Source organism: Hirundo rustica, chromosome 13, assembly GCF_015227805.2.
Source record: "Hirundo rustica isolate bHirRus1 chromosome 13, bHirRus1.pri.v3, whole genome shotgun sequence".
NCBI classification, from domain to species: domain Eukaryota; kingdom Metazoa; phylum Chordata; class Aves; order Passeriformes; family Hirundinidae; genus Hirundo; species Hirundo rustica.
The window spans coordinates 13,791,176-13,903,654 of NC_053462.1; the positions used below are offsets into that span (position 1 = coordinate 13,791,176).

The following is a 112,479-nucleotide window of genomic DNA, read 5'->3' on the forward strand; positions in this document are numbered from 1 at the left end:
AGTACTGCAAAAGCTGAGAAGGGAAAGTTCATCAGATAAACAAAAATTCAAAATGTCACCAGTGAAATTGGTTTTTGAGAAGAATATTTACACTGCAGCTGGATCAAGATACTTTGCAGACAAACCAAGGCAAAAATACAACAACGGAGAAGGTTTTATGTCTGCTCTTTAATGATTGTATCCTAATTATGGCAAAATTTCACCCCTTCCCAATGCTGGCTGGGAGAATCACTGTAAAATGCAGGGTCCTGCAAATTAGCAAGCAGGAGAACAATAAATTCCCCCCAAGGATAATTCATCACAAAACACACTGCATTCATTTCCTTGGTGTAGTGCAGTTTAATTACTTGTAAAAATAATGACTCCTTTGTAGGGGCCCTCACTAACATGCGTTGCTGCTCTGTGTTTTGCTGAGTGGGACGAGCTGTGTGCCAAATCTGTGTGCATGGATTGGACAGCGTGAGCATAGGCAGAGTGCAGAAAGGAGGTTGTACAGTTTCCTTTGTGTTTTGACAGCACATAAATGACACTCGCTCTCTTCACAGAATTTTCTGTGTTTTGAAGCTCAGTATTTCTCCTCCCAATAGGGATTTTCAAGTCTTGATCCCATCATTGAGCAGAAAATGCTCAGCATAATAATAATAATAAAAAAACCACTGCTGAGAAATCAGGATGTGCCCATTTTGTCACCATCACCCTCCTGTGGGGAAGGGCTGTGGCCACCCCCTTGTCACTGCCCTAGTCAGTCCCACGATGCTCCACCACCATCCCACCCACTGAAAAAGGGAACCAGGATTTCTAGCATTCATGGATTTCTGTTTTTAGGACTTCATGGGAATAGAAGAGTTTTCAGAGTCAAGGGACCTGTGGCATGGCTGTCAGGTGTTTACACATTGCATTTCCACCCAGTAGTCCAGGGGGAAAACAAACTACAAAGCACAGTTTACAGACATACCAAGAAGAACAGGAATTGGGACCTTGATGGTAACATTTCTGCAGTTGCTTGTGTCCTGTTTTCAAAGACAAACTGCAAAGGTCATCAGAGAAATTCCATGGATTGGGCCAGCAGTGTTCCTTAAAGCCAGTGGCACAGGACAATGTCATGGAATCCCAGTCCTCTTTTCATTCCATTGAGTGAGAACTGCCATTACAAAACTGGAACCAGCTGTGAAGGACTTCACCAAATACATGAATAGCTGTTGTAATAGTTTTGTTTACTTCCCATTTTTACTTAAATTACTACTCGCTTTGGGGTTGCAGTATTTGCTGTGAGCTCTATAATCAAGTTTTGGCCAGCTTAAGCTTCCTGACAGTATGTAAAGCCTGTTAATGTGGTAAGTCTCACCTTGGAGAACCTTGCTGCAGTTACAGGATGAATTTGCACATTCCAATTTTACAATATAGCTTGTGAGACAGCTGTGTTTTCAGAGTGTAATTGTTGACCTTGATGGAGAAGAACGTAACACTGTCATCCTCTCTGTATTAATGCTAGCAAGGGTGGCAGGAGAAGGTATTTGGGTATAGGTCCCATCCCACCCTTCAGCTTCTCCTTCACTCACTTTCCATGTGGCTGCCTGAATTTAAGCATAAAACTTAAATGCAATCACTCCAGCAATACAGATCATACTTTCTGCCCCTACAACACTGCACCCAACAACTACAGAAAGCAGAATATTTACAGTTCATAACGAGGAATGTTGCGTGATAACGTGAACATCACAGCAGACTCCTAAACATGACATTGGGACATTCAACATAAACCCCATGTATCTGAGAAGTCAATTCAGAAACACAAAGTTTATAACAAAGCTTAAGAGAACCAGGCATCAGAATAACACACACACAGACTAAATCTTTTCTCCTATACAAACAGCCCCGTTGAGATTTTTTTAAGCTCTTTGTCTTTATTAACTTCAGCTATTAAAGCTGGATCTCCAAACATTTGCTGCTCAAAACTAACTTGCCATCTTCCAAAGGATTCCTTGTAAAGCAGTGCAATAAATGCTCGTGCCACTAGTTGCTTGCCATGTGCTGTAAAACCTGGCTGTTTCTCAAGACCATTTACAAGAGACCTGTTTCTGTTAAATAGTCTGTTCTCCTTTAAATATTTGCATTAAATCTTACCTTATTTTTTTATAACCTACAATGGTAAAATGCCTATTCTTTACAAAATGCTGCCTTATTTCAATACAATGATCACTATTTCATTTAACTAAAAAACCCCCTCTCTAAAACTTAAGAACACAACAGTCCACCACCACCATAAAGCCTGTTAGCTCCCCTCTTTTGGGCAGTTGTGCTTGCTTGAAGAAAAGCTTTTTCAATTGTGTTTGCATGAGATTTGTCTTAATTAGTCAATATTACAGTGACTCACTTTGGACTTTACAAGAAAGCTGGAAGCAGAATAGTGAGCAACAAGAAACAGCCCCCCCAAAATATTATTGCATTTCCCCTAAACCCTCAGGACTGCCCCCATTGCTGCTAGCAAGAACAGTAAAAACAAAATTGCCTTTAAGGATGTAGGATAGCACTCAGACACCACTGAGTGATAATGTACAGCAAAGCCAAGCACGGTGGAGAACGCAAAACCAGCAGAGGAACCACCAAATGATCCTTACTCTGTCAAAAGTTGGTGCAGCTTCTGGTAGCCCCTCTCCAAGGCCAAGCTCACAGGCGTTGCCCCTTCGTTGTTGTGGATGCTGAGAGCTCCTCTTCCACCCGGCTGCTGGAGCAGAAACCACGTCAGCCGCAGCAGCCCCAGCCTCACCGCAAAATGCATCAGTGTTTCCCGAGGGATGTTCTCTGGGAAGGGAGAAAAAGAAAGAAAAGCAATGGGGATTTGTAGGCTTGAGGGTTAGGGGAATGTTGTATCCCCACATCCCAGCCCCACCACACAGCGGCTGGAAGGAGCTGACAGCCCAAAGGAACCTGCAGCACCTGGAAAAACAGCCTGGTTGCCAATATCCAGGAGACACCAGTCTTAAAGTGAGGGACACGCTTCGATGGGACTGGAAGTGCTCAGGACCTCTCATGCTGAGATTGACCACAGAAGTCAACATGAAAACCCCACCATTTCCTGAGCAGCCACAGCCACCACCAAGCTACGGCACACCCAAACAGAAGTGTGGTCAGGTGGGTTTTCCTGGAGTCCAAATCTACTCCTCACAAAACCAGAACCAGGTTTTAGGGATGGACAAATTTTGTTATCTAACAGGATGCTGATTTATCTCAAGGCACGAAGGAAAAAAACCAACCACAATTACATCTGATGCACATATCCAAAGCAGTTATAAAAGAGAGCTGTTTAAAAACTCATATAGACCAAAGGAAAAAAAAAAAAAAAAGGGTTTTCTTTCCTGGTTTGATTATGCCTCAGACCAGCTTTTCTCAGCTTAATACAGTAGCTCTGTCATTCCGAGTAGCAGCATTTATAAACTACCAATCTCCACTGTTGCATTTATATTTAATAACCATGACCTTCTAATTTGGTAAAAGTCACTCTTGAGCCTGAGCTTTCATTTCAGAAAAATATCTCCCTACTCCAAAAGCTGCAGCTCTAGAATGATGCTCTGAAAAGCTTTAACCAGAAATGAGCTCCAGATGCACTGCTGAAATCCAGCATTTGCAGATCAAAGCCTGTTATTTCTGTATGAAAGGCAAAAGCATTTGGGTTAAAAAAACTGAAAGAAATAAAAATTTGTTCTTTTAATTAACAAAGGATTTCAGAATTGACTGACACCACCATCAACAAAAAGCACCAACTGGGTCTCAAAAAGCCATGCCAATGAGCACACTTGGTATAAACCATTTAATATCACAGAAATTATTTATTGGGTTATTCATTTGGGTGCCAGCCAAACCTATACAATAGATTTTAAAATGCACACACACAATGGCTTTAGGATTTAATTTTATTTTTTTTTCTTTAAGAACTGTGCCCCAAGAGAAATAATTTCTTCAAAGTGCTGCTGTTTCTCTGCTTATTTACTTACTTTAGGGATGTCATTAAGACCTTCGGTGAAAAACAAAACAAAGCTAAACCAAGCAGCTCTCTCCTGCCTCACACACAATTTTTCACAACTTTTTGGATCAAATTCTGAAGAACTAATCTGTATGCAAGAACCAAAGGCTTTCTGGCACCATTTCTCTTCTGAACGACTCCAAATTAGGTCTCTGGGCTACAAACCAAGTCTTCCCCCTAACCTCCTCTTGATTACCGTAAAGCAAAACCAAGCTGCCCTGAATACACGAGTGTGTCTGAATGGAGGTTCCAGCTGATCAGAGAAAAGGGAATGGCTGAGCTCTCCCAGAGCCAAATTCTCAGCCTCTGGCTAAGTAATGAGAAGGATTTGGATATTAAATGTTACAGAGCATAATGATTTAGAAATAGCACAACATGGAAGTCAATCAATGGTTGCAGCCCCGGATTTAAAGAAAAGTGAAAAATAACACAGAATATAGACAGACACGAAATAAAGGGTACTGATGAGGCTGCAAAATGTGGATACAGTTAGGACTTCCAGAGTGAAAGCAAATGCCCAATGTTTTACTCAAAGAGCTTGTACACGCACAAAGCTCCCACACTACCTGCACACTGACTGGCAGAGACAACATAATTATTGTGGTGTAATTCTTCCTACAGACATGCAGGAGGCACAAAATCACTTCTGTTAGAGCCAACAACTGTAATCCAAATAAAGAATGCATTGCACTGGTCTGACCACGGTCTGTTCTTGTGTGGGATCTCCTGTTATGGCTGCTTGGTTGAAAGGGAAAATCATCTTCCTAACTAGAATAGACAGTTTTGCCCCAGAGCTGAGCAGCATGGACCTGCAAAGCATAACCACAGATCCCTGGACCAAAATGCTTCCTCCTCCTGCACCTGAGAGCATTACCAATACGGAAAAACATCATCTGCTCACCAGCTCATGGCTCACCACTAAACACACACTACCAACTGCAAGTTCTGCAAGGTGCAGGCAGATATTCCTCTAGTCCCTGAGCCAAATGGGTGCTTCTCTCCGTCTCATATGCTCAAAGATGAAATGGCCCCTCCCAGCTGTGACAATTCTTCTCCAGTTGTCCCAATCTGCTGATATGACTGCACCTTCCTTCTGAGAACATCCTTCCTGTTCTATTGAAACAATCTTCTTCACCCCTGAATCGGTGGACAGGGCAGCTCCAGCGTTGGGATGGAGGCGTCTGCAAACACAACTGCAGTGAACATGGCCCTGCCCCGATGCCTTTGGGCGGTGACAGCGTGCACACGGGATCTGTACAAGAAGAGGTGGCGTGCTGCCACCAGAGCATATTAAACACACAGGCTCACTATCCACTTTTTGAAGGCTCTGCCTGACACAGAACCTGGCACGAGGCCACCCTAACAGATGGGCACAGACGATGGCAGCAAAGAGACAAAGTACTGCACATCCAACAACTGCAGGGGCCACAGGCAACGGCTTTGGAAGGTTCTGGAGTGTGCAAAACTTGCATGGTGACAGTTAAAAAGGCATGTGCCATCTGTGGGCTGGATTAACTACTAATACATAATGAAAATACATCTGTTGGTGTATGGTGTTGCTCAAAACTAGACAAGAGCTGGTCTGCATCAAGTACGGACATTTTGCTGGATAGAGAGGGGAGAAAGGCAGACAGATCCCTTCAGACTTCCTGCCTTTGAAGAGATGAAGCTTGTCACACACAATGTTGGAAATCCAGTCAATGGCTTTATGATCTTGTCGTGGTGCAAAATGTCCCACGCATGAAAAAATACCAAAAGCTTTGACATGCAAAAGCCAGAGCTCCTTCTCCTACCACATACCAAGCAAGAGCTCCTCATCTTAAAATGGCTGTCGTTTGAATGTCAACAAGAAGCTTCTGGCAATTAGGAAATTGTGGAAATACAAGAAACATGATACTGAAAAGGCCAAGATTGTTTTGTTCCTTTCTCGTTTCCTAGTAATAGGCAAGAGTTGAAACATATGATTATTGCCCCATAATGGCAGGGTACTCTAGTCCAGCTGGCAAAACACAGGACTTTGGATATATCATTTTTGTGTAATTATTTTTCTGCTGTGATTCATGAACAGACAGTTTATCTGCGCAACTGAGGACCAAATTTCCATAGAAGACTGTCATATATACTTTGCTAATAGTAAAGGATTAAGGTTTAAGGTGCTATTAGCACAAAACAAATAACACGGAAGGAAAAAAAAAAACCCAAGAAAACAACTTAGGGTACAACACGCCCAAGAACACTAAGTAAAAACCTTCATTTTAAACCTGATTAAATAAATTTTAAAAATTACTGTTCCTTTTTAAAAATAACTTTGCAGATAGAGTAACCTACACCTAAAGCTCAGTTTATCCTCCATACCCAGAGACATCTCATGAGCCAGCCATGGAATGGGGTAGCATTGCTTTGTGTTCCTGTGCTCGTGACATCTACTTGGTTCTCAACCAAATTCACGTACGCTCAGCAATTTGGAAATCTACCATCACATCTGGCCTCAAAATCTTGCTTTCTGCTGAAAATGCTCTCACTACTCAGATCAATTCTTGAAAAACAAAGGTAAAAAAAACCAGAACCAAGCTGCCACCTCACAGTGAGGTCCTAGAGGAAGGCTCCAGCAAATAACTGCACCGCAGAAAGGTCAAGGCAAAGATGTTGTGTTTGGAGTTATGAGCTCAGTTAATAAAAAGATGTGTGGATAATTCCTTTCTTAATCTGATAAACAAGATTTTTTTTCAAAGCACACCAAAAGATCTCCATGTCCCTATTCCCACTGATATCAAAGGGAACAGGAACATTCTCATGCCAACCATTCCTCAGCCACGGACTAAATGGTACATCTCAGTCTTCAGCAGCACATTTCTGATGCTGTCTGAACAAGAATTGCTTTCTGCTTCCCATTTTCCACTGCAGAGGGCACTAAATTTAGGTATGGAAAAGAGTTTTTACATCTTATCAAGGACTGCTGCTGAACAGAGCAATTTGTGCTGTTGGCACTGAACAGACCATGCTGATTTATACCATACCATCCTTTATCACAGAGCACAGAAGCTGAGCAGCAGACTGGAAAGGATATGTAACCCAACCAAAAGAACACCTGTAACTATTACACTGAAAGGATTCCAAGAGAAACTATAACAAGAGTGCAGCAGATGAACAGATTAAAGCTCCATGTCTGAAATACACCATTGGTAGCATAACTTTAGCATCCTCCCATGGGGAAAAAAGACTAGATACTAATAACCAAATTCTGGAAGTTTTTAAAAGGATTTTTTTGTTGTTGTTTAAAATAAGATGGGTTTTTTGTGACTTTCTCTCTTCAGACTTTCTCCCTTTGTGCAAAAAAACCCCCAATTCATGATGTCTATTCCTGCTGACACTCATATCATCCTGCACATTGAAATCCCACTGGATTTGTACATGAAATTATTCAATCCATAATCCTAATACACTTAGAGTATTTCAAACCAGGGCAGAGAGTTCCCCTCTACACCCACCCCCTACCTGGTGAGGTCATGGAGTTTAATTTCCCAAACAGTACTTATCAAAGGGCCATGTTTATCCCAGAGCATTTCTGGGAAGCTGTACATATTCAACACATCAGTAACTACAATCAGTTAAGTCTTCTATCTAATCTGATGGTCTCCTGCTTATCTGCTTGAAAACCTGGCTCATTATCTCACAGCAGTCCTTACACTCTCAGGGGAATTGCTCCATATCATGGAGATCACAGCAACCCTCTGTCAACATTAACCAGCTCCTGAAGCACCACCTCAGAAAGCTCACACAACCAAAAATCAACCATAGCTCTGGGTTTCGCCACGCTTTTAATAAGCAAAAAGGAAAGATTGTTTCCTCAAAGGTGTTGTCAGAATATTACTTCTAAGTTATTTTGAAAGTGATCTGTTTACTAGTGATTCAATTAAGCTAAGTTTTTCATACCTGAGCCTCAGATCCTCCCTAATTTTTTTCTCCTTTTTTTTTACCCCACTGCAACATAAACAAGCCATAATCATTACTCATACCTCAAAATATTCAGTTGTGGTTTTCTACTTAGCTTATTTTCTCTCCAGTAATTTAAAACAGAACATCACAGTCCTGTATTTACATTGCATACATCCTCAGGATACATATTAAATTTTGATTTCTAGACATGAAGTGTAACAATATGTTCCAGTTAAATAGCTGCCTTTAAATGCCACTGAGAACAGTAAATAGCCCCACTTCTGACAGCAGTAACAACCATGTTCTTTAGAAAGTTACAGCGCACTTGTAATTATTAAGACAGACATGATTATATGGCACCTGAAAGAAATGCTGTGTTTGGAATACCACAGTAACAAGACTAATCCTTAATTATGGATATTCTGAAATTGTGGATGCCATTGGAGCTCATACAGACAGATAACTAAGAGCAAGGCCCAAGAACTGCTTGCTATGGAGGGGCAGTGCATGCCTGCTGAAGAGCACAGCTGTGTCCCAGGGACAGTGCTCTCCCAGCCACACACTGTCCCAGGCCCTCTTCTGCCTCCCAGTTCATCCCACCAAATGCTTGAGTACCCCCTGCCTGTCCCAGCAAGGGAATGGAGCCCAGGGACCTGTGATGTCAGGTGTCTCAGGGTAACTCCCGTGCCCAGTTCTGCAGCCGTGTCTGTTCAGTGACACAGCAGATGAGTGAGAGACTGAGGTGGGTGAAACTTTGAGCAGCCTCTCTGCCCTCTGGGGTGACAGCAGTTAACTCCCTGCCCTCTGCTCAAAGCCTGGTCAGGGCTGGGTACAGGCAAGGAGAAGCCCCCACACTGAGCCACCCCCTCTTCAAAACTCAGCCTGGAGCTGTGCTCAGGGGTAGATCTTGTATACAGCTTCTGCCTGCAGAAACTCATTACTTCCTAACTTTTGCAGAAGTTAGATTCCTACTTCAGGCCTTTGAAAAATCGACCTTTAAACGTGTTTGACAAGAGCAGCCTCCTCTGAGCAGCAGTTCCCCATGGGGCTGTGGCACTCCGGGAGCTGGCGGAGGCTCCCGGCTCACTCCTGCCTTCAGAGGTTTTGCTGAACAGCAGCGTTTTGTTTCCAGCCCACAAGAGCCCATAGAGACGTGCCAGCTCAGAGGCAGCACTAAGCATCTTTCAAGAAGGGATGTGACATTTTCTTTTGTTCTCATTTCTATAGTATGTTCTCCTTGGAGAAGGTTATGTGAAGCTATCTGGTGCTGACATTTAGGGAAATGTGAAGCATGAATTGCAATAGCTGTTCATAGGTAGGGAAGCAGCTCAGGACGGGCTGTCCCACTGCAGGCACTGGCCAGAATGTGCCTAATTGTTCCAACACTCCTACAGTGCAATCTTTGCAGTGCTTTTCTCTCTCCCACACACAACACGCAAGCACCAGTATAAGGGTGCTATATTTAAGCACAGAGGTTTTCCTAATCTAGAGCTCCATCATAAACCAGGGACATCTCCTCCATCTCACTCTAGCAAAACAGAGTTTTGTGACCAAAAGGATGCTTATGCATGTAAATCCCTCCAATCACAAAATTACCCCCAAATTCCCTATGTGTAAATATCTCATTGCAAAAAAACCCAAACCTACCAGATAACTCTGTCTCTAACAAAAAGGAACATTTTTTATAGCAATGTTCTTGAATTAAATTTGCATTTAGTGACGTATTTATTCACTTCTACCTACACACACCTCACCACAAGATGCCAAAACACTCAATAGTTACAGAATTGGGAACTACAGAGGTCCCCCTTCTCACTGTGGATGCCACAGATGCTCCACAAGTCCACTAACATACAGAGCCCTGTGTAACCACAACTTCCAGGCACACAAGCACATGCTGAGCAAACCAATGTAAATCTTATGGTTTGGTCTCCCTAAGTGCTGATTTTCCAAAGAATAATCAAAGTCAAAAAAGAGAAACCAGATCTCAGCCTTCCTGCAAAATCAGCAACAATTCAGAGTTTCAAAGTTTTCGTTAAGATCACTGTGACTATAATTTTACCACTTATACCAGAAATTTCTGCATTGTCACAACTCTTTTCAAATGCAGAAAGAATCATCAGTGACTTCAACACAGAGGAAAAGAATACCAGTCTCCTCCTAAACATGACAGCTGAATTTCCATCAAGAAGCCATTAAATATGATCAAACATTTTAATGTCTGCTAACATGGGAATTGCCTGTCCTTGTATTGAGCTTTACAAAACCAGTCAGCAAGCTCAAGAAAAATAAAACAGGAAAATCTGTGGAAAACCCTGTTGCAGTGAGCAGAACTGAGCCTGCTGCATTGAGTGAGCCACATCCCAGCCCTACTCAAGTGCTTGTGCCATTGCATCTTCTTAAAGATAACAGATGCCTCACAGTCACATTCCTGAAGTGAAACTATTTGCCAAAATACCCTGAAAATTTACAGCAAGTATTTGTACATACTGGAACTAGTATCCTGGTCCCACGTGTGTTTCCTTTTACCCCCTTGTGACAAAACAAGCAGAACTCCAAGGACAGACACACCAGAGCAGCCAGAACACCCCCAGCACTTCTGCTTCAGCTGCCACCAGAGACTTTGGGCCAGCCTTGGGGTTTATTTATAGGCTCTCAGTAGCCCTCACTGCCGTGCTTAAAGGTCAAGTTTTCCCACCCTTCCCTTCTTTTATCTGCAAAATTGTCCAGGCTTATTTTGAGCAACTGCGGTGTTAACCTGCCCTGTGTGCAACCAGGGATGTGATATAAACCCCCAGGGCCAGAGCCTCAAGTTCTCCAAGAAAAATCACATGTATTTTTCATGTTACAGTCATTTTGCACCTGCGCTATAAAACCAGCATTTACTACAAGGGCCAAATTTCTGGCACAAGGATATTTCCAGGAGCATCAGATACTCTACATGCAGGGTTCTTTCAGCATATAGCACTATGCTGACACACATGCCATTGTTACATACACAAAAAAACCCTTTCAGAGTATATGTGAAAATACCGACTGTCAGCTTGTGCTATTTCATAGGAGAAGACCCAGTGAAATCATAAGTTACAATTATATATTTTAAGGAATCTGAAGGGCAAGATATAGGATGTGGATGGACATCACATCTCATCTCTGAGCCACCACACCCTTTGGAAGGCACATGGCAGGTTCCCAAGGCAGGGAATCCTTTCTCCCAGGCTTTTTACCACTCTCCCAACCTGCAAACCTCACTGTGCCCCAGAAGTCCTCACCGGTCAGGGACTGGTCCGCTCCCAGCACGTTCCATTCTGCCGGCAGCTTCAGGTGTCGAAATGCCAAGGCCACTTTCTCATCCAGAAAGTCCACGTCTGCAGCAGGTGGCCTTGACCTGTCCAAGAACCGTGTGAAATTCAGCGCCTGCTGGTTGCCAGCACAGGTGGCCAGAAACTGGGCGGCATCGTAGGCTTCGTCCTGGACAAACTGGAAACTCTCTTCTGCCACAACCAGAACGGGGTGACCTTCTCTAGAGGCACAAAGTGCCACCTTCACTGTCTCACAGCAGTCATGGCCTGCAAAACAAAATTCAGATAAATGGTTAAAAAAAAAAAAAAAAAAAAAAAAAAAAGGAAAAATGGCTGGGGCTGAGGAAACACAACTGAGCAATTTCTTTGACATACACGCACTCTTTGCATTAAATAAAATAAGACCAAGTTATTGAGGGTCACAACTCTAAAATAACGCCATCTTTGGAATTTATATGTATCATCAGAGATAAGTATTTCTTATAGATTTTAAAAGGAAAAGATGTATAACTCTTCTCTGTCCCATTATAAGCCAAGAACTATAAGTCACCTAGGCTAATTATATTCAGCAACAAGCAATCTCAAGGGTTTTAAGTAATTTAAGTAAAAGATTTTGCTAACGTACCAAAAGCCAGGTTATTTGGACAAACCTTTATTTCGCAACTCCGCAGGACTCCAGTAACTCATCAGAAAGTAGAATCTGAGTGCTGCAGAACTACATACCCCAAATGCTGTCACAACACTTGGCTTGCACTGAAAACATTGAAATTCCGCCTAAAACAAAGGTCCACATGGCTACGAGAGCATGATCTGCCTGGGCATGCCCTGTGTGCGCTCACTGCTGCACCTACCCCTTGCATTTGGGATCACACCACCAAACTAAAAACTAAGCTGCTTCTGCTAAATAAAAACATGGAAATGGCCACTTTCCGTATTTACAAAACCAGAGAGTTGAAAGTTTGGTGATTTCATTATTTATTTAAGGCAGGGGAAACAGGAGAAAGGAAGCCCTGGCATGGCAGCAATTTCATTGACTCAGAAACTTGAGGGAAGAAAAAAAAAGACCAAACACCAAACCAAACCAAACACCTTTTTGGAATTTTAAAAGGAAAAATATACTATGTGTCCAACACAACTAGGATTTGTAGTTGTCAGACGTGCCCCTTCAATAATAAGGTTTGTGTTTCAAGTTCGCTGTGTGGCACAGTTTCTTGTTCCAGCCTCAGACTGACGTCATGGCTGTTTTTGCCAGAACAGCATGGACCCTGCACTAATTACTGGAAAAGCTTCTTTCTGCCCATGACCTCAGCATACTACCACATTCATGAAACCCTACTTAATTAAATACAAAATGACGATTTATTTTTAAAGGCTCGAAAATTCCATTTAAGCCCCTATTTGTGGTCAGTGGGAAAGTTTCCTTCTTCTGTTGGGGCTTTTTGCTGTTGATTTGCCTGACAAAAGGGAAAATATGTCCCTAATCTTCATGGTCTTTCAGCCAACCTCACAAATCTGTTCTGAGGCTTTTGGCATCTGTACAGATTTTGTCTGCTGAAAGAGGCAATCCTGAAGTTAATTGAAAGGTCAAAACTGCTATTAGGACACTGCGGGTAACACCAAAATTGTCAGAGATGAGGCTGCGGCTTCCTAAGGAGAGCAAATGCAGCTGGAAAGATATCAAAGGCAAGTGGAGAAGGGGAGGAAAACACACATGGATGTTGCTGCAACTGCTCACTACAACCAGGATGCTCTGGAGCTGAAAGGTGAGAAAAATTCTTTTCTTCCAGCACCAGGTACCTGTTAGCAAGAGGATGACGTGAAAGCTGAAGGAACAGATTTACTAGTTTTGTTATTTGGAAGAACAGGGGTAGGAAGAAATTCTACTGTTCTAGAAAGTACTGCATGTGCATTCTAGTAATTACTATATTAGCACTCAGCTGCTCACATGAAACCCACTCACAGATTCCACTCCTCCCCATAGTAAATCCCCTAAATGTTCAAGGGAGAAGTGGGGGGATGATACAGCTTCGGGGGAACTTGCCTTTAAGGACATTAGTCCTGTACGTGCTTCCCCCTACACCTTCTTGCTTTGCTGATCTTCCTAAGGACATCAAATACAGAGCAGGTAAGACAGTTAATTTTGTTTCTAGCCTCCACAAAAGCAGTGATCTCTATGCACACTGTGAGAGGACGGTGTCAGCCCACAGGAGCTGACGCAAATCCTGCGAGCTGGGCTCTCCCCACTGCAGAGCAGTGGAAGGTTGTTAGAATGCAGAGTTAAAAAATAAAAACAAACACAATAAAAGCTTCCTTAATAGCATGAGGACAGCTAAACCTTTGATTCAATTTTTAAAAAAGATTTTCTGCCTATTCCCATAAGAATCCCATCTGCAGAATAACCTAGAATACGACTACTCTGCCCGCGGACTTCAGGACTGAAGCAGCAGGAAAAAATGGCCCATGAGCAGCTACAGAGAAACCATTTGGGACAATCACTTCCTTGTCACAATGCCAAACAACTCTGCTGTGGGACAGCAAAGGCTCCTCCATCGAGACAACAACTACAGAAACCTCAGTCAAGACGTGTGGTGTCCTTAAAGCAGCACACCGTGGATGTACACGAAGTTCCCCAGGATGCAGCATGTGTTAAACACCAGCTGCAAAATGCAACACAAGGGAAGGTGATAAAAAGATCATGTCCTGACCTGTGGCCAACGAGGATTCTACTGAAACTCCCCCAGATACTGAATGCAGCCTAGAGGAGAAAGTGAGAGACCTGACAATCCATTTTTATCCAACAGGATCAAACAAGCATCGTGTTAAACCCTGGGGAATGTTCTTCAGAAGGGTGACCACTCGCAGTGCTTTGATGTTCTGCTTCCTCACGTCTGAGAAGGTGTCAGGTGCGGGGGTAAGAACATGGGACAGGTTCTGACTTTTGCCAAGCAGGTCAAATGAAAAGGGAGCCAGTATGTAACAAGAGCAGACAGCGCTAGAAAGATTGCTCAAGAGGTCTCTGCCCCCTCCTTTGGAATGGCTACAGGAACAGCATGAGCAAGCATGCCCCCAATACAGGAACCTTCTGAAGGAACCATCAGTGGGACAACACTTCTCACCACATCAAAGATCCAAAGGTGTGGATGAACATCTGAACCTCTACAGCCTTTGTCCCAGAGCATTACCAGAAGGGAGCTGAGCTTTCTGGCGTGCTCAGGGGGTAAGTGGTTATCACTGCAAAACCAAATCTGTTTTCATGAGGTTAAGTAGCTTGTCCACAACCACACAGAGCTCCAGGCAGTGCCAGAAGAGCCAGCATTGCTCCTGTGCCTCACCTTTCTGCTCCCTCTTGTAGACAGCAGGGCTTTCTTCCAACATGGGTTTAAGCACCAAGTTATGCACTTATCAACCAGCAGGGTGGTTCCATCACCAATGTCCATCCACTATGGACTGCTGGAATCCCCTCAAACACCTGCCCAGATGTGGAACAGAAAAGTGTCTGACATTGAAAAGGGGGAAAAAAAAAACAAAAACCTCTGGGTGTGTCATTGGGCTGGTTTTGGTAGAATAGAGTTAATTTTCTTTCTTTGCAGTAACCAGTGTGGGGCTGCTTTGGATTTGTGCTGGAAAGAGTTTTGATAATCCAGGCACATTCTCCTTCTTGCTGAACATTGCTTACACAGACCCAAGGCCTTTTCTTCTCCACTCACCCCAACAATGAGTAGGATTGGGGCACAAGGAGCTAGGAGGGGACACAACCAGGACAGCTGACCCCAAGTGACCTGAGGGATATTCCAGAGCACATGGAGTCATGGTCAATGGATAGAGCTGGGGAAAGAAGGAGGAAATCTCCATTACATGTGATGGAGCCCTGCTGCCCCAAGGATGGCTGAACACCTGCATGTCCATGGAAAGCAGTGACCTAATCCCTCATTTTGCTTTCTTTGCATCTGGCTTTTGCTTTATCTATTAACCTGGATTTATCTCAACTCTCAAATTTTCTCACTCTTGACTTGGAGCTGTTTTGAGAAATACCAACATACTGCAGGAAAAATAGAGAAATTAAAAAACTATTTCAGTCTATGCAGGGATGGGCACGGCAGCTAATTCTGCTGCTACAAAGTGAATTCTCGTCTACACATCAAACCATGCTTTAAAAATTATTTTAAATGAGACAATTGCTCCTCAACTGAAGAATTCCTTACTGGGAACAAATGGGGACACTTAATGAAGCTTGCTCTGGGGAAAATATGAGAATGAAAAATGAAGACATGGTGCTCTGGTCTGTCTGTTCTTATCCCGGAAGAGATGAGATGTATCAGGATGATAGCACTGCATCCTCTACATGGAACTGATGCAGATCAGTGAGCAGAGAACAGGGGGACATTTCTCAGCTGTAAGTCATTAGCAGCTAAGTGAATGTACAGCTCAGACCTGTCCATCTAATTGCTACCTGTGCCTGTGATCTGGGGTGCAGTTACAAGGGCAGCAGCTGAACTCTCCAGACCTTTTCTTGTTTAACAAGGCCTACATGGAGACAAAACACCCCTAACCAGAGCTTTATTAAAAGATGATTTCATTTCCTACCCCTCCAAAAGTGGAAATCCTGTCCAAACCTCCTATTTTCAGAATTCACATTGGAGCTATCAAACAATGGGCCCCCAGCCTGGGCAGCTATTTAAAGCCCTGCTGGAAGCACATGTTTGGGTTTGCCTGGTAGGTGACCAAAGACTAATTGCATCCTCCAAGTCACCATGGTGGAGCTGGGTTGAAAGAGGTCTTACACAGAGATTTAAGGACAGGAAAACCAGACAACAAATGTTGTGAACCTCATGAAGGATCTCAGATTTGCATCCAAGAGGTGTTGCCATATGGTGGCTTGTGGAAAAGAAACTCTTGTGATCATCCAAAATGTGCTTCTTTTCTGCTTCAGAAATTCTGAGTTCTAGTTCTGAAAATCAGAGCCGTCTTTGAAGTGCATTTGTGAAATGCACACAGTTACTGTATTCACTCTTGCAACACAGGAAGCCTTATGAAATACACAGGCACAGCACCAGCAATGCACAGGAGCCTCTGCTTTTGCTTTCACTGGGAAGGTGAAAGAGAGACTGAAGAGTGGATAAAGATGTTTTTAAAGGCCTTTACACACTGCACATGCCTTAAAGACCTAAAAAAGTGTAAGACCCCACACATTACATCTTAAATAATTTCAACACAGATTCAATCACTTTTTCCTGTGACTGATGTCATCTAGTACTGGCATCACCTCCTTTTAATTACACTGCCTCAAGCAATTAAATACACCAAAGAGGATAAACTGCAAAAAGTCTTCTTGGCTATGCTGTTTTAGTCTATTTTAAGGGGGTTTTGTTTCATAATTAAGAGTATTTTCAAATCCACAACTGGTATTGCCAAGTGGCCATTTGTTATGCAACTTGTTTACCCTTCTGGTCTACCAGTACAAAGATTGTAATTCATGAAATACAGCTTTTTCTATGAAGAGCTGTTTCTTAGGGGAAAACACAGTCTGTGGTAGAAGTGAATAAACCATGAACATATGTAAAGGATTTCACAGTAAAAGAAAAGTTTGAAATGAAGATATTTCCAAGCTAACTGAAATTATTTTTTTTTTCTCTCCCTTTAACTAGCAGAAAGAAAGTAAGGAGAAAAAAAAAAACCAAAAAAACAAAAAAAACAGCTCTGAGAGCTACGGAATTAAGAACAAGTTAAAGACTGAAGCTGCTTCTCTGCCTTAGCTTAAGGATGGAGAGAAAGTTCAGAGTGAGCCAACGGGAACGTGTCAGCCCTGTGGAAACTGCTGGCAGGCAGCTACCAGCAGACAGACAGTCTCTCAGACCCTTTTTCTACTTCCAATTTTTGATTTTTACTCCCCTTTGAAACCCATACAAGAATCCTGCACCTTCTGGGTTGAACAAACACGAGAAAAGTGATTTTGGTATTATGGAGCTCAGAGTGATACAACACGCTGCAGCAGTATTCAGCAAGGCAATTACATCTCACAAAATTTACTTCTTGCCTTGGTGACCTGGCTCACAGACAGGGTGTTTCTTACCCTTCACTTATTTGATCAGGAACTGCTGCAGCTCTGGATTTCTGTTGCTCACTGTTTGAAATTTCATTTCAAATTTCCCCTGTGTCTCCCACACTTTCCAGACCACCAGTCGTTCAACGCAAAGCAAAATTCATCTCCAGTCATACAGCTGCTATGGCGATGGCATGCCAACTCTTGCAATAAATGCACCACACAAATACTGGAGCTTCCAGCACATCAGCTCTTGCAAGAAAATTTCCTCGGATCTCCCCAAGAGCTTCCCAATGCTCAGAAGCCTTCGCTGGCCACAGCAGCAAGCTGTGGTTGGGACTTTTGATTTTTCTGGACAGTGATGAGGTCACTCCTTATGCTGGTTTGTTTGTCAGATCACGATTTGAGGGTTTTTATTATTGGGTTGGGTTTTTTCCCAGTGGGAAAAAAGCTGCTCTAGCAGAGAGGCAGGAGATGAGGCTGCTGTCTTGCAATTAATGTTTCACTTCCCTCCTTTACACAGATTTCCTTCACTACCACATGCAATCCGCTCGGCCTCAGTTACCCTCCCTACCCTTCAGAGATGCTGGGAAGAAAAAAATGCATTAAGATTACAGCAGCCTCAGCTGCTGTAGGAATAAAGACTTGCTGAAAAGCTCAGTTAATGACCAACACCAGTAGGACGAGCATCTGTGACCTGAGAGGACGTATCCATCCCCAACAGCACAAATTCAGCAGCCGGCTACAGTTTAACCACAGCAGCAGAGATGGTATCGTTTCTCCACTTCCTTCCCCCTCAGACTCTTGATGCTTTCCTAACAGCCACACTCCAGTGAGCAAGCTTTTGCACTGAGATCCCCACCAGAGCAGAGCCACACCTCCACCTGCCACCCTAATGCTGCGTCTGACAAAACACTGCCTGAAACCGGGCTGTGGAACTACACAGTGCCTCTGGGACTGAGGAAAACGGCTTCCATTAGGAAGAACTTCAACCAGATTAATTAGATATAGAAAAACTGTAACAGAGGCAGTAAAACGAACAGTTGAATCAGGTTTTGGTAGATTTTTCACTGAGACAAACAACAGCTGAGTTGGATGATGTAACCAGGTGTGTCCTTAGGCTGGGAAAAGAGCTTCTGAAAGCACACAAAGCATCATCTCCTGGCTAATTCTTCAATCTCAGTAGCTGATTTTGACACTTCAAGTTGTGACTGATCAGCTCAGATGAGAACCTGTTTCTTACAAGGGAAAATTACCTTCCTTAAATTAATGCAGCCAGCAACAGGGCAGGATAAATAATCAATCCCATTCTTCTGAGAAAGTGCATGAATACAGGCAAGTATTCTGTAGTTTGCAGAAGTGATGAATCTGTATTTATTCACATCTTCAGCTAAAATAAGGCTGCTCCCATAAATTTACAATCAGAAGTCCTTTATTCTATTATGCACAGAAATAAAAGCTAGCATTTGAACAGTAGTATGGACTATATATATTCAATGTTTAAGGCTGATGATAAAAAAAGCATAGGAAAGAGGCAGATTGCTCTAGTAATTATATAAGATGCAGCAGTAATTTACTTCTGCAGTGATAGACTTTTATTTAGGTAAAGTCTTTCAGGATATAGAGAATTTTCACATACAATGAAAATTTATGAGGTATTTTGACAGCTTATATTTCCATTCCATTTTCTCTAATTTTTCATCTAAAACAACTTTATGTTGTTAAGATTTCTTTTTAAATGTGATTTTCTTTGAAAGCTTTGCTAAAACATTCTGATTCATTTTGGCAGCAAATGTAATAAAATCATTTATCTTTTAACCCACTGAAAAAGTCAAGAAATCAAAAATTACAAATCTGGGCTTGTTTCTACTTCTGCTTTAACAGAATTACAGTCACCCCTTTCACCCCAGCTGCTGACGGACTTCATCTGAAGTCTCCTGGGGACCACAGGAAATTTTGGGGACTTGGGGCAAGAATGAGGGAAGAGCTTTTAAGTCTAGAAGGGATGCAGAGGAGGCTGAAGCCCTTCCTTAATCCACCTGAGCTGTCCCTGAGGAGCTGCCGTGCTCCCAACACTCCCTGCATCACAGGAACAAATGAAAGATGCTCGGAGCTGGAAGTAAAGGACATGATTTTGCCTAAAAGAGCTTTTTCAGGAGTTTCCTTGCACAGCACTTGCTAAGTGCCCAGGGCTGGGTGTTTGAGCAAGGGCTGGTCTCACACACACTGTGTGCTGTTCATGGCTAATCCCTTCGAGGTCAAATAACGCTCTGAGTCACCACAGCCATCGCCAAGGCAACTGTGGAATATACAGAGTAAACACACGATTACAGATTCACTGCGTCCAGGAAGGAGGAGGAGGAGGAGCTGCACTGAAATAAGCCATACTTCCATTGAAATCAGCATAGTCCATGCTGAAACAACACTGGACAAATGCATGGGTGTCAGCAGAGGGTATGAAAAAAAATCAGGCTTTTCCTATTTCTTGCTTTGCCTTTCTTCAACAACCTCTTCACCACTGAAGTATTTTTTTCTTAGGTAGTCTCACCAAAATGAGGTATGAGCACAGATGAGGGTGTTATCCACATCTGAGATGACACCTCTTCCTTGCACCACAGCCCTGGACAGTGCAGGAATGAGAACACCTTTCCGAAAGGTCCCTTAAAACTGTCTGAAACAAGCTGTATTTTGGGACAGCACTCATCCCAATCTAGCTTCACACACCACAGGATCATGACTACACTGGATTTAAAAAACCCCAACAAAACAATCCATTATTGCTAAAGGAACAATTGAGAGCAATTCCCTCTTTTCCTTTTGAATCGTGAACGGCGTCAGATTTCCCAGTAAGAGCAACGAAAGGAGCTGCGGGAGCCCTCCCCAGCCACTCAGTTCTGTCTGGGGCTGGTAGGACGGGCAGTGCCCAGAGCATCACTCTGGTAGCACCTGGCAGCCACCGCCCTGGCCACGTCCAGCAGTGCTGCAAGGACAGCAGCGATGGGAAAAAGCATCGTTCCTGCCCGGAAATCCCATCCAGCACGCCGCTTCCCACATGGGCTGAAGGGAACACTGAAGCTTTTCAGTTCCTTTCTTGGCGCAGCAACCACGGCCCCGAGGGAGAGGTGAAGTCATTGCAAGCAGGGCTGGCAGAGCCCCACGCCCACCACACAAAAGCAGGGAAGGAGTCACCCCCTCTTGCTCTTCTGGGAGAAAATAAGCATTAATCTAATTGATTGCACGGGGCTCCAATCGTCAGTAGCCATAGAAAGACTTCTCTTCCCAAGCCAAGTGAATAACATGAACAGCACAAAAAGAGGAGGAAATGCAAAAAAAAAAAAAAAATGAAGTGGCCAACTTTTAGCCACTCATTCCCAAGAGAAAAAAAAAAACCTCTGAATTTTACTCCATGTGCATCTCTCACAAAACAATACTCAGGAGGTAGGTGAAAAGACAAACCCGAGGAAAACACTCGATGGCCTGAGTTGCACGGTGTGTAGTGAAAATGTCAGGCGTTTTTCTCACACGGGTAGCAATGTGCTGCGTAGCAACAAGTCAGAATGAAAGGTTAATGGTGAGGACTGCAGCCTGGAACACGTTCATTCCCACGGTCCTGAAGTCACCAAAGGGAAACGCTGACTCGTTTTGTTTTGTTGGTGGCACAAAGGATAAAAAGAGTGGTGGGCTTTCATGCGGAAACACACCTCATCTGAACCAGCCATGGAGAGATGGCACTGAGCAGCACATCACCTGTACTGCAAGAGCTCCAGAAGTGCTGTGTGAGCTCTGAGCTGAACAAGATTTAGGGGAAAGGGTTGTATTTCACTGGGAAGACAGCAATGAACCTCATCCCTCATGGAGTCAAGCAGATGATAAGCGTAGCTGAGACTTACTGGGCTGTCCACCATTTGGGCAATAGCATCTGCATCCTCACAAATGTATCTTCCACCATCTTTCCTGCATTTAAAAGCTTTTTACTATGCACATGTGTGACTGTGAGCTTTCTACAATATCATCTCATAGTTACATATTAAATAATTGTAATCTCAAAGTCACACAATTCTAGCAAAATCAAGAAAGAGGTTTTTAAAAGGCAAAAGCAGTCATCAAAACCATGTGTTCCACTCCTTGTGAATGTGCAAATGAGGAAAAAGACAACCAAGGAAACAGCATTACTTTCCTGTCCACTTGTAGTAACCAAATTTCACAGACTGATACACCGATATGCAAAGAAAGGCAGTTGTTTACCAGGAGAAATTGTCTCCAGACTCCCAGGATTAATCTTTCTCGTGCTTGTGCAGTGTTGGACAGTTGATCCCGTGAAGACCAAATAAAAAACTACATCATCTTCAACTTTATCTTCCTCACTCAGCTGCACTGTAATAACAGAGTCACCCTAGGAAAAAAAACAAAACAAAACAAGAAACAAGGTTATGTTTACATGACCAAGAGCTGCATCATCTAAAAAACCTCTCATGAACTGTTGGTTAAACTCTCCTGCTCAGTATTACAGAGGGTTTACTTCAATATCTCAGCATATTTTATCATTTAGCTCATCTTTGCTCTCAGGGAAAATTTTTATTTATAAAGGGTGCCCATAGTTATCACAGTTAACCCAGCAAAGGGTAGAGTAAATACACCTGAAATTTCTACATCTGCACGGGAAGGAACGGGGGCAACATGAACCAATTTCAGTATTACATGGGGAAGGAAAGCAAGGAAAGAGGATGGCTTACATTTACTGCAGAACTAAGTGAGGCATTTTCATTTGATGAAAACATCGTAAGATTCATTTAGGAAAAGACCTCCAAGATGATGAGGTCCAACTGCTAACCCAGCACTGTCAAGCCACCACCAAACCATCTCCCCAAGTGCCACATCTACTACACAACTTTTACGTGCCTCTGGGGTCTCCCCATACTTCATGTATGAAAAAATTATATAAACTACAAGACACTGAGAACAATGGTCTGTGATGTGACCTTCTGTCCCTTTTCTGTCGAGATCAGAACCAGGTGGATGCCCCAGTTTTACACTGCAGCTGCGGCTGCCAGCTCTCCGCCACCACCCCACCGAGCATATGGTGACAGCTGCAAATCTGGAAAAGATTTTATTATTATTGTTATTGCCGATTATGTAATGCTGATTTGCATATTCAAGAGAACACACATGCCATTTCCTCTAAAACCTCCCCCTTAAGATCACGGAGTTCATGCCTTCTCTTTGTCAAACACAGCTATTGTAGAAAATCCCCAGACTTCCAGGCCCTCCTGTACATCCGTCCCGCGTTAGCATCGCTTCCCACGCTCTGCCTCACGTCTCCCTCTTCTCTCCCTCAGCTCCTTTTACGCTTCCCCCTCCAAGTTTATGTCCAGTTCTCCCCTGATCCAGCCCATCTGGCACCTCTAGCCAGGGGCAGGACTGTGCCTTGTTTTCTCAAACAAGATTTTGTGGGGCAAGTACACGGTCAGCTGCCGGTCTTAAAATCAAATACGTGGGTCAGTGCTGGAACACAGGAAAGAAAACCATAAATTAAAAAAAAAAAAAAACAACAAAAAAACCGACCTAATGAAGTGAGCGTAATTTGCATTTTCAGAAGTTGCAGAGTTACAAATGTAAATTTTAGGAAGGTCTCACGCGATAATATCGGACCAGACTTCCAGCTGGGGAGGAAGGAACCATGTAGCAAATGTCTATCTAGTATAGAGCCAGTGTTAAAATAGAAACAGGTGCAAAAAGAAATAAATCAAGCTTTAAATTCAAGCATGACCAGTTCACATGCTGAGTTGAAAACTAAATATTCTATTTCAAGCAAATGGATCCAGATTTGAGCTGATGTTCAAAAAACCAAAGGCTTGAGTTTTAACCTACAAACCCTTTGTGCTTTGTTTTTTATATCTGTCTTTGTTCAAACCGTTTCTCCCTTAAGGCATGAACATACAAAGTACTTAAATGGATTTAAAAGGCAGGTGACACTTCAGAACACTCACCAGCAGCACTGAGTGGTTAACAGGGTATCTGTTAAAAGAGATTTTTCTTTTGTTTAACTCAGAAATTAAGCACAGCTAGTCTAATTTTTTGTGAAATCAAAGCAAATTGACATAGAGTTTTTGTGAGAAGACACCTGTCTATCCATGCAAACTACTCGCATTTCTAGGAAAAGCCATTTAATTTGCATCAATATTGCAAATGACAATTTGTATATTTAGTTATTTACAGAAAACCTAGTAAACACATGTAAGAAACCTGAACACCAGAGGTTCCACATAACCTGAAATCCAGCCTTAAACTTAAACCTACAGCTGAACTTATTTAGATCCCTGACCTAATTTTGAAGGTAGAAGGTGGTCACACCAGTGACCTCCAGCAGATCTTTGCAACCAACTTGCTCCTCTCCTTAGATTTTAATTCAGTTCATTTCAGTTATTGTTGAACTCTAGGGAGAGTACAAATTATCATCAGCTGGTATCAATTTAAAAGGTTCTTCAGCTGTGTCTAAGCAGCACTTCATGGTGGGAAGGTCTCCACCAACCCGATCCCACCTCTTCTGGAGGATCCTTCAGCAAAGACTGTGGAACACTGAGCACCTTATTTATTGGATTGTTTTATTTTAATTTTTAAGTTGTCTCCAAATAATTTTGGTAAGACTGAAAATGTGCCACTTAATTGCTGTGTGCTTCAGTTTATTTACAGGTGTCACCTGAGCTAACTCAGTCACTGTGCTCATGTGATCCCAGAAGCAAAAGACCCTCCTTCTCCAACACACCTCTCTGCCTCCCAGTTACTGACAATTTTATTGTTCACTGCCAATTTCAATTTGATTTTTAAGTTATTCAAACATTGTATTTATCTGGAAAGGAAATAATGCACAGAACGAATCCCTCTCTTTCCAAGATTTCTGGAGTTAAAGAAAATCAGTTACAAATGCAGCCAAATTCCTCCAACCCACATAGAAGACTTTCCAACAGCCCTATTGCATTCAGCCTCCAAAAACATTTTAATTGAAGTATGTTTACCTTTATTCATTTAATATTGTCCAAAAAATGTCATCTGTTCAGTATCACTGCCACACAAGGTGGTTATTATAACCCTTCTTTCATCCCAAATGGCCAGAAATGGGAGGCCAGCCTGCCAATATCCCTTTGGTGAAAGTACAGACACATCAAAGCCATTCTCCGGAATGCTCCAACAAATAAGAATAATTTAATTTCAAAACTAGTTTGGATCGACTAATATTTACTTGGCTTAAAGCCCATTGGAAATGAAAACATTCCATCTCGGTCCATTCATGAAAGAGGCCACCCTGTCCCTTGTCTGGATCTGAAAAATCCCTGCTCTCGGAGGTAATGGGACGTAAGGAAGGTGCATGGGGTCTTTCCTTTACTCCCTTTTCCCAACCAAAGAGGGAAAGCAGGTCTGCCTCCCCATGGGACAGGTGCACTGGAAAAGCCAAGCCTAGCCGTGAGCTTTAAACTAGAAAACAACACAGAGAAGGATTTTAGAGTGGCCCATCTCTGAAGTTTTGGCTTAGTTAAGGCAGAAGAAATAAAATTATCTCTAAAAAGGCCCAAATGCTGTCATTAGAACTAAACCTCAAAACTACCTAGACAAGGCACCTGTTTGGCAGCACAATTTGCTGGCATTAGCACAAATCCACCTTTTTAGGCAGTAGTTTTTCCAGCACTGTAGTTAAATACATGTGGATTGTGTGTAGGCAAAGCACAAACAACTCCAAGGAAGCCTGTTAAAATGGACTATTAACCTTCAAAGGTTTGTTTGTTTGCTTTTTCTCAGAGATGACCTCAGCAATATTTGGAAGTGGTAAGGAAGTAAACAAAATCTTTAAGCTCAAAAGAATTAAGATCACTTATGTTATCACCTCAAAAGCTTATCTGCCCTCCAAAAATAAATAATTGTTGTAAGCATATAAAGACATCTTTCTTTTCCACTTCAGTCTCTGGAAATCTGTCTGGTTTGGGGGAATTGGTCATCATTTGGGATCATGAAAACAGCCCTGGCAAATGCAGAATTCCAGGCTTCAAGATGAAAACCATGAGTTTAGTTGGCAGTAGGGGAAGTTCCCCAAGGGATATCAGCTCCACCAGAAACAGGTACTCTTGTCAACAGTGGACTGAAAAAGGGGAAAAAAAATATTCTTAACATGATGACTAACAAATTTTAACATTTCTGAAAACAAACAAGAAAAAAAGAAAAGGAAAAAAAGGGAAGCTGTATTTTGGTAGCTGAAACATTTGATTTCTAAGCTGGGTTTTCCCGCCATGGTTCTTACTGGGAATTTTAAAGGACATTACTTAAGCCCCTAACCGCCCACGCCATACACAGAATCTAAAAATACTTATGAAAATTAGATGGCATTAGATGGCAATAATGCATCACTTAAGCATTACTTTAACATTCTACTTTTAATGAGAAAACACCAACAACCAGTAATCATTAATTTGTTCTACCCAAGAAAAGCAAAATGCAAGAATTGCTGCTGATCATTGACAGCAAACTGTGGCTGTTCTCTCATGCAGCCAAAACCTACTGAATGGGAAGTCCATGGGCTAGATGGGTTGGAGATTCACAAGAAGGAAAAAGATTTTCTCCCAAGGTGTTTCCTTCTAAGAGCTGTTGTGGATTTTGGGGTTACGACGTTTTATTAAAGAGGCTGGATTAGATGAGTAAATGTAACCTGTCATTGCAAGAAGTTTTGTTTTGTTTCCGCTACTCATAAGATGAATCAGGCCCTTGTTGAGTCACTGCTTTATTGCATTTTTGCTTCTTCCCCTTTGGGAAGTCCTAAAGAGCTCACAGGAGAGCTTCACTATACCCAACACAGCACAAAATCACAGCTGTGCTTTCCTCCTCCTCCTCCTCCTTCAGTTTAGGCTCACTGGTACCTTTATTTATTCATTTTTAGATGGAGTTGGACTTGCTGCTACCCCAGCTACTGCTTGACACAGAGTACCCAGGATGGGGCTGTAATTCCAGCACGAGGCAAGTCCTTTCACATCCCTGTGCTTTGAGTTTCCCCATCAATGAAATGAGAATCGTGGTCCAAACACACTGAGCACTTTTCATCCAAATGGCTTTTAAATGGATAGCTGGCTTTTCAATCACATGACGTTCCTCTGGAAAGTGTGCAGCCCTGACAATAATTAAGCTAGACAAATTCAAAGGGAAAGCTGAGACAATTCCACCTCAAACTGAGAACTGCAGAGGAGTCTGAAAGCAGCTGGAGCATGGAAAAGAAAACTGCAAGGCCCCTTTAAAAAACATAAGGGAAACCATCAAATAAAGAAAAAAGTACAATATAATTGTTTAGATGCTCCATTACCATCGACCTCTGTCAGGACACAAGATCAGCAGCTAAACTTTTGCTCCCAGACAGTTCCCATATCTCAGCTGAGCACCCCGGAAGATCCCTCCCATCTAAGGTTACTTTGGGTTGGTGCAAACTTGTGTTTAAACCCCCAGAGGATGACATCTGGAAAGGACACATGGACATCTCCAAGCAGAACAAAACCATGCACAGCCACACAGGCTCCTGACTGCAAAAGGAAATGGGGGTTTGGGCAACTATTTTTAGAGCAAACATGACAGCGCTCTCATCTCCTGGAATAACCCTTTTGATTGAGAAAGGCTTAGATCCCAGTGTTTCCAGGTCTGAGTAAGTGTTCCAGCCAGTCAGCTGTGACACAGCACTACCACTGCAGGCTCTGAAAACCACAGGATGCTCATCTTCCACAGCAAGAAAACAACCCACATCCAGCAAACTCTTCCAGGCTGCTGTTCCCAGGTTAACAGATGGAACAGCTCACACTGGAGGGGCAGAATCTGGGGGTGGATCCTACCTTCAAAACACCCAGCTGAGTCCCCTTCCCTCTCTGTCCTGGCACGGGGTGAGTTTGTCAGTGGATCTCAATGCCTCAGCCTGGAACACCCATCCCTTTTCCAGATGTGGCCATTCAGCCTGCAAGCTCCCAGCACATGGACAGAAAAGGAAGGGACCATGGGAGGAGGTCAGAGATATCTGTAACAGCGAGATAACAGCAGTCATTACAGACATCCTCAATTTCACCACTATGGATTGACTCAGAGGAGTACTTAGTGGCCAAAAACAAACCAACAAAAATCACATCAAACACGGTTCATTCTGCACAACTCCAGGCCTCAGGAACAAAGGTAGGGCTGTGAAATCTGTCTGAACATGAGCAGCTCTAGAAATTCCTCCTCACCTGGAGATATGCCTCATGATAAAGGCAGTGACCTGGGTCAGGAACAGGGAGAAAGATGGATGTCGTTGGGGTGGAGTGTTGCAACCTCCTGCAGATAAAACCTTCAGGGAAAGACTCCAGAAATAAATTGAATGGCAAGCTGCCAAGTTTTGGGGCAGATTGTGTCCTTTTTTGTAGTCAATGACTTCAATCTCCTTGATCTTAAAGCATGAAGTAGAGTTTTTCCTAATTTAAAAAAAAAAAAAAAAAAAAAAAAAAAAACACCCATACAAAAGAAGACAACAAGAATGACTCCTGTGGTTTAAATAAAATAAATAAATTTAAAAAAAAAAAAATCTATCTCCAGACCTAACCTTATTTCCTTTTCAAATTAACAGCAGTGCTATTATTTCTACCAGTGAAAGGTTTCGGGTTAACAGCACAGACACTGAGCACCTCTGTGATGAGAAAGCCAGATTTTGCAAAGCACTCTCTCACTCTTTGGAAAATACAATCACAGACCAGTCTGTCTTGCCCGCAGGCCACCAAAAGAGCAGAATGATGGCACATATTTTTCTGCCAGCCCACAGAGCAAATCAAGGTGTTCCCTCCGTATTTCATTAACACTGCACTGAGCCAAGTGATCTCTTCCAACACTAGCCACAAAGCCATGACTTGAAACAGTGACACAGAGACAAAATAACCTCTCCACCACTTTCTTTCCTCAAAGGTGGGAAAAGAATTTGGTCCAAAAATAAGATTAGCTTAGCACATTGATGGATAAAATGTTGACACAAGTGCAGAGTAAAAAGACTATTTATTCAAGACTTTGGGCAAAAAAGAATTTGTGGGAAAATAAGGACATTTATAATATACAGCACTGAGCTGCTGCCTCCAGGTCCAAGCTGCTCTAGTGGATCCATCCTGAGTGGGACCTGTCCTAAAGAACATGGAATGGACACCCTCAAGTCGCCTCTCTGGAGAGCCAACATTGATTTATTAACACCATCTCACAGCCACAACCACGGCTCAAGCCAGTCCAGGTGTCTAATCCTGCAGCAGGATTTGTTTGCAAAGAGATAAAAAGTCGGAGGAGAGCAAGGGGTGGATTTCCTACTCAGAACCAGGGCAAGCAACACAAACTCCTGTGGAAACGGCTGTGCTTCAAGAAATCCATTATTGGTGGCCCACATCCTTTGACAGAGCACGTCTCTGTCAGCCTCCAAATCAATCATCTCCAAGATGAGTCTTTATTGAGTGTCAGGATGCTATTATAACTATTACACACATATTAATCCATGCAGCTCAAAGGAGATCTCTACAGACTGCCAGCAGAAATCCATCAAAGTAACAGGACCTCGTTCCTGCTGAAAGAGGCACACGATTTATCTTCATGCAGAGATCTTCCTGACATGCCACTCTGCTACCCAGAGCCAGGCAGGTTATTAGATTGGGCTGTTAATAGCTAATTTAGCCGTACCACTGTCTTAGCACGGGGCTCCACGTGCCCGGCAGCACCCGCTCAGAGCATGCACAGCGCATCAGCTCGGTGCCAGCCTGTGCTGCACACACACAGCCCTCACAGAAACCAAACACACAAGGTCATGTCCAATCATCTTTGGCATAAACGAAAAGAGTATGCCAAAAATAAAATTGACAGTAAAATTAGCAGCAATATCCAACTTAAGGAGAAAAACAAAGGATGAGAAGAGTGCCATTCACCCTTCTGTATTAAACGTAAACATCCAGGGAAAAACTGCGATGGGAGCTTTACTTTTTTTGGTGAATTTGGCAGTGGAGTAAAGAAAATAACAATCTTATTTTCATTTATTCAGGCAGTTTAGTGTTAGCCAGGCTATCCATTTAAAGGATTGTGCATTTTTTGGCCTGAAGAAGCAAGCTGTGACAGTAACCCCAAGCCCCTTCCACCACAAGCCCTGTAGAGTTCTGGCACAGAGGAGGAGGAGTGGAGATACACAAAAGCAGTAACATACTAGGGTTAACCTTTAAATTATGCAAGTCTCCATGTAATGTCATAATGAACATGAAGACAGGACAAAGGAAATTTCTTTGTTGCAGAATGTCCCCTCCAGTACCATCCAGTTCCAACAACAAGTACTGATCTTACTTTTCGGGTTTTTCTCTGAAATTCTGGAAACTACTTCAATCAGTTCCTAGAAAAACACACCCAAATTGATGTGAATGTCTTGCTCTGGCCTCATCCTAAAGCCTCTTCTGCTCTTCATTACACATAAGAGAACCAAACCAGGTAATTTTATAACCAGCTGCTTGAGTGATTGATAGCATTTCCTACTAATTGCCCATCTAGCAATAACAACAAAATTGCAGTGCTTAGGAGCAATAGCAGGCAGCCTGAATGTGTGCAGTGACTAAGAGAAATCCAGCTACTCTCTTGGCACCACAGAGATGGAGAGAGTCACAATTCCTGGAAGATAAAGTACATATGATGACATATTATTAGAAGCAATCTCCTACCACTGGAGTATTTTCATAAATAGCCTTGAGGTGTCTCAAAGAAAACCAAAGGGGAAAAAAAAAAAAAATTCAGGCTTGAACACTAAGATCCGAAAGCAGAAGTGAGAAGGATGGCTTTTTCCTGGTACTTCAGCCTCCTCTACAGTACAGCAAAACCTTCAGAGAGATAGAGCTCACTGTGTCCCAGAGCACTCATTTTCCTGCCAGCTGCAAAATATCTTCACCAGTCTTTAAATTTTTCTCAGCTACAGTACTTGGAGCTACTGCAATGACTGAAGCCCTTTTTACAGTGACATTTTTGCCATCAGAGAACAGAAACCATTATAATCATTACCTTACTGATGAAGTAACCCTTCCCCACCACAACTGCAGACAGATGAAACCTTTGTAATGTTTAAAAGAAACGCTTTGAAACATCAATACAAACACAGGCAGCCCTGAAAATGTGTCCTGTGGCAGAACTGCCACTTGATGGCACTGCACAGCATCGAGCTACAGTGATCCACAATTATTTTATTTTCCACTCAAGCACAATCTGGAATTGCTTTATTGAGCCAGGCACAGGATGAGCGCTTGCAGGGAGAGCACATCCAACACAGCCTTTGGAAGCAATGGGAAGCACTGCCTGCAGAGTGCAGGGGATTTTGGGGGCTATGTGAAATTCTGCCTTCATGAAATCAACATCTTCATGAGCACTGCTCTCACATCAGCTTTGCTGTCAGAACTGCCCCTAGCTCAACAAAATGACTGTCAGCACTTCGTTACAGGAAATACAGCAGAGGCATGTATCCTGAGGAATGACATGGGAAATGTGTAAAGGGAACATAAGAATACATCCCACAGCAGAAGAGTAATTGAAGAGTATTTTCTTTCTCTTAAATGCTGAACTCCATTGCTTATCCCTCCTGAGAGAAGGCAACACTGTCAGTGATGCTGGGGATGGGACACAATCGCTTGTGTCTGTCCAGGCACTCCCAGCTCATCAGCTACCACAAGAAATAATGAATCCCAAACACAGAGCCCAAGACATGTACATTACTTCACCCAATTTTAATGTAACTCTCAGTGTGATAATATAAGGATTCCTTCTGCAGTATCAGAAAACAGGAGGAAGCAATCTAACAGCTCCCCAGAAGCAGATCATTGTCTCCTGCCTTCCCACCCCTACCAGCTGTACCAGCTCTGGCACCTTCTGCAAGTCATATTAAAGTTCACACGGAGTGCTGCAAAGCAGTGCTGAGCTAAGGGCAGAATTTCAGAGAAGCGCTGCAGACTCCAAGCTAGACTGTTTATTGTTTACCAGCACTTTCACACCCACAAAACAGGATCACAGAAGAAAAGTTCAAATAGATGATGAGGGGAGGAGGGCTTTGAACCCATATCCAGCACTTTTAGTTTCAGACAATACGGAAGAAGGGTTGAGAAAAGCCCTCAGAGCTGCAATTGAAGGAACAGTTTCTCCTGGAGGATGATGCTGCTGATGGTCTGGCAGCCTCACCTGACTTTTCCAGGCAAAGCTGCCTTCAGTCAATGCAGAAAAGTGACCATTGCACCAACAGCCCTACGCTAACATCACAGATCTCATGAGCTAGAGGATGCCTCTCTGAAGAGCAGCAAGTCAAGCAGTCAGCCTCATAACAACCAGACTGAGCAGAAGTCTGAACTGAGGTGTGACAGAACCCAGGAGCAGCAGGGAGCTTGCCAGGGGATGGTGCTGAGCTCAGGTGGCAGCTGCCAGACACCCATTTCCACAGAAGGGATGGCTTCTTGCATGATGCAGACTGGAGTTTGGGAAGTAGAGGATGAAAAGAATCTAAATCAAAGATCTGAGTGACAAAAACTTAAAAGATGAGGTCAAGCACAGTTTACTGAGGAAAGTATTTTGCCTGGAGAATTAAAGCAGAGCCAGACAAGCTGCAATATACTCCTCTCAAAAAAAAAAAAAAAATCAGTTTATTCAGGCGCCCCAGCTGACTTTCTTAAAACCAATCAAGCAGCAGGTTCTTCCACAAGCGAATATTTTATTTGTAAAAGGTGCTCGGGGGCCTCCATTCATTCATTACTCAAAAGACATTTTGAAGGTGGGGCAGAAAACTAGTTTGTCATTAAGAAGAAATCAAGTACCCAACAAATAAAAGACAAGAGGTTTATCTCATCTTCTCACCACAGAGCTGAACTAAACATCAAGGCTGGCTGTCCTCTTGCCTAAGGACCTTGACAGAAACAAAGACAGGGCTTCTGTGTAGTGACTTTTGTGAGAAATTCCCACATCAAAAGCATGTGTGGTATGTTCTACTTTTTCTGCTGGACTGACCTCAGATATTCAGGCATCTCAGTGGCCTTTGTCACCATAGATGCCACTAAGCAAACAAATTCTGCTTTAGTAGAAAAGTAACTTAACCACAGCTGCCAACCTCATGACAGCATCCTACTGTAGAACTATAAAGGTATTTCATTTTGTCCTTTTGTCCCCTTGGTAGAGACTCCTGAAGAACATTAATCATACTGCACACCTAAGTGACACCTGAGGTGGTTTCAGCCATGGAAAGAAGCCAGATGTGAGGCCCAGATGTGAGGCACACACAGGTCCAACACCTCACTGCACTCAGGGACACGGGGAGCCACAGCACCTGGGACAGACGCTGCTGCCACATGCCTCAGAGTCTGCATTGTGAACTTTTATCTTCAATTCTTCAGTATTAACTCAGAAGGGGGGCAGGGGGTTAAAACATGAACATCAGAGGGTATTACAATTGTTTTTCTCAAGGATACACAGTGCACTTCAGTAGGGCATCATTCTATATGAATATGTAAGCAGGGGGAAAATATTGCAACCATTATCCTTTTCTTCAATTTCAGATTAAACAGGACAAACAGGGAAATTTACAGGAGTTGTTCATTCATTAACAGAAGAGGACCTACTGTACCCAAACCCCAGGTTATATTAAGAGAGGGTCAACGCATTCTTTCTGAGGCTTTTGAAGTTCATACTTCATTAAGCTGCACGACATTTTGCCTTGGAAGTGGGAGCTCTCATCTCTATCAAAAAGTCTCCTTGAGAAACTCTGCAGGTTACACAGCTCCTAAGTGGCAGTTTAGACAAGAGACTCCATCCACAGACCTGATTAAAGACCAAAGTCAATGGCAGCATTTTTATCAATTAAGTGTTTGCCTTCTCATGCAATCACCAGTTATGACACATTTGGGTTTGTCACTCCAAATAACGTGGGCACACCTTAGACAAACCATGCAGAGGAGGAGTGCTGTGATTTAAAACAAGTTTGTTCCTTTTAATCTAAAAGGAAAAAGGAAAAAAAAAGTTTGCAGCAATACATCATGCTTCTCCAGCTGCTAATCTTTTCCATTTCACACCCACTGATCATTATCACCATGAAAAAACATTCCCGTCTTAAAGGCAGATCTAAGGTTGTAACCTTGGTTGCAATCAAGAGTAGATGAGCTTAATGTTTCCCAATGCATTCCCTGCATGTCACCCCAGTGCTTTTCCAAAACATTCATACCCAAACACTGCTCTTAGGTCATTCTTCTAAAAAAAAAAAAAAAGCCCCAAACCAACATTGATTTCAGAGATGTAGGAGATGCGACTGGGTTACAAAAATGATCAATAATTCTACAGAGACCTCAGAGACAGCAGAAAGCTCAAATGCATCATTTGAGCCATGCACCTCACTTTTGAAGGGAGATTTTCAGGACACTGTGCAGCTGAAGGCACAACCTTGATCATTCCTTCGCATGTACTCCATATTTATTAAAGTTTGGGTAGAAATAAGAGCATGGCTTATGAGCCTTGATCCTTTTGTAATTAAATCTGCTGCTGAATAATCTGCTGGACTCCCAGTTAATGATAATGTTTCTAAAAAGATCAACACTTCACGTTTGCAAAGCACTCACCCATGGATGTTAGCAACAGTGGAGCTTTATCTAAGTGACTAATGTAAACAATTTCATCTACAAACAGATAATTAATGAATCACAATAATATAAAGGTCACCTGATAATAAGCTTCCATTGTTTAGAGCATTGTTAATCCCTTGTTTTCACACTCCTAGATGATCTGGATATTCCAATACAACAGTGACAAGACCTAAGAAGCACCTTACGATGCTGAAGTTGAAATTCTGACTTTTGGTGGTAGGGAGATACAACTTGTACAAAAAGACAGCGATCACTGAGATCACTGCAAGCACTTAAAACAAGAAACAAACAGAACTGAAGTTCATGATTTCTCATGTCCCATCCTCCTGTTCCACCCCAGCCCTGCCACCAAACAGAACAGTTTGGTCCTTCAGTTTTGAGAACGTGGGCTCCCTGAGCACAAAGTCCCAGGCAGACCACAAATAAGGTCTGAAACACTGTCCTTCATCCACTACACTGTGTCTGATAAGAATTCCCATATCAAGAGGACAGCACCAAAATACAAGAGGGATGTGAGTAAAGTTAGTTTTGGATTTAATCCAGTGTCTGTTCATCAGTAAAGATGTTCCCAACTGCAGTCTAGGGCAGATAACCAAAGGAGTGCCCAGACACATGCAGGGTTTTTTTGTTTTTTTGGTTTTTTTGCAGCTGAAGAAATCAATGCATCTTAAGAAAGGGGGTTTGAACATTTTTGTTTCAAATTCACCCCACGATATTCAGCTCTGCTAAGTGCCATCACCCTTTCTAACTGCAATTCTGTGCTGACAGTGGCAGGGATGGGGGTGCTGCTTGCTCTCCAGCCCATGTGAGCGCCGGCACCGCGCTATCGCACCCGAGCTAAATCGGGGAACACTTCCCAGCCCTATCTCTCCTGGCACCAGCTCCTCAGCCCCATGACTGCGCTGCTGGGAGCAGCTCCCAGCTCCTTAAACAGCTCGTCAGTGGAGGTAACAACAGCTCTGGGTGACACACACAACGCTCCTGGGGTCCTGGCTCCCGGGGGACAGGAGATGTTTGCAAAGGCTGAGCTCTGTCCCAGCCCAAACCTGCAGCAACGCTGAGCTCCGGGTTCCTGGCAACCTCATCAACAGGAGAACAATCAGGCAAGGTTTAAGTGAGACACTGAATCACAAAAACACGACATTCATTATTACAGGATGCGTTTTCCACCTTATTTCTTCATCTTCACACTTTGCAGGGCCAGTAGTCTCACCATCACAGGCCATGACCTCTCAGGGGTCACAAGCTCTGCAGAGGCAGGACAGGTGATTTTTACAGAAGAGGTAAACAGAAGTTCAAGCAGCCAAAAGAAAGTACCAAGAAGTCTTCTTTCCTCTTATACACATTGATTTGAGTAATACAAGAATCTCTATCCCTCTGTTGGTGTCTATGTGGAAATACCATCTTTCCCATCACCCAAAAAACTTTGGCACCAAGTACACTGGACATCTCAGGTTCCCAAACCCCTTCTCCTAATTATCAGTTATGAAATCTGGGCAACCTGGTGATTACCAAATGGGATAAAAAATGCTCTAGCTCCCTAATTGGCTTCCAGGAACTGGAGACATCAGTTTTTACTTTCTCCTCCTAAAAGGAGCTCAGTAATGCTGCTGATGAAAACAACTATCTAATAGATCTTTCAGGATGAAACTCACGGCAGATTTAGTAAAATAATAAACAAAATTGCATAATCCTTAGTCTAAGATATTAGCTTAAAAGAGGAAGAATGTAAAGGATGCAAAGATGTCAGAAACAAAAGGGTCAAGTGTGGGAGAAGCATATTTTCCTGAAAGTAGGCAAAGATAGGGAAACCCTCTGATATGTCAGTATTGCCTGTTATTTCCACTCATTTACAGAGACAAAATTCCTTATGAAGGAATTAACAGGATACTGTTTTCAATAATTTGAAAACCAGTCTAGGATCCTGTATATGAAAAATGGAGTTGCCATCACTCTGAAGATTTGTTACCTGCCTCCCAACGGCCAGGCCACAAGACTGCTCTCTGCCTTTAGAAAAACAAAAATACCAAGAAAATACTCTTTTCTTTGTGTTCTGCTGGCACCTAACAACTCTCAGATGAGTTGTCACACATTAGCAACACATGGAAATCAAAACTGATCTTAAAATATACAAAGCATTTATACTGAGACCAAACAGAAAGACTAAATCTTGACCTCTCAAATTTCCTGAAGCTACCAACAAAGTTGTTTGTTTTGAAAGGGAGCTGATTTGTGTATACACCTGGCCAGGGGAGGAGGAGAGAAAAGGGAGTCACTGATGTATTAATAATGTAACTCATTTGTATTGCAAAAAAACACTATACCAAGGGCCATATAATCATTATTTCACACCAGGCTACATTTGACCTTAGCTCAGTTCTCTGTCACGTGGGGATGAGGACTTCTAAGTGTACCACTTCAGTATGAAAACCCCCCACAAAACAGTGGGAAAATAAACTAATTCAGTAGATAAGCCTGAGAAAACAAAGCCTCCAGATTAGCAAAGTCATACACTGTTCAAATGACATATTCTGCATTACACAATTCACATGTTTCTATGGTAGCAATTTCATCACATATTTGCACATAAGTTCCATTCTCTCTTAATGCGTCCTAAGTTTAAATGAAGATTCTTCAAAGTCAAGGTACATTCAGTAGACTTGAGAATTAACAAAATTCAGGCAACATTTAGTTTCAAGATTCAGGATATGGTGGGCTCCTGGAAAGCCACTCTCACAAAAATCAGGTCACACTACGAAGTATTTTTAATCTTGCTTCAAGCACAGACTTAGAACAATGGATAGAGAGTAAATTCCAATGCAAACTCCTAGCTGGTAATTAAAGGTAGGCAAAAATTAAAGCCTCCATGGCATTAAAGGTCAGTATGATCCATTATTCACAACACACAACACTCTCCAAGATACAGGTCTATCACCAGTCCTGATTGCTTCTCCTTCCTTCCCCTTAAAAGCCACATTTGCAAGCAATTTTCCCCTTCAAATTTTCCACAGAGCTCGCATCCAGCTCTGCCCTGGCTGGCGAGGTCTGGGGGCAGCACCGTGAGCTCCAGCAGCTCAGGCTGCTCCGAGCACGGCAGGGCAACGTGGAAAGCAAACAGTTCCAGAGCTGGCTGGCAGCTCTGGCACAGACTGAACACAGGCTCACACCCCCCTGCACATGCAGGTCTAATTTGACAGTGCCCATGCTCTCCAACAAAGCTGCTATTCAAGGGCCAGGGGAAGCTCGCTCCCCATTAACAGAGCCGTGGAGGTTGGGAGCTCCGAGAGGCTGACGTCAACCGTGCCCGGCTGCAGCCCAGCCCTCCGCTGCCTCCAGGTCCTCCCTGCCACGTTGGAAACTCCAAACAGAAAAATATGATGGCACTGGGCAAGCTCTGCACGCCGGGATGCCCTGCTTTCCACGCCTCTCAGCACCGCTCAACGCACCAAGTCACACGAGCGCGGCCACGCGCTCCAGCGCGTTTTGGGGAGGAGAAGCAGAAGTGGGGGATCCTGCAGAGAGACAGCACTGTGTGCCACAAAACCCACCTAAAGCAGTCTGCTGGAAACCAGAGGAGCTCTGTGACTTACCTGAGAGCGTTACCACTCAGCTGAGTTATCATTTGCAACTGAATTAATATAAATAAACTCCTCAGGGAGCAAAGAGAAAAGAAGCAGCATCTCCAAAAAGCTGATTGGAAGTGCTTTGTGTGAAAAGGAGAGGGAAAAAAAGCGTTTTAATTGGTACTCACATACAACGGAGCTTGCTGTGGATTAAGTTTCATGACCTCAGAACACTGAAACAAAAAAGAAAAAGCAAGTTTTAGCTATTTTTCATAAAATTGTAGGTACTTCTCTATAAGTTGCTTTAGCACTCATGCATTCCTTTTTCCAATAAGCACCTGTTCTCTTCCCCTTCATGCCCATCTCAGGTCACCTCTCCTCTTAGCAATCTTCCCTTCATATCTGCTTTTTATGACAATTATCTACCCTTAACTGAAATCCTTCCAGCAAATCCCCCACTCCCCCATGAAAAATCATTTATGAATATTTGTAGTTCTCTCTGCTGCTCAAGAAATCCAACTACTACCTTGTCCACGGTAATTTGGTGTAATTTTTTACCCCTTTCACTGCATTATTTGTAAACAAAAATTTCAAAACTACACAGAAAAACTATCAAAACTACTCTGAAGAAAAAACTTCCAGAATATATGATGCTCATGATTCTGCATTAGTATTTTTCATAATCAAAATCTACCATACTCATCCTGCAAAAGCTATCTTAGTCAATAATCTTTCCTCTTTCTGATTTGTCCCTGGAATTTCTCTATAACCTGGTGAAAGTTTCTTATATTGAGCTTTGGATCAGTTGAACCAGAATTTCTCTTGCGCTGGTTCCACGACTCCAGCAGAAAATATTCACTCTAAACAAAAGCTTTAAGTTTTCATTTAATGTGTGTATTAAGAGATCCAGGATCCTAAGATGAAGGAATGCAAAACAATTAAAAATGGAATTTCTGCTGTTACTCATGTCTGCAGAACTGGTAATGCTCTGCAAATACTTCAAGCCCTTTTAAAATAGATGAAATACCACTCCGCTTTTCACACAAAAAAATGCAGGATCTTGTTCATACTTTGCTCCTTTCCAAATCCCACAGTTTGCCTTTAGTGAGACAGAAATTAAACCACAGCCTAAGTTCTCTTAGCTGATTCCAGCTAGCCTCGCTCCCTCACACGCTCTCTTTATTTTACAACGTGTTTTGGAGCCAGCTGCTTTAAAACGCCAGAGCGAGCTGCCAAGCTTGTGCATCAAAACAGCCCCTCGAAAAGGTCCTCTGAGGCAGCCAGTGGATGGACAAGAGTTTTGCAAGAGTTTTAAATCCAGTCCAATATATACCTAATTTCAACCTTGAGCTTCCCCTTTGTACAGCAAGGATAGCCCAAAATGGCTGTGGCTGAAAGTTTGCACTGTATTTTCAGCTCTTACAAAAACTTACTCAGGAAAAGAGGGGATTGGTAACACCAGCTGCCATTTGGGCAGGTGAGCTCCAAGAACAGCTCTGCATACAATCTTCACTTGTGCCCTACAACACGTCCCTGGCAGTTCCAGTCCTTCTGAGGGCTCAAAATGAAAAAAAAAAGAAACAAAACCAAAAAATCACAAACTCTGCCAATGATCTACCTGAGCCTCTCTCTCCTGTTCTGAACCTGGATGTCCTAAACAGGAGCATAAAAACATTACCTAGACAAGAGCATTTATTGTATCTTATAGAAATCAAACCATGCTTGAAAAAAAACCCCAAGCTTTCAAGCTCACCTCACATAGGGATTTTTAGAATTTCTCATTGCTATAGACTAATTCCCTGTGAACTCAAACTCATGACAGTTTTGGTTGGGATTTTTTTTTTTTGTACAAGAGAAGTGCACAGTAGCAGCAGTGAAATAAGGTGACACTGCTGAACACTCGGTCTTGTCAAAAAATCATGGGAAAACTTCCTGCAAGAAGATTCCCCCCCCCCCCCCCTCACTGGTTGGCCCTTACATCAGTGACTTAAAGTGATTCCTTGGTTCATGATGCACATGTCATTCCAATTTTTCTAAGGATGCAAACTTAGTTTGCAAGGAGCCAGGCAGGTTTGGAAGATATTTTATTTTATCTTGTTAGGAGGTTCTTTGGCAAAAACATAGGCGAAAACCTGAGTGACAGATAAGCCTGAATGACTACTCTGCGTCAGGAAAGGACTAAATTTAGGTTTCTAAACAAGTGAATTTCTCCAACCCACGGACAGGCAGGGAGCAGCCTCTGAAAAACTTCAAAAACCTTTCATCCAGTAAGAAGAGGAAAAACAAAAGGCAGATCATACTGGTCATAACCAAGCCAAGATACATAGGGATCCTAATACAGCCAGTAACTTGGACTACCTCAAGTGTAAAAATTAGGGGGAAAAAAAAAAACCAAAAACCAACAAACAAACCCAAGGGAAAGGAAGCTAAAGAGCTAAACTTGGTTTTTTCCTATTATTAGAGGAGCACATCCTTCCAGCCACTGCCTGCTCTGAGCTCCAGAAAGCCATTTCTATCTTTCTGGGCAGGCAGAACTTGCTGTACCAGATGTAGAAGAATGCAGTGAGAACAACTGGCCTTAGTGTGAAATCAGGACTGCACACAAACTGCCTCGAAAGCCAAACTAACAAGAACAGGTAAATCTCAATCCCACCTCCCTTGTTCAGCTCCCACCCAGAGCCTTCATGGCAGCCCACAGATTCTGTTCCAGTACCTGTACTTAAAACATTTATGGTATTTCTCCCAAATAGCTAAATCTTTTGCATTTCAGTGGCTGGGAGGTTTATCACAAGCTCCATATACATCCAGACAATTACATTGTAAGGTTTCTAGAAATTATATTAGGTTTTCCACCTTAAGATAACACAGTGAAATCCCTTGCATTTGCAAATTGGAAAGTAGGACATTAAATGAAAATTCAGGTTCAAGCTTTCAAAGCAACAGTGGTTTTAGACATAAAAATCTGCAGGTGTCAGTAAAATAGAAAGCTAGTAGAGCCTTCTCAAAATGGGAGAGATACCTTTTTGCTCTGTTAAGCACTGAAGAATTAATACAGTGAGTTTTATTAATGTCTCTTCTAGAGAACTTCTGCGTTATTTCACACAAAATTTCATGGATGAGGACAAATGACTGCTTTTCTTTTCTATGTATGGTAAATATATCTCAGAGAAAGAAAGGAAAAACATCATTTATTTGCTTTACTGTGGTTCCCAAAACCTCACCCAGAATTAGGGCCCATTGGTTACATGCTGCAAAAATGTCAATGCAAATGAAGTTTCTGCCCTGAAGAGTTTACAAATAAGCACAGGCAGCAGGAAGGGATGCAAACCCCTTGTGCCAAAGCAATAAACCCTCTTCATCCACTGCTCCCAGCTACCATTTAAATTTGGCCATCATTAGGCGGCTTATTTCTTCCAGGCATTGCAGGCAAAGTGTGCAACATGAGGACAACCTGAGAGGGAGGTCAGTGTTCCTCCAGGAGAGCCCCACGTATGATCTGTGGGGCTGAAGGACTTTGAACACCATGCAGACAGGAATGCCAGAATGCCTTTTCCATCTTCCCATCACACCCTGCTCAGGACTGCTCTTTTTGGCAGTGGGCTGACATCAGATGCTGGTTTCACTGCCCAGCTTCTGTGAGCTCCCCAGCATCCACTCCTGGCTGCCTGGCTCCATTTGAAGGGTATGTAAGAAAGAAAACACAGTGCCACTCCCAGGGGCTGTCCATTAACAAACTTATATTTATATCAGAAAGAAGTTCTACACGATGGGCAGAAATAAAAACAACCACTCTTGCCTCCAACAACTGAGCAGAACGGCAACAACCAAGAGGATAAGGGGTATTTAATCCATGTGGTACAGCTGGGAAAGCCTACCTACCCCTTTCCCTCTCCCTCATGCACTAAATCAACTTCAAACATAAGTGTTTGAGTTTTTTCAAGCTTTTCAAGTTCAGTTTTTAGATATTTTAAGTAACCTTCAGTTAGATATGTACTTCAAGTTTAAGCTTTGCTGAACTTTATCTGAATCTCAGCACCTGACCTTTTCATTTATCATTTTAACATTTGATTTTTAGAAACATCGATCCTTATTTGCAAAGCTTTACCCATGCACTCTCAGCTGTACCAAAGGAAAAAAACAACCCCCAAAGAAAACCTAACCCAATCTTAGCCATAAAGAGCTTGTGGTTGCAGGCAAGAAAGAACAGCCAAAAAACACATGAAGAATCTGATGGTTACAGATGGCACAGAAAGCATTCCAGTAGATAAACAGAAATGCAGAGAAAGCAGGACAGCTTTCCAGCTGTAAATATCACAGCATCGCTGGGATGAAAGCCAAAGGAGGATTTACTCTTTTTTTTTTGATGCAATAGAATTTACTCTTTACAGAATTATCCTGTAACATTGGTTTGAAGAGACTAAACTTTGATTTCAAGGCTATGGACCAAGTAGTCCAAACCACGTATATCCTATAGAAATTAGGAAAGCACTATTGATGATGGTTATCTGCAAGAGAGCAAGACAAATTGAATCTCTTTTATATATTTCTTTTAATAGGGGCACCAATAACCCAGAGTGGGGCAACCTGCCCTACAGGCAACCCTTTAGACAAATAGCCCAGAAGTTGTAAAAGAGTTTAAAGAAATCCCAGGATTTCCTGGGAGCACACATTCACCTCCCTTGCTGAGCTGCATCACTTCCTTCTATATGGCTGCACTGCAAAAACAAAACCAAGATTCCAAAACCGCATCACTTCTCATTCAACAAAGCACAGTGTCCTCAAGGGCACTCCTCCACACTCTGCTTGTACAAAATGTTAATTTATGAAGTACTTGGAAATATCAAGACGATTGAGTTTCAGGCCCTACAGAGCTGCTGCTCTAAACTACACAAGATAAATAAAGATGGGGAAGTGGTAAGTGAGAAGAGAGGAGACCAACTGCCCATATACAGAGGAATTCCTGCTGGAGCCATGATTTCATGCAAAGAAATCTAAAATAGCAATGTCTTTCACAAGTTTATTGTTCTCCCCTAGTGTCAGGGGAATTGCTAAGATGGAATATTCCCCTTTTCTTCTGAGTGGTATATGACCTTTATTGTGCTGTATTACCCATCATCAGTCTCCTCATTTTTTTGTTATAACACAATTATTTGAAAAAAGGCCCTTCTTCATTTCATTTCGGGCTTTGTGTTGTGTTTTGGTTGGTTTTGGTTTGTTGTTTTTTTTTTTCTTTTCTTCTTTTTTACCTGTAGCAAAAACTATGAATATGGAAAGAAACAATGACTTGATGTTGGGTAATTACTTAGATTTTCTTGTGTGGTCTTTTTCCTGGGTATATTTCGGCAAAGTTGAGACCTGGAGTAAGTCATTCTCATCTTGTGTCATTAGGCAAGCCATGGGTTTGTTCACAGACTCTGCTCCACGAGTTTCATTCAACACTGAATGAACACCAGAACTCACCATTCATAAAATGAATGAGCTTTCTAATCAGTGTACTACCGCTCTGTCCTTAAAACTCATGTGAAAGGAGACAAAAAAAAAGGACAAAATCTACAGACAGCTTTGATAGGAAAAATAAACCCATAGCCCAGTTCTTCAAGAGTGTGCATGGAGAAATTTGTATAAATAGAGTAGCTGCAATCGCAGTGACTAAAATAACCCTAAGAGAAGCACCATAATACCAAATGCAGAACAACTTTCTTTCTAGGTCTAATAATGCATGATTTTGTATATCTGGTCAGAAGGGAGGCTGGAGGCATTAGGAGAAGTAACCCATTCCAAATTTATTTAGCAGACACACAAGTAAGTGATACTACCAGCAAAAGCCATTGACCCTAGAAAGGAGAGGAGGTGAGGAAACAAGAAACCACATTTCAAACATGCAGCAGCAAACAAGTTACCAGCATATTGCAGCACTGTGTTCAGTGTCACAGCTGAACTTAAAACTGAAAAACCTACAGATATTTGTGTACAATCATCTGAATTTAGCTAATTCGCTGAATGTGATGTTTTCTCACTAAATGGATTGCTTAGGAATAAAAGTACATCCCTCATGCAGTATTTCCACAGGTGATATTGCTTCCCAGCTGTGTCCTGTCTGCAAACAAAAACATATGCTGCCATTCAACTACAGATAAAACAGGAGTTTCTTTTGGGTACAAGGGATGAAAAGGAGGTTTAGAAGATGTTTTGTGTTGGTCTGGCTCCACCATCACCCTCCTCCTAAAGCATGGAGGTAACCTCAGGAAAACCAGACACACACAGATTCCTTTCACAAAAACAAAAGAAACTTCACAAAAGTTCAGAAAAAAGAATTTAAAGAGCATATTTAATTGAAAAATCTGCCAAAAAAACCCTGCTGGATTTTTATTTTACAGTGCTGGGAACCACAGTACCGTGACCTGCACGTACAAGAGCAGCAGTGGGGGATTTGCAGAGCTGAGCCACTTGCAGAGGGGCTGGAGCCTCACTGCAACACAAGCTAACACAGCATCACTGATTTAATTGACTGATGATTTAATAAAATGCCCTGGATATAGATTAACTCGCTTTGCTTAATGTAGCTCAGCTTCCTGGCAGCCGGCACTGGCACCACGCTGTTCCTGGGCTGGGAGCTGGGCTGCCCAGAGCTGCTCCCAATACTTGCCTCACCCAAACCTTTCCCATTAGCCTTCCCAAAATAATGAAGTGTTACACAGAGCTAAGATACAGGCAAGTAGATACACACGCACATAAAAAAATAAGCTTAAACCTTATCCATGCTACAAGCCCCTAACTCAGCTTTGCCAGACCTGTCTTACTCCAGGGACTAACACCTAGCCAAATACCCTTAGTCTCAACATGAAGTTTCTTCTTTTGGACCATTTCAATCTCGTAATTGTCAAAAAAATCATCACCTGGATGACTTAATTCCTGCCCAAAGCCTGGATGGGTTAACAAAAGCAGCACTTTTCCCAGGTAGAGGAAGACAGAGATCCCTCTCAAATCTGTTTCCCTGCTCCATCCCTACACCTATTAGTAGGTACAAAAAACAAACTTACAAAACTCAAATCACAGCAGCTCTTTACAGTTCCTATGCCCAATTTGCAAATAAAGAAAGATACTGTAAAAGTTGGAAAAACAGAGAGTAAAAAAGGATTATTAGCCAGCTCTAATTATACAAACTGATCTCATCCTCTTGTCATAAGCCTCTTTCCTGTTTCCGGAATCTATTTGTGCTACAGAAAGACCAGCCTTTTGTAAATGTCCATGGGTCATCAACACAGGGTGATTAATTTCCCATTTTACAGTACACACATGCTGTCAAGCAATTCACTTGTAATCCGATACAACCCTGCCCTCACTTGTAAATTTTTTTCCCTCTAACATATTACTGAAGACAAACAGTACTTAAGATACCGATTTGTAAAATCCAAACAACATTTCAAAAAGAGGCATCGTGCTTCTATAATAAAATAAAAATCACAGACCACATCTTCAGTTCAAGTAGCTACATCCTAATAAAGTTAAAACCTAACAGTCGACTTGAATTAAAGAGCAGCATGTACGCAAAAGCACACATATGTTTATACTCAAATTAAGTCCTCCAACAGGTTCTGGGGCAGCTGTTTCACGTATGCATGAGACTTTTATCTCAGGCTCAAATATTAACCTCCAGAAATCCTTAGCAGACATTCTAGCTGCCTCCTCAAAGGAGCAAAATCCAGTTTATACCTTCCCATACGTTTTGTTGTTTGAATACACGTTTTGGCAGTAAACTGTGGGGAAGCTCTCAATGACAACCAGCTCATGTTTGTAAGGGTAATTCTTGATTTGGGGGTTTAACCAGGATCTCAGTGAAAATCCCCAGGTATCAAACTTGGCAGTTGAAGCATCATGCAAGTCACTGGTTGCCTCTGAAAACAGAGATGCATTATATGGGACGAGGTCAAGAATGGAGGTAGGCAAGAACAGGCTTTGGGGAGTATTTCACCCCAGTGCATAAAAGGATAAACACAGTGGAGAGCTGTCAACAGAAAGGAGATGCCTACAGCGCTACATATGCAAGGGGAGAGAGCAAAGCCTCGAACTATTGATTCCTACACTTCTTAACTACAGCACATGTCCTAAAACCTTCTCCACTTCACTATTCTCTGACTCTCAAGGCTGTGCTGTTCTAGGAACTATGCTGAGCAATGATGGTTTCAGTAAAGGAAACAGCATCCCCAAGCCCTAGAGCTGAGCAATAAAGACTCTGTTTCTCTCTGTGCCTCCCAAACCACAGCACTTGTACTGCATTCCCAAAAACACAGGCTTGCAGTAGAAAACAATCCGTGATGCCCAGAACACCACACACACTTTAATGCTGACAAATATTAAATATTTCCTAGCATTTACAAACCAGATAGTTACCAAATGCATATTTTAATAAAGGCATGCACCAACCTTAACTCTCCACAGCAGGGCTCTAGCCACAGGCTGAGCTGGAAAAAAAATGGCACCAAGACCAAGATGCAAGACATGTTTCCACTTGCATTTTGGTCTAAGAAGATTCAGGACCCAACATTTTAATGTGCTTTTCTTCTCTGAAGAATACATCAGACTCGCTTTTCCCTTCAGGCTCCGTTTTGCAAATGCTGCCACTGTGGCCTCAGGCAGCGCAGACTTACTCAGGAAAAGCCTGGCTGACACTTCACTCCAGAAGAAGGAAAATTTCATCAGAAACTTCAGATTTCCTACAGGAGTACCTGTGCTAACCTCTCTCCCCGTGGCACAGCATGACCACATCTAACACTGCAGAGTTACAAATTGTTTCTTCATAATTGCTCCTCTTCTTTGAACTCACAAAACTACGGGAAAATGCTCTTCTCTAAACATATACTTTAGGCAGCGAGAGAACATGCTCATTTGCTGAGCAAAAAACATCCTTTCTGAGCAGAACAGGCTCAAAAATGCACTTCATTCACTTAGCAATTGCACTGATGGAGTCACTTGGTGTGGCATTCCCTGCAGGGAAAATGAGAGCTCTGTTCCCAAGACACTGTATTGTACTGGGAATATCCCACAGGAAGTAAAACCCCAAGCACGAGAAAACACTACATCCCTAACCCAGAAAAGAGAGAACACTCATTCAAGCCCCATTGTTAAATTAATTAAAGCATCAAATAATGAAAATCCAAGAAAGCACAGTTTGTACCCAGTTCCACTACCCCACCTTCTGCACCTGAGCCTTTCTGCAGCACGCTCATATGCAAAACCCCACATTTTGCAGACACCTGAAATTGTTTCTTTCCACTGCCTTTACAAAGTGACCTTTCAGGCTGGTCCCTCAGGAGATGAATGGGTTAAGTGCCCACAGGTCCCAGCCTCCCCAGTAAATCATTTATTACCCCAGCTCAGGGACAAGGAGCTCTGCAGAAGTGAGAGCCCACGCTGTGCAGCTGTTCCCAGCCAAGCAACTCTCCACCATTATGGTATAACACAGGATTAAGCTCAGGGAGTGGAAATCCGTCCCTTCATTGCTGATGGGTTTTTTCTGTTTGTAAAGTTAGGCAGCTATTTTAAATGTTACAGAGCTCATTAACATGAAGTTCATTAAGCAGTAACCACTTTATGAATGAAATGATTGTCATTATAAGCACAATTATGGAAATACTAGACCAGCAGGTAGAAAAAGGAAAGGGTATGAGAATGCTGCTCCTGAACTCCAAATTAGCCTTTCTTTTTTTCCCAGATCCTTCAGAGGAGGCACACCCAGAAATCAGACGTGAGGCAGAGGCTGGTTCCCAGGCAGGACTTCAGGTGAGAAGCTCTTGCTGCTTGTGCTGGGCCTCCCCAGAAATTTCACTGCTGCAGCTGAGTACAAAAAGTCATTCCCCCTGGTCACCCCCAGAAAGGGTCTGGAATCTTCCTCAGCAGCGAGCACTGCTTGCTGCAACTCACCACGCTCCTCAAATTAGCAGAAAGTTAAGAAATGCTATGACAAATCAAGCCACAAATTGCTTCTCTGCAGCTGGTGTCGTGCATTCCTCCTTTAAAAATGATGAACTTGGAGGAGAGCTCTCAGCAAGCCACTTACTCATTCCTGATAAAGCAGGTTCCATTCATAATCATGCCAAGGACTTCATATCTTTCTCAAGGTCTGAAAATGGGTATAATTCCACTGCTCAACCCCACTGAAAAAAGGAAAACCCAAATAATTGCAATACATGCTTGTCTCTCTACAAGTAACAACAGTTTATGATTAATCCACCCAGCTGTTGCCACAGCTCAGTAACACCAAATGATTTGGACTCAGTCTCGTTAAAGCACTGGTCTTGTAGGCAAGAGCATGGAAAATATGAGGCACTGCAGAAGGTAAACAGGTTAGGGACAGTGGGAGGAGAAAAGAGGCAGCTCGCCGTGGTTTTCCTCCCTGCCTCCCCTGACAGAGCTCACACATGGCAAGCGCCCATTTCCAGGCAAGGCTCTGGCAGTTTCTTTGCTTCAGGCTACGAGTTTTAACACGTTTAAGTCTTTTTGGAGAGAAAGGGTGTAACTCACGAGTCAAAAAGAGCTCCTGTGAGTATTGCAATAACCATAGACTCGCTTTTAGGTCAGATCCATCCCGTGATCCTGGCTCAGCACACCAAGAAGCTGGTATTAGCTGAACAACAAAGCCAGAAGCCTCAACACCACGACGGCTCCGGGACAGACAGACCGACAGCCGTCGTGCCGACCGGGAGGCACCTCAGCTCTGATCCCAGCCAGCTCCTGGGAAATCCTGGGGCTGTAACCATATGCCTGCCCCAGGGACAGGAAAGCTGTATCTTAAAATATTAGGGAAAAACAGCTGATGTTTTAAGTGTTAAGTGCTATTTTATACCGTGGCATCTGGTTGATACAGGAGGCAACATCACATATCCCTTTTCTACTTCCACCACAAAGAGATTGTATTTTATGGCACAGTAACTTGTTGAATTTGTTTGTATCATTGCAATTGCTTTGATATTAGCAACACCTCCTCCTGTCAAGGCTAAGCTTGACAATGGGCAAAACCATTCTCCCAAACCCCTCACCTCCATCCTGGTGTATACCTGAAAGAGCTGCCAAAACATTTAACCTTACTTTAACTGCATGAAGCAGTACAGGTGGCTCCAAGATGTTCTTCAGGTCGTTCCCACACCGAGCAGGGAGAAGTAGGGCAGGTCACAACACTCAGCTCCTGCAAGGGGGAAGAAGAAGAAGAAGGAGTCACCAGGTGCAAGGGTCAGCATGGCTGAGAGCGGTCCCAACACCCGAACTGGCACTACAACACCTTCACCAAGGGGGATGGAAACCATCCTCTCTCTTGCTAGCCATGTGGGAGGCATGTGTTGCTTCCTGCAGCAGTCCCATGTGGTTCCACAGGCACAATGGCCACATTATGGATAGGGCTATTTATAGACACACGTGGGCATCTGGCACCACCTAAGAATAACTGCACTGCTGAGTTGTATTTGCTGCTGTCCTGCTATTTGGTTTATCCCTAAAGCTGCTGATCTGCTGTCCATCACAGTATCCCAAACAAATAAGCTGGCTTAGAGAGACTTCATCAAACTCTTTGTGGACTCCCTTATACCAAGGTGTTTTAACAAGAATAAAGGTAGATAATGCCAGGTGGTGTCCAGCAGATGAAGCCCAAATCTACCAGGACATCCCTGCCAAACCCTTCTGGGCTGCCTGCACTTTTCCACAGGCTGATTTGTTGCTCCAGGACTAAATCTACTCTGTAGATTCATCCATAGGGATGGTCTCCAAAGCATACCTAGAAAGAGCAGTTAAAGTGAATCAAATGTCAAAAAGTGAAAAAGCCAGGGTTGGGCTATAGTTTATTAAATGCTGTGTGGGAGACTTTATTAGCTAAATCAGAGTTATCAGGGTTATCTCACACCATCATTTGGTTACCACACCAGGAAAGGTTGTGGCTACACACACACCACCGAACACAAGCACAATGCACCAACTGCCTCCTCCTGTTCTACACGAGAGAGACTCTGCCCCTGCACTCTCCCTGTTGGGAAAACACCTATAATCTGGGAATCTCACAGCCTGAGCCAACCTGCCAACCTCAAAGTGCAATTACAGGCACAGAAGTAATAATGGCAAAACTAGTTACCAGCTGGGAAATCAATTGTACTGTGTGAATTAGCTGGGGAACGAACGCACAGGACTGGAAAGTGAGGCACTGCACAACAAATCTCACTCCTTCATCTACACAAGAACTGCACCACCTGAACACCTCAATGCCGGCTTTACACAATGTTTTTTCTTAATATTAACAGCTAAAAGTCTCTCTTTTATCCATTCTGCTGAGAAATGGGGAGAGTATTTTACAAGGCACGACAGGGTATTGTCTTTTACTAAACATATGTTTATTTAGATATAGACCAGCGGAAAAACAGAAGAAAAAAATCCTCTTAAAGTATGAGGATAGTGCATGAATTCCTTCATTGCCATGTCACACGTTTCTGAATTACATTCTTATTCCAAGCTACTGGAGCTGAAAGTGGAATTACCTGAACTCTTAAATCCCAGTTAAGTGCGTACAAACACTCTTTGGATTCATTAACCAGTAAAAACCACCCTCGCAGTCACAAACAAGCAGACTGGAACTTTCCTCTGGCATTTTTGTAGTGTTATTTTCAGGACCTCAAGTTAGAAGATGGTTACTATTTGATAAAGCAATGATTAACTATTTGCCATCCTGTGTTGATCTCCAAGGAACAGCTCTTTCCAAGGCACATACAATAACAATACAGTGGCTTCACTGGTTTATAAGACACTGATAACTTGGCTTTTATTACTCTATTTGTATACTTTGGCAGAGAAAGCAGGGTTTGCTGCCTTCCCTTTGAACCAACAAAGACTGTGGGTATGGCTAACATTGCCAGGGTAGATAGTTAACATGCTGTGAATCACTGCAGGTTTTTCCTCATCTACACTAAGGAATGAGGGTGTGTGTATGGAAAGCTCACTTGGATGCTCAGGACCTGGAAAGTATTAGCAACTGGAGAAAATAACCCAGCCTAGCAATGAAAAACTAACATAGATCATAGAATTATTTCTCACTGTTTTTTTTTTTTTTTTTTTTCTGGTTTTATTCTGTGGGAGTTTTTAGATTGCTACAAGAAGCAGCAAGTAACATTAAAATGTCGTCTTTATTTTAGTTCTAGATGTAAAGAGCCTTCACAATCTGTAAGGTTGTCCACATCAAAGTATCGATTCCCCAAAGAACTGATTTCTGTTTCCCATGAAATTGTTACAGGACAACTCCTGCAAGCCTAAGCACACCCATTTCAGAAGGATTTCCTTATGGGGATTTCTTCTCCTCCTCCTCCTCCTTTACTGGGAAATCATTACCAAGTGTTGATGAACACTTACGTGGCTCCTGCTTTCCAAATCTTAAAAAGATGGGTTGAAAACTTACGTTTCATGGGTGAGCTCATATTGCTTTACAAATGAAAAACTACTCACTATTATCACAAGAAAATGGTGACATACAGTAGCTTTATAAAAAGCAATTTGGTTTCTACACAGCTATACCAATATTCCAAACAACCTGTAACTCCTGATAATTTCTGCCTAAAAGGGCCTACAGTCATGATATCCCACACTGCTCACTGAAGTAAATGAGAATGTAAAGGAGAGTCCTTTTGACACCTGCCCTTACACAACCTATTTTGCTTGAGTTTAATAAAAATAGAGGGAAAACCCATCTCTTTTGTTAGGACACAATTATTTGATAGTTCATGGTCTTGCTCCCTCCACACTGAGAAACCTAAAGCAGAAATTACGCAGGCCACTGATGAATTACTGAAACACTCTTTATAAAAAGAGAGGAAATAAAAATTTAAGGACAGTGTTACAGCTATTTACCATTTGAAGAAGACAACATTAACTGGTCCTGTGGATTATATATGCAATTGCTGTAAGAGATGAGTCGCTTTACCAAAAAAGCCCAATAGCTTAGAGGTGATCTGCATCCTCAAGAGGCAGAGAAGTAAAGCATCAAAAGGTGCTCTTCTTACATTTCTAAAGTAAATGAATGGCAGTGAATAACACAGAAAAAAAAGAAATTATTCTGTGTTGATAATCTGTTTGAGAGGAATCAGTTGGAACACTTAAATATGCTTGATAGAGTCCCAGCAAATGGACCTCAGGGTTTCCAGTTACATTGCTGATTCCTCCTCAGCAAACTCCCACCCTTCTCAAACACTCCTCAGTGCCTGACATGGAGGAAACCACTCCTCAAATCTGCTCTTTTTTCCCCTGAACCCAAACCTATTTTATTTTTCTGAGAAGTGTTCCATGTTTTGTTGCTCTGCCATCTTGAGCACTTTGACATGTCGAACGAGTTATCTCATCATCTGGTTGTAATTGCTATTGCGAAGTTTTCAACAAATTCACAAAGCAGCACCAAGATGAGAGCACTAATGGTCTAGGAGAGGGACAGCTGATTATTTGGGATTATTTGATACAGCTGGAACCTTTCCACACACAAGAAACCCAAGCACAGCCAGTCCCCAGCACCCAAACAAACCTCTGGGGTTTTTCTGAGTTTTGGCTGTTGCCTGCTATAAAAGCTCCTCACCATTTCATATCAAATGTTGTCAAGGAAAACATTGCTTCTCCTCCTCATCTCCCAAATTGCTGGGTGTATAACTGCATGTTGCTGCAATCTTTTCCTCTGAATACAAAGCTTATACTTGCATACCGTGATATTCTCCTGCTTCTACTGCATCTCCCAGGAGAGACTGCCTCACAGGACCTTTCCAGAAGTTTGGCTGATGGTCAGAATTGTATTTCTTAATTCCTTAGGGAAGGGAATCTGGACACACTGCTTGGACAACCAGAGGATCACACCCAGCCAGCATGGGTTTAGGAAAGGCAGGTCCTGCTTGACTAACCTGATCTCCTCCTATGACATGGTGACCCGTTTAGCAGATGAAGGAAAGGGTGCAGATGTTGTCTGCCTAGACTTTAGGAAAAGTCTTTGACACTTTTTTTCACAGCATTCTCCTGGAGAAACTGGTTGCTCAGGGATTGGATGAGTCTATGATTCTGCTGCTCACTAGGTTGAAAACTGTCTGGATTGCTGGGCTGGATCCATGGGCCGGGTGGTCAGCCTCTTCTCCACTGTAACAACTGAAAGGACAAGAGGAAACCACTTCAAGTTGAGCCAGGGGAGGCTTAGATTGCACATGAGGAAAAATCTCTTCACCATAGGTTGGTCAAGTACTGGAACATCTGCCCAAGGAATTGGTGGAGTCACCACCCCTGGAGGCATTTAAAAGATGTGTAGAAATGGCACTTAGGGACATGTTTCAGTGGTGGTCTTGGCAGAGCTGGGTAATGGTTGGATTTGGTGACCTTAAAAGGTCTTTCCCAAGCGATACAATTCTATGATCCTATATAAATGGAAGAAAAAAACATTATTTGCCAAAAATCTGCATTGCTTTGGACAAGTGTAAATGCAGCACGATCCTCTAGCCATTGCATCAAGCTGCATTTGTACCATAAAGAGTGGAGTGCAGATTGCAGCTCATCACATTTTGACACACACACAACATTCCACTCAAAGTAAATGATGGGTTTTGTTTAGAGAGCAGCATCTGACTTGCCATACTGGATGAAGAAAAGCCAGGAATTTTAAAACAATAGAAAGTAAAACATCCATATTTCACATGTCTGTACGCATTGCAGAGCAAGCAATAATATTAAGATGTTAACTGCAGTCCCATCAAACCTGATTACCAAGAGATGGGAGACAAATATTCATCCATATACACTAAGTTAACTTTTGAAACCCAAACTCTTTCGACAGTATTGCCTTGAACACATAAACAGAAACAGTCCCATGTAAAAGGGAAACAAGGAAGCAACAAACCAAGAGCACTTCTCTGCTCACTATAGCCGTGGACAGACACAGATTTTCTCTCTACAACTTGGAGACCTGCACAAAACTGAAAGAAGTTTGAAATTTGTTTTTTAGTTCCACCAGCAATAACAACAAAGCAGCAAAACAAAGAGACCAGTGATGATTTATGGCTCTCTCCCTTGCCTCTGGACACCAACGTGGATCCATAGATGCCTCTTGGGCAATAACACACAGCAACCTCTTTCTTCAGGAGATGAGGTGCCACAGGGACTCTGCAAGCAGTGAAAAACCCCTCACCTCTAAGAGCACGGTCCTGCACAAGTGCTCTTTAAAGGTACACAAGTCTCAGTGTTCAAAACTGAATGAAAGAAAAACTGGAAAGAATAATACCTTTGTCACCCATTAGTTTTTTACTAATAAAAGCAGGACTTGCTCCTGAAATTTGTTCTTCATTAAACTGCAGCCTGTCACCACATTCATCCTAAACAGCAACTGCTTCCTTCCAGACAGTCTTGTTAAACCACATCAGGATTGAGATAAGGATTTCAAACTGTTTCCACAAGACCATCACGGCTGGCTGTCTGTCGGAGGTATTAAAACTGAACTTGTGGACAGCTTAAAATATGTGCAAGGAATTAGCACTTCAGTGAACCACCATGGCAAGACCACCATTTTTCTTCTTACTAGGAACCAGTATCAGACTGATTAGCTAAAAAACAAATAGCAGCAAGCCCTCAGACACTTCCAAAACAATCTTTTTTAAAAAAAAGTCTTAATTCTGCAACAGGTGGTTCTCCTTCCTCTCTCCTCTACCATGACACACAGGTGACAGTCCTCAGTGAGTTGTGCCACTTGCTAGAATGAGGCAAAGCCCAAAACACACCCCCTTCAGAACACCAGGAAAGAGAGGAAGCACGAACTGTGAAGGCCATGGCCATCATCAAGGTGACCAACACAAGATGACCAACACAGTGCCTCAAAGGCACAGGAAAATGCCACTTAACAGAACAGGCCTATTTTCTTTGAAATACTGGGTGCAGGCTGTGACTGGACATGCCAGACATTTCCTGGGAAGATGACATGTCACCCCCAGAATGGGATACGGACCCTGGGAGAAGGCAGAGTGGTCGGAAAAGAGATTCATGTGAAAATTTCAGTTTGAAGGCTTGTCTGGTCCATCATTCTGCTCTAAGCAAGACCATGACACCAAGGTTATGAAATTATCCCCATGCTTTCATTGTTCAAAACTGTCCCAATCAATGTGGCCTGTTTCTCAGTTCCTGTATATAAAATTGAGCTAAATAAGGTAATTGAGCTCCAGCACTACAGAAGGAAATCAAACTCACCATCAGTTGCAAGGCACTCCTGCTCCAGCCATGAAGCCTACACAAGTCACTTGTTTAATCTGACGTTCCCCGTGCACAAAACTGTTTTTTTTCTTCATTTCCATACAGTTTACAAAAATACTCAATAAAATAAAGGAAATTTTATTGTACTTAGAAGCTTTGTGACAAAGGAACACGTACATGCTGAAACCAAATACCAGCATATAACATGCACTGAGATATTAATACAAGGCTTTCTCCTACATGTCAAGGGGGTGTCTTGGTATAAAACACAAAGAACAAATCTAAAGTCTTGTCTCCTACACCTGCTCCTGTCAAGTCCAAGGTCCCTTCTGCTGAGCCCCATGGATGCAGCAAGAATCCCTCTGCCATGACGTTAAGCAGAGAAATGCTGGGAGGGGACACAAAGGGACAGAAAATGACACAACTTGCCCAAGGCTTTAGAGATGTCTGCCAGCACAGTCTGTAATCTGGATGGTATCACCTCTCCACCCACGCAGCAGTGACGGTTCCCCCTTTCTTCAAAAGCTGTCTCCATCCCAGCCCGCTGCTGCCCGGCTCTGCCAAGCACCCGCCACGCAACTGTGACATTAAGTCACTTCACTGCTCGAATCAACATGTCACTGGAGCTGCCCAGCACTTAATTATATGAATTAGGAGATCTGTATAATGGTCCTAAACCAGTAATGAAAGAGAAGGTTTAATGATGCAACAAAAACCTGCAACGCAGCACTCAGATTACGGGTGGGTTACACAATAGCGCGAACAATTCAGCGTTTAGGCTGCAGACTTGCATAGTGCACATCACATTTTCCCAGAGCCATCATCTGACTCCAAACACGTGAGATCCACTCAAACACACCCTTCCTGCCTCCCTTGCACCAGAAGCTCAAGGATGAAGATGAGGTTCAGTTTTTGAGCAGCAGTCATCCACATCAGGAAGAGATGCCCAGAGAAAAGTCAGCTCTTTTCCCAAACACACTTTCGAACTCAAAAAGATTTATCTGAAGCCTGTCCTAGCAACCACTCATATCTCACAAGTAGTGCTTGCTCCTCCCAGCATTAACACTCCATTTCACTGAGATGACATAACTCCAGTGAAACCTGTTCAGCTGACAGCTGCAGTGACTTTTGCATTGTGCCATGTAAGTTAACTCCCATCTGCAGCCTCGTTTAAGAAAGTATTATGAGTACAGCTTTAACAGAGATATCACCCATGAACTGACAGCAAATAAGGTAATTTAGGTATTTGATGTGCACAGAGCATGAACTGTTCATATGGAAGAGAATGCTCCTACCCCAAGATTTCTGAATGGAGTTTATTACTAAATAAGGTCAAGTACTTACAGACAGTATTGATTCCTATTCACAGCACTTCTATAGCTTAAAGGAGAAACAATTTGGTTTGAAGTATTCCTTTAGAATCTATTGACTTTTCATGTCAATAGACACAATACCAAATTGCAGCTTAGCAGGCTTATCTTACCTTTTTTTTGTAAAGTGCTCAGATGAAAAGCACTACAGGGCTGACAAGTATTATTTAGATTTCAAAAAAGCAGTTAAATGCCATGGCCAATCCATATGTTCAGTATCAAAGGGGTCATAAGAAAATTGACAGGACCAAAACTGCAATGGAGAAGAGTGATAATATCAGCTGGGAAGCTGCTTACTAACATTTGGACGTGCTTGTTCAAACAAAAGCCTCAAGAAGAGATACTATGCCTCATCTAGAAACCCTTTAAAATATCACTAATATGTCATGTTCTTAATAGAAAAATGCCATACTCGTATTCCTCTGTCACCTGTAAAATACACTATTAATTCTATTAAAATCCACAATGGCAACTGTTCATCTCCATTTGTTACCATTCCCGCTCACTTTTGCCAAGGCACAAGGTAGCACAGGATGTTATCGCAGCTGCAACAGATCTGCATTTACTACCTCAAGGAAAGTGGCTGGAAACAACCAGCATGCAACCACAGAGCATCTTTTACTCTTCAAACCCTTCAGCAGGTTGCCAGATTTGCTTTCATATAGCTCAACTTCTCTTTTCCCTCCCTCTAAACAAAAAGACTGTTTTCATTCAGCTGCCGTTTTCTTCTCCCTTTACAAAAGCAGACACCTGCAACAAATTCCTCCTTAAAGAGGCAGATCATAGCAAGGCAGTGTATTGTGAGTAGAAAAGCAAGGGACATTATCAAATAGCATTCGATCACGGCACAGATTTTTCTCAGTACCCAAAGAGCACGTAAATCCAAGTGCATGGGAGGGGAGGAAGCAAGCTCTTGCCACTAGCAACGAGATTCCTGAAACAAGTCAGCAAATGCTCATATAACCTCTGTTTCAAGGTCTGACATCAAATTCAACCTGAGATTAACTGAGCTTTGTACTGGCTCTGCATTCACACAACAAAGGGAAATCCTGGAGGTGCCTGAATCCCCCCATGCATTTCACACACAGGCTGGAGGTGGCCACAGTAAGACCTACTCATTATTTTCTCTGCAAAGCACACTCCTCCCCGTTAATCAAGAGTTACAACCAGTCACCCAACTAGCACTGTGATGACTTCACTGCCAGCTGCTAGGCATCCTCAATAAAAAACAAAAACAAATTACGTGAGGGCTACCGTCACTTACCAAACCCTACTACAGGTACACCAGGCTATTGGGCAACTTTGCTGACGTACTTGCCTGCACATCAGGGACTTACTCCCCAAGCATCCCCTGGAGCAAAGGATCTTTAGTTACAGCAGTAACAACAGTTTTCACCCAGCAGAACACCCTCCAACACCTCAACTACCCCAAGCAGGTGCAGCTTTTTGCTCAGTGAAGGAAAAATAAGAAGTTAAAGCCAACTAATTGTTGGGACGCACCCTTCTGCCGGTGCACCTGTAAATGACCACTTGTGCAACAGCACCTGAGTGTCAACAGGACTGTGGGCACTACCCAGGCACGAACACAGCAATCAAGCCAAGGCCCTACCCGCATTTCCACGTGCACATAGGGTTTTCAAGTGCCTATCTACACCCATGCAAGTGGTGATTCACCTCTTGCAAACCCAGCCTCAAACTTCTGCTATCTCCTCTTTCCCGTATTCCTGCAATTGTCGCTCATCTTCCAGTCAGACACGGCCCGCCTTCTCCAGGACTTGACTGTCATTCAGCAGAGCATTAAATAGGGTTAGCTGGCAATAAAACAAAAAATAAAAACTTAATGAAAAGTAATTAAAACCCCCTGACAGATTTTCCTGAGGTGGGAGGGTGTCTTCAATTGCACCCATAGTCTTTTCAATACAGCGTGCATAGCCTCATCAGTACTTTATAGCATCAGGAAAGGTTTTGCGCCCTGCTTTGACTGAGCTGATCACAGCCTGCTTGTGGTAACACATTCTGGTTGCCATCTGACCCAGAAAAAGACTCTCAGAAAGCATCACCTCTATGCACAAAGTGCATCTTGCAGAGGGCACCAGAGGAGTTTTTCCCAAACATGCACAGATACTACACAAAAGCTTTAATAGCACAGATTTAATAACCTACCTGCTAGTGCAAGAGCACAAATAAATCCCCTACTTCACAACAGAGAGGAGTAATCCTACCAGTAAAAGTAGTGCTCTATAAACTAACATTTCACGAAGCAGAATTCCTACCTGTGCCCAGACTGACTGTCCCTCGATCAGTGCCTAAACCACGGATTCAGTTGTCTGGTTTGGGGCACAAGGTTGCTCAACACTTCTGTTACTGTCTTCTGAAGGAGAACATTTTAAGACATGGATCATACCACAGTATTTGATATTATTCTTACACCTTGGGTCAAATGCTTTTATTCTTCATGCTTTTCATTTGCTGATGCTTGAGCTATCTTTTTCAAGATAATTACTTTACTTTTGGGGATTTTTTTCCCCCTCCAGGTGTCCTGCCCTTAACAATAGCAGACTTAAATATACACATTATTTCACATATGACACCTGTTCTAAATAATGGGTTTTTTTAAAATCTATATTTACAAAATGCTCCAATATACACTTCATTAATGACAGCTAAGGGCACATGCACTTTTTTCCACAGCGATTAGAAAGAGTTAAGCCATGGAAAGCAGTGACATATTGATGCCAATTTAACTTTCGTGTCTTCTATCCACAAATAATAATAATATGCTTTGGCTAAATAAATAAACTCTGGCATTTCTACAAACAGAAAATAAAGACAGCAGAATTTAATGTCCACTCAGAAATCTAAACAAAGAAGGGGTTTGGATGAAGAAAAGTATTCTGAGAAATTCGCCACGCATTCCCTGATCCATTCAATTTTCTTCCTAGTGATTTCAAATAAACATTCTCACCCCCACCAAAGTAAAATTACAAGCAGTGCAAGCCTACAGCACAGGCATTTAGCACTAGAGGTTGCTAGAGATCACAGACAACGCATCAGATCCCAAAAGTGGTCGGTGCCACAGGTGAAAAAGAAATGCTCCTTCACTGAGAGGTACAGTCTCCTAGAAAATCTCCATCAGCCTTTTGAAAAGGGAACAGAGCTCCCAGCTCTTGGATCCTTCAGGGCAACCTGACACTGACCAGTGCTGGGAAGACACAGCTAAACTTCAGAGGTGCTCTTGTACAGATCCCTGCCAAGCCTTCTCCAGTGATGGATTTCATCTCTAGTAAGGTTTCAACAGCTGCTTTATGCCAGCCCCCAACAGTTGCCACCAAGAGGTTTTGTTCACCCCTGAGTTGCCGCCAGCCACACATCAGCTGCTTGCTGGACCAAAGGTCAGCCAGGTTGACACCCTCATTTCCTTTGACATATGAGTTTTCTGCTGGAGTGGGTTCCCAATATGGGAGAAGGGTCTGAGCACCGGGACATCCCAAGGAAAGCCCTGTGCCTGCCCCCTCTGGCATCCCTGTGTGCTTGGAAGGGAGCCAGCTGGGAAAGCCAGGGCTTTCCCCAGGGACCTGGGAAGGGCTCTTCACTGAGTTCTGAATTCCTCAGGGTGAGGCTCTTTCTGGCATCTAAATTCTTACGGGGTGACGCAAGAGGAAGAGTTCACCTGAGAACTTCAGGTGGAGGAAGGACAGCCAGCAGAAGCTGATTAATTCCTAAGCAACAGAGATCTTCTCATGCAAACCTCCAGAGAGGCCAGGAGCTAGGGGGTATGCATGTGATTAAGGAGGAATGGCAAAGGTGGGGTCAGTCACAGCAACAGAGAAAAACGAAGTTTTTCTAGTGTTTCTAGAGGAGATAAACATCTGCCTACTGAATTTTATTTATTTGAGGGTGAGAGGTTGTTTCTTTCCTTTTTTGAGATGACATTAGGGTCAAAAGCAAGCATTAGGATCATTCAAGTACTATTGCTTCTGTTAAAGGCTAAAGAATTTCACCTTCACATTCCTGTCAAACCTGTGACTTCAGGATTAGGCCCATTTCTAAACGCTTACAGGAGAAATTTAAAGTTGGAAACCAAGCCAAATAACCCCAAGGGATTTGCCTTCAGTAACTTTTCCACAGCTTGAACTACAGCTGTTTTCCTTTACAAATTCCACCTCTCAACTGCCAGAGCACCAGGAGAGGAAAGCAGCAAAGTGCTATGGTTGGAAACAAAAGCTCAACATGGAGATGCAGAAAAAGATCAAATCCAGTTCTGCTGCAAGCAAGACTCTGACAACTAACGCACTGGTTTAGTTCCTGCTGTGCAAGAACACTTGAGGTTGGACTTTCTTTTTTCATCCTCAAGGGTACAGAATGAAATTATGAGCCAACCAGGAGTAAAAGGTTTCTCTGCACTGCTGGAACAAGCAAATAATTTCCCTGACCTATTTTAAAATAAAACATGAGTCTCCACTGGAAGTAAAAACCAAGATCTTTATTCAAATCTTGCATGCTCCACCTAACCATGGTATTGAAGCATCTCTGCCAGCCTCAACCATTCCTTAAGCAACCGAGGAAATGAAATACAAAACATTAAACAATGTGGAGGGTCAGATTTAAACCAACAAAGACAAGGAAATTGCAAGTTAAGCTTCTTGCTCTGCCCTTGATTCACCTTGTTTTGTTCAGCTACTGCTCTGTTCCCAGACCCTTCCTCTCTCCTGATGCCAAGAACAACAGGACACAAAAACAGCGTGGTCAAAACATAGGTGGCATTCCCTCCTATCTATGTCTTGTTTGCAACCTAAAATCCCAATACAAGCACATCTGGTTTCTTACTTCAGGAGCCTTGCTGGAAATAATTGCTGCAGCACTGCTTGGGTGGAGGTCCAGATGTGCCCATTCCTTGTGGTGATGGGGACATTCTCTGGCCAACATCTCCAACACAAGGGGCTGCAGCAGCAGGACAAACTTCACGTTCCACTATCATGCACAAGGAACAAGAAAATGTGAAGGATATTTATATTCCCAAGAAGATCACAAGCTGCAGAAGAGAAAAAGAAGCAATGCTGAAACTCTGGCAAGCCAATGTCTAAAGTAGAACAAAATGCAATCTTTAAAATAAAGGCCTCCAAGATGGTCGCTTATCTTCACCAATAGCACATACTGTTTACAGTCATAGTCTGTGTTTGCAGCACTTCAGTAATGGATTAAAGAAGTTTCATAAGCTTGTAAAGAAAAGTCCTTCAAAATTTGTGCATTAAGAAAGCATATATGTTACATAAAAGGCAAAACATGGGTTAAATCAAGTGCTGTTACAAATTTGGGAAAGCATCTTTTATTTTCCATACTCTATGGGAAGGATCCAACATAGGACACAACTGCTTAATTGGGAAAAAATGCACATGGCTCAAAGCCTACAGGCTGTCTTCTGATCAGATGCAAATGATGAGTATCACAGGGCTTCTAGAGGGGGTTTTAAAGAAGGGCAACACTAGCAATCCACCACTGTATTTTAAAGGGATTCACAATATTACTCCATTTCTTCTTCACATTGCCTTTTAACAGAACAAATCTTTCTGATGGCATAGTGTAAAACTAAAACTTTAGATGGGAAGTTTCCTTCTTAGATGAAAGACAAGAGCACGAATCTGGGGACTGAAGATGTGCAAAACATGCTGGTGAACTCCTTGGGAAGCACAACACAGGGAATAAAGTCCACTTCAAGGATCCATCAAGTCTCTGCTTTGCTTTTCTTTTCTCAGTTGAACATACTTGCCAAAAGGATTTCTCAATGCTTTCCTGCTGTAATTCAAACCCTCTCCTCTACTGCTGGATCTTACTCCTGCAGGAGTATCTCACAGTTCAGCCACTGGTAACAGGTCTTCCATCACAAACCATGGAGATGCCCTTTATTAGCAGTGCTATTTCCACAAGCATCCAGGGTGTTAACAAGCACCACATGCATAGGGATGAGGAGATGGAGGAAGTTCATAAAAAGGTTTGCTCACTATGAAAATCATCTTCAACTTCCCACGAGTATGGTTCCACAAACACTTGCAGTAGGGCAGGTTGTATTATTCTCTCTTGCCCAATAGTTGCTATTACTGGATCTGGCAAGGCAACATGTGACAGAAAAATGCAGCTGCATTTTTGGCTCAGAAGCCTCTACAAGAGCCCGTGAGTCATGAACCAAAAAGGCCCACAAAAAAGCAAAACAGAAGAATGTAGATTCAGTTTTCTTTTTATTGTAAGCATGTGTCTCTACCGCACAGTCCTGATGCACAAAAGTGACAAAAACAGAAATAATTTTGGAGTCCCTTTAGTCAGGCAGGTTGAGCTCCTCCTGCCCGAGGCCACTTGACATAGAAACAGAATGGAAAGATTGCCACTGACCACAGAAGTGTCTGAGCCACACAACACAGCACGTGCCCAGATGTGCCTCTGAGCTATGCTCTTCTACAAATCCAGAGTAATGGAGCAGGTTTTGGTGGTCTTGGTTCTTTTTACAGAATTTCTCCCAAGAAGCTCAGCCTTACCCCCAAAGCGTAAGGCTGAGCTCTTCCACAATGCTGCCTAGTAGTAAAACATTCCTCATCTGCCTGTTGCACTGCAAATAAAGTTTACAGTGCAACAATTTGTCTAAAATGTGTCAAAGTGCTCTGATTACCTAAATGACACTGTACCACATTAATTACTCTCACCTCTGAGGCCTGATCAAATGTTTCAACCTTTTTCCTTTCCAATGAAAACAATTCACAAGTACCCCCTTTCCCAGACTGCTTGAAGTGGGTATCATAAACACAAGGCAGAAGGGAGCGTGAGAGCAATCTGGACTGAGAACTACAGAAGAATGTCTCAGGACTTCTCTTTATCACCAGTTCATGGATTCTGTCAGCAAGAAGCTGTTCCCACACTACTTCATGTCCTCTGCCTGCAAGCAGCAGCCCAGATCTGAGCCAGCTCAACAAAAGCAGGCTGGAGGAGAGCAATGGAAGGGGGAAACGAGGCACCAAAAAGAATATCCTTCAGTCAGGACAAACAGCACAAGTCCACTGAAGTTTCCACCCTCTGGAGAGGTTTTGTATTGCGTGGATGGAACATGACAGGAATGAATAATAAAGGTGCACAGAGGCAAAATTGCACAGTGCAGCTCTTGCACTTCCAAAAATTCTGGTTCTCCTCTGACCAGCTGCAGCATCAATACATAACCACCTTAGAAAAATGACCCCGTATGCCTCCAAAAAAAGCTGAAAAGCCAGCAGCTTGTGTTTCTTCCCATTTAAACTGGGTCCCATCAGCACCCCAGCTCTCACACCCAGCATCACTCCTGTTAAAAAGCAGCTTGGAACATTGCTGTTGGCCTCACAAATTTACTCCACATCAGCACCCAGGATGATTAACCACCAATACAAGCACATGTCTTGCCTCTCAGGTACACTGTGTTCCTAGGGAAACGTTGTTGTTACAAGACAATGCAAGGCAGAGGTGGGGACTGGAAGGAAAGTTCCCTAAGGCAGACAAAAAATTCGTAAGTAATTTTTGATAGAGAATTTTCCAGCCCTTTCTTAACTGGAGTGACAGGAGGAAAAACCACTAAGTATCATCCTGCACCTTCAGAGGGCAGGGAGTGGAACATGAGCAGCAAGAGGAAACTTTCTCAAACAAAGGTCACCAAATGCATCACAGCTTAAATGGAAATGATGAGCGTCCAGACTGTTGGTGTTCAGATAACAGTCGTGCAGTAGGATTGAGCATGCAAAAAAAATTCAAAGAGTTTGCTAAAATACAGCAAAGAAATATGTTATAACCCAACACAGACACAACCACAGGAGCTAAAGGAATGTACCTCAAAAAGGCACAGGCATCATTAAGTTTGTTTTGTAACTTTTGCTCAGTTTGAGGACCCAGCTCTGACTGGTCTCCAGTGAGGGCCACTCACTTTCACTTCACATGAAGAGATTCCCCTCTCCAACTCATCACTCTCCCAGAAGTACTGCTAGAGAAAGGTATGAAGGCTGATGCTGGATCTTTGGGTCTGACAGGTCCAATATGAGATCTCTTTCAGGAGCAGAAATTCCCCATTCTCCCATTAAAAGGCAACTCCCAGCAAATTAATTCCAACTCCACTACCCTGTAATGTATTGCATTACAGGGCTTTGCTATTCCTGTGCATTCCAAGTCATGGACAAAGTCAGGAACTTCCACCAATGCTCAACCAGCCGTGCTTAGGTTGGTTAGATATTGTAACACCACAGTACCTAAAACTCCCCTCTCAGGCACTCTGTGCCAAGCAGCCTGCAAGCGCCACTCAGAAACACTGCTGTGTCTTGAAAGACATTGTAATCTTTGCCAATGTACTTTACTACTCCTCAGGAAATGACAGGCTCATTTTTCAGAGTGGCAAATTCCAATAAATTCTTCTTAAACTGGATGGAAATCTGAAAGTTTAACAGACCTAATAAATTGTGTATTATCTGTAATACCAAACCAGCCTTACACAAACAAATATATCTAAATTTGACTTCAATCTGCAAATCTCGCTCCATGTGAATAGGAGCTCTGACTTTAGCAGAGCTACTCCCATCAAGGAAAGAGGGGTCTTCTCCTTTTACACTATGTAAACCATGGGAAGTAAATTCCTCCCACACAAAGCTCTCACATAATCCCTGCTGCATCTTGCTCCTGGCTCATAGGTTGAATATTCATCTCCACACAGCTTCAAAAGGTATACACTCTTCAGCATCTGTCAGGCACTTTTTTCTTTTGTAAAATGAGAAATGTACTGTGAATTGAAAGAAGTTTGGGTGGGTTTTTTTGCATTCTCTTGTAACAACAAGATTTACGTCTCTTGCAATTAAAAAAAATTATAGTCCAAAAGCACTGCTAAAACCTTTAAAGGACTATATTTAGAGACCGACCTGGAAGATGACTCCTCACCATGATCTCCCACACTAATAATTGTTTCCAGCCTAGGGCTCTAGGTAATGATTGTGCACCAAGGTCATGTTCTTGCCTGGACAAGTTCATTTGCTCTATGCTTTTAGTAACATACAGACCACACATCTTAGAAAGTCACAGCAGCACAGAAGCACGAAGGCTGACAGCAGTCAGGAAAGGACACCAGCTTTTCCAGTATTACCCATAAAAGTCTGCAAACATCATCCCGCATCACTATTAGAGCCTAAAAAACCTAGATCCAATCTACGTAACTGATGACTTCTCATGTGGCCTCACTTATCACACAAAAAAAAGGGGACAATTCACACAGGGGTCACATTTGCACACAGCTTCCTTATCTACTCTATTGGACCTGATCTTTAAAGTTGCTCAAATGGCTCCAACACTGTACACTTAAAACAGAAAAGTCTCCAAATGACACCAGCGACCTCCCAACACACTCTCCAACCTTGAGACAATGAACATCTTATTCATCTTTTTCCCAGGGCTTGGGAAGAAGATGTGAGAGACAGCAAGCAGCAGTAGATGCAGAGCCCGCACTCTCGTGACTGCACTAGAGAGAGGACAGGTTACATCATAAATCAACTTTGTCTTAGGAAGCCACATTGATAAATGTCACCCCAGAGCCTCCAAGTGAGTGACACTTCAACTATTCCATGGTGCAATCTGAACGCAAGTTTAGAAAAAACTACAAACGCAATTAATTCACAGTAAGCGGGCTTTTCTATTCTTCCCTTTTTCTTTCATCTTTATACATTTAATTTAAAATATCAACCTATGCACAAGCTTTTCAAACTGTGCAGTATAGAGACCAATGGAAAGGCTTCCTAGATGCTTTGATTAATTGCCAGTAACTTATGCCTTCAAGTATCTGATGTTTAATTAAAAAACAAGGATTAGGCCAAATTGGTTTGTTAGTCAGACCAAGGTCAGCTGATGTAAAGGGACTACAATCTTAACAGATTTTCCTTATTCCATTGCAAGGCTTGAGTACTTTGTTTCATTAAGCAAATGTGCAGAGGTCATGACAGAGCCAGCACTCAAATAAAAATTGTTCCAAGTCACTAAATGTATCCCAGGTTCTCCTAATTCCTCACGCAAATAAAGAGCAGCAAATGTTTATCCCCTTGTTTTCCCCAGCCTTACTGGTTTACGTTCCTGTAGCTGAGGCAACCACACCACGCCAAGCAGCTTTCAGCCTTTCAGAAAGATTAACTTCTTCAACAGGCACAACCAGCCAAGCTCAGCTCCAGGCAGCCAAGGTGAACAGCAGACACACAGCTCACGGACCAGAGCACAGCACAGGAGACCATGTGATGACCTCCTCCTTGAGATCATCCCCCACCTGAAACTCCACTCCTGGGAGGGTCAGCTCTGAAGTTTTTAGATTACTCTGCTTTGATTTGTTTGCAAAATGTCATTCCTTGCTAAACAAAATTCTGGAAAAAATGAAGTAAGAAAAAAAGAAGGTGGTAATGACTGCCTGGAAAGAAGACGGAAAGGAGCACAGCAACAAGTACAAAAGGCATCCAGAACAAAGTTTTATTGCTGACAACGTTCATGAGACCTCACAGCAATGCCAGGACTGAGGAATACTCTAAATTTGCAAAAAAATGCCAACTTTCCAGGTCCTGCTGCACAGTGAACACCACAAAGACAACAGCAATTCAAGCCTAGATCTTCCAACAGACTGCAACTCCAGAACTCCCAGGAATGCTGGGCACAACTGAGCATAAATAAAAGCCACTCTTAGCTTTGTAACACATACATCAGTTGAACAAGTGCTAACCAAGTTTAACTAAAACCGTACAACCAACTTCCTCATTCCCTTTCTTCCTCTCCCATCCCTGGGAAAAGATGTGAAATACAAGTTATTGCTGCAGTAGGCAAACATTAATAGTGACTGAAACCACTTAACCATCTATTCTTCCTTCCCTTCCTCTCACTTTTATTTTAAGAAAACGCACAGAACTCCTTCCCTCTCCCAAGAAGGGTTCCACCATAACAGAATATTTCATCCTTGGCTAGATTGAGTATAGACCTAATTTAGGATTAAGTGCAACTCAACACACACTTTATTTCAAGCCATAAATATCCAAGATTAAGAGATGCTGAGAGAACTGGCTGACAGGACAAGACAAAAACTAAATTCTTCCATACCATCCATGCCACGAGCTCGCTGCAGAGAGGTAATGGCAAGGGGCTGAACCCGAGTACGTGGCAATTGATGGGGACTACTCAGGGATCTGCCAAACACTTTAGATTTCACAAGAAAAACCCTGTGTCCCTCGACTCAGCTCTACTCCTTTTCACTTAGCTCAAAGTGTGACCGACGGTAGGAGCCTGATCAAATTCCTTGCTTTATCCACGCTTGAATTAAAGCCCTGGCTCAGCAGACCAAGTTACATGAGCTTTCCCTTTTTCAGAGGAGGAAAGCCATTAGTGCTGGTGCCAGCACTGCAGGTAACACCAGCAAGTCCTAGGGAGCTCCATTTGGTTACAAAGAGATTTCATCTCTTGGTGAAGCAGTTGGTATTTCTACATCTCTTGTTAAGACACTTCAGTGCTCTGTTTTCATCTCCTGATAATATACTAAGCCTCTTGAAAAATCCAGCCTACTCTGATCTGGGAAGTGGGAATTTCTTCAAATAACTAATCAAATCATGTTCACATGGGTGGGTTTCAGCTCTCTAGTACTGATGAATATCAAAGAAAAGTTTCAAAATGTTTATGGCTCAGATAGAGGCAACACAAGTGTCTCACAAAGGCAGCAGTTGCCACTACAGCACGATTCTGCAGAAGGAGCACTGTCCCTAGCCACAACAGCCACATCAGCTTCAAATGAACCTTTTCCCAACTCTCCTGGAAAAGCACCTTCTCACTGTGTCCCTGTCACAGGGAGCCCCTGCACACATGTCCATCTGCAACCCCAGACCAAGTCTGGCTGCTGCCCTTGGTTTCCCTAAAGGGCACCTGCCAGACCTCCATGCAGGGCCTGGGAGAGAAAGAAGGAAAGAAACAAGAAATATTCTGTTTGTGGCCAGGAACCAGAGTCTAACCTCATGGGCATGGGGAAGAGCATTCCTGGAAGTGGCCATGGGGTGATAATAACCTTCAAAGGTTCTACAGAAGAGATCATAGAATGATTTGGGTTGGAAGGGACCTTTAAAGAACATCTAGTTCTACTTCCCAGCCATGGGCAGGAACATCTATCACTAGATCTGGTTGCTCCAAGCCCCCTCCACCCTGACTTTGAACACCTGTGGAATAGAACTGTTTGCTTCTCAAGGGACACTCACAAATCTGTGACAGGGAGGTGGAAAGTAAAAGGCTGATGGTTTGTGCCAAATGGGAGGAGTGAGCAAACGAGGAGAGAACTGGGTCAGGAAGAGCCTGCGCGACTCAGCCAAGCGCTCGCACAGCAGGAGTGTGGAAACATGGAAATCTCCACGTTTAAGTGTGCACACGCAAATGCAGTATTTTACAATCCTACAGCACTTTTAAAGTGCTCCAAGTGCTTCATAATTGTTAATTAAGCAACAGTACTCACAAATCAGAAGCATAAGACTGAGATATAGCTATGTCAGTTTTTAACAGTATGACAGCTATCACGGTTTAACCCTGGGCAGTAACTCAAGAGCCACTCACTCACTCTGCATCAGTGTGATGGGGGAGAGAACTGGTAGGGTTAAAGTGAGAAAACTCATGCACTGAGTTTAAAAACAGGTTCACAGGTAAAGCACAAGCTGCACACAAGCAAAGCAATACAAGGAATTCATTCCCCAGTTCCCATGGGCAGGCTGGTGTTCAGCCATCTCCAGGAAAGCAGGGCTCCACCACATGATGACGACGTGGGAAGACAAACACCATCTCTGAACATCCTGCTCCTCCTGTTTCCTCCAGCTCTAAACACTGCCTCCATATGGTCTGGAATATCCCTTGGACCACCAGAGGTCAGCTGTCCTCTCCCAACTCCTTGTGCCCCAGTCCTGCTCACAGGTGGGATGGGCGAGAAGCAGAAAAGGCTTTGGCTGTGTGTACCAAAAACACCCCTGAGTTATCAACAGTACCCAGGCAAATCAAAAACACAGGCCCATATTAGCTACTGTACAAAAAATTAACTCTACTCCAGCCAAAACCCGCACAGTAACTTAGGGAATAAAAGCTACTTTTAAGCAGTCACATACCCACAGCCAGGCAGAGCAACACTCTCTGAAAGAGGCCGGTGTTGAGGATTTGAATCCAGACTCCTGTTTCATGAGGATTTGAATCCAGACTCCTGTTTCATGAGGATTTGAATCCAGACTCCTGTTTCAGAGCGTGCCCCACTGCCTCGCACACTGCCAGCGATCCGATGCCACTCCAGCCAGCTCTCTAAGCCATTCCTTGATCGCCAGCCAAGCCCCATGCAGAGGTAATCTTACCAAAGGAACACCGGTATGTGGCTGTAAATTGTGATTTTGTGCTTGACTTGTGTTATCTGCCTCCTCTTGCACTTTGGCTGCACAGATTATCTTCGGCAATTTCATCTTAAAGCTCGTGTTTTACAGTACCGATTTCCCTTAAAAGTATATTTTTTTTAAATTTGCTTTTATTATTTCAACCACATTTGCCAAGTTCCAACAGACGATTTCTTTCTCAGCTGCCTAATTTCAAATTCACCTTTACATACAGCTTAAAAGGGAGCAAAAAGTCATCACAAGTAAGTGGGACGTGATGCTTAACATCAAGGTTTATGCAAGTACACTTTAACAGTATCAGTTGAGGGTCAAGAATCATGAATTTACTCTGCAACACAGGAGAATTAAGAAAGAAAAAGGATGAGATGGAGCCAAAACTTGGAAATACGTATATTCCTGATTAATACAAGGCTACTAGGAAAAAGCAGATGTGAAGTCACACCTTGTTTTAGTCAAGGGAAAAGGCAAAGCGTACAAGAGCCAAAAAGAACTTATTCTATGCAGTGGCAGACTCTGAAATACAGCAATATTACTCCTTCAACATCAATAAAACATGTTGTATACAGAGCTTTTTTCTTCTCAGTCCCTGAAATCCTGCCAAGTCATAAGCTTTTTATGGGAACATTGAAATGAATGTTGATCAGAGCCATACCCATAAGAGTTTTAAATTTTACCACCACTTAGAGGGAAGGGCTTCTCCCCAGTCCCTCATGCATCTGCAAATCTGTACATTTTTGAAAAGCCTGACAAACTAAAAAAACTCATACACCCTCCATCTATGAAGATACTGAATTCCTTCTTGGATTACCAGCTGAATTCAGGCCTTGAAAGGATTGTGAGCTCCTCCATCCTCTAAAATTAAGTTCCTCAAAGGCAAAATTTTACATTTTATATACAAAAAATAATAGCTACTTGGTAAGTGAAATTAGAGCACCAGAGGTCACCTCATTACCAAGAACACTATATTCTTTTCCCCATTCCTTCCCATGTTCATCAGCATTTGTTTTTCCCAAGGCCTAAGCTTTATTTTTCAAAAAGTTAACAGTGGCTCATAAAAACACAATTAATTTGGAAGTACAAGGCTCCTGGCTTCCAGACAAGTAGTTGATCATTTAGTTGTCGCATCTAATGTGATAGAGCTTCAACTGAGTTGGAAAACTTCATAAAATGAGGGGCTTCCTCCTATCTAATTAACACAGCAATGAAATATAACAGCCTAGCATGGAAATTTCTTTCCAGCATTGTATTTTTGAAATAACTCATCAACTCCCATAGTCCACCAGACCTTTTACAACACACTAAACAGTAATTCACCCTTTCCAGCTTAAAGGCTTCAATTTGGAGTCCTCTGTATCAAACCAACGAGGGTGGCAAAGATGCCGCACCAAAAGACTGCACAAACATCGACTCACCCTGCATGCTTTTACATCTATTCTGTATTTGTAGCACTAAAATCTGTGTCCATTGCAGTATTCATCAATTTTATCACTGATATAAATTTTAAAAGGTATCAATTAGGCGCACAATGCTTTAAATTTAACAAAAAGTACACAGTCCAAGTAGGTCTGTCTTTCAGGTCCCTGGGCTGGGAACTTGTGTTGTTTGTATACTATCTTGATTTATGTTTATTTAAATAATGCCAAATATTAGTTTTAAATTTACAGTGATTGCTTTATAAGATGTCTCCAATCCTATCAGGATAAAGAGCTTACACTAAACAAAACAGTTTGTTTATACTAGTAATACATCTCATAGGAAATACTTAGAATCCCACATGTTCAAAGCAGGACAAAATTACAGCCTATCTTTCCACAGAGGGTTGCTATCTCCTGCTACTAAGAGGCCAGAAGGACCACATGCAGATCACAAGGCATCAAAGTTCCAGTCAGGAGAGGCTGGTGTACAGAACCTCAGTAGAGCAACACCTTGCCTCTCTCTGAAGTACACTAAATATTCACACATTCCTGTAAAGATGCCTCTGCACATCCAAGTCCTGTATTTTGTACTCTGGAACTGTGCTTGTACAAGGACTAGTGGAGCAAAGCCCTCCTCTACAGCCGATGCTCTTTTGTGCTGGGATCACAAGTGGAGAGTGGACGAGATCGATACTTAAAATCACAAATCCTTAGTGAAATCTCCTCAGCACATTTTACAACCTCTCGTGTCCATGACTGCAGAGATTTTCCCCTCTATATATAGACTGAAAAATATTCCCCCAGCTTGTACACAAATGACAGCAAGTCCGTTTAGAAGGGGAAAGGAGAAAGGCAGCACTCAAAACTCTAAGGATTATTTACGAACAAGTTGAAGCCTCATAAACTTGGCTATGGAAGAAAGACAATCCTCTCTAGCTTATGCCAAGTGGGTCAGACAGAGGAAGAACCTCAGCTGTCTTCAAAGTCGAAGCAGATGGGGAAGTGAGTAAGTGCCCATGTGAGCAAAGAGGAAACAAGATTCTATTTGTTTTAGCTTGTTTCAGAGCTTCGGTTTTCTAGATACCATTGACCAACACAAGCAGAGGAGCTCACTTCTGTAACAAGTATTAGAACTGCAGAGTAATTACTTAAGACTGCTAGAGATGCAAAAAAAATAAAGTCCCAGTGTGTGCAGATTGAGGATGTTGCTTAGCTCAGTAGGAGGGAAGCAGGTCAAGTGGAAGAAAGGTGCTAAGAGGCAGAGAATGGGAGAAATGTTCTTTGCTTTGTAGCTATGAAAAAACCTCTTGAGATTCTTTATCATTAGTGTTTCAGTATCAGAGAAATAAATATTTATGCAGCTATAAAATAGGTTCTACTTTAGAGCTAATTGTAGCTCTAATTAGAGTGTTTTAAAAAAGCAAATAAGCTTGGAAGTAAATTTTTTTACCCTTTTTGAAATAAAAAAGCAGCAGTCCACACATGCCATAGAATGACCATACATCACATTCCTTAAAAAGCTGAAGCTGACCTCTTGGTCCTTTCTCAGGCTTTACATCTCCAGACAAGATCTGGGCCAAGACCATTTCCACACACAGGGACGCATCTCTGTCTCAGGCTAACCTCATCATCCAAGTGGAGAAACCTAAAACCAGTTAATCTCCCCCAGGGTCATGCTTGTGGAGCTGGGAATCCCTCCATCTGCCTCAGCAATATAAAAACACCACTGCCTGCAAAACAAACAGCACAGGAACCACAGAACAATTGCCCCTCCAGTCAATGCTGCTCATGCCACTCACCAAGGGCGAGTAATTTCTTAAGAGATCCCTTCCCCTAAAAAAACCCAAAACTTAATACTTTGAAGAAAGACCTTTTGGAAGTTGACAACACACAACTTCTTTTTGATCCATCAAAAGGAAGGAGTCCCTCTCCAAATTCCTGGTAGTTTTGCAATTGGACAGAGCAGACCTTGAAGGATCACAGAAATACTTTGAACCAAGAACTTTTAAACTGAGCTGGGAACAGTGGAAGAAGGAGTTTTCAGTGCTACAGCTTGTTAGGGAGACACAGAAAGCCAAGGACATGCTGAGGAGATGCTCATCTTCCAAAGAAAATACTGCTAAGAGAAACAGGCATCTTTCCACCACTTATTTTAGGAGGTAGCTGCTGAGCTGCATCAGCTATTCCACTGGTGTCTCCATGAGTGTTTTCTGTCCAAGACTTCTGCTGGAAGAGCCAGAGCTGCAAAACCTGTAAGAAAACTCTACAGGAAGAGGCACTGTGGGGATGAACAACACTAACCCACTTTGGATATACGCATCTTCACTTAGGCAAACTCAAGTGATCTGATATCCAGGGTGGGTCGTGTGGAGCACAGTCAAGATAGAAATACATATACTAAGTCTTTGCTTGTTTTTCTGTGTGTGTAACTATACCTCAAGAAATTTGCTAAAATGAGAAGTATGAAAGAGAGGAGAGAGGCTGTGCTATGAGTAACACCAAGGCGGGGGAACTTCAAACTACAACCACTTTAGCTTTTTTTCCTATTATTATTTGTCATACATGCCGAAAACTTAACCACCTTCCTTTAGGTAACTTTTTACCATGATAACTATTAATTTTAACAAATATATCATCATTCTCACAGCAACTTTAGATGCTTTAAGATGCAAAGTGAGGACTGCCCCAAATCTCTCTCCCCACTAAAAAAGATCCAAACATGTTAACCTTGAAGAAGCATGTAAAATTGCATTTGCTGTAGCCACTCTGCACACTGGTGTAGTTGGAGGAGGAAAAAAAAATACATACAAGGTAACATCATGCTGGCTTTGTAACAGCACCTGCACAAGGTTTTTTTTGTTGGTTTTTTGGTTGTTTGGGTTTTTTTGCTGTTGTTGTTGTTTTGGGGGGTGTGTTCTTTTTTTTTTTTTTATGTGACATGTACAGCTGACCTGGGCTAACACTGCAGTGTGGGGAGTTGAAAAGGGATCACCTGATGAAACAGAAATACCTCCCTCCAAACTATATTGCAGGAATTCCAGCCAAGCACCCCAACCGCAGCAAACAGTAAGATCCTTCTGGAACAGCACACGTTCTGTGTCAGCAAAGCAGCGTTAATACAAAACTCAATTCAAATAAAGGAGCACTGACCCTTCGGAAAGGGCAGGGCTTCATCAGGCTCCTACAGCACCAAGGACCACCGAAGATACTCCAACCCCTACAAAAAAATTATTATATCAATAGGAGGAAAACAATGTCAGCCTTGTCTGTGTTTTGTTGCTGAATAATGACAGTGTTTACCTTCCCAGCCTAACACATTACTGCTCTGGACTCAGCTTTAAAACAGAGTACATGACAGAATTAATTATGTCCTTTCCTCTTAACTACCATTCCCTGGTTATTTATTAGCTCGGTCTGCATATATTCATAGATGTGTCTAATATACAAAGTTAAAAGGACTTAAAACTGATTCCTAACTACTTCCCTCATTTGCAGAGTCCTCTTCATCCTCTGGACAGGCAGTGGCATCAATAAATACAGCCTCAGGCTGCAAATTAGTCACTGCTCACTCAGTTGAGGGAGACACAGGGGAACCTCAAGCACACGGCAATGGCAGGTCTCAGCAGCAAGGCAGTGCTGGATCCCAAGCAACCATCTATCTCATGTTCTCAGAAGGTTCTGCTAAGGACTCTTCCACCTTTGTTGGCTCACTCACAGTTCAGAGACCACCAGCCAGTTCCTGTGTGTTTCAGGAAAAGACAAAAGCTACGCCACACAAAATGCCCGGAGTTCAGCACCCTGGCAAAGGAATGGCAGATAGATAAACTCCAATGAGCTACCTAAAAGGAAAACTAAAGGGAATTCAAAAGCCTCTCTGCACTGTCTGTCTTCACTCCCCTAAAGTGCTCCCGGAAGAGAGACAAATACCAGGGAAAAGCAGACTGGAGAAGACTTCTAGTTTAAGACAACCAATTTTATTTCACCAAGGTCCCTCATCTCAAGGAGAGAAGCTGCTGTGCTGACCATTCACTGGAAGGAGATCAAAAGGAAGAGAGGATGGATATTGCAGAAAGCAGAGACAGGAGGAAAAAGAAAAGCCTTTCACAAACACTTTACTTTACAAAGAGTAGCAGCACTTTTGTCAGGGTAGATGTTACAACACTATATTCCCACGTGAACACTGCAGTTGCTTTTGGCCTCATCCAGGATCAACAAGCAACTCCAACTAACACATCAAATTAGCTGTATTATCTAGGGATGAGCTTCTTGTCTTACATCAGAGGTCAGTCAAGTCTTCTCTCCACCACAAAGCACATTTTGGTACAGCAGCACATTTAGTTCTTCCACCCACCATCCATGGCACCGCAGCACCGGATTTGTGCTCAGAATATTCCAAAGATATTTAGAAACAGAAAACACTGGGTGCTTTCAATCAACACTCAAAAATCCTGTCAATCACCAATTATGTGGAACCTGCATTTTAGAGGTGTAGATGTGGTTCAGAATATCAAAGGAGGGGTGTTAAATCTGTTCACGTTCTCCCGTCTTTTGGGCTAAAAAAAAATAAAACTCTCAAGCTTTTTATGATTTCTCTGTATCAGAAGCTCCTGCCTGAGGGAAAGAGGGAATAGAAAGGGATGGAAGAAGAGCAACTAGATCTAAAAACCTGGAAGCATGAAGGTTTCATTTCATAACAAAATGGCATTAAGTGATAGCAACAAGTTCACTTTCCAGTGGAAAAAAATACAAATCATCGCTTAAAAAAAAAAAGATAATAAAAAAAAAATTGATGAGATTATGCAGTAATACGCAGATATAACCTGTATTTCATTATTCTGCACCACGTCCACTCCATCTGATTAAATGAATAAATGAGGACCTTATGTCATACTAGAGGCATTACCCCTACTTTTGTTTACAACATCTTTCTAGCCTTTAACCACAGCACACGCAGCACAGCTGGCTGGAAGCTCAAAGTTACAACCCAACATGCAAAAGAAGTTAAGATAGGGGAAGTGATTCTGAAAAAAATCCACAGGAAAAAATCTTGCTTCACTTACCTAAGCAAAGCTGTCATCAGAGAGTTTTCCAGTAATAAAAATCCAAGAGAAAAAAAAAAAAAGCCTGAAAAAACATAGAACAAGGCAAAGTTTTAGTACATAAGATATTACTCTCACTCATATTTTTTCTCTTGGGAATTGGAAAAGTCAGCGATTCAAAGAAAAAGTAAACCTACTCCATTAGTTGCCTTTCTGGTAGCTATTTGTAGCAAAAAGGTCCTCCTCAGACAGTGAATGTATCAGAAACAATAGGGCAGATTTTTCATCACTGCTGCCAGCATTATACCAGTGCAATTCCCCAAATGTCAATCACGTTGGGCTGCAATAAAACCAGCAGACGAGTCAGGCCTAAGGCAATTAGCTAAGCTGCCCCATTTAGATTTTCAGTCATCTCTCCCTCCCACTGAGCTAGATTATCAGAAAATTTGGACCAAGTTCTGGGGTGGGAATCAAGGAGTCACACATATTCACACACAGAGTAAGGCTGAAGGTGGCCAAAACCAAAAATGCTGCTTTAAAAAAAACCACCCAAACCACCCCAAAGCTAATTGCAAAAGAGTGAGGCAGAACAACACATACCAAACATTAAGAAAGCTGGGAAATACAAGACTTCATCATAGGCATAAAAATCGGAAGCAAAGTACAAGTTACTGGCAAAAATGGCATGTGGCCATGACAAGTTTCACCAAAATCACTGCTACCAAAAAAACCAAAAGCTTGTTGAGACTCATGAATGTAGATTAGGGGAGGAAAAGGGAAAAAAAAAAAAAAAAAAAAGAAACCACACACCCAAACTAACTGAATATGGATGACTGCAAGCCTCCAAATCAAAGAGGGAGTTGACCGCTGTTTAGGAGGAAGAAATCATTGCTTGTTCCAAGATTAAAAACTTATAATTCTGGCCCCGGCTGAAGCGCTATCATTCACTAATCTGCTGCAATTTAGCCGGGCTGATCCCCGCTCAGACAGACGGGGCATTATCAAAAGTTCCTCCATTCATTTCGCTTCCTGTTCAGCAGTGAAAGCCCCTTTTATACCCTCCTCCAGAGGCTGCTAAAACCAGGGAAGACTTTCTGATAGAGAAGATAAGGTGGTTGGATTTATTCATGAGAGGAGGAAGGGAAGTTGTACAGGCTGATTACAGCTGCTCCAAAGCCGAAAACTAGAGGTTTGGAGAAGGGAGGTAGAAGATGATGGATTTCTTATTAAATAAGCATTATACCACTACCATTATTGTTAGAAGTAGCATTAACTCTCCTGATACTCAACTACAGAACTGAGATTTTACTCTGAACACAGCATCAAATATGCCATTGTGGTTAAATAATTCAAAAGTACGCGGACAAGGCAGAATGTGGTATTTTTAGGAGACTGAGTAAGTTGTTGTTTTGTTTTTTTTTAAATAGAATACCCAAGACCAAAGGATAAACTAGCCAGAGTCAGAGGATAGACACTAGAAATGGTCTCCAGATTGAGACTGTTCACATATCATTTTCAGGGTCAGATCTTGTTCTTATTGTCGACATGAGCATTCTCAGACTTCAATGGGGTAGGATGGTGATTTCCACATTACTTAACATGTGTCAGCAATTTTGAACAGTTGCTCTGCAGATTCTTAGAGCAAATCAAGCAAAACCTCACCAGAGAGCCCAGTACAGTACTTGGTGGATGAAAAGCTGCCTGGAAACTCTATCAAGTCTCTGAAAAACATTCCCCCATGAATGTTCAAACAATCTGGTATAGTTAGAATAGTTTTTAAATGCAACAAGATGGAAATGCAAACAAAAACACATTTCCCAAGTTTAAAGAGGTCAGGCCAAAGCAGCAAAGCTCTACCAGAAGTTAGGGATAACAATGATGGTTACAGGGGTAAACCCTGCCTCTTCCTTCCCCTCTCTCAGACTATTCTTCTCCAAATGAAGGAGCAAAATAAACAAGAATCAAAATACCCACAGCAGAAAATCACAAGCAGCTTTAAAAGAAAGAAAATAACTCAGCTATACCTCATCATTTTTCCATCCAGTCCAAATACCCATCAAGTCTTTAACTGTTTTCCCTCTGACAACGCTAAATGAGATAAATACAAGCAAAAATTATATATATATTTTAATACATTATTATGTGAGTGCATAAAGGCACCAGTTTGAATTAGACAAGGATGGAGTGTACATCTCTGTTGGGCTGAAACAGGGAATAATCAAATCTAGTATGGCATGAAGACCCAAGAGAGAAGATTCATAGATCAATGCTATTTAAGTAAATGGGGACAGGCTGACAAATGAGCTCCTGCCTTGCAGAATACCCATATGCAGTCAAAAAGCACTGAGCTACAACAAAATCCAGGGCTTATTTTGATTCACCTCCTCCTTCAGGTTATTTTATACACACACGAGACAAAACTTGAGCACGAATTGCACTGATCTGTTTGCTCAGTGGTCACAATTTCTTCTCAGTGATCAAAGAATCAGGGAATGAGGAGACAGCAGCCTCTTTCTATTCTCACCCCAGCCTGCATCTCTTCAGACACATCACTACAGGCAAAGCTCAGCTGGCACCCACTCTCCCCACTTTGTGCTGCAATGGGATCTTGCCTGTTGTTCCCACCAACTTCAACCATAAACTACAGCAAACTCTGCAAACGCTCCGATTTAATGGGTACCTCAGAAAAAGCTGCCAAGTCTCAGATTCCCCCCATAATAAATAAGGTAATATTGCTCTCCTAGACTTTGTAACACAAATCTGAAGGGACAACAAACTGTTATAAATCCCCAATGCACAAAAGCAATTTTATGTCTTAATTTGCAGTATCACACAATGAATAAGGACAAACTTATCAAAGCACAAAGGGTGTTTCCTACAGTGGGGATGTCGTAATGGGATGACAAGACATAGCCTGCTTGTTCTGCATGTTTGGTAAGATTGTTGGGGCTTTCCTGTCACAAAACAGCTCTTGTTAAACCAATATTTAATTAAAAACAAGAGAAAGCCCACTCAAAACTTCCCACTTGTTTTCAGGTCCAAGGAACCCACAGTGGCAAGCCAGAGCTGATACTGCATCACAAGGAAATGAAGAGGTATGAAAGATTTTCCTTGGTCTTTTCAGCTTAATAAAGACCCAACTGCAGCATTGTTACAGCTGATGCAAGGGAGCCAGACCAAGTCTGAACACTCTTCCCACTCAAGCTGACAGACCGCAAGAACACCACAATGACAGGCCCAGGGCCACTGGTACAGTACTGGATACAACTTATTCTGTCCAGTGAAAATATGACTTTACACATATGACCATTTCAGGAAAGCCAAAAAAAGAACAGGTTTACTTGGCTTTTACATTGCACTGCCCTCCTTCCACAAAGTCAAAGCTGGTTGTTGTAATGATGCCAGGATTTGGAGGTTGCTTTGGGGCTTTTTTATAACCCCAAAACCTAAAAGCTCCTAATTCTAAAGACCACCTTATGTTTCTCATAGGCCTGGGTATAGACATACATATATGGATATGCCCAGTTTCTAGCATCTGTACTATCAGTAGTTACACTTGAAACAGCTGTGACTGAAGGCAATGGAAGATTTCAATTGTAGTTTCATTGTCACACAAGCCTACAATTCCAGATTTCTGCACACATTGTGAGGGGCATGTGGCACTACCAGCGGCTGGAGCTCAGCAAGCTCCCAGGCAGCTCTGTGGTAACAACATTTAGACTGTTAAAGGTGGCTGCAGAGAGGAAAATCAGCAAAGAAACCCAAAATTCAGACAGCAAACCCTGCACATGCAAATCAGGCTTTGCAAACTCATGATGCACTGGAAGAGGAAGGATTTTTCCATCTCATCTCCAAGCACATGCTTAGCGGTGCCAAGAAGGTTAGAGGACTGCCAGAGCATGCACAGGAGAAGGTTTGTCTGCAGACAGAATAAACAGCCTTGACTAAATTCTTGTAACCAATTAAGCAACAATCCTCAACTGAGAAAACAGCATCTCCCAGCTCCCTGCCTAATCCTCAACTCCTGCTTCTTGAGCCAGCTTTAGATTTTTAAGTCTTCCATTTTTCCTCAGAAGCAGAAGACAAATGGATGCCAGTTCTGCAGACATCTAGGTTGCAAGGCTTTCATTTGCTTTCATTCAGGTTGCAAGGCTTTTCATTAAAGACCATCAGTACTCAGAAGTGACTTAACACTAATGAGCTTTCACCAGCAAGTCTGCAGACATTAATACATGTGAGTAGGCATGCTAAATCCACTCAAATTACCTATCTGCAAGGCTCTCCTCCAGCCTGGACTGGACTTCAAGCCAAGGAATGATGAAACCTGGAAGGTAACTATGGATTTTCTCTCATCTGCATCCCTTTGTTAAGCTACTCAGTGATGCTAAGCAGATGCATTTTGAATGTGCTGGTTCATCTCATGTAAAGGGGGGTGAAAAGGAAAGAGAGTCAAAATAGTACTTATCTGGAAAAAAGCAATTATTTTAAACTAAGTACTGCTACTGTTTGTAGGATGGCCTGCAAGAGAGATATAGCTGAAATTCCTTTAAATACATGTGTTCAGTTTTTAAACTGCAAACAAGTCAATCTGACAAACCAGCTCAGTTAGGACTGCTACAACAAACCCCAGGGTCTTGCCTCCCACCCTTTTCCTAAGTAAGCCAGCACAAGTTTCTGGCACAGGCACTGGTGTGTGAGATTTTAACATTCCCCTTTCCATAAACAGTCATACATCAAGCTCTAAAAATTTGCTTCACAGAAACATTTGCACTAGTAAAACTCAATTATTCTAATATTTGTATGACACATGCAGGAGGGATACATAAAAAGGTTATGGTGAGCTCATTTAAGAATTTAAACAAGAACTTGATAAAAAGGTTTTGAATTATTCACTCAGCTCTACTATTAAATCAGGCTTCCAAAGGAGTCTTTAAACAACAGCCCAGAAGATGCTGTATTTATAACAAAAAGGCAGCACTGAAGCCATCACACTCTCTCACAGCAGAAACCATTCATAATTATAGTGTAAATGCACACAGACACAGTATCATGCCTTGGTCACAATTCTGCCAGATTAACTGGACACTTTAAACATTTATATAAATATTCCTGTCTGGAGAGGCAGCACCACTTCTGTCTAAATATCTTACGTGCTGCTTTTTAGGCTAAGAAAAAGCAATTTCTTCAAGAACATCTGAAGCTGAAACACTCAGGAACAGTACTAAGCAAGAGAGAGACAATCTTTTACAAATATTTATTTACTTTTATACCAGTCCATCTGAGCTAGCAACAAGTATTTTGCTATGCTCCTCAAAGCCTCACAGCCAAACTCAAGTGAAGACGTAACCACACATCTCAGTTACAAACTTCCACGCTAAGTTTACACACCACACAGCAATGCTCTCAACACTTGTTGTTCACACACACACACCAAACCTTTTTTCCAAACTTCAGAGCCCACTTGAAATAATGGCCATCTCTAGAGGGAGGAAAAACAGAGGGCTTGGAAGAGATAACCTGAGTGCTGCTTCACTTCTCTGGTACACACATCCTCTCACCACCTGCTTCCTTTCTCCCCATCCCTTCTTCCACCTCACAGGCTGCTCTTGGTAGTTCCTCTCAATGAACCTGAGCCAAGATTTCCTCTCAAAATAACTACTCCAAGGCCATTTCAGCTATGAGCATCACCCACAGAAACATTTCCATTTGTATATCACCTTCTCTCCTTCATCAGTCTGCTCCCAAATGAACTCACGGGCTGGTGATACGAGGTCATGAAGTTGTGGAAAAAGCAGCAGGATACCCTCCCACTGCATCCAGCCATGCTCCCAGAGTATGGGCAGGATGAGTCAGCCTCTCAATATAGTTGGTTTCAGGCATTTCTGGCAGCATTATTTTAATGACAGTATTTCATTTCCTTCAGCCATCTCATTGAGACAGCCCAAGTTAAGTATTAATGAACTGTTTGAATACTCTCACTGTCTGGAGGAGACATGAGGTGTCACCTAACCAGCTGCTCAAGATTCACACTTCAGCTGCTCTGGTCATCAACACAATCAAAAAAAGGATTTTTGTACCACACGAGCTAAGGAAAGATTTGGGTGTGAGAAGCGTGAGCCAGAAGTACCACAGTAACAAATACCACTGAGCCCTGAGCAGAACCAACAGCACATCAATCTAAGACAACCATAATCCATTAAAAACAAATAAAAAACTAAGAGCATCTGGCCATTTCTGAAGAACTGGAGGTTTGAATGGTTCTGTTTTGCTGTTACAAAGCCAAGTCATTGCAGCAGTGCCATCAGCAACACATCTCCTGAAACTTTTTTATGTTTTTCAAACCTTTAAATTCAAATCTGCCGATGTACTTTCTTTCAAACCTATACCCCATCTCCTCACCCATATGTTCTTACAAATCTATCTATTTAAAGTGCTGGTTTTCCTGGCTATGGGTAAGGCTCAACACCTGCACCACTGCAAACATAATCGTGGCAAAATACCTTGGCTATTTGTAGACTTCCTGTTCATCAAATAGCATTAGTGTACCTTTGCCTTGAGCAATTATTTACAGAGCTGGAAATCCTGAAGCAGCACTGGAGATCACAGAAGCATTCTGCTGTCCACCCCTCCATTATGCAATGGTGCTTTGTAACAGCTTTTGGAACTACTCAGAGGGGAAAATAAAATCATCAGAATAGTTCTTTAAAAATCTGCCTAATGAAAAGGAGAGGAAAAAAAACCAAAAAAAATTAAATTCAGTTCAAACTCCGCTTTAGCCTACTCCAGTTGAGACTGGGAGGCACTTTACACTTCAGCTGAACTGGCAGCTCAAATTCAACTTCAGGCTCCAATGCAAGCTTTAAGTCAAATTCCTCAGCAGGGTAAAACCCTTATTAGCCTGTCTTCACTGTAATTTTAATCTTACTTAATTCTGAGTATGTAATTTATGTTAAGAATAACCCACTTTTTTCAGAACGGGATATACTGGATGCAGAATTAGTCCCTGGCTAGCGCAGTTAGAATTTCCCTTAAAGAAATAATTTTTTACATATTGACAGCAAGAGAAAAAAACACTGAAAACTTTAGAAAAAAAAAAGGTTTTCAAAAATGCATCACAGATGACTGCATTAGTTCACCTAGTATACCACTAAACCATCAAAACCCAACCACGGCAGCTTCACTTCAAACCAATGTTGTGCTAGAAAGATGTTTAATCTATCTAAAAACTGACACTTCTTTTTCACCACTCACACAAGGGGTTAGAGAGGAGAGAAAAATAGCTGGTATTCCTCCATTCAAAAAGGAACAAGAGCATCCCTTTTCTTCTCCCATCCATTTTTCCCATTTTACGGTTAAAAAAAACAAAACCACCCACCACCACCTTGTAAGGAAAACATCTCAATTTCAAGTTCCACCAACAGGAGAAAACTAATAACAATTTCTCTAGCTGAAATGAAAACAACTTCAAAGCACTGTGTAAAGTTTACAAAGTAAGTTTTGGAGTCCAAGCTGTCAATGAACCTGGTACACGACACCACCCACACCAATGCAAGCAGTATTTACATCCTGCAGCCAGCCTAAAGCTCTGAAGCCCCAGTTACTATCTCTCCCAATCAAAAACATTCACTACGTATTTCCCCCATTATTTGCATAGTTACTTAGGTTTTGGGGTTTTGTTCGCATTATTTTTTTTTACGGCCACAAAGTAAAAATCTACTAAGATCTCCCACCCAAGCTCAGAGGAAATTCTAAGTGAATTACCAGGGTGGTTTCCCACTCTCCTTCTCCACCTGCTGCTGCAGTTTTGCGTTGTCCCCTTGCCTCCCACTCCTCTTAAGAGGTAAAAAATTAGTTCCACCCCTATCACCCATCCCCATGCCTGCAAACCAACAAATCCTTTCTAGTGAAGCTTACACCCTGCCACAGCCTATTTGTATAATGTGAATGGGAGAGACAGGGAATAGTTAAGCATTTGCCAAGTGAGAGTGAAATGCAAGAGATGCACACACCAGAGCACGAGCTCAGGTCTGTGCCACGTCACAGGCTGGCATCAGAACACCAGAAATCTGAAATGATTTGTGCTAAAATACCCACCACAGGAAAAAAAAAATTCCTCACTCCCTTTATCCTCTCGATTTTCCTCCATTTTGTGTGGTGCAGACATGGGAGAGCTAAGGAGAGGGTTTGCAGCACGTTCAGGCCGGACTGGAAGCGGGAGCTGTGTGAGGAAGGGAACCAGAGAGGCCCTGGACAGATGTTTCCATTCACCAACGCTGCCAAGGAGCAGGGAATGCCGAGTTCACTACCTTGGCGTTATTTACATTTCACAACATCCAGCAATAACCATGCCACAAGCAGTTTAGGAAAGGAAAATACCACACGGCCAAGAGGAGCGTTTTATCATTGTCTTCATTAAAAGGGTGAAAATTAAGCTTTTTTTTTTAATTCCAGTTCTGAAACTTTACCTGCTTTCATTTTGCCAACGGAACAGGACACAAGTATCTCAAGCCTCATCCACCGTAATTACCAGCCACTGCCCTTTTGCATACTTGATTGCTTCTGGGGTATCAGAGATGGTTAACTGTGCCACCCCTGAACCACATGGTCATTTTCTTTCCATTTTCCAAAATAAACTGATATTCGACCTATCAGAGAGGACAGCTTCTCCTTCAGCAACTGTGCCACAAACCAAATGCTCCAAAGACCAAACCTGAAAATATCCTTGGTGGAAAGGCGCATTTCGGAAGCATTCATCCAAACCTCAATCCTGAGACCCAACACGTTTGATAACGAGCTGCCAGATCCAGTTTGGCAACTGGAACAGCTACTCCGAGTGCTGTCCCATCCACCCAAACACACTGGAGCCTTACACATGGACCACATGCAACAATGGGCTCAGCATGTCCCAAGGTGCTCCCTGCAGCAAGCGATGGGAAGGGTGACGGGGGAAAGAGTTTTCACACCATATTATGATCCTCCAAGTCCTCTCTGAGCCAACAGCAGAGGCAGAGAGAAAATAAAAAGGCCAGTATTACCCTTTTCTATAAATGTCAGTATTTTCTGGAGCTTTCAAAGGGGTTCTGTATCTCAGCACAGACACTGTATCATGTTTCTCAAAGTTCCCTGCTGGTGAACGCTGCCCAGACAGGGCAACTTTACTGGGAGTGAGTGCAAGGCTCCCTCCTGCCACTGCCACAACGGGACACCTTCCTTCCCAAAGTAAACCAGACACTAATGCTATTTATAGATCCTGTTGCAGAACCAGACAGGCTTCCCAGCCACTATTCATCAACGTGCAAATAGGTCCTATTTCATGGCAGACAGAAGAGATTTGAAAGAAAAAGTCCTGAAGTTCCACCTTATTTTTTGAAAGAAATACATGTCTGAAGATCAGCTGGAAATTCAACACAGAACAGTAACACCTGCAAATAAAGGCTGATCACAAATTCTACAGAGAACACTTCATTTGAAAAAAAAAAACAAACTGGCATTTTCAAATTACTTCCTAAAGGATTATAAAGGAAAGCAAACATCTGTGTAAAAGGCAGACAGCTGATGTACCAAGGGGCAGACCTCCTGAAGAACATCAGCTCTATCAGTCCTCCATATCCAGAAGAAAGGCACAGAACATAACTGAAATCTTCCTTACTTGGCAGGAAAAAAGGAACTACAGTTTCCAGAGACACAAAGATGAAGAACATCCACCAGCACCACTTTTGAACATTAACACAGCAGACTCCACCGACTTGTCTTCCTATGTCTTTGGGGTTTCAGTGGGAACTACAGCTTTGTTCTTACAAGCACTTTTCATGGAAGCACCTTTGCATTTAAAATGTCAACTGTAAAAGCATCTGCTATTCAGATAAAGCACCCACAAGCACTTAATTTCATATGCAACAAGTTTTCCGAAGCTCTCAAAAGAGCCCAAGGGCATTTGGAAGGATAGATGCAAGCTAAGAATGAGTCTTAGCATATCATCAACCAAAAAAAAATCTATTCTTAGATATCTCCTTTGGTGATTCCTATAATCTTCCTTTTTTTTTTTTTCCCTCCTACTCCTTTGAGAAAGTAAGTTGTTTGGTTATTTGAAAAAAAAAAATATGGAAGAACCTGTTTTGCAAGGCATACAAACAAAGCAGTTATCTTCCAAAAAAAGAAAAGCTCATTCAAAAGTATGTAAATATTAGGGCTGGTAACACAAACAATAAAACCACAGGAAACACAAGAAATTAAGAATAGATCAGGACTCATTCAATTTCCTGGCTGCTGGATATATAAGCGCTTTTCTGGGTTGGATGTATGAGACAAAATTTATTTACTCAACAACAGACATCAGGCAGTTAACACAGATAATTTAAAGAGGCAAAGAGAAATGAGCATCTGTTCTGATCCTGCCTCTGCTCCTTGGCAGGACAAGGACACTGACCAAGGCAGCTACACCGAGAACGCGGCACATCAAGCACCAGGGCTTCAGCATCCTGCACCAAGCAGCAAATTCAAGCTTGCTTAAACCACAGAGAAGGCGAAAAACAGGATTACTCCTGCCTCATCACAGGATGCTGCTGAGCGCCCAGTGCACACCCAAAAGGCTGCTTTTCAAGGGAAAGCTCGAAGCTGAGCACGAAGCAGAAGTGACAATTAGTTCCCAGGGTGGTCCCTGCCATCGCCACCCTGCAACTCTCCCTGGCTGGAAGGCACGCTCGCAGTGCTCAACACTGCATTCCCCAGCTCTGGCATATGCCCAAATTCCTCACTGCTGCTAGGCTTTCATCTAGCAGCATCCCAGCAGTTCTTTCTCTCCTCTCCATCATGGGCATTTTTTTGTTCCTGAACCAGACAGAAGCAACAAGGTCTCAAGTAGACAGAGTTGTACATCTCTGTTGTGGGAATTTAAAACGCTGCTCTTCTGAGCATCACAGCCACATTAACACAACCACACTGCAACAGCTCCTGCTCCTCTGTCAACTTCCATCAAATTTTAGACCAAGTCCCCATCCCCAAGGTGTCCAATGGCTCAGACTTATTAAAAAAAAACAACAACAAAAAAAAACACCCTGCAAGGAAAACAATTTCTTTCCTTCACTGCAAACACCAGGTGATGTACTTATTCAAAGAAAAACTTCAACAAGACTTAGAGCATGTTTCCTCCAAGTTTTCTCTTGGCACTGAGATATCACAAGCCCAAGGTATAAATACACACAGGTATTTATGCAAACAGCATTCTTCTTTCTTAATTAGTATCAGTAGGACTGATCAGACTAGATTTTTAGTAAGCATTGGCAAAGACTTTATAAATTAGTTCCGAGGGGGGAGAGAAGTGGGAAAATTAAGACTCCTCTAAGCAGAGTACTAAAAAGCTTGATAAGTTTATACTCACTTGATGCACTTTATCACATTTAATCTTTTTATATAGAGCAATTGTATAGTACCTGATTGACTGCCATTTATCTGCCATCTCATCGTATTGATATCACTGAGTGGATGGGTCCTGCAAATAATCCAGGAAAGAAAGGGTAAAAAGCACACTCATGTTTTGTAGCTATAGGAAGACATATACATTTTCAGGCACTTGCCACAGGTCCTCCACCTTTCTCGAGAAGTTTTGAATTTTCATTTCAAAGCTTGCTCTCCACACACTCAGGTGCTTTCTCTGCCCGCCCTAAGCTGTTGCTGGGATAGGATCTCTTACTAGTCTCAAAGAACCTGATGACTTCTGAACTTTGAGATTATAAAGCAAGAAAGTTGCTGAACACTCACATGCAAGTCGATTGGCTAAGAAAAAGTAGCACAAAGTCCTGCCAAAATCCTAGCTAATCTGATAAAGGAAAAACCAGGGAGGTCTAAGCACTAAACCCCGCAGTTTGACCCAGTCCCAGCTGCAGGAAGAAGTGCATCACATTCAGCAGAGCACCTCTTCTTCTGAAATTTCATGAAAAGACAACATTTTACCACTTTACTGCCCACAAGTAAATTGCAAAATCCCTAGAACACAGAAAAGCGCGTGGGATTGACAGGTAAATTTCATACCAATAACAAACACAACCCGAAACTGACTGAAAGGAGGCAGAAAGAAATGTACAAGACCTGCATGACACCAAGCCAGTTAGCACTTAAATACTCCTTTAATTCTCCCACTTTCAATGCACTTCACAAACAATTAATCCTCTTAACACCCACGCAAACATATTTATTATCCACAGTTTTAACTTGCAAGCTCTTCACGCAAGGGTCTAGTTCTTTTTCTGGCTTAATACACTGCCCATGAAAACTGGGACCAAAGCCCCGTTTTACCTTTGGGACAGCTCTCAAGAAACCTGCTCCCATCACCCCACTCCCATCAGCATCTTAGAGAGGGACAAGAAAGGCACCCACTCAAGAAAATACTTTTATAAGCCAGTTGAAAGCATTTTATGCCAGTTAAGTGCTCAAATCTCAGCCTTCATGCTACATACACACACTCTTCTTCAGGCTAGATAACCAAAAGACCCTTCCAAAATTAATTAGGAGCTCTGGCCAGGGCAGAAAAGCAGCTCCAAATTTTGGAGACTCCCAAGCCTCATAGCACAAATGGATTCACACTCCTGTGCCCAACACAGCAGGAGTCACCAGCACTCAAAAGCAGCCACACAGTGGGCATCAACATAACCCCCAACATCCTCCCACAATGGGTCTGAGCACAAATGCGTATGTATTTTCCTGCTGGCATCTGCACTACAATAGAGAAAAACCTGCAGTTAACAAACGTGCAGCAACATTTCTCCTTGAATCACACAAAAGTGTAAAGAGACACCTGGACCTCGTGAAATGAATGTTTATTACACAAGGCCTTCTTTTATGACAGTACATATAAAAAGGGTCTAGCCTTTATTTTTCTACCCAGCTGAGACAACTTACTTTCTCTGCAGCTGCTAGGAGAAGAGAAACTATAAACATTTACATTTAATACAACAAAAGGTTTGCTCACCACCTCTTGTGCTCCGCTGTGCTCTTAGACGATGATCACTCATCATAAAAATGGGTGGAGTGGCTGCAAAACACTCAGTGATGGAAAAACTGACTCCCATGTTCAAGAGAGGTTCCTGTACAGGCTGAAACCTCGCTGAAATGGAGTCTTGTCATTACTCCCAGGATGCAAAATCTTTGGGCTACGGATGCAAACACATCTGCTACACAGCACGTGAAGCAGCCTGTTTCACTTTATCTCAGAATCACCCTCTGCACCAGCTCAAAGACCTTCAGATGACACGAGAGAAACTGTTTTAATCCAGGCCACCCGTAAACTCAATCAGCTCCAGTTTGGTTTTAAACAATTCAAAACCAGCACTGCCAAGTACAAAGTGCAGACTTGAAGATGTCCAGTGCCATCAGCACTGCAGCCTTGCTGCTGCAGTTAAAAGATTCATGGTAACAGGGAACAAAACAACAGAACTCATCATGTAACACCAGAGGTACATCACGTAAACCTCACTCCCTGGCTGACTCACAAAGTGATATTAACTCAAAAAAAAAGCAAGTCCCAGTTTAGCTGCCATCTAACTTGTAGGTTCAGCAATTAGGAAGCATGCTGTGCACAAGCTCATGAGCCAAACGAAATTACTCTGTATAAGAGTCAAATATGGTCATCCGGTCCTGCCCTTCCCCCCAAAATAAATCACTTCCCCCCTTCCTTTAACACCTGCTTCCTCCATCCAAGTGTTCATTGTCCCACTACTATTATGGGACCAAAGGCTTTAGCATCCCAGAGGAAACTCAGGAGGGAAAACAGTGTGCGTAAAGCAACCAAGACTCATTCCCTTCAGCATTCTCAGACCTACCACCCCTTATTTTCCCTCTTTTCCTATTGACAGCAAATTTCAAGATCTGGCAGGGTGTTGACAGCCACACATGCTGGGAAGCCCAATGTGCCACACATCCTGGGATTGAACCCCACTGTGCCCGCAGTCAAGAGTGTGGACTTGTTCTCACACCTGCCCAAGAAACCACAACACCACGGGGCAGGAAACAAGGCCAGACAACCCATGACCTGACCCAGTACAGCTTTTTGTATTGTTGCCCTGAAGAGAGAGACTTCACACAAGCAGCCACCCTGTGCATCCCTAAAGAGTGGCAAAAGAAGCAAAGCAATATCAGGAACAAAAGGGCAAACTCGTCCCCAGCATCAACTTCCACCAGGAGGTTTTTAACTGCAGGAGTGTGCACTGTGCACACTCACTCTCCCACTTTGGTCTTCCCTACTCTGAAAACAGGGATACCTGCAGGAACACGATCAGTGGGCCAGCATCCATGTGTGACACATGCCAGGTGTGTTAATCCATGGAAAAAAAATGGATGAGTCAGTAGTTTGAGTCTGAAGACAGCCCAGTTTAGAATAACTGCTCCGTGCCAGAATCTTTGTTTGTAATGGTTTTACTAAGTGCAGCATTCAGACTTACAGAACACTTACACCACTGAGGGCACAGACACACTGGGAAAAAGATTTACTTTCCCAAGTAACTTTGCCAAAAACCTCAGATACGGTTTAGATGAAGATACAAATATGTCACAGATTTTAACATAACTTGCTGCTCCAGTTTGCATTAGTCATGGGTGATAAAAAGCACAGAAGACTCAAACGTCACACATCAGGCACTTTCTCTCCACACGAAGTTTTGATCATCATCAAATGACCTTTAAGATGACCACCTTAAATCACACTCTCAGAGAAAAAAGCGTCACCAAAATTCAGCCTCATTTTAAAATAAATAATTAGTTGCTTATTTTCCTTTCCCTTGCTCTCAGAAATAAAACCTGAAGGAGCTGCTACAGAAGAAAATCCTTAAATCCTTCCTTTTACAGTGGATCAGCGGTGCTGCCACATTGTAAATAACATCTCACATTAAAAAGCAATTTGGGGAGATCTCTCACTGTGTATTTTGCAAATATAACATTAAGGTAAAAACAGTTCAGCAACGAGAATAATGGGAAAGTTAGATCAGCCACCTAAAGTAGTCAAAAAATACAAAAAGAGTCTAGAAGCAGTCAGAAATTTGGTGGCAAATTTTGCATAATCTATTAGAAAATTTCACAAGTACTTGAAACAAGGACACAATAGATCAGTTACAACTACTTGTGCTCATACATTTTAAATATTATCTCAGAAGAACAGCTCTACAGAATCCAATGAGCAATCAGTCTCCACCCCAAGATTTCCAAGGAAATCAAAAGGTGACCTCATGAAAGGATCAAACCTACAAGAAAACTGTGACAGGTCAATCGCCACATTGACTGAACAAAAAACTCTGACCAGTTTGGAAAAGACAAGAGTAGTCAAACAGGTATAAACAATGTATAGAATCACAAAAAACAAAGAAGAAATAGACTGAAGAGACTGGATCATTTTGACTACAAAAGTGAATTCACAGTCTTTATAAGGGAAGAGAGATTCAATAAAAGTCCAAGTGATCCAGGAGAATTATGAATGCACTGGTGAAGAAGCACCACTCTGGATTCTGCAGCCAAGGCCACAGTCAAGGTCCTCCACCAACCATGGAAGCCCCTAAGGCCCACAGCACCAGCAAACCTCACCCAGAGGCACCAAACCCAACCCAAAACGTGCTTGGAATATACTGTATTTCAAGCCCTCAACACAAGTGCTGTAGAAGGTGCTGACACTAGTTTCAGAGTTAATTTTTCCTTGTGTTTTCTCCAAAACTAGATTAAATATTTGAGCATTTGGACTGTGAGAACTTCATCGCTATGCCAACAAAGAATTAACCTTTTTCTCACCCGTATTACAAACCACCCAATAAACCCTTCAGCATCAGATTTTAAGGTTTCTTTTCAATATATATGAAATAGTCTTGTTAGACTGCCTGACCATGTCACAACATGTGATCCATTACAGCTACAACAGAACTAAAGCTTAAGGTTGCCTACTTAAAAATACTTGTGATTGCTCTTTCTTCCCCTGTTCTTCAACAGCCCAGCAGCCTATCTAAAATGGTTATAAAGAAAACTTTAAAAAACATTATTAAAATGGCAGAACTTATTTTGCAGAGATTTCTCTTTGCTCTCGACAGAAATAACTGCTGTCTTACAGAACTTAAAGATTAAACACTTTGACTTTTAACTCACTGGCTTATCTTAGAAACATCTATCTCCTATGTCATCTCCACATGCTATAAAACAGGGATGGGCACCACAGTCAAATGCCTTCTTTGCAATTGGAAAAGTACTTCCAAGAGTTTAGGTTTCTCCTGGGGGAAGCATCCAACCCCCTGCCACAGCAGCTGCTGGCCATAACACAAAGGAACATGAGTCAGGTAACTGATGCAGATACAGAATTAACTTTTTTCCTTAATTGATACAAGTTATGAATTGTGTACATGAAAAACAATAGTATATTCTTAACTGGGATCCATTTCCCAGTCTGGTTTACTGAACAGACCCAAAACCCCCAGCATGGCCCAGCTGGGGAACTGGAAGAGGCTGCTCATGCTGCACCGACACACAAAAGAGATGAAATGACAAAACTGCAGTTCAAGTTTAGGATGACACTGAAACTTTTACCTACTGCATGTCTCCACCAGCCGTCTCAAGAAGGACAATAAACTCTTTACAGGATTTGTGGCGTCGCAGCTTATTTGTTATGCAGACATTACGAGAGGAGGCGCCCTGTTTCCCTGACAAAGCACCATAAATATATAGAGGTATATAGTTCTGAAAAAGATCTGTATAGCTTCACTGCAGCAACAAGTTCCCAGCATAGCTGGCTTTTCCTGGAGCACTGCCATCATATTTTCTTATCAGTAACTGAAGTAACTAACCAGCTAACTCCCAGTGATGGGCTTTGCCTCCTAGATCTGCATAAAGGTCATTTGCAAAGGGAAAAAGGCTGGCTTGATAAATAAATAAATAAAAAGAAACCATTGTGCCACATCCACGGCTTTGTTTCCAAAAGCCACTAAGAAGTGTAATGCCAGGCTGAAGTGTTTGACTATTCAGTAAGTACAAGGAGTGGCCAATTCCCTCCCCACAGTGAGATTGTTGACAGCTGTTTTAGAAGAGGAAAAAAAAAAGCGAAGCATGACTAAGCTACTCATAAAAATGGTATTATATCCAACACCCTAAAAGCAAGTTTTGTTTTAGAAAAGCTGTAGGGCTTCCTGAACCTGACTGGTCAGGTGGTACACGCCAGCCCTAAACCAGGCTCCCAGCTGGATTATATCCCCTGTGGCAAACCCCAGGGCAGCAAAGAAGGACTCTATTTACACCAGAGCTATCAGCTGCTTCACAACGTCACTCATTACCTTTATCTGTCCTACAGGTGATCAATGCAAGCACGCACATGAGCACTTGGCACCCAACGGCGCCCAGTAATCACAAGGTGCAGGCTGCAAGGTGTTCTCCTCCCCAGCTTTCCACATCCAGCCTCTCACATGCCTGCAAATAGGAGTTATCCTCCAGCTGGAAACCATGCCAACTGCCAACTCCCGGTCCAGGAGACTGGTAAAACATGGGGCCACAATCACACAGGGAGCCCAGATCATGCCTTTATGGCCTCCTGGACTAGCCAGCCTTTTGCTCAAGTTTTTAACTTCTCAGCAGTGCCTTCCACCAGTACAGCAAAGCCAAAACCAAATAGTTCCTCCACACAAATCAGCTGTGTGGTTTAGCTGACTTCAGGCTATTTATTGTCTGTGTGGGGGAACCCCTATAGAAATAGCATTTAATAGCACTCAAGTAGATTGCAGAGATAACCAGCTACAATAATAAGTAGAAAAGCTTCCAAGCTGCTTCAAGGTCAGTTTTATTGGCGAGTGGATCACCACCAAATACCAGGCAGAGAAAACTGATACCTTGGTGTCCTGGAAACAGTAGGAAAGAAATAGGTACAGCAGGCACTGCAGCTTCTACTACCAATTTTTTTTTAAGTAACTACTTATTAAAACTTATTATTCCAGCAGAAAATTACATGAAAGAACCCCACTGCTTTTGTAACACAGGAGCATGTGAACACCACCAATAAACCTACCAATGTTTTTTTTTTTTTTTCCTCTAGGATAATTTATTGACTGCTGTTCTTAATTCATGCTTTGGATAGAATAACCAGATTCCTTTAACAGTACTTAATCCTCCTCTTAGCACAGGAGTGTATCCTAGACCAGAACACAGCTTACTCACAAGTATATCCTGCTGAGAGATTAGTGAGTTCTGCATATGCCTGAGTCTCAAAGCTGCGCTACGCAAGACCGTGTTTAAAAACATCCATCATCGGATAGTACCTGGCAGAGCTCTGTTCCTGTGAGAAGCTTGGAGTTCTTAAATGTGTTTCCCTCCTTTGATGCAGCGAAGCTGTAAGTCAGGAACATCGAGCTCCTGCCTTTCTCTCTGGCTGCAGTCCCTGGCTGGACTCTCTACCTTCCAACACGTCGTGTCCTCACCTCTCGGGCTATGCCGGCCATCCGTGGCCGCCGGAGCCGGGCAGGAAACCCAGGCTGGAACGCCGTCACACAGCACAGCTCATCCACACTACCTGCAGGGGACTCGTCATTCGGGCTACCTACAAAACCTGTCTGCCTGGCAGAACTCACCATCCATGCCCTTCTAGCAACAGCCCCAGGCTAGCGCGTCTGCCCAGCGCTGGGCAGCGCTGCGAGGACAGACGGGCAGCAGAGAGGCTCAGCCCATGAACGCAGACAACAGGTACACACTTGAACTCGTGCCAAGGGAAAACACGTGCCCAGGTGATCCTCACCTTGCCTAATGCACCCTTACCCTGCTATCAGGCTTGTAAAAAAAACAACCGAAACAAAAAACCCCAAACAAACTCAATTTCAAGTGTGAGAACAAGATGCTGTCACCATGTCCCAAAGCACAGCAGATGTCCCTCAAAGTACAGACAGCACTTCCTATCCATACACAGGGATGTTATGAGGTTAACATCAATGTACTCCCGCTACTAAAGTACCTATGTATAAAAATACACCTCCTCTATCACCACAATAAATAAATCATTAGTATCTTACCTTTGAGGACCCACGTACAACTTGGTTCACCCTTACAATTCCACGACAGCTCAGTAAGGGCGTGCAAAACATGAGAAACACACCCAACAAGGGACTCAAAGAGAGTCACCAGGAACAGAATTAATGTAGCTTGGCCCTTTAAAACCGATTAGATTACATTAGCCAAAACTCCCAGTACACAAGACATCCACAGATCTCAGACCAACTGTCTAAACTCAGCTCTGAAGCTACATGCTTTACATATTTCTACTGCATCGCATATCTCCATGAGTACCTAAAGTTTTACGGCTGACGGAGATTACAGAGAGCCACAGCAACCAACTGTCCTACAGCAGTGCAGCATTTCTAATCCCTTTATCGAATCCCTATCTGATTCCTCACAGCGGAATTGGTATAGCACACTTTCAAAAAAAAAAAAAAAAAAAAAAAAAAAAAGAACTTTTTATCAACCACTTTTCTCCCCACTTCCAGTCTCCAGCTAACATGAAGCCCTGTAAAGGACACTGGAGCAGAATCAACTCCAGAGGTCAGCAAAATCAGATTCTGCAAATCCCCACTCCTCTATATGACTTGCGGGGACAACACAGTCACAGAAGGTGGATTAATAAACCCTAACAGTTTAGAGGTTCAGGAAAAACTACTATTTCATAATCCTCATCCAGAAACTCCTGCATTTGCTTCAGAAGGGTCTGCACCCGAGAAGGAACAAAAACAATTATATTTTCAAGCAACAGAGTGAACGCATGAAATAGACCACACGGTAAGGACCCTGTCAGTTACAACAAAGGCCACTGAAACCCAAAGGTGACACACACCAACACCAGCGTATTGCGGGGGGCTCTCGATACGAACCCCCGATGACTTTCCGTGCAACAAACTGAGATACAAAGTTGTGTCTGCGAGCCTGGAGGGGGGTTCCGCCCGGGCCATCAGCAATCCCAGCGCGGAGGGAGGCTGGGGGCCGGGCGGGTGCGTGTCCCCGGCACAGCGGCGGGCACAGCGGGGCTCGTCCCCGCTCGCCCCCCGGCAGCGGGGCCGCCACCCCCGCCCGGCTGCGGGGGGACCGCGCCCGGCCTCGGCCCGCAGACAATAGCGGCGGGGAGCAGCCGCACGAGAAAACGCTCCAAATAAATGAAAAAACTACCAAGAGGCGGAAAACGAAAAGGAATAAAACCACGCGGAGGAGAGCGGCCGCTCGGAGCGGCTCCGCGCGAACTTGCGCGGAGAAAAAACCCCCGAGGACGAGGAGGAGGAAGGGCGGGGGAAGCGTGCGAGGGAGCGGGAAGGGGAGGGGGGCTCCCGCACACCCCCGTCCCCGGGGAGCGCCCACCCCTCCGCCCCCGCCGGCGGCCTCCCCAAACTTTCCGCCACCCCTTCGCCCAACTCCGGCAGGGCAAACTCACCGCGGGGCCCGGCGGGCGGCTTCGCCCCTGGCAGCGGGGCCGGGAGGGAAGGGAGAGGGACGGGGACGGGGAGGGGGCGGAGGAGGCGGCCGGGCCGGTGCTCTCCGCCCGGGGAGGCGGGCAGGAAGAAGGGGAGGAGGGCCGGGGGCTGCCGCCTCGCAACCTGAGCCGCCGCCGCCGCGCCCGCCCCGCGCCCGCCCGGCCACACCGCATGCGCCGCCCCGGCGGGGCCGCCCCGGGCCGGGCGGTGCGGAGCGGTGCGGGGTCGGGCATTGCGGGGCCGGGCGGTGCGGAGCGGTGCGGGGTCGGGCATTGCGGGGCCGGGCGGTGCGGAGCGGTGCGGGATCGGGCATTGCGGGGCCGGGCGGTGCGGAGCGGTGCGGGATCGGGCATTGCGGGGCCGGGCGGTGCGGAGCGGTGCGGAATCGGGCATTGCGGGGCCGGGCGGTGCGGAGCGGTGCGGAGCGGAATCGGGCATTGCGGGGCCGAGCGGGGCCCGGCGGTGCGGAGCGGTGCGGAGCGGGGTCGGGCATTGCGGGGCCGAGCGGGGCCCGGCGGTGCGGAGCGGTGCGGAGCGGTGCGGAGCGGGATCGGGCATTGCGGGGCCGAGCGGCACGGACGGCACTCGCTGGGGCTGAGGTCCGGCCGTGCCTGCCCTGCCCGCTCCCTGCCCCGGGGGTTTCTCCCTCTCCTGCGCTCCGTCCCGGTTGCGCGGCTGCTGGGGGAGAGGCGGCGGTGTGTGTGTAACGTGGTGGTGCGGGTGTGAAAGTGCGCAGGCAGCTGCTCAAGCTGCGGCGTTGTTTTTATCGAAGGAGGACCTGGGGATTGCTTCATGCCTGGAAGGGTTCAAGGCCAGGCTGGATGGGGCTTTGAACAGCCGCGCTAGTGGGACGCGTCTCTGCCCATGGCAGAGAGATTGGAACTGGTTGAAGGTCCCTTCCGACCCAAATCATTCTGGGATTTGAGGATCCTGCCTTCCCACGTGCTAAGCTCCTGCTGTAGGGTCTGTTCTGGTGGGTGTTGGAGTTCTGGCGTCTCCACTTCCAGCACTTAAAGCCTCTCCTAATGCCCAGAGCACAAGCTGTCCAGCTGTGAACGCAATCTGCTGCACATCTGTACCTGTCACAAGCCCAGCAGCTCCACTTGAGTCCCACCAGCCCAGCCCACGGCCTCATCCCGCTCCTCACCCTCTTTCCCAGTTCTCCTATTGTTGTGTGCAGTGTGTAGGTTTGATGGGGGAACATCTCCCGTACCGAATCCCATGCCTTGCTCCAGAAAAGCAGTGGGAACAGCAACCCACCATGCAATGAGCAAATGAGCTCATGTGGTCTGTGGTCCGTGTGTGGCTGCACTGGAGGAGGCCCTGCAGGATGAAGATGCCTGATCTCTTGAGGTGGTGACTTGCCTTCAAGTTACTGGTTTTGTTGGAAGCTCTTTGGAAATGTGTACATGTGGTGGCCCAATATTTCCACTTGGCTTTTTCTACTGCACTGTGTATCCTGCTGGCACTGGCAGTGACTGTCTGATCACGTCCACAAAGGCAGTGTCAGTGCTGAGCTTAACATGCGTCACTTCATGAGAACCACCCCAAAAATGCCTGACAATACTTTCCAGAGACCTTGCTGCTGATCAGAGCACTGGCCGAAGGCTGCAGGTAAATTCTCATACATCGTGTTCTCTGTAAATGGGACAGAAAAACCAACATTGTGTACGGTGCAGATTATCTGCTGAAAACCCTGCTCATGAACTTGGCATTGGCTTCCAAAATATGCCCTGTTGATTCAGTTTAAAGCAACTGAAACAATAAAAATGGTTTCAGTGCTTATGCATTTTGGTCATTTTTAGAGACTGGAATGTACCAGCATTTTAAACCCTTTACAATCAGATAAAAAGCAGTAGTTTTTTTCTTATATGGGTCCAATAAAATAACGCACATGAGAACAGAGACTCTGGAAAAATATTTTCCTTTGCCATACTGCCATCTGTACAAGAAGGGCGGATGAGGCAGATCTCTTGGAAGTTCCCAGATCCAAGAAGAGGGGTCAGACACAGCGTTGGCTCAGCAAAGAGCACCATCTAGTGAAAGGCCACGTCTCGGCCAAAGTGTGCCCTACAGGGCCCCGACCGAACAATGACTGACCCAGCCCAACCTGCATCGCACCTGAAGCAATCATGAGCGAGGTAGAACAACTGCCTGAAGTTTTCTATATCGAGAACACTGAGATCTTTAGCTCTACTCTCTTGGTTGTGCATCAATGGAATTTTCTTTGTCAGCGCCATCCTGGCAGATCAATCTCTGTCTTCTGCTGCCTTTCCTGGAGCTGACACAGCCCTGGTCTCACTGTCGGTGCCCCTCTGTCACATAGTGGGGGTCAGAAGTCGCAGAGCAGGGGCTCCCTGCGTCTGTACCAGCTGCGTATGTGACCATGTACATGGGCTCGTGTGTTCTGCTCTTGCAAAGAGCTTGGAAATGCTTGTGGGGTGTCTTTTCAGCCGAAGAGTGTGAAGATCATCTGTCATCAGGGCTGCCCAGGAGCATTTAGCATAGTCATAATATTCCAGACTGGGTGGCAAGGAAGTTAGCATGGAAAATATTGAGAAAAGACAGTGCAGCAGCTTAGCACCAAAGCAGGAAGATCAGCTGGTTGGCCCCATTCATGCAAAGTATTCTGGCCCATGCAGTCACAGAGGGTGAATCAAAACACAGGCAGAGATGGTGTAATTTTCCCTAAGAGAGATATTCCCTGCCAAAGTGGGCTTCTCCTGCTGCCCACAAATCCTTGAAGTGCCAGGCAGTTACTGGTGGTAACTCAGGAAGGGAATGAGCAAAGGTAGACAGCGCTGTGGGACGGGCAGGCAGCTCCCCAGACTGCCAAGGGGTTGCACAGGGTCTCAGTTTAGATTTGAGCCCAGGTCCCCCTGGGCTGTGGATGGGCTCCTGCAGCCCCAGGACCAGACATCACTGACCATGTGCCACAGAAAGGCTGTATCAGCCACTTCAGATACCCAGCCCCTGCTCTCAGCAGCAGTTAACACACCTTTTTACCTTACAAGATTAGTCTGCACTCTACTGTAGTCTTTAAATTATCCACCCCCAAATTCTTTATATCAAAATATCCTGTCTGCACCCACATATCACCACAAACCAAAACAGGGAGGAAGTAGATTAAGGGAAATTTGTGCAGCACTCCGTGGATGCCAACCTCCTGACAAATCATTTGCCTTCAAATCATCTCTGACACTAGTTCCCCTGGGTTCCATCCTCTGGTATATGTCCAGGTCTGCTTTTCAAGCCTTATTTAAAAGAAAAAATAAAAATCTATCAGATGTTCTTTCATTGCCTCTTTCAGGTTTTAATTTGTCACAAGCTTTGCTGCAGGGCTCCCCGTTTCTTGCTAGGGAACTGCATTGAAGTGCGAGTTGCACTCGTGAATGAGACTGGAATTTGGTTCTGCACAACATAATCTGAACATTTGTGTGTAGTGGCATGAATTAGCAATATGAGTGCATTGTTCCCGTTTGCTGGAAGTGAGCTGTCCTTGCAATTGAATAGAAAACAGTGCAGTGCAATGATGGAAGCAGCAGCTATTAAAGATTTGTTTTCATCATATCCAAGCAGCTACAAAACTGAAACACTGAGCATTAGTGTGGCTGACAACAGCGTGTGGTGTTTTATTCGTGTCCCTGTTTGTTTGAAGCCAGTGTCTGGTTGCTGAGAATAACAGCAGATATACCTGAAGAGATTTTAATATAATTTTCCTTCTTCAAACTCTACCATTGTCATCTCTAAAGTCCTGTAAGAGGTACAATCTTTGATGCAAAATTATGGACTGTGGCTGAAAGCAGCCTTCAGGAGAAGTTAACCCATTCCTGTGTACTATATGTATCTCAGTCAAAAAGTAAAAATTCTTAGTGTCTCACAATCTTCAGACATTGGAATTCACCCTTGGCACAGGAGATGGTGTGGAATGGGTGAACTGCAGTAAAACCTACCCAAAACACAAACACTTAATGACCTGCAAATTTAAGTTAATGCATTAAAAGCAAGTTTCCTGGGTTCTTCTGCCCCTCTGTGGAAAGTTTGTGGGGCTCTGCTGGGAGGAGAAGGGGTGCAGGCTTGCAGGTAGGTGCCACCCACCAAGTACCTCAGCTGCTCATCACGGCTCTTTGTGATGATTTCTCAATTTTGGGAGGCAGTGCTTATCAGTTGCTCATGCAGAAGTCATTTTAGTTGCTCAGTTGGTGGGGCACATCTAGCAGGTCCACCTCTGCGGCTCACAGGGCCCCTCCATGTGCTGATAAGCTGTGCTAACACCAAGCTCTCAAAACTCCCCTTTACACATATCACTAGAAGCCCCAATATAAATACTGATTTTTATTCTGGTCAGAACTTTCCAGATACTCTTGTTTAAAGGACATGCAAACAGGTCAGGGAAAATCTCTGCTGACAGCCCCAGCAGAACCACACCCACATGAATTTATGACAGGTAAAAATCATCTTATTTTACGTCATCTTTATATATCCTCCAGACCAAGGAAATCTGGTGAAGTCCATGCTGCACCTGCTGCCTTGCTCCATCTGTGTCTGTAACTTCACGGAATCATAGAATATGCTGAGTTGGAATGAACCAATCAGAATCATTAAGTCCAAATCCTGGCTCTGTGTAGGACAGCCCAAAAATCCCATGTGCACCTGAGAATGTTGTCCAAACACTCCTTGAACTCTGGCAGGCTTGGAACTGTAACACAGAAACAAGAAATAAAAGCAAGCAAAGAACAAGAAGAACTCCACAAATCACCTTTGCCATCCCACAGGGATAAGGTCTGTGCAGGTGTGTTGCAAATAAAAGGTGGCATTTCATCCCCTCCTGCCTGGTCTAATAAATAATACACAGAGTGGATGGGGCCTTTGAGCAATCTGGTCTAGTGGAACGTGTTCCTGCCCATAACAGGGGGGGTTGGAGCTACATAATTTTTAAGGTCCCCTCCAACCCAAACCATTCTGTGATTCTCTGCTAACAGCAGCTACAGAAGTAACTCACACAGCCTCCTGCTGCCTGTGCCAGACCTTTGAAGATCAGACAGTGGTTCCTTGTCCCGGAAGAGGCTCAAGATATGACTGCAGGCTTGCCCTCCATTCAGCCCCGTGGGATAGATGGTAGATAGAGCAGGAGGGATGAAAGGAGACTTGCAGGCTGCAAAAACTGTCTTTAATCCTCCTGGGACAGTTTTCTCTTTCACTTGGGCTTTATACTTCAGGCTTTGTCAAAACATTCTGTTTACAACCATCTGCTCTGGTCATCCTGTTCTTTTCAATACACCTTTTAATTTAATACAGTTCTGTTTCTGTCTTCAGCGAGTGTTGTCCAGGTACGTGCAGAGCAAGGGATAGGCAAATCTGTTCCAAAAGGTTTTATTGAAGTATCAGAAGATGTCCATCAAATCAGTTTATGAAACTGAATTACATGGGACCTCAGGAGTGAAAAATGACAAACACAGAGAGTTAAGTTGATAGCAGACTAGGATAAAAGCTTCTATCCACACAGGCTACAAAATTAATCAAATGCACGATACTCCTGAAAAATTAGAATAGTGTCCTCATCCCCTGTACTCTACTCAATTTCAGACCTAAATAGCATACAAAGTAGATTAAAATTAATCAATACAGCAGATCCCACAGTAAAGCAACTAATCAAGAAAGTAACACATGCATTTGCAACTAATTATTTATTGCCATCACCACATGTGGCCAGGATGTGGACACATATGGCAACCCTGGCTTCTCTTGAATCCGTGCCAGAGCTGATGGGTGTATTTGTTTTTTGTGTGAGACAGTAAGAGAAACTGTCAACATCTAGGTCACTTGACAGTATTTACTTGGGTCTTGCAAATACTAGGAAGGGTGAAACTGACTGAAATTGAATGACAGCGTGGATGGGCAGCAGTGTCTTTTTCTCTGTCTAGGACCCGAGTGCTCCATCCTTGACCTGTACTATTCAGATTCTCTCTGCAGGTGTATATGGGCTGAATGAGACCTCCCAAACTACAGAAGGTTAAAGGAGAGTCCTCCAGGTGCTGGGAACCAGGGGTAATGGCAAATATTCCCAGCTTATCCAAACATGCAAGCACTTTCTCCCATTCACAGCCTTGCATGAAATACCTGCCCAAACTTTTCCTATGGATCTTCACAAACCTGCCAAATGGAAAATAAGCACCAAGAGAGATACCTTCCTCAGGAAGGCAAAGAGGGATTGTGTGTGTTTCACAGAGATCCAAGTGCAGGGTGGGAACTCCCATCATGGACCGTCTGCTTCAGGCACATGAACAAAACCTATGGGTTGCACGTGAACTGTTTTTAAAAACTGCTCTGAATTTTCATCGTCAGCCGCCCACCAACTGCTTTACCAACACCTGTGTGTTACAACATGTACCTGTAGCAGACTGTTGTGGTTGGCTTCGTTTCTTGAGAACAAAATAGACTCCTTTCATAAAGATTTCCAGTGCTAGAAAGCCAGAAAGTTCCTCAGCTCATCTCATGAAGCCTCATTTTCTCACACACAAGTTCTGTACCCATTGCCAGTCAGCCCTGCAAGCTGACAAGCACCCACCAGATGGTCCTTGTAGTTCTGCACCAGAACTGCTGATGTGCACCAGGGTCAGCAAAAATGCACCACGGTTTTTCTCAGCTTAACGCACTTGCAAGTCACAGAAATGCACAAAAGGCCATTGAGGAACAGTTGTCCTGTTAACAAGTGCAGGTCTCTTGTAGCAGTAGGTTGAAATAACCACAGTTCTCAAGAGGGGAAAAAGAAGCTGCTTTATAAAAATGCTGTGTGGGTCCTAGGAAATCAAAGGTATGCTGACACAAATCCTAATGCCAGGACGGACAACAGAGATTTGGGCATTCACTGGAGGCTGCACGTGCATGTAGTGGTGGAATACGGTTCAGCATGGCAAGCTCTGAAGAGTTAATTCTGAATATGCACGTGGCTTTGGTAGGGTAGATGTGCTTCGTGCCAAAGGGGGTTCTCAGAGGAGGAACCAAACTCACGGACACTCATCTCTCCACATTCCCCCGACTGGGAGAGCCACCATAAAACCATCATTTCTCTATTCTCCTCTCTGCCTCCAGCTGCAATGGCTCTGGCTGCTGAGACAGCATGGGCTCGGCTGGCTATTTGCAGCAGCAGGCCTGTGGGGCGTGCTGTGGGATGGACACGCTGCAGGGTTGGCATTCTGGCCTGGCAGGAGCTCCCCTCGCTCTGTAACGCTAGACTGCCTCTCAGTTATTTCTTAGGAGCTTGGGCTAAGAAGCCCATGTCAAGAATGGGGGACGGCATCTCTGGCATGCCAGGCTGAGCAAGTTGTGTTTGCAACACTGACACGCTTTTGTGTGGAAGGGATCTCTTTCACACTAAGCAGCCGTCATACGGTATTTTTGATCACCACCTGTAAGCAAATCCAAGCAAAGCTCATTCCAAGGTCAGCTGGGTATTTCTGCAGACTTATCTCCAGCCTTGCAGGCTGCAGAACAGGCCACTGCACTGGTCATTTAAACCTCTGATGGATCAAACAGAGACAGAACTGATCCAGACTGGCAAGAAAGAGATTAGGATCAAACAGCCTCCTCCGTCCCTGCAGCTCTTCACTGACAGGTGTCCAGGATGTCATTACAGTCAGCAGACAACTTCAGCTAATGAGGTCTTTGTCTTCACAATTATTTTTTATATATATATATATATATATATATATATATATATATATATTATTATTATTTTTTTTTTTTTTTTTTTTTTTTTTTTTTTTTTTTTTTTGTCAGCACAGAGCAGTTAACCCCATCCTCAGACATATCTGAGCTTGCTCTTAATGAAGTTGTGCAGTGTACTAGGGTGTACCTGCCCTGGGTAGCAAGGTGGGCGGTGGCTGTGGCTGGCTTGGGTAACCTGCCAGCCCAGAGAATTCATTTGTGACCGATTAAATGGCCATGACATCTGAGAACTTCAGCAAAAGCTGTGTTTCCCTTTTTATTAGCTTCCTCCTCCCACTGCCTGCCTGGGTTAGCTGAAAGTCACTTGTGTGCTTACAGTAACAGATCAGAAAGTTGAGAGGCACCTCATCAAGCAAGATCGCTTAACAAAACAGGAGATTAAATGCCTCACATAATTAAGGTCTCAAATATATACTAAAAAAAAAACCTTTGATGCTACACAGATAGACAAAAGATTTGGTTCTTGTCCATAACTATGTCCTTCAAAATCCTTTGCTTTGATTTTGACTCTCTGTTTTGCACTAAATTTTCAAATGTTGGCATCCATTTTCTCATGTTCGTCCCAAACCAAAGCACTGCTGCATGTATATATTCAACTCCAAACCAGATCTGAGGGATCCGTGTTACATGGGCAGAGAATCAAGTTAACATCTCTGAAAACAACCACTATTTATTGTGCCAAGATGGGAATAAAGGTGCCCATGGCAAACTTCATCCTGCAAAGCATTAATTGTCTTGGGATGGTGTCAACATGGCTGTTTCTCACTGGAGATAGTGAAATTACACTTTTTAAAAATTGGGAACAGTTTATTTGATTGGCTCATGAAGAATTGTTGAAAGCCTATATGAACACATACAAAGAGATCTCTCCCTCTATCAATAACCTAATTTACTCACTAATCCAAATACCAAGAAAACCATTTGCAATTCCTTTACAACTGTGTAATTATTGAAACCACAGACCCTCCTGCCACACAAAGTGTCTCATTCCAAAAATGAAACAGGAGGCTCATCCCTCTGTGCCAATGTAAGGCCCCATCAGGTTACTCCTGTAATCACATTCGGTTCCTTTTCCAAGCATCTCTAAAATAAAAAAAGGAACTGACTTACTATTTCAGCTGTTGTAGTGGGCAGAAGAATAAAGCAAATATTGCAGCTTATGCTGAAATCACTGGGCAAAGAAAATAGCCTGGGGTCAGAAGTTTACAGCTGTGTGTGAAGACATCTTGCTGTGCATATATGAGGCTATTTGGAAAAACATCTATAGTTTTAAAACAGTTTTAAAGCTAAGAATTCACGGGCAGAATTTGCCTGCTCGTTAACTGTGACTGTATATGCCATCTGATAATTACTTCTGCAAATGTTGGCTTAAATATGTTTATTCTCACACACAATTTAATTGTGCAAGTTGTGACAGCTAATGATGGAAGAGCAATCCCTTCAAAATATCAGGGCCTTTGCTGACATCTACATCTTTGCAGGGTGCCATTTTTTCCCATCCCTCCTTGCTTTCAGATGAGTTGGGATGATCCCGTCTTCTCATCTGTAGCCATTGCATCCTCTCAAGCTACTGACATCAGTCAGCACCAGTCTGGAGAATAACCTGTGGTGTTCCCTGTTGGGCAAGATGAAATAGGAAAGTCTTGTAAATGTGATTGCCTGGCAAAAGATTTAGAAAATACAGAAACTATAAGCGAGATTGAGATGAGAACAAGCTCTCTACAGTTCCCTCCTCCTCAGACCTGAGCATGCTGTTTTTAACACCCATCTCTTCTAGCACTGGCAGCAAGAACCTGGAAACTCAATGCCCTGCAGGCCCTTAAGGGCTTTTCCTACCAGCAGCAAACATCTAACCTGATATAATTTACCAGGAGTCTGGAAGAGAGAACGAGAGGCAGAAACTTTATGGACTATGGAGTGTTTTGTTCTTTGTGCATAATGCTTTGCTGTGCATTGGAACAGAGCGCTGGGATGGTTAAAAAATGAAAATGAAGGCGTAGACAATCACCTCCCCTTATCTACAAAGGGTGTTGGTTGTTTTCAGGGGTTTATTGTAAGTGTGGTTTGTGCAATACAGCAGATGGAGAGTGTGCTGAAAGGCTGAGTGAGGAGGGGAGCTGGTTGTGTTTGACAGGGAGAGGCACATGATGTCTCATTACTACGGCTTTGTAGGATCACAGAAGCTGACATCCATTAGATCACGTATCAGGCTTCCCTACACCCTCACACTACTTCTGCTACTTCAGTTAGTTCCCCAGTGTCTATTTTTAGTGCTTTATCGGTTGAACTTGAAGTATCTCAAGCCATGAAGATTCCATCCTCTTTTCCCCTTGGAGATTTCTACCATCTAACACCTCACAGGGCTTTGTCTGACTCTCCTGCCTGAAACCCTTTCCTTTGACAGCCATTTCTGTGTGACCCACACTCACTAGATGGAGAGCAGCACTTTATTTTCTTTGCAGCCATTACTGGGCTCTTGTTTGGCTCTCAGCCCCCCAGGGCCAGTCACGATAAAGCCATTACCTCCACACACGTGCACACCACATGCCTTCCCTGGGCATTTTCCACTCCGACTCGGCATCAGCTGCTTAACTCAATGGTTGAAACAAGTACGAGGAATTAAAAAAAATAGGGTATCATGAAGCGTTATTAGTCCCCAGGGGGTTTGCTGCCTCCTGAAGCACTAATTCCTAAAGCTTTTAGAGCAGATCTTGCTGCTGTTGCTTTTTTCTCCTCCTGCTGTCATAAGGATCCCAATGTCTTCTGCAGTTTTCCCATCAATTACTTCTTGACCCCTGGACTCCCGTTCAACCAGCCATTGTCTCTCCTTGCCACTTGCTCTAGAAGATTCTCTAAACCAAGCTGACACCCCACTGCTTTTAGCAGTGCAGGTCAGCAGTGTCCTCACAAGAACCAGTTGGACCTACTCTGGTTGAGCGTGCAGAGGCAGGATTATCTCCTCTGGTGCTTTGATGCAACAGAAGCATCAGCCAGACCCAATTCAGTTTTATGGGTTAGAAGTAGCATTTTAAAATTGTCTGAGTGATTCAGGCACAGCACTGATGGTGTAGCATCAGTGATTAACATTAATTCTTCACCCAATACACCTTGATTCAAACTGGAAAAGCAGTGATTGCAAATATACAAATATTCACAAGGAAGAAAGTGCTGATAATTCTCTCTGGATCCAATTTGCTGTGGCAGGGGACTGAAAGTTTGGACTTATTTGCAACACAGCATGTTGGGAATAGGCGAGCTAAAGAGCTCTTCCAAAAATGAGCTGCTTACACAAAACAATTGAGCAGATAATGCTTATGCTGCTGCACATGTCCTTTCTATTTAGGGATGGAAGGGAAAGTGATAATTGAGGATGGTTAGCTTCTGCTCTTGGCAGCACCTTGGCAGCAGGTTGTGAAGTCACACGTTCAGTTGTCAAACTGGGAACGAGACTATGCAGAGTCATAGATGGGAAATGAACAGTGGTTCATCTATATTAATAGCAGTTAATTAATACTTGCATTTAGAAATGTCGGAGTAGCTAATCAAAGGGGCCAGAATTACTGAAGAAATTGGTAAGCTGACAGAAAGTCCTAAACCTTATCCTCATTTAGTTTGTGGCTCTGTATGTCCTACAAGTTTGGTCACAAAACTGAGAGTACTCCAGGCTGAATCTACACCCACATCTAACAGCTCCTTCATTAGGCAGCACTGCTAATTCCATGTCTGGATCCCAAAGGGCCCGTTGGGAAGGCATTTCCCCCACACATACACACCCTGTGATGACTGCATTTCCACTTGGAGAGCAAAAAGAGGTGTAACATCAGCTGGAACAAGCTGAATGTGCTCAGCCACATTTCATTATGACCAAGACAGTCTGGGGCACAACATTTCCACCCGAGTACACTATGAGAGAGCACACTGTTCCCCCTGGTACTGTGAGTAATGAGATGATAAAACACAGGCACAAGGAGCAAGTTTGTCTTCATAAATCTGAAAGGCACACATTGAAAAATTGCCAGATTTCTGAAAAATTAGCACCCTCTTTCATCCTCTAATGAAAAAGACCCTCTGTCTTATTAAAAAACCGGACTTTTAAAACTATTCTAAAATTTATTGAAAGCTATTTAAAGAAATGAAACTATTTTAGAAAGAACTGTTGACTTTACTGATGGTGCCCTACTTATTTTTCCACATTGCTGCCTTTTTTAAGAGTAGTTACTGGCATTTATAGTCACCTCTCTGTTCATTTCACTAAAGTAAAGGCACAGCTCAGCTTTCTTCTCACAGATCCAAGCCATTTCAAGTATCAAAGGCACCTCACATATTGCTCCATCATCGCTGGGTATGTACAAACAGACCTGAGCTGTGGAACTGCAGAAAGGCAGCAACACCTTCATGGATTTCATTTTTCAGCCCAATTTGTATCATTTTTATATCACCTTAGGAAACACACGGAAGGTTAAAAGCTTTGACATGGGTCAGCCCAAAGCAACATCACCCAGCTGGAAGGGCAGGTGCCAGGTACTGCAGTGGGCACTCAGGCAGCCGGGCAGACCATGCCCTGGTGGAGGGCAGACCATGCCCTGGTGGGAGGTGGCCACGTTTTTGAGGTTACTGTGTCTGAGAGGCTCCAGATTTCATTTTGCTTCCTTTCTCATTAAATGTATATATATATGTGTGTGTGTGTGTGTGTGTGTGTGTGTGTGTGTGTGTGTGTATATATATGTGTGTGTGTGTGTGTATATATATATGTGTGTGTGTGTGTCTGTGTGTGTGTATATGTGTGTGTATATATATGTGTGTGTGTATATATGTGTGTGTGTGTGTATATGTGTATATATATATGTGTGTGTTTGTGTGTGTGTGTATATATGTATCATGCTGCCTTAAAGCTATCTGGTTTGGAGTGCAGTAGCTCCTTGGGGACATGCATTTCCTAGCAGTGGTGTCTGATGCTCTGTCTGGTAATGATGGTGAGTTTGGGGGCGAGGAAGGGAGGGACACAGACACTGACATCACCCCTCTGCAGAGAGCAGAAAGCGTGGCTCTGACCCAGAGCTTTGCAACATGCCTGGGGATCCTGGAGCCAAGACATGACACCGCAGAGAAGAGAGACAAACACACTCTGGAGTGAGGAGCATGCCTGGGAGCGAGGCCCACATCACAGACCTCAGCCTGGAGTCATTTTCTAGCATACAGCAGTGGCCTCTGCCGGCTCCAGTCAGGACATAGCTGTGCTTCCTCTTCCTGCTCCTCTCCCTGCTCTAACAGGGATGCCTCAGCAGTGAGCAGGCTTTGCAGGGCACAGATCCCCATTTCCCAAGGGAAAAGCATGACCCTGAGAAGAGTGAGTTTGCAGGATGCACAGCAGCACTCATCAGGATCCCAAATTTGGACTGAGAAGGGGTTTTGCAAAGCTTGGTCCAAGTTTCGGACTAGAACCTGTGATGTGCTGCCTTTTGGGGCTGCACAGCCAGGACTGTGGCTGTACAGTTTTCTTGTGTCTGAGCCCAGCCTGAGCTCTCCTCTGAGCCTTGCCAGTCAGGCCAGGCTCAGCACTGTGCCTCAAGGCAGGATTAGGGTTCTAATCCAGCCCTGCATCTTCCTTAATGCTCCTCCAGCCCATCGCTGGTGGGAGAGAGGCTCCCATGGAGTGGAGTACAAGGGCTGTCCTCCTTCCACCACGGATGATTGGGGCTTTCAGGAGCTGCCTCCCCCGATGGACCTGGCTGGTCACACCATCTCTGCTGGAGCTGCCTGTGGGCAGAGTGGCAGGCCTGCCTCCCTCCACAGGGCAGTAGGATGTGCAGGCAGGCGCTTTCACACACACGGCTTCAATTTCAAGACTCATTTGTACCCAGAATTATTGCTCTGATTCACGGCTCCTTTGGAAATTCAGGATTTCAGATGGCTTTAAAAGCTGCTGTCACTCACCTTCCTGGCCTCTTTCTGTGGTCCTCACAGGGGAGGACCTGTGCTGTATTTTGAGGAGAGGCACAGGCAGGCAAATGCCAGCTGCATCCTCTAGCTCGGGTGGCATCAGCACCCAGAGCTCCCAGATCCCCTTCAGTGCCCTGGCTGCTCCTCCCAGCATCCGCTATCACCCTCTGAGAAGCACAGACCAGGCACCTTCAGGCAGCAGCCACTCTTTTAAGCCCAGGTTTCTGTTGCACTTCTGTATTTATGATGAGCAGCCCGGAGCTGCTGATAACCCCCAGGTGCAAGGGCTGTGGCAGACAGGCCATCACGCGTGGAAGGCTGCCTGCATCTGCTCCCCAGCTGCTGCTTCCTGCGGGCCAGCCGTGAGGATATTGGGTAACGTGGCCAAGGGCTCGTGGGAGAGCTGCAGCAAAGCTTCCCCCTGGATTAGGCAGCCTTTCGTTTGGCCCTGCCTGGGAGGAAGTGACAAGGACAATGCAGAGATCAGACACTCAAAGTTTTTGCGCTCAGTGTGAATATTTTACACGCTTGTCAAGCTGCGCAGTAAATGATGAAGGGCTGTAGCCAGCTGTAATTTAACACAGTGGGATCAATCCAATACGAAGAGCAACAGCCTGGATCTTTCCTCCACATGGACAGCTAAACAAATGTTTTATTGATTTAAACATTTCTCGTCATTTATGGGAACAATTTTCGCCAGGGTCTATTAAAGATATAGTTGTGTTCGAGGATCATGCAAGCTTTTTCAACTTGAAATTATTAAAAATGGCAGCAAGATGGTGGATGGCCCCATTCTGAGGGCATCTGCGCAATTATTGCTCTTAATTACTTAAGCACTGAAGTTGCTTTTGGCTTTTGATGGGACAAAAAATTGAAGCAACTCCAGATCCAAGTAAGTTTCAATAGCAGCAGAAAATCCAGAGCAGAACACCCATGAGGGTCTGGGCCTGCAAGCACGAGGGACATCTGTCCATCCCTCTGACAGTTTTGTAGGACTCCAACACATGGAGCAAGTGCTGCAAAATGGAAGATGCTGATCCGTCTTCTCCTCCTTCTAGAGCACTGATATATCAATACCATCCACCAGTCTCAGGTCAGGACAAAGACAGGCTTATCTACTGAGCTTAACTCCCTTTCTAGGGAGTCTCAATCTTCACATTTTGAAGTTTAATGTTGGCTTCTTTATACAAAATGTGCTTTGCCTTAGCCAGTAAACCCACATCTTCTCCCTTTGCTGATCTTTCTGACAGGATAAAGAAATGAAAACCCAAGTCTACTTTCCTCCTGCAGCATCTTCTCCGCTGAAGGTAATATTTTTAGCTCTTTAGGGGACTCTTTTAGCTACTGACAAGTGCTGCTCTCCAAAATGTTCAGAACTCTTTCTTCAAATAAAATTGGCTTAAAAATTACCAGATACTCTTATTTATTGTCTCTGTGGGTTTGAACCTGTCCCACTCAAGAGCTTTTCTTCTTAACAGCGAGGGATAAAAGCTGCTATTAAAATCAAAAGCTGAGTTGCCTGCTTAATCCCATGACTCCAGGAGTTGGGGCTTTAAGAAAGAAAAGCAAATGCTGTGGTGCCTGTGATAAGATTGCAGGAGTTGGCAACAGCACTGGCGCTTAACCGTGGGTGTTGCTGGGAATACTGGCTGCCATTTGGCTTTGTGTCTCGGCAGGGGATGGAAAATCCAGCAAAGCTCCTTTAAAAAAAAAAAAAAAAAAAAAAAAAATTCTGCCTCTGTCTGTTGTTGCAGAAACAAAAGCATAAATCACAAGTCCTTGGCACCAAGTGGGATTTTGTGCTGCACTGGGTCCTGGTGCTAAGTTACATTCCCTCGGATCGTTTGGTGCCTTGTTCATCAGCCAGCAAGGAATATGAGGCCGTGAAGGGTGTCTACACGTACGAGTGTGTGTCTGTGTGTGACTGTGTCTTTGGTCCCACACCCAACATGGTCAGGTCCAAAACATGTCAGAGGAGTGTTTAAGAATGGTGTTGTCGTTTAGATCACTATTTAGGGGAGATGTTAATTTCAGGACGTTTCCTCCTAAAATTGTCTGAAACCGAGACCCCTTTACAATGACACCAGTGGGAGGGAACGACAGCCTGCTGGTCCAAGCAAGAGTCCAAACATGATGCTGTGTTGTGCTGAAAATTGGAGATAGGCAGGTGTGGCCAGAGCTGGGACCCTCAGTGCTTTGTAGCTGCGCTGGACTGCTTCCAGACTCAACACAGATCACAGAATGATAGAATGGCTTGGTTTGGAAGGGACCCAAAGATCATCTTATTCAAACCCCCCACCATGAGCGGGGACATCTTTCACTGGATCAGGTTGCTCAAAGCTCTGTCCAACCTGGCCTGGAACACTCTAAGCGATGCTCAAAGAATGTCTG

General features: G+C 43.4%; 1 protein-coding gene across 1 annotated transcript; it reads right to left on the reverse strand.

Moving 5' to 3' along the window:
• Positions 1–636: 636 nt before the first annotated feature.
• LOC120758819 (A-kinase anchor protein 13-like) lies at positions 637–96,473 on the reverse strand. Its single transcript, XM_040077491.2, has 9 exons — positions 96,381–96,473; positions 76,168–76,310; positions 75,992–76,055; positions 52,418–52,655; positions 48,597–48,693; positions 37,700–37,744; positions 21,545–21,692; positions 11,230–11,526; positions 637–2,802 (listed from the first exon to the last, which is right to left on the reverse strand). Exons 6-9 carry the CDS (start codon positions 37,730–37,732, stop codon positions 2,615–2,617), a joined length of 666 nt encoding a protein of 221 aa, XP_039933425.1. The 5' UTR covers positions 37,733–37,744; positions 48,597–48,693; positions 52,418–52,655; positions 75,992–76,055; positions 76,168–76,310; positions 96,381–96,473; the 3' UTR covers positions 637–2,614.
• Positions 96,474–112,479: the final 16,006 nt, after the last annotated feature.

What these genes read in the sequence shown, in the direction of transcription:
- LOC120758819 (XM_040077491.2), bottom strand. Translation starts at nt 37,732, where the DNA reads ATGAAACTTAATCCACAGCAAGCTCCGTTGTAT. An exon ending in CACAGCAAGCTCCGTTGTAT is followed by an intron (nt 21,693 to 37,699) that starts GTGAGTACCAAT and finishes TTTTTTTCCTAG; the next exon opens with GGTGACTCTGTTATTACAGT. An exon ending in AGCGGACCAGTCCCTGACCG is followed by an intron (nt 2,803 to 11,229) that starts GTGAGGACTTCT and finishes CTCCCTTCCCAG; the next exon opens with AGAACATCCCTCGGGAAACA.